Below are 144,179 nucleotides of genomic sequence, written 5' to 3' on the forward strand. Positions count from 1 at the left end.
AGAGAAAGTAGTCGTTTAGATCCCCAACGTGTTGAAAACCTGACAAAATACCGGCTGTTTACAATTTTGTTCCCACGAATTCTGCGCTACTAAAGCTAGCCGCAGTGAGCAACGCACTTCCCGTTATTTTCACAAAATAAAATACCCGTTGCCTTTTATCATAGAGAAAGCCATTAGGATACAATTGGTGCTTTTGTTTTGAAAACAGGAAGTGAACCTACCCTCGTTGTAGCTAGCTTGAAACTGCCGTTTTGACAGGAAATGACGATCGGCGACGTCACGTTACGTTGCATCTTGGGTAGTTTGAGTATGAGTAGTAACCTCATGATGCATACCCAACATTTAGGAGAATCTAGTATGCATCCGGGAAAAAAGTCAGTATGAGTAGTAGGAGTAGTAGGAGAAGTATGCAGTTTCGAAGACAGCCTTTGACTCGCCGCTAAGCGATGGCTTGTGGCGCACGATCTTCCGTCTCAAAGGTCCCGGGTAACATACAACTTCCAGGTCCTGCTGATTGTAACAATGTGAGCGACATGCTGTAGGAATAATTTCCATCTGATATCAACATTTAGTTGAGGACCTTTCATCGAGGCAGGGAAAAGTAAAATGAGGCAAAAATAGATCAAATGTTGGTGCAACCAAATCCATCTGTACCTTATAACCGGATGAGAACCGATAAGCGATATCGATAATCGAACCGGAATTGCTCAATTCTCAACAATTCCCATCCATTCAAGCTGTCTTTTTTTTTTTTTAATTGATCTGAACTGTTGATTTTAAGATCGTGAACATTCAAGGAAACCCTGTGATAAAAATCAATGAGCCACCGATCAGTCGTCATTGATATTTTGCGCTGTCAGTCACACAGTTTATCTCTGTATTTTATAACTATATTGTAAATGTTATCTTCTCGGCACATGTTAGGCTGAAAATAAATAGGAGTGTGAATGTTTTAGCACGAGTTTGTCTTAATTCAGTTCCTATAGTGATTTGTAGTGATTTCGTGTGGCCATTTCCACTTTGGCCTGATCTGTTTGATGCATTAGCTTCATGCTGGAACTCATTATACAAGCATACAGCTCTGTGAGTCGGTGCCAAAATGTATTCTGGTCACTTCACGCAGACTTTATGGGAGCTTCTACTGTATATATTTAGCCTGACTTACTATTCCAAGCCTTTAAGGCTCTTTACCTGTCCATATGATATCCTTTGGCTTCACAAAGACCCTAATGAGCCCTGCAAAGACAACCCTTCATGTTTAGCATGTTAAATCTAAACTGAATTAATGAGACAATGACTTTGTAGCATTGTTACCAGACCTGTGTGATTTAGAGTTGGATGTGCTGTTTGAAAAGTCTGTGAGGCGTTGAAGGAGTGGGTGTAGGTGCGTGTGGAGCTAATGGATGTCATACTGTTAGGCAAAGGGATTTAAAGGCTACGGCCATCAGGTCAGGTTAGACGTGAAACAAGGTCTTATTGGGTGAAGGGCGCTGCGTGCATGTGTGAAAAACAACCAGCTGCCATTAAGCACTCAGCTCAAGACTAATACTTTGAATTATTATGCATTTACACATAAAACTAAGTTTGCTTCTGACAGGAATTGAGTGAAAATAAGACTTTGACAAAATCTACAGCATCTATTAGGTGTTTTTAATTGATTTTTTTGAGAGATTTGTGTTGTATAAAAGGATTTCTTGTCACGGGGAGTAAGGCTTGGACCCCGAAAATAGACAGCAGGTAGGTAGAGCTTTATTGAAATATACAATTTAAGATGCTGCAGAAGCTGGAAGTCCCAAACAATCCAAATAACATCCAACGTATTTCAAATGAGGACCGGACAGAGAAAGAAACTAAACCAGGTCAAACGGACCATAAAAATTAGGCCTGGGCGAGTTAACTCGTTAATTATCTATCGCCGATAAATATTTTATCACTCATTAACGCACGTTCTATTATAGTAAAAGTCTGTTGCTCACAGGCTTTTATTTTGTAAAAGTCTGTCGCTCACAGGCTTTTATTTTGTAAAAGTCTGCTGCTCACAGGCTTTTATTTTGTAAAAGTCTGTCGCTCACAGGCTTTTATTTTGTAAAAGTCTGTCGCTCACAGGCTTTTATTTTGTAAAAGTCTGTTGCTCACAGGCTTTTATTTTGTGAAAGTCTGTTGCTCACAGGCTTTTATTTTGTAAAAGTCTGTCGCTCACAAGCTTTTATTTTGTAAAAGTCTGTGGTTCACAGGCTTTTATTTTGTAAAAGTCTGTCACTCACAGGCTTTTATTTTCTAAAAGTCTGTCGCTCACAAGCTTTTATTTTGTGAAAGTCTGTTGCTCACAGGCTTTTATTTTGTAAAAGTCTGTCGCTCACAGGCTTTTATTTTGTAAAAGTCTGTCGCTCACAGGCTTTTATTTTCTGAAAGTCTGTTGCTCACAGGCTTTTATTTTGTAAAAGTCTGTCGCTCACAGGCTTTTATTTTGTGAAAGTCTGTTGCTCACAGGCTTTTATTTTGTAAAAGTCTGCTGCTCACAGGCTTTTATTCTGTAAAAGTCTGTTGCTCACAGGCTTTTATTTTGTGAAAGTCTGTTGCTCACAGGCTTTTATTTTGTAAAAGTCTGTTGCTCACAGGCTTTTATTCTGTAAAAGTCTGCTGCTGTCTGCTGTGGAACAGGAAAAGAAAGTAATCGGCGGATCCACCAAACATGGAGAAGGGTACGGAACTTTTACTCGGCCATTTTCATGTTAAAGTTCTTCCAGACGGCGGAGTCGACAGAACCAAAGTCATCTGTAAACACTGCCAAGTTGAATTGTCTTCTCAGCGTAGTAGTTCCAGTCTAAAATATCACTTAAAGGCAAAACACACAACTGATAGCAGCAAGTCATTCAAGGAAACAGACAGTGGAGCGAGGCTTCTACATAAAAACTACAGAAAGATGCTGATGTTAAAAGTGTGTTTGCACAACAAATGTTATGGCACTTTCATTCATATGGCAGCACATTTAAAATAAAGCTAAATGCTAAAAGCTATACGCTACTGTTGGATTCATTTTTGGTTATTCTGCGTACAAATGTGATTAATCGTGATTAATCAGGGAAATCATGTGATTAATTAGATTAAACATTTTAATCGTTGCCCGGCCCTAATAAAAAATAAAGGAAAACAACTCATTATACAACACAGCATGAAAAGATGGGAGATCACACTGTAGATGTGAATTTCCCGGCTGTTACAGTCATCATCCATCCTGCATGCGTCCTTATTCCTGATGATGCCGCTCTGTCAGAAAAGTCTCTTTTGTCCCATCATGCTTCTCCGAATCTCACCAGCTCAGCAACTCACTCGCACATCACTTCGTGGCTCTTTGACATCAATAAAGCTCTCATCTCTCTCAAAGTGTTGCATCCTTCTTCTTCTGACTCTTTGTGAACAGGTTTCTGAGCAGTGTATTCATCTGGTCAAACTCACTTTCAGTGTCAGAGGAGGACGAGTTAAAGTTTTCAGATGTTTATGTTTGATTTATTGTGATCGCTGAATCTTTCATACATTTATTTCACCAGTTTAATGTCACCTCCCCTTTTCCCTGCCTGAGCCGTGACGTTTTCATGATCAATTGGCACCATTTTGATGAGTAAACACAACAAAATGGGCTCTTAAATATACTCGGGGAGACCTTTTTTTTCATGCCTGGTCCTCGATGCTCTGTCCAAGCTCAGTGGTTGCATTTTTGTAAAAAAACGGTAAAATGGAAGCATCAAAACGGCTCAAATCCAAATGAAGCCGCTCTCATTCGCATTTAAGTGTATTTAAGGGAAGTTAAAGGGACAGTTCGCCTCTTTAAAGTGATACTCCGGAGTAGATTCACCCTGGGGTCATTTGAACCGTGATATCCAGCCAAGTAGCCCACCCGCAGTTTTTTCGATATTGGCTGAACATCAGCTGAGTTACTGAGTTATTCCGAATAGCTCAGTACAAGGGTTAATGGATCCTGGCAGTATCTCCAAAATTACCACACTAAAATCACATGACATGACACCAAACTTCTACAGGAGTACAAATATGGTCTGTACTCACCAAACGATGCATTTGGAAGTTTGAAAATAGTCCAGGAGTTTATTATTATCAACACAAGCCTGATAGCTTCTCTGCTGCTAAAGCTGCGTCGACGTCACTTCAGAGAGCTGGGAGCTTCAAAGATGAGGGTTGATCTACTACTGTAGACAACAAAGTATATGCTATATTCTACATGTTTTTTTTTATGATTTTTTATGTTGTAGAGTTGTGAATTTATTTTAATAATGGAGAAATTGAGCAGCCTTGCTTTGTTGTCTACAGTAGTAGATCAACCCTCATCTTACTTTGAAGCTCCCAGCTCCCAGAAGTGACGTCGACGCAGCTTTAGCAGCAGAGAAGCTATCAGGCTTGTGTTGATAATAATAAACTCCTGGACTATGTACAAACTTCCAAATGCATCGTTTTGTGAGTACAGACCATATTTGTACTACTGTAGAAGTTTGGTGTCATGGCATGTGATTTTAGTGTGGTAATTTTGGAGATACTGCCAGGGTCCGTTAGCGCTTGTACTAAGCTATTCGGGATAACTCAGTAACTCAGCTGATGTTCAGCCAATATCGAAAAAACTGCGGGTGGGCTACTTGGCTGGATATCACGGTTCAAATGACCCCAGGGTGAATCTACTCCGGAGTATCACTTTAAAGGGATAGTTCGCCTCTTTTGACATGAAGATGTAGGACATCCCATATCAGCCCTATTTTCTCTCCCTTCGTATCACTGCCTGCTGTGCAGACCGAGCAGCAAACACCGTAACAGGCGCGGCTGTCGGCAGAAAATAACTATTTGCTATTTGAAGACGGCGTGAAAGAAGCATTTTCTTCTGCCAGAGAGAGCTGTCGCTGTCTCAGTCCGAGCTGCTGATCCTGACACGCATGCGTGTTACTTCATACGAGGCCTCGCCCTGCAGGCTTTCAGCTTTTCCTCCCATTCTCGGCCCGGAAAGCCCGCCACAAACACGGGGTCCAGAGCAGATTCGTCTTTGTTCTTATTTTCCCAAAAAGAAAACAGCTTTTAAAAGTAGGTTTGATCTTTGATCCCGCTGCTTTGAAACCACGTTACACTTCATTTTTTCTTTTTCATTCAAATTAAAACTTTATTTCAACTTAGAAACACGTAAAAATACATAGATCAAAACTATATTACAGTACAGGCCAACAGGAAGTCAAAATACATCATAACTACATTTTGAACAGGCTTTCTAATGCAAACCAGGGAAATTTAACCTCATTTGCTATTTGACTTCTTTTCGGTCTTTGTGTGATTGTTTCCTTCCGGGCCTCTTTGTAATAAAGTCTGATACTGTTTGATGATGCCACTCATGTCCCTGATGTACATCTGGATCTGAGAGGGAGCAGGACAGGAAACAGAAGGGATCAGTTGGTGTCGCTCCGCCTGCTTCTCTGCGCCTCCATGAGGGCACCTACCTGCTCCAGCTGTTTGTCGGTGGCACTGATGTCCACACCCTCTGCTCCCACCACGCCGCCGGTCTGTTCAAACAGGTTCAGGGTGGCCATCTTAAGCTGGCCCAGCTCCAGAGTCTTCTTGGCAGCCGTTTCCTGGATGTGATTCCATTGCCTTTGCTGTTTGGAGAGAAGACTTCTGAGCGTCACGGGGAAAACGTCAGCTGGCTCTTAGCTCTGATGGTGGACTTAAGGATTGTGTTTGATACCCAGTTTTGAGCCTCAGAACGGGCCTTCTGTAGCTCAGTCTGGAGCTGGGACAGCTGGTTGTTGCCCTGCAGTAACATCAACTCGTGCTGGTCCTTCAGTTTCAGCAGCTTTTTCCTCTGCTGGCCCACCTGGTCCTGCACCTGATTCTCCCTCTCATAGAGCCGGTCTCTGTACTGGAGCAGGTTCTCAAAGTGAGCGGTGAGTGCGTCCACGTCTTCAAACTGCAAAACACACAATAAGAGTCAACGTTGAAGCAAAGCTACTAGGGCTGGGCCACGATTAAAATGTTTAATCTAATTAATCACATGATTTCCCTGATTAATCACGATTAATTTCATTTGTACGCAGAATCCAAAAATGAATCCAACAGTAGCGTATAGCTTTTAGCATTTAGCTTTATTTTAAATGTGCTGCCATATGAATGAAAGTGCCATAACATTTGTTGTGCAAACACACTTTTAACATCAGCATCTTTCTGTAGTTTTTATGTAGAAGCCTCGCTCCACTGTCTGTTTCCTTGAATGACTTGCTGCTATCAGTTGTGTGTTTTGCCTTTAAGTGATATTTTAGACTGGAACTACTACGCTGAGAAGACAATTCAACTTGGCAGTGTTTACAGATGACTTTGGTTCTGTCGACTCCGCCGTCTGGAAGAACTTTAAAATGAAAATGGCCGAGTAAAAGTTCCGTACCCTTCTCCATGTTTGGTGGATCCGCCGATTACTTTCTTTTCCTGTTCCACAGCAGACAGCAGCAGACTTTTACAAAATAAAAGCCTGTGAGCAACAGACTTTTACAAAATAAAAGCCTGTGAGAACCCCTGGGACACCCCCACATATAAAATCCGCCCCTGGGACACCCCCACATATAAAATCCGCCCCTGGGACACCCCCTCATATAAAATCCGCCCCTGGGACACCCCCTCATATAAAATCCACCCCTGGGACACCCCCTCATATAAAATCCACCCCTGGGACACCCCCGGCTCCGCCCCTGGTCAGATGGTGTAACGGTTTATTGGTGGAGGACTCACCGTGGTCAGCTTGAGAACCTCCTCCAGGAAGTCCTTGAACACGGAGTATTTCTGCACCTCACGCAGCAGCTCCTGTTTCCTCTCAGCCATCTCGGCGTACTCCTGCTCCTGCTGCTCTAACTTTGCCTCCTTTTCCTTCGTCTCTCTCGCTGCCTTCCTCGCAGCGACATCAACCTCCCGCTCCTGGACGGAAAAAGACAGAAATCCCTGCAGCCGACAGTCGCAGCACCGGTTATAAACTCCAACATTTGCATTGTGTTCTGTTGTACCTTCAGGAGCAAGTTGAAGCGCTGCTCCTCCTGTTCTTTGATTTCCTTTTGCAACTCCTGCCTGCGCTGCCTCAAATTCTCCAAATACTGCGTGAAAGCACAGGAAAAATAAAAAGAAGTTGGGTACCTGCACGTAAGCACGCTGTTGTTTCCTGTCGGCCCGCTGGGCAGGCATTACTCAGACACCCAGGCCTGATTCTCGGTCATTACTTCATTCGTTTGCCTTTGGCTCAGCAGGGCTGACCTTCATTCCTGCATATCTGTAACGTTTCATCATTCTGTCCTCTGCTTTTTCCAGGATTGAGACCACAGAAGCACGTTCACTTACGGCTTTTACTCACCTTTCCCTCAGAATCCCACACTCTGGAAACTAAGCGTCAGAAATCACATCTGGAGAAGAAACTGTCACCGGGCCAGGAGGATCCAGCTGAGCCGGCTCCTTCCTGCTCATGGGTCATGTTACTCAGCAAATTTAAATTTAACACTAATTCTAATCCGTAATCCACAACATTTAAAGGGATAGATCGCCCCTTTTGACATGAAGCTCTATGACATCCCATATAAGCAGTATCATTAATCAAAATCATCAAATCAAATTTATTTGTAGCACATTTCATGTACAAAACAGTTCAAAGTGCTTCACATGAAATAAAAGCATTGCAGCAGGGAGTGGAAGAAGCATTAAAAATACATAAAAGAATATAAAGAGAAACAAATAAAGTCATTTAAATGAATTTAAAAACAAGCAACAGTCCAGATAAGTTCAAAGATAGCGTGCAGATTTCATGCATAGACACATGAGAACAGAAATGTCTTTAACCTGGATTTAAAAATGTTTTGTGATGCAAATGTATTACTCTGTTGAACGCATATTGTTTTGAGAAGCAAAACGCTTTATTTTTTAAACCCCAGCCAACTAGCCGGACTACCTTCATCAACACCAAAACGAGGCTGGAACTCGGCTCACAGGACACAGCAGGGGGTAAGAAGATGTTCAGAAATGATGTTGCTGATATGGGATGTTACACAGCTTCATGTCAAAAGAGGCGAACTGTCCCTTTAAATGTGTAGGTATGAGATTTTTAGACATTAGTCAGATCAATTACATTTGAAAACGTCCCATGTTTGCTGGTCCCAAAATCACTTCGGGCTCCAATCGTTATACATCTACATCTGGATTGCAAAGATCCAGATGTGCTCGTCACAGCCTGTCGCAGTTGTTCTGTCTTATTGTCTTTGATTTTTGTACCAAGCTTATTTCTTTTTTCCGTGAAAAAAAAGTGATTCTTGTTGGGAATTTTTTATTTTTAACAATTCCGCTTGTGAAAATGCACAAAGCAAATCCCGCTGGTGTGACGAGCATTTCGTTTGCTCGCGATAACGAGTTATTTATCTCGTTATCGCGAGAAAACGATAACGGCACCTCTCGTGCATCATTCGGTAACCATGGAGACGGCCTGGTTCCTGTCTCCTTAAATGACGCGGGCTGATATGAAAGTTATCTCTACAAGACGAACAAACTGCGAACACATATAAACACATATAAACGGGCGGGCTGGGGAGAAAAAGTGGCCTCGAAAACCATCGGCAAATTAACTCGTTATCTCGAGAAAACCATCAGAAAAAAGTTTATACGGACCACGGCCGCTCTGGGCTTCCGTACTGACCTGTTCGCGCTCCTTGGATGTCTTTCTGAGCTCCTTTAGCTCCCTTTCGCCTGTCTGAAATTCAGTGTAGGCGTATAACTCTGACATGGAAAGATTATTTTGGCTCGCCGTCCCGCTGCTGACACACACACACAGGGGGCGGCAGAAAGTTAGAGCCCGCTCAGATTAGTTCAGGCTGGCAATCCCAAACGTGAAGAAAAACTTACCCAGCAGGCGGACTCTTCTTGGGCTTCGAAAACATTTTCTGCTATTTCTTTTTACCAACTGAACAACAACCAGTTTCACACTTCCTCCCGTCTTTCTTGGTGAACGTTAGTTTTCAAACGGTCGAAGCGAACCGTTGCCACGGCAACGCGATGCCCGCTTTTTAAAAGGCACAATTCGGCGTTTCAGGGTCGGAGGAAAACAACAATCCCTTGACCGTTGAGAAGAGTTTTATTTGTCACTCAGCCTGTTGTGTGTTGATAACCAGTCGATCAATCAATAACCAAACGAACAGTTTCCCAGTTACAATAATGACAATTTTAAATGTGATTCAGAAGCACGGCTCAAAATGTTTATTCAAATTTAACCTTTACATCTAACTCATCAGTTATAGCTCCAATTCAAATTAGTCAAGTAGCTCAATTTGTTTTTTAAAATATTTACAATGATCGTATTAACAACAACAATAATACCAATTCTAGTAAAAAAAAATATAACTACTAACTAATAATAATAATAAATGACTAAATAAAAAAATCAATCAATAAATTTGAGAAGAACATGTCAGCAGTCACTGTTAAAAAGCCTTATGGCTGTGGAAACATGTAAATGTACTTTATTTATGCAGCCCTTTACAGACAATCCTTACGGTGTACCAAAGTGCTTTACAGCAGGTAATACATAAAGAGAAGAAGAAGTAAAAACAAATTAAAACAATAAAAGAACACTGAAAAAACAAATAAAATACAAAAAAATCTAATAAGATGAAATAAGATAAAAGTGTCATCATGCTACTGGGTATTAAAGCCATCCTAAATAAGCAGGTTTTTAGCCTGGATCTGAAGAGGCCCAGGTCAGAAATAAGACGCAGCTGGACGGGGGGCTTATTCCAGAGCCTGGGGGCAGCTTTGGGAAAAGGCTCGCTCACCCCAGGGTTTGTACTCTGACCTGGGCACTTCCAGCAGAAACTGATCTGTTGGCCTCAGAGCTCTACCAGGACTGTTAAAAGCTCAGATAAATACGACGGGGCGAGGCCGCTAAGAGCTTTAAAAACACACATTAAAAGTTTAAAATCAGACAGGAAGGAATGTGAATAAAAATAACACAGCTTTGTTTTCTAACAACGTGCCAAAGTGGTCCCAAACAATAGTTCTCCGGTCCTTTGAAGAACCAGCATAACAGACAACTTAGCAAAGAACCAATTCTAAATAACAATTTGGTGTTTTTACAAAGTCACATCATTTGTTCCCATTTCTTTAGCTGCATGTGTGAAAAACAGCAAAGATAACACAGTGTGACAGACAGAAAACAGGATTTCTGCAGCAACAAGGTGATTCCCAAAGAGCTGCTAGCTGAAAACTTGGCTTATCTCAGCATAATGTGCAGTGTGTCCTTAAAACATCTGAGGAAACTGGACAAGTGGAGGACAGAAGAAGAAGTGTCAGGCCTAAAGAACTATCTCCAGCAGATGAACAGGATCTGAAAGTGATGTCCTTAAGAAAGAGGAAAACATCCAGCAAAGACCTGACACAGGAGCTGAGAGATGCATCTGGACCTTCAGCTGATCCATCTGCTGTTGGCCCAAGCCTCATCAGAAATGGGCTCCATGGAAGGGTGGCTGTCAGGAAGCCGTTCTTAAGGAAGGGAAACAGGGAGAAAAGGCTGAGCTGTGCCAAAGGACACAAGAAGTGGGCTGAAAATCAGTGGCAGCAGGTCTGATGGAGGGATGAATCCTCCCCAGAGCCCGGAGCTCAACATTACTGAAGCAGTGTGGGATCATGTTGGCAGAGAACGCAACAAAAGGCAGCCCACATCCAAAGAAGAGCTTTGGGATGTCCTTCAAGAAGCCTGGAGAACTATTCCTGAAGACTCCTTAAAGAAAGGACAGAAAGCTGTCTGAGAGGGTTCAGGCTGTGCTGGAGGAGAAAGCAGCTCAGAGCAGATATTCACTTTGTGAATTTGTTCGGGAATAGTTTCTACTATATTGTAATATCAACAAAATTACTGAATGTATTGGTGATTATTACCTAAATTTAAGGCTCTCTGCAGAAGAGTAGCCCTGTGATACAAAAAACACTACAAAACAATGACAACAAAAAAAAGTTAAGATATATCAATGTTATGTTTACATCTTAATGCACAGCTCCAGAAGAGAAATGGAGAATTACCGGATGTGTAGAATTAAATAAATTGCCAGGAATGACACAATCTACAAAAGTTAGTGTTTACATTTATTAATTTGTTCACATTTATCAATAAGATATGTTGTGTTTGCACTTAGTGCTGTTTGGTTTTTAATTGTTTGTACAGAAGAGGTTATAATAATAATAACAAGAACATTCTTATTGTTATTGTTATTATTAGAATGATCGCGTTTCTTAAAAAAAAGTTTCGATATTTTCGTTGAGTTTTTAGCTCTAAAACGAACTCTTTTAAACGGAAACGGAAATGACGTACAGGCACTTTTCTTGATATTTTTTTCTCTTGATTCGGGTGAAATTACAGAGAAATTAATCTATATATTTTTTTTAAACTTTGCGCTGAAGCTCATTATATTTAGCCATATCATTAATCTTAAGAAAAATATTTGTTTAAGAGCTTTTGGCAAAGGTGCAGCGCGGTTTCCATCGTCTCAATAATCACAGAACTGCGCATGCGCAGGCTCCTCCAGTTGTCTGTTGACAAATGTGACCAATGCATCTGTCCCGTCTCCAATTCAGTCGCCAAGTGGAATAAAATGTAACTTTAAGGGATTTCTAGAGAAGGCGGTATTTAGGGTGGATTCTTCATGACCTTGTGAAACCGGTAAGCAATTAAAAGTAATATTTTGACCGGTTTGGGCTGCATGACATGACAGAGCGAATTTAATAAGTGGACTGGAAGCAATTCAACGCTAGCTAGTAAGTTAGCATATAGCTGCAGCAGGATAAAGTTAGCGAGCTGCGTTAGCATTAGCTATAACTGGTATGTTTAAATACCCCGACCGGCTTGGGCACTTCAATCCCTGAGGCCTTCCTCAGGAAGCACTGTGCTGCCTACGAGCAGTGCCGTGGTCAGTTGTTCAGTTGGTATAACGTTCAGAGATTCAAAGTTAGCAACTAAGCTAATGACTAAACCTCTGCTAACATTGTACAACTTTTAGTGAAGCTGGACAGATATTAGCACCGTGCATGTATTCCTAATGTGTGGCCTTATACTTAATGAAAGCTACGCATTAAGCTGACTGACATGTCTGTGCATGTTTTAACAAGCTGTCCGCAGTATCTGCACTCTACTCTTAAACCTTACCCTGCTAATATCTATGTGTTATTTAGACTCGACGCTTTAAATGTAAATGCAGATATAATCTGGCGAGGACGGCTCTTCACCAAGCGGTGCGCAGTTGCTCGTGCTGCCTATTGCTCCTCATGGACTGATCAATGATTTGCCAATTTTTTGTTTCATGTCTCCTGAAATCCGGGATCTTTGAGACTATGTAACCTGCCGCGGGTTGTGTCAGAGAACCAGTTTGACCTGAATGTTTCTGTAGCGTCACGTTGGCTGGACTGTTGAGTAAAGTGAGTGAATGAATGAACTTGGGTGTTCATGCTACATTGTAGTTTTTGCCACTCCAAACACAAAGAGCCCCACCTGTCAGACTGGCTTTAAAGAAAGGTTGTGCCTCCCTGCTGCTGAAGTTTAGGTTCCGGCCAGTTTTAAAGTGGAAAGTCGTAACTCTGTGCGTTTAAATTGTGAGCTGGGCTGTTGTCCATACAACCACATGACTGCCTTGGCATTCCTCTGGCTTGCTTTTGTGAGGCTGTTTGATGAAATGACCCAGAAAGCCTGCACTCCTGAAGTCAATTATCTGATTCAGTGCAATGCTTATAAATATTTGAATGAGAAAACACCATGAGCCCAGCCTGGGTTTGGATTGCATGACACCCAATCGCTGTGTGTTTATGCACTGAAGGAGCCCAGTTTTGGAGTCTTGTCCTGTTTTTTTTATTGTGTTGCTGGTGTTTATGTGAAACCTGAGAAACCTGGCTGTTTGTGTCTCTGTATAGGTGGTCACATCCACATTTTTAACCACAAATCTGGAGCTGTGACTTTCTTTTCTTTATATTTTCAGCCACCAGGGTTCAGAAAGGTGGACAAGGTGTTTACGTACCACCGCGTCTTAGTTTCTGTCCCCGCGGAGAGTTTCCAGGTTCCTAAAAGCAGAATAAGACGTTAAGGTGTATGACACATAAACGGGATAGATTCAATCTGCGCTCGGATTCTGGTGTGCATGTGAATGGAGTCAACTGTGGTGCTGCCGTTTATCTCCTGTTTAATTTATTGCTAACACGATATTTAAAGGTCTCCAGGCCCACATCAATAAATGAAAGGAAATTGGCGTGTGCACCATTTCCTGAATCAGTTCTGTGGTTCAGTCAGTTAGGTCCCCCAAAAAAACGCGTTACTGGTACACTCATTGTTTTAGGCATGAAGTTGAACTGAAGATTTACCATAATGAAACACACTGCGCACATAGAAGCTGTAATACTGTAATTGCTTGCGTCTACAATTCCTTCTCTTAAAGGGAAAGTTTTTTATTTTTTTTTAAACCTGGACCTTATTTTTGGCATAAAATCCGTTCATCTGCTCACCGATAACAGTTTGGTGAAAGTCGGCGTCCTTCTGAAGATATTTAGATCACTGGAGATCGGCGTATATCCATATAACGGGAGAGAACAGGGCAGAGACAATACAGCCTCTAAATAAGGCGTTATCTGTCTTTATTTCACCAATACTTTAAGACCAATGAATGAATGAACGTGTACTATTGAGCTGTTAGCTCAGAGCTGCCGTGTTGTTGTTATCCGGGGCTATCGGGGGGGCTTATAGGAAGCTTTCTACATACGCTTCTACTTGGATGACGTCATCACCGCTGCAGCACAGCTCATTCACTCCGTGCTCTGTGACGGTCGGCTAACTTCACACAGAGTTTGCTAGTTTTGTGCAACATGGCAGGATATTTATCAGATTTTGGTGTCGTGGACGACGACTTTGACTATTTTTGAAACCGCATACTTCTCCTACTACTCCTACTAACTTTTTTTAGTTAGTATGTGAGTTTGAGTAAGCGAGAAGTTCCCGGATGCATACTAGATTCTCCGAAATGTTGGGTATGCATCATGAGGTTACTACTCATACTCAAACTACCCAAGATGCAACGTAACGTGATGTCGCCGATTGTCATTTCCTGTCAAAACGACAGTTTCAAGCTAGCTACAACGAGGGATGTTAACCGATGACCGTATGACCGATGGTTGACCGAATCAACGACGTCCGGTTAGAATTTTTAACACTCACTATATCTTTAGAAATGTTATGTGAGCATGAGCCATCCCACAATGGAAGAACAACCGCAGCAGAGCTCACGTAGCGCCCTCCTCAGACCGGTTGCAACTTGTACGCCGTACATGGCGGGTCCTGTCTGCGCAGTTAAAAAAAAAATCGCCACTATTAACCTAAATAAAGCCAATGTGGCTGCGTGTGGACTACGACATAATGATATTTGTAACACTGTAATGACAAAAGACACAAGACTAACTTAGCCTACTTGTTGTGATATATTCATCTATACTTAAATGGCAAGACGACAGGAACTTATTGCAAAGGATTTTGTGCAGCATCTAGCTACGCCACAGAGGCTGTTGGCATTCGGTAAGTTTTTTTTTTTTTAACAAAGTCATTGGTTGACCTACTTTCCTGTAACACCGCCAAATGCACCGTTCTCTGTTTGTGACTTTGTAACGGGGGCTTTTAACAGCCCGAGTTCGGTGCCGCGTTTGATTCGTGTTTAAAAAGTACCGTGACTGGAAGGGCGCCGCTGTGCCGTGTGGCTGTGCGTGTCTGCGCAGGCACCGCAATTATTTTTCTACCCAAAACCCTTATTCCTCCACAAGTACGCCTACAACTAGTGGTCAATGATTGGGGAAAATGTTTAATACCAAAGGCACGAACTAACATTGATTGTGTGATGGGAGCCTAGCCAGTCTAAAATGGGGGCATAACTTGTTCTACGAGGCAGAGAAAGACGTGCGACAGGACACAGATATCATAAATGGCACTTATAGTATTTTCGGTGACCGACTTTAATCGACTAATGAGGCTCAGTGGTCGGTCAAGACTTTTTTTAAATTTTGACATCCCTAGCTACAACGAGGGTAGGTTCACTTCCTGTTTTCAAAACAAAAGCACCAATTGTATGGTAATGGCTTTCCCTGTGATAAAAGGCAACGGGTATTTTATTTTGTGAAAATAACAGGAAGTGCGTTGCTCACTGCGGCTAGCTTTAGTAGCGCCGAATTCGTGGGAACAAAATTGTAAACAGCCGGTATTTTGTCAGGTTTTCAACACGTTGGGGATCTAAACGACTACTTTCTCACCTGAAAATGTTTCAAATGTTGCTAAAGTTTACAGAGTTTAGAGCTTAAGAGAAATCAGCTTCAGGCCGGCTGATTTCGGCTCGGGCAGGAGCGAAATGCATTGTGGGTAAACGCTCTGCATACTGTCTGATCGATGAATGAGCTGTGCTGCAGCGGTGCGCGTCGATGACATCATCCAAGTAGAAGCGTATGTAGAAAGCTTCCTATAAGCCCCCCGATAGCCCCGGATAACAACAACACGGCAGCTCTGAGCTAACAGTGCAATAGTACGCCTTCATTCGTTCATTGGTCTTAAAGTATTGGTGAAATAAAGACAGATAATGCCTTATTTAGAGGCCGTATTGTCTCTGCCCTGTTCTCTCCCGTTATATGGATATACGCCGATCTCCAGTGATCTAAATATCTTCCGAAGGACGCCGACTTTCACCAAACTGTTATCGGTGAGCAGATGAATGGATTTTAGGCCAAAAATAAGGTCCAGGTTTAAAAAAAAAAATAAATGAACTTCTCCTTTAAAGCGATTTACTGAAAAGAGAAATATATATTTTCTAAACTTTGTGGTTTCACAAACAAGACAAAAACCAAATCAGTAACATGCCTATTATTTAAAAGGATCCAGAAATGTATGGACATCATATCTGTTTATGTGAGAAACAGACCATGAGCCAGTCCAAATTCCTCCATTCGCCCCGACCCCTCTGTTTTAAAGCAGTAAGGTGCAAAGGTAAAAGTAAAAATGGTGTCTTACTCTGCAAAATGGAGACACAAGTCTGTATAAGAGGAGGATTCCAGGAGCTCTGACAGATATATTGAGGGCTGTTTTTTTGTTTATTTTTTTTCTGCACATAAATCACAATGAAGCAGAAAATTTATGTAAAAATTAAATTAAAATTAATTTAGAATGACATATTCCCAGATTCTGAATAATAAATTGAGTGTGTCTGTATTTCAGGTCGTAACATAACCATGCTGAAGTGGTTTTCTGGAGAAGAGGGAGAGCCTGGATCTGAAGTGAGTACATATGAGCTCGTGTTGAATAGATTTACGGGTCAGCTTACAACAGCAATAACATTTAAAGCTGTTCTAAAGCTCACTGGTATATTAGGAGGAAAATACCTCACCGCATTCCTCCATCGAACCATCGAAAAGCTGCTGGATGATTCCAGATCACAGCTGAAACTGAAGTTTCTGTGAAATAAAAGTAAATGTAATGTGTAGTATTTAATTATACTGGTACAAACAGGCTTGATCATGTGAAATTATTACATACTCATAGATTAACGGCTTATTTTAGCCAGATTTGACAACGTTTCTCACTCGTTTCATGTCATGTTGAGCATCTGCATCAGTGGAAACCCAGTGAAAGGTTTGCAGTGGGTTTCATGTCCAGATAAACTGGAATTAGTTGGACTGCTGAGCACGGGGCAAAGCCAGAGCTCCCGCTTCCTGTGACGGGGGGGAACCGCTCGTCCATTTTAAATCCCCCTGCATCCCCTTCCTTTTTGCTCTCTTATCTTTGTTTTCATAAAAAAACGTTGCTCAGGTTGTCCACGCTGGTACCAGAGCTGCATTTTATTTTGGAGTTGCTGCATCTCTAACATCTGTTTGCTGTAACAAAAGCAGCTCCGGGCCACGGCTGCACAATATCATACAAAAACAATGAAATGTTTTCATTGTAGTATATTTTTTATTTAAAAAACTGGGATTTTTAATAGATGACTAAACAGAAAAGTTGATTTTTAAAGAATGAACCACTTGAGAATGATTGTTTTTATAAGAAAGAGAAAAATGTCACCTGATCTTTCCTGATGGGACGCTGCAGAAGAATTGCTGCCTTCCTCAGAAGTGAGGCTGTTTTAGGGGAGAACTGTGCCCAGAACATCACTTAAAGGGACAGTTCGCCTCTTCTGACATGAAGCTGTGTAACATCCCATATCAGCAGCATCATTTCTGAACATCTTCTTACCCCCTGCTGCGTCCTGTGAGCAGAGTTCCAGCCTCGTTTTGGTGTTGATGAAGGTAGTCCGGCTAGTTGGCTGGGGTTTAAAAAATAAAGCGTTTTGCTTCTCAGAACAATATGCGTTCAACAGAGTAATACATTTGCATCACAAAATGGTTCTCCAGGACAAAGTCAGACCTCACAATCGCTTGGCGCCCTTGTTCCCTCTGAGCTGCTCACACATTCTGAGCGCACAAAAAAATCTATGCAGCGCATGAAATAAAATTCACCATAAACATATGAATTAATATCTAATACTAGGTCTAATCTAATCTAATCTAATTAATTAGACCAATACTGTGTTTTTCTGTACCATTTTTCAATATAACGCAGTGAGTGACAGGTGTTCAGCCAATGATACGGTTTACTTACGCTATGCAGCCAATCAGAGCATTGATAGTGCTTTCATATGGCCCTATTTTCTCTCCCTTCGTATCACTGCCTGCTGCCGCCTGCCGCGCCTGTTACGGTGTTTGCTGCTCGGTCTGCGCTTCGGTCTGCACTTCGGTCTACACAGCAGGCAGTGATAGGAAGGGAGAGAAAATAGGGCCAAGAGATTGTGAGGTCTGACTTTTTCCTGGAGAACCATTTTGTGATGCAAATGTATTACTCTGTTGAACGCATATTGTTCTGAGAAGCAAAACGCTTTATTTTTTAAACCCCAGCCAACTAGCCGGACTACCTTCATCAACACCAAAACGAGGCTGGAACTCTGCTCACAGGACGCAGCAGGGGGTAAGAAGATGTTCATAAATGATGTTGCTGATATGGGATGTTACACAGCTTCATGTCAAAAGAGGCGAACTGTCCCTTTAAAGGAGGAAGCAGTTGTTCTGTTCTGGTCCCTCTGAGCAAAAGGGGGAGACCACCGCATGGAGAGGGGAATAGTCAAAGCGCTCAGTTCCTCAAACCAGATATTTTTAATTTATTCTACTCTGAGAGAGATGATTCTGATTAGACAGAGTAATAAACTGACTCACCTCTCCAGGGGCGCCGAAAAGGGGGGTAAAAGGAGAAGGATTCTAGGGGCCCATGATTAAGAGGGGCCCAGAGAGGCCCTAATAAAATTATAATACTGACAAAAAATAATATGACACTAAGTTATTAACTAACTTATAATCACAAATATATTTTATTTACTGGTAACAATAACTTTATTTGTTTTGGAAACATTACGTTTATGTTTTGTATTTTTCAGGTAGCCTAATTTAGAGTTTAGAATCAGTGTTGCAGCAAATAAATGAATTATATTGGATTCCTCGTGCTCAGTGTTACCTACCTCACCTGTCATGTTTTTATTTTTTCACAAATATGGGAACGATAGTCAGAAATACCATTAAAATGCATAGTTAAATGTAAAATAGCATCACAAATTTTAGCCGACCTCCTGGCCGGCTGTTTGGGGGCCCAGTAAAAATAATTTTCATGGGGCCCAAAATCCCTAGCGGCGCCCCTGCACCTCTCCAATCTGTAGTTTCTTTTTAAGCTCAAACCTTCCTTTTCTGCATTTTGTACCCGACTCGTTTCTCTTGGTACAGTCAGACCCTCCATCTTGCTCACTAGTTACAAACTCTGTTTGACTTTAAAGTTAATAAGAAGTTTGTGGACCTCGACTGGTGGAGTGGGCCCCCTGTGCTGCTATATATCGGACCATATATCTCACCAGAATACAGGTTAACACAGCTACTGTTGAACTAAGGACGCTGCCTTGGAGGGGTCGCTGGAGTTTAGTTCACATTGGACACAAATCAAAGATAGTTTTTGTAATTGTTGTGGCTGAATAGAAACTCTAACCCATCGGAGATGCTCTGATATAACACTTACCTCCAGTACAGAGTGGTAACCGGCCCCCCCGGCTCTGCTGTGTCTCCTCAGGGGCCCGGCTCTCCCCGCGGAGCTGCTGCAGGTGGAGAGGTCGCCGTGGAGGAAATGTCAGAGAGGCTGGCCCAAACCGAGCAGCTCGTCTCCCAGCTGAAGGAGTTGATCAGGGAGAAGGATGCAGCGCTTCGCTCCAAAGATGATCAGCTCAGGGTGAGCTCAGAGTCTCTTTGGCCCCTGTTTTTAATAATAACTGTGCTAACAGTAATCTTAGCTCAGTTTAATCACAGTTTAGGCCAAATTTAACTCACCTTTGCCAAACGAGGGGTCTTCCTTCTGGCGATTAACTCAACCTATAAACAACATGTACCTCTATTTGAATATATTAATTTATTATATATAATTTATCTCTATTTAAAATTGATTGATCCTTGATTGATTTTTCATTGTTTTCTGTTTGTCTCTTCATATTTCTGTTCCTTTTTTTCCCTTCTTCGCTCTCCCTCTCTCTCTGTCCCCCGGTCCGGTTCGGCACTATCACATGTTAAGTATTGTAACAAAAATAAATAAATAAATAAGGAGTCTATGGGCATCAAGGGGAGCTTTACATTCATAAAGCTTCCCTCGGCATAGCAAATGTGTTTGGCATAAACGGTATTCAGATTACAATTCTGCTGCCATAATGCTCGACAGGACAAGGGGTAAAAAAAATAAATAAAAAAATAAAACAAAATAAATAAGTAAAAAATATATATAATAAAAAAAATTAATTAATAAATAGTAAATATAAATAAATAAATAGAAATAGAAATAAATAAATATAAACAAATAAAATTGATTGATTGATATATATATTTATTTTTTATTTATTTAGTCATTCATTATTGTTATTAGTATTATTATTAATTAGTATTAGTATTTTTATTAGAATTGTTATTATTATTGTTGTTGTGAATATACAATCAATGTAAATATTAAAAATTTTTTGAGCTACTTGACTAATTTGAATTTCCCCCATTGGGGGATGAATAAAGTATTTTTCTATTCTATTTACTGGGTCACTGTGTTTATTCTGCATGTGTCGAAGCGTCGGCATGCGCTGTGCAAGTTCTGGAGCCCCTTTGGGAGAGATCTGTGTCCAGTCACATGAGTTATTCTGAGACAGTTTGCACTACTGTTCCCGTCTGTCCCCGACTCAGATCAATCAGTGAAAAACCCAGAACATGTTAAGTTTAAAAGCCTCGAGTCAAAGTCTGCTATTCAACAATAAAGACAGGAATGTGAGATTGGAGCCCAGTGGTAAATGTTTGGCTAAGAAGCCACATAAGAGGTGATGTGAGTGCAAACAGGAACATGAGCTCTGCTGCCAGGCTTCGTTGTTCTGCTTCTCACACTGGAGTCCTTGTTGTTGAACTTTCCCTTTTACATTTCATGCAGCCGGCTTTTAATTGTTTTTATTCAGGCATTTAACAGATCAAACTTGGGGTAAAGATTGTATTGATTGTGACTCAGGTGGAGAAGGAGGCATGCGAGGCCAAACTGTCGAAGCTGCGCCTTCAAAACAAAGCCAAAGTGACGTCGCTGACGTCGCAGCTGGAGGAGCTGAAGAGGAGGCCGGGGGAACCCGGCACGCCAACGCACGGCAAGAAGGCACGAGCAGGCGCAGTCTGACATGTGTATTCCAACATTTAAGAGCACAAAGTGAAGGAAATGATTCCCCAAAGCTCATAAAGCTCATCCATCTATGTGTTCGTGTCTAATACAACATCTGATTGTTGCCACCAGGGGGCAAAAAGGCTCTACCATATCTAAAGTAGCTGTGTACCTGCTTATAGGGTTCATCAGAGGGAGGAGGGGAGCAGGCCAGCCGGGGGAAGATCGTGTTGCTGAAGAGGAAGGTCGAGGAGCTGGAGCAGCAGCTCGCACAGAGAGACGGAGAACTGGCAAACAAGGTGAATAATATTCATGTCCAACTGCAGCAAAACCACATCTATCTATCTATCTATCTATCTATCTATCTATCTATCTATCTATCTATCTATCTATCTATCGATCTATCGATCTATCGATCGATCTGTCGCGATAACCGCAAAATGCAATCACCGCGGTGCTGAGAGGACCTCCGCGGTGCGTGTCCAGGCCACCGCCCCCACCGCACGCCCGCTTGCACGCGCAGAACAACTCGAGAAACTAAAAGAGTTTTTAAGACTGCACAGTAGATACAAAGCGACTGACAGAACTGATACTTTTTTAAAGCCAGCACAGTAATAATTATACATTGTATATTCCCCGCAAGGCAGGAGAAACACATTAACACAGCGAGGTGGCGCGTTTCTGTCGTCATCTTTGCATATAGGCACCGCACACGCACACACGTCTGCATGCTACTCGTTGTGGTCTCATTCTCCCTCAGCAGCTGATATTACAAGAATATGCTTACTCAGTGTCGTAGCAATAGAAGTTAAAATAAAATGCAGTGGCCTACCTTTATCTCGGCTTTACTCCTCTGCCTAGTCCGGACACTTATGGCTTTGAATCTTCCCTTATTATCCATGTTTAACGTTGTAAATGCGACCGTCTAATATCAACAATAAACTAGCTTCCACAGAACCACAGCTTGGTGTGCACATTTGCTGTTGGGAAATACCTGATCATTTCAACAAAACTGTGTAGGTGAAACTATTTAAAAAAAAAAAAAAAAAAAAAACGTTTAAAAAATGTGCCGTGCCAGAAATAAGCTCTAACAGTTTCGCGGAAACAGTTAAAGTTCAGCTTGGGTTGGTTGGTCGGCGGCAGTCTGTTTAAAAAAAAAACTGTATCCCGGACACGTGAGCTCAACTGCTGCCCTGATCTGCTTCGTTTTTCTCCGTCATTACTAAACGAAACGTGCGCAGGTCTGCAACAATGTTGATATTTGCCATGTGGCACTGGCAACAATGCAGAACTGGGGTATGCGCAGCTTGATCTCCGCTATGTTGGTCTGTGAGCGAGTAAATGACAGGCAAAGCAAAGTGAAATGTCAGAATCGCTGGGGAAAAAAGCCGGATTATGCGCTCGATTTTCATCTAACATTGCGTGTCGTGGAAAGTAGCCTAATGAACAAAAATGCGATATCACCGCATACCGCGCTGTTGAGCGGCTATGAGTCACCGCGGTGGGAATTCCCTCACCGCGACAGCTCTATCTATCTATCTATCTATCTATCTATCTATCTATCTATCTATCTATCTATCTATCTATCTATCTATCTATCTATCTATCTATCTATCTATCTATCTATCTATCTATCTATCTATCTATCTATCTATCTATCTATCTATCTATCTATCTATCTATCTATCTATCTATCAATCATTGTCCCAGCCACCTGGTGTAATATTCCCACCCTAAATATTCCCAGAGTTTCGTAGTCTGACACATTTGTTGTATACGGAGAACATTTAGCCTATTTGCTGCATCACGCATTTCTTTTAGCTTCCATTTCCTAAGGAGAAAAGGCTTGAAACCTTTTTTATTTTCTTTATCCAAAGTATTTCTAAATCTTGCAGATAAAAGAGTTGGAGTCACAGCAGCAACGAGGTTCAGAAATGGATGCTATGCTAACAGAGAGGGACAAGAAACTGGCAGAAAAGGAGGCTTATATCGTGCACCTGCAGATGGGATTGGCAGGAGATCAACCCACCACTCCTGCCCCACAACAACAGGTCAGTCATCCCCTGGGGAGATGTTTGAAAGTCCTGCCATATATTCTGGGATTGTCCAGTCATAACACATTTCTGGTTAGAGATACACAAAACATTGGAAAGTATATTTAATGTGAAAATACCTCTCCGGTTTTGCATTTTTATTTTAAGGAAAGATGATTTTCACCCAGGGTACTTCAACAATTATTTCTTTGGGGTTCTGATATCTGTTTGTAAAAAAAAAAAAAAAAAAAAAAAAAAAAAAACACTAGGTGCTGGCTGCTTCCTCTGAATAGAGGAAAAAATAGCTTTTTCACTTCACCTGCGAATGAACAGATTTATTAAGTCATGGTCAGCTTGGGTCACGACCAGATTTCGTGGAGTTAACAAATTGATAGATTTGGTTTTTGTGGTGATGTTTTGTCTAGGGCTGGGCGAGTTATTATTATCACGTTAACTCATTAATTATTTAACGCAGACAAATATATTATCGCGCATTGACGCAGGTTTTATTATTCATTTTATTATTGTAAAAGTTTGTTTGCTCACAGGCTTTTATTTTGTAAAAGTCTGCTGCTGTCTGCTGTGGAACAGGAAAAGAAAGTAATCGGCGGATCCACAAAACTAGGAGAAGGGTACGGAACTTTTACTCGGCCATTTTCATGTTAAAGTTCTTCCAGACGGCGGAGTCGACAGAACCAAAGTCATCTGTAAACTCTGCCAAGTTGAATTGTCTTCTCAGCGTAGTAGTTCCAGTCTAAAATATCACTTAAAGGTAAAACACACAACTGATAGCAGCAAGTCATTCAAGGAAACAGACAGTGGAGCGAGGCTTCTACATAAAAACTACAGAAAGATGCTGATGTTAAAAGTGTGTTAGCACAACAAATGTTATGGCACTTTCATTCATATGGCAGCACATTTAAAATAAAGCTAAATGCTAAAAGCTATACACTACTTTTGGATTCATTTTTGGGATTCTGCGTACAAATGCGATTAATCGTGATTAATCAGGGAAATCATGCGATTAATTAGATTAAAAGTTTTAATCGTTGCCCAGCCCTAATTAAAATACTAAATCATACAATAAATATGTAAAAGCAGATCGTCCTCAGTCACCATTAGCGGTCATTTTAAATGATTAAAATGACCATTTTAACAATTAAAATCAACGGCATGCACCTGTGGCTTCCTGTCGTAGCTGCCAGCCCAACTACAAGTGCAAAGAGCGGAAATCTTTGGATTTTTTGGGGGGATTTTGCGTACAAATGCGATTAATCGTGATTAATTGAGATTAAAATTTTTTAATCGGTGCCCAGCCCTAGTTTTTTCTTTGTTTTATTCATTTATTTTTCTTGGGATTTATTTGTTTTGTTTCAGTTTTTCTCATAATCTGATACTCTTGGTTGGTCTCCTGTTTATTTTATTTAATATTTTATTTAATTGTTTAGAGAAACCCAGATGTTGATGTCCCAACATACCATATATGTTTCTGTTACATCCTGTTCTGTTTATTTTAATAAAAAAAATTCTCTATAGTTCTTTACTTGGATAAAGTTGGATAAAACTTGATAAAGAATAAACATTTTGAATGTAAATCCTCTGAAACTCTTCGGCGGTGCTGATCTGTGCTTTTCGCCCTCAGCTGGCGGAGAACAGCGGAGCGATGGAGGAGCTGCAGCTGCTGGTGCAGAGTCTGACCAAGAAGGTGGGAGAAGCAGAGGAACGCTACAGTTTGCTGCAGGAGCAGGCGGACAGCCTCAAAGAGCTGCTGGTCACAGAGAAGGAGCAGTACAACCAGAAGGAAAGCATGTTCAAGCAGAATGTAAGTCTCCAAAGCATCCAGATGTTCTGGGGCCTCGTTTGCCGTCTGATGATGTGGAGATGTTTTGTTTTCAGATCCAGACGTTCAAAGACATCATCATTCAAAAAGATAATCAGCTGATGGAGATCAACCAGATGCACGAGCAGGAGCTCTTCAAGCTGGCGGCAAAGTCGGACGCCAGCGCGGACCTGGAGCAGGTGACGACAACACGAGTTGAGTTTGATGAAGGCGGCTCGTTTCAGTTTCTTTAATCGAGTGTCACGCGTTTGTCGCCCTCAGCTTCTGAAGGCGCTAAAGCAGAAGCTGCACGAGAAGGAGGAGGTGCTGCTCGGTAAAACCCAGGTCATCGATGTTCTGCAGGGAGAAGTGGATGGCAGGGACCAGCGGATCAAGGTCAGCAAACAGGTTTACACCCCAAGCATTCTGTCCTCTTGGCAGATCAGTTCTTACAATGTTAATAAGAGATGTTCCCATCAGGTTTTTTATCCCCCGAGTCATTTGATTCTGAGTCCTGATCCGATACTTCTACAGTACGTTAAAAAAATGAAGAACGGCGAAGAAACAGATCCAGGATGTCCTTGATTTTTTTTTTTTTTTTTTATTCACCTTATTTTATCATTTAACACTTATAAACAGAGCACTTCTGTGAGGTAGCTTGAACAAAAAAAAAGGAATAAAGTAATAAACAAATTCTTCACATTGTAGTTTAGTGCAACAATGTAAATGTACTTTATTTCTACAGCCCTTTAATCCTTACGGTGTACCAAAGTGCTTTACAGCAGGTAATAAATAAAGAGAAGAATAAGTAAAAACAATTAAAAAAGAAACAGTTAAAGCAATAAAATTTAACAAAATTGAATAAGATCAAAGTGCCATCATACTACTGGAGATTAAAAGCAATCCTAAATAGAATAGAAAAATACTTTATTCATCCCCCAATGGGGGAAATTCAAATTAGTCAAGTAGCTCAAAAAATTATTAATATTTACAATGATTGTATATTAACAACAACAATAATAATACCAATTCTTTTTTTTTTTTTTTAAATCTTTTTATTGAGAAAAAGAAACAAGAGTAGTGATAATGACTTATCGGTAAGGTTACATAAGATTTATCTCTTTCTTTTTTCTTTTTTTTAAACACACAGAACACCCCCAAAATAATAATAATAATAAGGTTTTAGTTACGGGTAACTATAAATAGATACACCTGAATAAAATTAAAACACAAATAAATGAATAGGATTTCAATCATACCAATTCTAATAAAAATACTACTACTAACTAATAATAATAATAAATGACTAAATAAATGAATTAATAAAAAAAAATCAATCAATTTGAGAAGAATTAAAGTAGGTTTGTAGCCTAGATTTGTCTACAATGTCTAATATAAAAACGAGCAGCAGCTCAACCTGAAATACCTGCAGGCATGTAAACAAATAAGCAAATAAAAGTGCCACAGTGTTCTAAAGTAAGGCCAGTAATGTGCTTTAACTGCACTCCTAATTCTTCCTCTCCTCCTCTGGCTTCACAGAAGGAAATGTAAGATTTTCTTGATGCAAACCAACCTTGTCAGGTTTCAGCCTGTTCCTGCTCTCATCAGGGATGTTAGCCATGTCCTCCCCACCTCTTGGAATCCCAAAGTTTGCACATCCCACAGTTTGCAATCGCAGCATTTTTGTCGTCCATTTTAAAATCCCTCCACACCGCGGACATTCGGCCCCCAAATGCAAGCTGCTGCCGTGTTCTGCTTCGCTTCACGGCAGCAAAGTGACGTCATGCCGCATGTTTCTGTGTGGAGTTCAGACCAGAGACATAAAAATCAGGGGAGTTAGGATTATTGTAGTTGGACCACCTTCCTCAGTGGAAATAAATGTAATGTGGGGGCATTGGAGACCCATCCAAGATGGCGGCCGCGCTGATACGTCAGCTCCAACAGGCAGCGTCAGTCTGAGGCATCTGCCTATATTATGTCTGTGGTTGAGACGGTCTGACTCTGTACCACCACAGAACAGGAAATACTAAGCTGTGATTTATTTATTTTTTTCTCATTTGATTTTAAATATTATAGTTCTGATAAAAAATAATAATGAGAATAAATATACATATAGGCTGTGTTCGAAACTGCATACTTCTCCTACTACTCCTACTACTCATACTAACTTTTTGAGTTAGTATGCGAGTTTGAGTAAGCGAGAAGTTCCCGGATGCATACTAGATTCTCCTAAATGTTGGGTATGCATCATGAGGTTACTACTCATACTCAAACTACCCAAGATGCAACGTAACTTGACGTCGCCGATCGTCATTTCCTGTCAAAACGGCAGTTTCAAGCTAGCTACAACCAGGGTAGGTTCACTTCCTGTTTTCAAAACAAAAGCACCAATTGTATGGTAATGGCTTTCCCTATGATAAAAGGCAACGGGTATTTTATTTTGTGAAAATAACAGGAAGTGCGTTGCTCACTGCGGCTAGCTTTAGTAGCGCCGAATTCGTGGGAACAAAATTGTAAACAGCCGGTATTTTGTCAGGTTTTCAACACGTTGGGGATCTAAACGACTACTTTCTCACCTGAAAATGTTTCAAATGTTGCTAAAGTTTACAGAGTTTAGAGCTTAAATGAAATCAGCTTCAGGCCGGCTGATTTTGTCTCGGGCAGGAGCGAAATGCATTGTGGGTAAACGCTCTGCATACTGTCTGATCGATCAGTATGGAAGTATGTAGTATGCGGTTTCGAACACAGCCATAGAGATAGGCTACATATCCGATTCCGATCGAGTCAGAAACCATGTGATCAGATCGGGACATCCCTAATTTTAATTGAACCCAAACGTAGTATCGCCTTTGTTTTATCTAGTTTGTTCATCCCAAAAGCCCTCAAATGACACCTTATCCCTCTCAGCTGAACTGTTGATTTCTCTCTTTCCTCACAGGAGCTCACAGAGCGACTGCATCGGCTGACGCTGGAGCGAGAGAACCTGGAATCCAAGATGGAGGCAGAGAAGCACGTGATGCGAGCACAACTTCGAGACCTGATGGAGAAGCAGCAGATGGAGGTACAACGGGTGACCGAGCAACATCAGGCACAGATGGACCAGGTCCAGCAGGACCTGCTGGGGCAGCTGCAGGAGCTCAGAAGAGCCTCATTAGCTGCACCAACCGCCAGCCAAGAGGCCTCGGGAGGTGGAAACCTGCCCACTGATTCAGCCTCCGTCCAGAGGATGGCTGAGCTGGAAGGTTGGCTCCTTACGTGGATTATTTACTTAGTTTGGGATCAATAAAGCATTTTCTCTGTCTGTCTGTGCTGGAAAAATATTATTTTCAAAAGCTTTTTTCATTCTATTATTTGCAAGATTTAAAGAAAATACACATTTTGAAATGAGTAACGTGGGAAATAAAAGTAAAAACGGTATTTTCTGTATAACTTGATGTCACTATTTCATTGTATTCCTCGTTTCTTTTCAGCTCAAGCGAAGCACAAAACGGAAGAAGCCAACAGGTCGGAGGCCAAGTTCTTAAAAATGAAAGCTTGGTCTAAAACCCGAATCCGACAGCTGGAGGAGGAGTTGAGGAAAAGCCAGGTTAATGTTGCATCCATCATGTCATTAGTTCACCTTCTGTGACAAACTGAAGAAAAGGGGAATGTTTGGAAAGATCTTTTCTCAGTTTTCTGCCCTGAATGAAATGATCGAACACATCGACGTCTTGTTTTTTCTCAACAATTCGTCTCCTGTTGCTCATGTTTTAGGCTGGAGTCGCCCCTCCAGACCTGACCGCTCTGCGGAGTCGAATCACAGAGCTGGAAGAGGAAAGGGAGGAAAACCAGTGGAAGATGGAGCAGTTCGAAGAGCTTAAAGCCAAGAACGGTACCGATGCTAAAACTTAGGAGGCTTGTGTGGTAGGGCTGCAGCGATGCACTAATCTCACGATGCGATACACGATATTCCACCAACGATACGATCCGATTTGATACAGTTACATCATTTTCTGAGGGAAAAAAAAGGGACCGTGTGATTTGACATGAAGCGTCGCTGATTGGACCGGTGGTCCGAACGAACATGTCACAAACGTGAGAGCTGTGCACTTTATACAACATTTTTATCAACTTATTTATAACCTTTTTGTAGAATGTGACACCCTGGCATTGTATTGTATTATATATTAGCGAGCTGATGGTCTATTGGTTCAGAATCCAAACCAATCGTATCATCGAGGGACATTTGCCTAGCAAATGGAGTTATAAAAGTCTACAGTACTCACTTGAAACACGAGTTCTCTTGCGATTCTCACTCACGCAGCCTCCCTTCGGTTCAGGCCCTTGTGGTACGGGTGTTTGGGGTCATAAACCATAAATGGGGTGCTGTTCCACGGTGCAGATCAGCTTCTCCTCGTCCATTATTCCCTGAGTGATGCTAACCTGTTGCTAACTAGCTTGTCAACAGGAAGCAGGGTGTTCATTTCAACCTATAAGAAGTGTTTAGGGGCGGGACGCTGCCGCGAAATGTCGTCCAGATAGAGAGCGAGAGCGTTTTTTTTCCTTTAATTTAATTAATTAATTTATTATTTTTTTTTATTTTTTTTTTTTATTTTTAATTATTATTTTTTATTTATTTATTTATTTAATTTTAATTTTTTTTATTTTAAATTTTTTTTTTTTTTTTTATTTTAATTTAAAAATTTTTTTTTTAAATTTTTTTTTTTTAAAGGGGCCGGCCTTGTAACGTCTGACTTTTCAATAAAGTTTACTTTAAATTATTATTATTTTTTAAAAAATCGATACTTTATCGGGAAACAAAATATCGATATATATTGCAGTATCGCTCAAATGACTCGGCCTTGTTGTGTAGCAGAAACGACAGTACGCCACCTTTTGTATTCGTGAACTTAAGTGTCATCTTTAGCTTTGATGGAAGCCCGTGTTTACTTTGATTTGACCTAGAAATGCTGGCAGCTAAGCTGGTCTTATACGAGGAACAGCAGAGGACACTGCAGGCAGACCTGGAGCAGTTCACCAAGAGGGCTGCTTCTCAGGTCAGGCACTCAGACTTCATCTGAATCGTGCAGCGTTTCTTCTTTTGCACATTTGATGAAACTTCTTCTTCATTTTGCTCCTTCTTGGTCTCATTTTGCCCCCTCTTGGTCTCATTTTGCCCCCTCTGGGTCTCATTTTGCCCCCTCTGGGTCTCATTTTGCCCCCTCTGGTCGCAGGCCAGTGAGTCGGGGAGCGCTGATGACATTCAGAGTCAGGTGTTGGAGTGGCAGGAGATGGTCACCGAGGCGGTCAGCGCCAGGGACCGGGCCCGGGAGGAGAAGGCCGCCATGGCCCTTCGCATCAACAACATGGAGGAGGAAAGAGAGGGTAAGGCTTTAAGATGACATGCAAACCCACTCATTCCATCCAGAATCATCATGTATTCATCAGTGGGTTTAAGTGGAGTAAAAGTGGGAAGTTTCTATCCTGGAGACATCAGAAACCTTTTCCTCAAACTGTACGAATACTCGCCTGATGCACACCTAACCTAACCTAACACTCATGCTCTTTAAGTCGGTTTATATTAAAGGGATAGTTCGTGAATGATTGAAAATCCTGTGGTCGTTCATCACTGTTGGTTAACTCGTTGTCTAACCCTGTAACCCAACATTTCACTCTTTTACTTAAACTGACTCAATCGTTTAATAAACTATACGTTTTTTCTGATTATTATCATTAATTCATCAGTACAACAGATCATAAAAACCCTTTTTATTTGATTTTTTGCTCATCTCTTTGTTGCATTTAACATAAAAAAACCCTTTTAAACAGATTTAAAGAATATCACAATAAATAACAATCAAATTAATCGCTTGACTGAACATTTATGATCAATGTGGTGACAAAGTTATTGGAAAAGTTTATTTTCAGGTTATAAAACTAAGGATTGAGCAGTTTAATCAGTCTATCCTTACTCATAGTTGGGGTCAGATGTAGTGGTTTGTACAAACGTCCCAAATCTGTGGGGTGGAACAGTGACCCCTGAATATTTCTACCACATAAAGAGCTGCTTATGTCAACAAAATGTGCATCTTTGCCACTTTAATAGGTTCAGCTTATGAAAACCACTGCTTTCTGACGGGAAAGCCTCCATCGATGACTTCTTCTTGATAGTCAGAATTGGGGATGCACCGATCCGATATGTGAAGAAAGCGGATCGGTGCATCCCCAGGCAGAATGATCAGGTCTGGAGTTATAGATCATGTTTTAAAGGGATAGTTCGCCTCTTTTGACATGAAGCTGTGTAACATCCCATATCAGCAACATCATTTCTGAACATCTTCTTACCCCCTGCTGCGTCCTGTGAGCAGAGTTCCAGCCTCGTTTTGGTGTTGATGAAAGTAGTCCGGCTAGTTGGCTGGGGTTTAAAAAATAAAGCGCTTTGCTTCTCAAAACAATATGCGTTCAACAGAGTAATACATTTGCATCACAAAATGGTTCTCCAGGAAAAAGTCAGACCTCACAATCTCTTGGCGCCAATGTTCCCTCTGAGCTGCTCACACATTTTCTCTCCCTTCGTATCACTGCCTGCTGTGCAGACCGAGCAGCAAACACCGTAACAGGCGCGGCTGTCCCATTTGTTTTGAAATATTATAGTTCTGATAAAAATAAATAAATAATGAGAATAAATATACATTAAGGCTGTGTTCGAAACCGCATACTACTCCTACTACTCATACTAACTTTTTTAGTTACTATGCGAGTTTGAGTAAGTGAGAAGTTCCCGGATGCATACTAGATTCTCTGAAATGTTGGGTATGCATCATGAGGTCACTACTCATACTCAAACTACCCAAGATGCAACGTAACGTGACGTCGCCGATCGTCATTTCCTGTCAAAACGGCAGTTTCAAGCTAGCTACAACGAGGGTAGGTTCACTTCCTGTTTTCAAAACAAAAGCACCAATTGTATGGTAATGGCTTTCCCTGTGATAAAAGGCAACGGGTATTTTATTTTGTGAAAATAACCGGAAGTGCGTTGCTCACTGCGGCTAGCTTTAGTAGCGCCGAAATCATGGGAACAAAATTGTAAGTAGACCGTGCAGACCGAGCAGCAAACACCGTAACAGGCGCGGCCGTCGGCAGGCGGCAGCAGGCAGTGATACGAAGGGAGAGAAAACGCTTTATTTTTTAAACCCCAGCAAACTAGCCGGACTGGCCGAGGCTGGAACTCGGCTCACAGGATGGCAAGAAAATGTTCATAAATGATATTGCTAGTATGGGATATCATACAAGCTTCATGTCGAAAGAGGCGAACTGTCCCTTTAAGGCTATTCTTCGCTTCATGTTTTTAAGTTTTTCTGTGTATTTCAGCATCCCACGATAATCTGCGCCACCATCAGAGTTTATTTTGCAGTTTTCTTTGTGTTCTCTGTTGTCTGATTGAACATTACTTTCTTTTGCTTTATCCCCGTCCTCACCGTCCTCACCGTTGTCATGTGGGAGACTCGGTTTACTCTGTGCTGCCTCCCATCTCCTGGACGTCCACCCCCCCTGACTCCGTCTCCAGCCCCTGCTCCAGGGATGGGAGCAGCCACACAGAACAGTTTCCCATCAGTTTTGTGCATGCAGGCTCCTCTGAACATCCGGAGCAGCTCCCGCTCACTGCACTGCCTGCAGCTTCCCTAAATCTCTGCTTCTGATGGGGCCAGCTGCAGGCAGTGCAGTGACGGGATAACGCTCCATAGTCTGCCATTTTGTTTCTCCTCCCCTCTCCTCTTCTTTATCCTTTATCCTCGTCTTCTGTCCCAGTTTTCCCTCTTTCTGTCCTTTGGTTTCTGGCTGTGGACTCGCTGGAATATTTTCTCACACACCAACAACAATAATCCCGTCAGATTTAACTCAATTCTGTGGCAGAATGGTGAGATTTGCACTTATATACTAATATGGGTTTCCCTTCAAAGCTACCACACTGACATGAGCTCTTGCGTCTCTCTTTTAAACACAAAAAACAACCAAATACTTTACGTTTTAATTAGTGGTGGGCCGTTATCGGCGTTAACGTGCTGCGATAATTTGAGAGTCTTATCGGGCGATATAAAAAATATCGCTGTTAATCTATTCTCAAAGTTGGGTTGGGAACTGGGTCAAAATAGGTAAGCAAACTGTGATGACTTTTACCTTGATATTTTAGCTCGGGTGTGGGCTGATGTACTTAGTCTGCTGTTAGGTGTGATTAAAACAGAAGAACGCCACTTTGCAGAAGCCTGTGCTAGGCAGTTTATGGAGGTCGCTAATCTGTGGGGGATAGTTGACAAAATCTGCTCTGTTGGAACAGACAGCGCTCCTAATATGGTGGCCGCAGGGAGGATACTGCCCTTCGAGCATCTGCCGTGTGTTGCACATGTTGTACAGAGAGCGATTGTAATGTCACTGCGAGAAGGGGTTTCTGATGCTGCACTTGCCAAGTGTCGACAAATGGTGGGACATTTCAAACACAGTCCGGCCAACGCAGACGAGCTGAAAGTCCAGCAAACCTCCCTTCAGCAAGTTCAGGAGCCGCTCGTGCAAGATGTTCCAATACGGTGGAATTCCACCCTCGAGATGATCAAGCGCGTGAGGCGCAACAGAGACGCACTGCACACAACGCAACAGCAGCACCAGCTGGCCCTCCCAACAAGTGCTGAATATGAGAAGTTGGCGAAGCTAGAGAAACTGCTGGAGCCATGCATGTGAATAAGCTGGTCTGCCTGCTGCGTGTACACCAAGAGCGACCTCGTTGGAGCTGGAGAAGCTTCGCTTGAGAATTTGCTTTGGTAGCTTTGGTAGTTTGTGACGTCACATTTAGAATGTTCAAGGCTGTGCAGCACCCCCGCGAGAAAAAAACATGAGGAAAGTGAGGGCAGGGACACGAATAAACGTGTTGTTATTACCTCCGCCAAGGAGGTTATGTGATCGCCCGAGTCTGTTGGTCTGGATGTTTCTCTGTTCGTGCTGCAATCTTGCGACCTGCCACAAGGTGGCGGGGCTTGGTTGTTTCGTTGTCGTTGAGGGAGGGGTAGGAGGGGGTGCGCAGGGGGAAAGCTTACACTAACTGCGCAGGGGGGAAGGTAAACACAAATGGAAGCCGTCTTTGCCGTTTCTGAGAAGTCGCATCTGAAAGATAGCATCTTAACTTTGTAAACCTTTTCAATCGGAACACGAGCCAGCTGAATCTATGCACAAGTTTAAGCAGAGGCATCGCTGTCTCTCGGACGTGGTGGATTACGACGTTAATCGTTTCAGACCATTCACTACAATATATGGGTGGATAAAAAAAAAATGCGCTTATAAAACAAAGCTTCATTGGCGGAGGTCTGCACTCTCTGAGTGCATTTCTAGTTTACGATTTGTTATTCAAGATATACATCACGTTACAAAGGATGTAAAACTACATAAGGTACACCTGAGAAGAGCAGGAATAGCAGAGGCAGCTGTGAAAATAAACTAAATTCTAAATAAAATCCGAAATAAATCCGAAATAAAACTTAATTGCAGTGAGAAAGGTATGCGTGGGGTTACTACACTATTGTATTGAAGCACTCGACACGGCAATTGCAACAGTCTCAGGATTAAACGACTATTGTTTGGATAGGAACCAAAGTTTACACGTTTGTTTCCGCGAACCCCGCGGATTGCCGGACCCCTGAATGAGCCATTTTAATCTAGATTAATTTCAAGATTTCAGTGAGATTAATCTAGATTAAAAAAAAAAATGAATCTATGCCCACCACTAGTTTTAATCGATTTAAGATGGATAGATTGGATAAAAGCAAAAATCCTACGTAAAGTAAAACGTTTAATGGGCCTTATTGAATAAACTGAGTTTGATTGTGTGTCCCGTCGGCTGTTAAATGACCAACTCAATGAAGAGCAGCTTACATTAATGAGCCCTTTTGGTGATTAACATGTTTCATGAAAGAGTTCAGCTTTATTGAGCCTTTTTGGAAAGTCTTTCCTCGGTTAAACCAGCTGATTCCACGTGGGGTCGGTTTGGTCGTTCAGTTCCTGTCGGGTGTTTACGGGCAGCTTTATGCACTCACTGGTTGGTGTTTCTGGTTGTGTGTAGGTGCTGTTTCCTGGGAGTGAGTTCTTCCGTAACGTCCAACGTTGCCTTGATGTTGCTTTTAAGATGACGGCAGCATTTTCTCTCAATCAAACTGGATTAAAGTAGGAGCTTATCTGCAGCTTTAAACAACTTTTTTAAGTCAGGAAGCAGCAGTGAAGAGCAGCTGTATGCAGTCTGATTTCATATCTGGTCTGAAAATGTGGAAAATTAAAAAGTAGGTTTACTGGCGAGTAGAGTTTCTCCCTTGAGGGGATCTTTAATAACACAGAATTTGAGTTTCCGCTCTCCGGATAGCTTGTAGTTGGGCTGGCAGCTACGACAGGAAGCCAAAGGTGCATACCGTTGATTTTAATTGTTAGAATAGTCATTTTAAATGATTAAAATGACTGCTAATGGTGACTGAGGATGATCTGCTTGTACATACTTATTGAATAATTTAGTATTTTAATCAATCTACTTATTTATCTTCTCAATTGTGGATTTAAATGTGAAATGGCACCTGACCAAGTGAACGAATGGAATGAAATATCCTTATCGTCATTGTTCTTGTGCAGTGAAATTGAAATAATGTCCTTGTTTGTATAAAAAACCTATAAAAGACGGAACCAAATTCTCATGTTTCTCAGAAGGAGGAGAGTTGCTAATGTTTTAATTTAGGGAAAACAGAGAGTTAAAAAGGCTGTTTTTCCCCAGGTTTATTTTCGTTGTTCTTACATCCGTTTCCTGACGTAAAAAAAGAAACGGAACCAAATTCTTCTGTTTCTTAGAAGTAAGTAAGTAGTAATCTTTCTTTGTACAGCGCTTTTCACAGACCAGGGTCACAAAGCGCTTTACAGGTACAAAAGAAACACACAGTTAGGAAGTACATACAAGTATAAGTTTAAAAGGCAACTCAGTGACAATCATAGCAGCCCCTAAGGCAATTAAGCAAAAACCTGAACCAATAAATAGGTCTTAAGTTGCCTTTTGAAGGCGTCGACAGACTCCATCGAACGCAGAGAGAGCGGAGGATCGTTCCAAAGCCTGGAAGGATCGGTCTCCTCTGGTCCGGAAACGAGTGCGCGGCGCCATCAGTAGGTTCTGATCCACAGACCTCAGATCCCGAGCTGGGGTGTAAGGCTGGATCAGGTCACTGATGTAAAGCTGGAGCCTGACCATGCAATGCTCTGAAAGTTAAAACCAACATTTTAAAATCGATCCTATAGAGGAAGCTGGCAGCCAATGAGGAGCTTTAAGAATAGTCGTCCTATTACAGTTTCGCACTAACTGCAGGCGAGACGGCTCCTCCTTGTTCAGACATGAAAACAAACTATGACAAAAGTCTAAACGCAAAGACACAAATGCATGAATAATCGGCTCCAAATCATTTTGTGACACCATTTTCCTGAGTTTGGAGATTTTCCTCAGTTGAAACAAAAAAAGCCATTTTTGGTCAGCTGTTTGCAGTGTCTTTGTCAAACACAACACCCGGGTTTCTGAGGCTCGGTTTAACAGACCGGCCCAAATCACCCAAGTACTGGTTAATCCCTGGAATGGAGTCATCAGGGGCAACAACCAGTGTTTCTGTTTTGTCCACATTTAGGCAAGGCAATTTTATTTATAGAGCACAATTCGTACTCAAGGTAATTCAAAGTGCTTCACAGCTACATAAAATCACAAGAAGGCAATATTCATTTAGCTGCAAGGTGTGATCATTTAGCCATCGTTTTATCTCCACCGAACAATGAACTGAGGACTTTGGCCTCTGGAGCTCAGTTGGCTTGAAAGAGCAGTAAAGCTGGATATCATCAGCAAACATGTGGTACGAGACATCAGAAAATCTCTGGTTGATTTTTCCCAAAGGGATCAAATACAGCAAAAATAATACAGGACCCAAGACAGCACCTTGAGGGACTCCACACAGCAGATCTGCTGACTCAGACTTTATTTGGTTAGCTGTGACACTAAAACTACGCCCAGAAAGGTACGACGAGAACCAGTGTAGAACTGACAGAGCTACTTCATCCCTCAGTCTTCTCAGCAGGATTTGGTGGTCAATGGTGTCAAAGGCTGAGGACAGATTTAAGAGAACTAGAACAGTGCATTTTCCCGAATCAGCAGACATCAGAATGTCACTGGACACTTTCAGCAGGAGGAGAGTTGCTAATGTTTTAATTTAGGGAAAACAGAGAGTTAAAAAGCCTTTTTTTCCAGGTTTATTTGGCTGTACATCCGTTTTCTGACGTTAAAGAAACCGAACGCCCTGTTTCTGATGCACTCCGTGATAATCGGCGTGGGGGAAACTGTCTTGCATGTGGCACGCCGACTCTTTCAGCCTTCAATCAGCATGGTTAATGCAGCTCATCGTAGAAAAGCCTGAGTCCTGTTCTGCTTTTTCCTCAGTCTTTGCTTCACCTGCCCACACTGACCAACGCTTAACACCTTAACTCCTTTTCTTTCTCTGCCCACTTGCTTTGAGCTCCCCTCTCCCATCCCTCCCTCCCCTTCACATCAAAATCAGCCTGCTGACACAAAACAGATGGGAACATGTTTTGTTCTGATGAATTCATCATTGCCCTGCTTGCATCCCATGCTGCTACATGAAAAAACACCTCAGATTCCCCTCGGGTCTGCACCTGTCCGGTGTTTTTTCTCCACGTATCTTTCCTGGTGTCCCTATCGCAGATACTGCCATGAAAACATCGGCTTTAAATCTTTAAATCTGACTCCCCCTGCTTCCTCCCACTGCCTCTTGTACTCCCCGTCTCCCACATGTTTGAGCGCTGTTTGCATGGCTCTGACCAGAATGTTGCTTCTGAAGTGTTTCCCAGGTGCACAAACCAAACGCAGATACAGGAGTGCGTGAAAAACGCCTAAAGTCTGAGGAACTGTCCGTCCATCTCTTGCTTCCACTGTTCAATCGAGCCGTTTTCTATGTTTTACCGAGTATATTTGCGGTGTTTAAAGGGATAATCCGGAGTAAAATGCACTTTAGATCAATTTACGGGATGTTGGGAGTACATACGTTGAGTTGACATCAAAATCATGTCATTCGGATGTGTTTTGAGAATTTCGATTTGACCGTTTTTAGCCAAAAGTCGTTAGCCTGGAGGTGAGAGGGGCATATCATGTCACCGCTACAAAACACTATTTTTATACCTCTTCTACAGCTCCAAACAACATAACACTTACGTGGTAGTGAGTAGAGGGTCCCTAAAGCCAAACCGAAGTGTCCCGAGGTCTTCATGTGGTCGGATAGAGAGTCCAGAATGAATTTAATCAAGCCAGTACCTTTCCGGAAATGTTGCTGCTGCAGCTGCCGCTACAGACCGTGCTGAAGTTGGTTTGATATTAGATATTCGGATATTCGACAGATATTCACAATAAGGAAATAAGGTGTCTTTTTTTTCCAATACCTCCCAAGTCACTAGGTCACAAGGCTTGGGAGGTATTGGAAAAAACAGACACCTTATTTCCTTATTGTAAATATCTGTCGAATATCCAATATCAAACCAACTTCACCACGGTCTGTAGCAGCAGCTGCAGCAGCAACATTTCCGGAAAGGTACTGGCTTGATTAAAGTCATTCTGGACTCTATATCAGACCACATGAAGACCTTGGGACACTTAGGTTTGGCTTTAGGGACCCTCTACTCACTACCACGTAAGTGTTATGTTGTTTGGAGCTGTAGAAGAGGTATAAAAATAGTGTTTTGTAGCGGTGACATGATATGCCCCTCTCACCTCCAGGCTAACGACTTTTGGCTAAAAACGGTCAAATCGAAATTCTCAAAACACATCCGAATGACATGATTTTGATGTCAACTCAACGTATGTACTCCCAACATCCTGTAAATTGATCTAAAGTGCATTTTACTCTGGATTATCCCTTTAAATGTGCCTCATCTCCTAAAATCACCAGAACCAGCAGCGCCACTGATCCATTCATGCTTCTCATCTTCTCTCCATCTTTGTCATCCTGTCAAAAAGTTATCTTTCTTCTCTCTGCGGTAACCCTCTCCAGTCCACCTTATATGTTAAGTTTCCATCCACAAAACACGCCCTCAATGCAACCCTCCCCCCCTTTTCCTGTGGCACAAAACTGATTGAGGATGACTGGTTCTTTCCTGGCTGCTCCGATCCAGTAATGGCCACTCGGCAGCAGGAGTTGGAGGAGGATCTGGCTCAAGCTCGGGGGCTCGGCCACCACAAGGCCAAGAAGCTGGGGACCCCGGCTCATCGAAGCCTGCAGGTAGGTGGACGGCTTGACTTTACTGTGCTCCTCCATCAGTTGTCTATGGGTTGTTTTTTCTATAAAGCAGTGATGCTCACTATTTATTTCACAAGAGCCACATTGGCAGAGCAAAATCAAGGGAAGAGCCACTTTTACGACAACATACTAAAGTCCCCTTTTGCATCAATTCAGACCACATTTACCTTAATACTGGGATGAGCGGAAGCTGGCGTGCATGTCCTCGACTTTCTTCATGTTGTATTTGTAGTTTGTTGTTGTAATCATAGTGAGACATTCAGGATGAGCATGGTTTTTGTGCTGGTTTCTGTGCTGGTTTTTGCCCTTTTTCAATTAAAAACTGATCCATTGTGCCTGCATCTCGCGCTGGCTAAAGGAGCTAAAGGAGCTAGCGTGCGCTAAGCGGGCTGCGTTGCCAGGTTTAACAGTTCCCCCTTTAGCAAACACCATTAAGCCTTAATTAATACTTAATGAAAATACTTAATACTACAAAAACGCAAACTTAATAAAAATACTTAATATTGTACAGTATTCACTGTATGTTATTTGAAAAAATGTATTGTTATTGTTACCATATTGTTATAAGCTACTATGCCCAATGAGTATCTCTGGTTTAGATCTTACAGAGGAGTTGGAAAAGGTGGAATATGAGGACCCGGATTTGATCAAGAGGAAACTGTGGTTTTAATTGTGTTGATCCCTCTGCAGGAGGACTTTGAGTTCGATGGACAGACCCCCTTCCAGGACCCCCGGAGCGCCTCGGAGAGCACGACCCCGATGGAGGGAGAGAACATGGGAGGTTGGTGGCCCGAGTACAGTACTCCAGACCCAGGTGTGAGACCCACTGGACAGTTTTCACCGGCATGCACTCAGTCATCTGCACATGGCTTTGGGAAACCTCAGCTGTCTTTGGGTTATTTTGTGGTTTCCTCAGTAACACAGTGTTGGATTTTTGGTTGGTTTTGTGTTATCGTTTCATCCAGCCTGCCAGTAAAAAAAAAAAAAAAAAAAAGCTGGGCTATCTATTTCTAAACATTGGATTAGCCTGCGAGCTATTTCTGTTGGTGAACTCAGCCTCTGGGTTACATTTAAGCTCATCATCCCTGATTTATTTAAAGCAACTCTGGCACAACATTTACGTGTTGCTCGTCACATTCTCTGTCAGTTTTAAGTTTTGTTTCCTGACACGTGCATGCTGGTTGAGCTGGATAGTGTTTGTGAGTCCTCTGAGGGCATTGTTCTGTGTAAGAGCATATGCATTTAGATGGAAAAGATGCTCTCCATCTGTGGTAAGTTTTTGGTGTTTTTTTACTGTTTTTTGCACGTTCGGCTTCTTTTCTCTCATTTCCTCTCATCCTGTCCCGTGTGCTGCTAACCCAAAAAATACATCAGATATTATCAAAATAACAAAGAAATAGGGCTGGGCGAGTTAACGCGTTATTATCGCGTTAACTTGTAAATTATTTAACGCTGATACATATTTTATCGCGCATTAACGCAGGTTTTGTTATTGTAAAAGTCTGTTGCTCACAGGCTTTTATTTTGTATTTCTTCTCACAGATGTTTATTAACGCCACATCAACACCGTAAAACTAAATGTTCGAGTAAACAAAGTAAAAGACGACATTAGTTGTTGTAATCATTAAAGAAATAGCATTCTTAGCATTGTCGCTGGTACCGATAAATAATCAAAGTAATACTGGCCACTTTAGCTGCTTCTCAACCAGCGGCAGAATCATTCCCCAGAGGCAATCTGCAGGGTCAGAACTAGGATTCTTTAACTTCCACTTCTCCTCTGCATCACATTCACACAGTTACAGCAAACACCACCAAGCATGGAGGAATAAAATAAAGAGAAACTAGCAGCTAACATCACCGCTACAGGTGTGAAGCTAACGGAGCTAACCGGCGCTACTTCCTGTTTTACTTGTTTCAACATAAAAGCACGTATTTCAAAATAAATTTAAAAAAAAAAACTCCTGCATTTACTGCCAAGTTGAATTGTCTTCTCAGCGTAGTAGTTCCAGTCTAAAATATCACTTAAAGGCAAAACACACAACTGATAGCAGCAAGTCATTCAAGGAAACAGACAGTGGAGCGAGGCTTCTACATAAAAACTACAGAAAGATGCTGATGTTAAAAGTGTGTTTGCACAACAAATGTTATGGCACTTTCATTCATATGGCAGCACATTTAAAATAAAGCTAAATGCTAAAAGCTATACACTACTTTTGGATTCATTTTTGGATTCTGCGTACAAATGAGATTAATTGTGATAAATCAGGGAAATCATGTGATTAATTAGATTAAACATTTTTAATCGTTGCCCAGCTCTACAAAGAAATTGATGAATGATAAGAATACACCGATGGATTTGGATTGGAGTTGGAAAAACTGATGTAATTTTTGCTTGTTTGTGGCTAAAGTTTGGACCGTGGAACTGCATTTTTACTCTTTTTTTTTTTATTAACTGATCTGCAAATGAAGTCTTTAGACCAGGGGTCTTCAACGTTTTTCAGGCCAGGGACCCCCAAACTGATGGAGAGTTGGAGCAGGGACCCCCCCTACTATTTATATGGCATACAATTGTGTTTTATATTTAACGGGGCCTAGTGCCGTGTATAAACATAGCTACTCTGTTATTGTACATTCAATACTAAGCTATTCAAATAATACACAGGTTAATATATTCATGTTTTTATTTTAAACATGTACAAGGTACAGGGTGGCCGTGCCACTGCCATTTATAAACAAACATCTTGCATATAACACTGAGCTATTCAAATAATCCACAGATTTTAACTTTAAACATGCATGTAGATGGGACAATGAATCCTCAAACCATCTGTGGATGGCACACATTTGCACACAATTTGTGAGAAAAACTGTTTTTAAAAAAAACAATTTTTAAATCGTCTATCAACCAAAGATTTCGCGACCCCCCCCCCTGCAGTACCTCCGCGACCCCCTGTTGAAGACCTCTGCTTTAAAGAATCATCAAACTGTTTTCTCTGATTCTAAATGAATACTGCGGTTATGTACTTCCACCGATGTGCATCACATGCTTACTCTCTCCGATAGTGGAACCAGAACAGTATGGCAGCCGTTTGTTTTTAAGGAATAAATAAAAATAAGAAGAATAAACGGGGGAAAAAAACCTTGCTTTTGTTGTAGAATGGACCGTGTTGAACTTGCAGCGCTTTCACTAAACCGATGACTTCACATTAACGCCTGATGACAGCCTTGAATCTAAAAATGCCCCCAGGCACGACCTCTCACGCCAGGTTGTGATTAGCTGCCACGCTACACCAGGCTTGTTTTGTAATGATTTATTGGTGCGAACAAAGAGAGAAATAACAGACTGCTTTAATAACAGGCTTTTGTTTAAATGGGAGGATGAAAAACTTAAAAAGCAGAAAACGTATTTACATCTGGCTGGCAGGAAGTTGAGGCTGGGGGGTGTTGGACCATCTTTACTGCCCCTTTACAAAGAGGAAAGTTTTTAAAATGATGCAGAACTCTTGTAAAAAAAAGAGAAAATCTGTATCCACTGAAGCACAAACTGCCTCGTTGTTGCTGAACTCTGAGCTCGGTAAATGCTGACGTGCTGCACACGTTACAGCAGGGAACTTGGACGACACAGAACTTTGCAGGATGGAAACGGTGATTAAGGAAGTTGGTAGTATTTAGTTAATGTTAAAGGGACAGTTCGCCTCTTTTTTCATGAAGCTGTGTGACATCCCATATCAGCAACATCATTTCTGAACATGTTCTTACCCCCTGCTGCGTCCTGTGAGCAGAGTTCCAGCCTCGTTTTGGTGTTGATGAAGGTAGTCCGGCTAGTTGGCTGGGGTTTAAAAAATAAAGCGTTTTGCTTCTCAGAACAATATGCGTTCAACAGAGTAATACATTTGCATCACAAAATGGTTCTCCAGGAAAAAGTCAGACTTCACAATCGCTTGGCCCTATTTTCTCTCCCTTTAAATTCCTTTACTTTCCATTTGAATAGAAAGCAACTGTGACACAAAGATTAGGTCTGTGTTCGAAACCGCATACTACATACTACATACGTATCGATCAGACAGTATGCAGAGCGTTTACCCACAATGCATTTCGCTCCTGCCCGAGCCGAAATCAGCCGGCCTGAAGCTGATTTCACTTAAAGCGCCACTATGCAACTTTTTCATGGTCATAAAATTGCTTGGCAATCATCAGATTGCTTGGCTGACCCGTTCTGATGAAAACGGTGACATTTCCATCTCCATCTGGTGGCCCTAGCCCGAAACAGCGCTTGCAACTTTGCCTGTGGCGCCGCGTGCTTTGTTTACCTCTGGAAGTCTCGCGACACACGAGAGCCGAGAACTACTGCTTCACGGCAGGTCTAAAGGGCTCTGAGCCGAGCCAGGGAGCCTGATAAGACACACCTCTCTCCATTAGCTGTCGACGGCTAAATTGAATGCGGTTAGCTTCTAGAGTAGTAATATATAATATGGCTAGACTGTCGCCTTATTTTCTACGGAGCGCCCCCTACAGCTTTGGGGTGTGTATTGCATGGTAAACAAACCCCGTATTACTGAAAGTTGCATAGTGCCGCTTTAAGCTCTAAACTCTGTAAACTTTAGCAACATTTGAAACATTTTCAGGTGAGAAAGTAGTCGTTTAGATCCCCAACGTGTTGAAAACCTGACAAAATACCGGCTGTTTACAATTTTGTTCCCACGAATTCGGCGCTACTAAAGCTAGCCGCAGTGAGCAACGCACTTCCGGTTATTTTCACAAAATAAAATACCCGTTGCCTTTTATCATAGGGAAAGCCATTACCATACAATTGGTGCTTTTGTTTTGAAAACAGGAAGTGAACCTACCCTCGTTGTAGCTAGCTTGAAACTGAGGTTTTGACACGAAATGACGATCGGCGACGTCACGTTACGTTGCATCTTGGGTAGTTTGAGTATGAGTAGTAATCTCATGATGCATACCCAACATTTCGGAGAATCTAGTATGCATCCGAGAACTTCTCGCTTACTCAAACTCGCTTACTAACTCAAAAAGTTAGTAGGAGTAGTAGGAGAAGTATGCGGTTTGGAACACAGCCTGGGAGTATTGTTCAGGAAACAAACCCAGCATAATGTAACTGCTGCAGTGGAAATGTACATCACGCAGGTTTCATGCTCTCCTGCGGCCTGTATGGCCTCTTATCTGTGCCTCGCTTTAATTTGTTCGTGCCACGTCACATTGGCCACACTCACTCCGTCTCCTGATGATTCCAGACGGCTTGCGGTCGGTGGTGGAGGAGCTGGAGCTGGAGCGGAACCAGCTTCAGGAGCAGATACTGAGCCTGGAGGAGCACTGCCAGGACCTGGAGGACCGGCTCCAGCTGCAGGCCCGGATAGAGTCTCTGCAGGTACACTCCCAATGCACTCAAACCGTCCTGATTACCTCTGTGCACCGACTGTGAAGATGTAACCTCCCAACTGATGAATAACCCGAGTAAATGATGAGTGAACTTCATGTTCCCCCCCCAAGGACTGGGATTTTGTAACAAAGCCTTCTAACACAGGTGACGTTTGATGTAGATGAAGATGAGCCGCCATGTTGGGTCTCTCAGGTGTGTTGGGCCGCTCATGCACGTGTGCGCTGGAGAGCACCTCTGGCGGTGACTGCTAATGGTGTGGTGTGCTTTTTAACCCCCGGACACGTTTGTTTTTACAAGCTAAATGTTCCGTTTCAGACTCTTTTTCGGTTTCGCACGTCACACTTTTACCTCAGAAAGCTTTCAGCCTCACACATGGAGAATATCGGAGTTCATTTTCCTCAGAGATGACAACAGTAACCGGCTGCTTTCCTAGCAGAACTGCTGTCATCCATTTCTGTGTTAAAGTTCTTCACTCTGCGCTTTAAGAGATTGATCTCTTCACATTGATGTTGTTTCCACCGCTGCAGAACGAGTCGGAGAAACTGCAGAGCCAACTCGCCAGCGTCCGATGTCAGCAGAGCAGAGAAGCTGAGAAGCATCAGCTGCTGGTGAACAGCCTGAACGAACAGCTCAAAGGGTAAGCTGCTGATTCACAAGCCTTAACTTGCCTTGAATTCACTTAGCATGGCCTCATTCACAGTTGAGTCGAGCTACGGTTGCAGCTCGACTTTCCAGTTTACCACCGTCCTCGTCTAGAGATGCACCGATCGATCGGCAATCGGCCGACAGTGCCCCTATCGGGTTTGATCGGAGTTCTCAAAATAGATAAAACAGGCCGATCACATGACGTTATACATACAATACAACAACAAACCGCCGCCAGGTCATGCATTCCCACTTCTAAGACCCAAGTCTCTTAAAGGGACAGTTCACCTCTTTTGACATGAAGCTGTATGACATCCCATACTAACAACATCATTTCTGAACATCTTCTTACCCCCTGCTGCGTCCTGTGAGCAGAGTTCCAGCCTCGTTTTGGTGTTGATGAAGGTAGTCCGGTTAGTTGGCTGGGGTTTAGAAAATAAAGCGTTTTGCTTCTCAAAACAATATGCATTCAAAAGAGTAATACATTTGCATCACAAAATGATTCTCCAGGAAAAAGTCAGACCTCACAATCGCTTGGCCCTATTTTCTCTCCCTTTGTATCACTGCGTGCTGCCGCCTGCCGACAGCAGCCGGACGACAGGTTGCAGTCGTCTGCATAAATGTGATAATTGATGTTAAAGTTCTGCAAATGTCTGACCCAAAGGGAACATATACAAGTTAAAGCTGCAGTCTGCAACTCTTTTTCAAGCATAATGCCTGGAACTGTCCGGGGATTCTGAAAGTAGTACATTAAATACCCCAATACAAAAAAAAAAGAGTTCTCTAGGTCCCCTATATGTCCCGCTAGGTCCCTCCAAAGCCAGCAGGTTTATTTACAAAAATGCAGACCGGACCGGTAAAAGGTAACCAATCAGGTTACGAGCTGGGCTCTGCTGCCTGTCAATCACCGATTGTGCACGCGCGATACAAGGTAGGCTCGTCCCCACGCTTATTTATCTGGACTATTGAACTTCATTACGGGCTAGTCTACTTACTGTGTCTTCCATGATCGCAAATGACAGGTGAGTTGATGAATGAGGAGTCGCGTTCGTGCATCTGGCGTGCACGTCTACGTGCACGAGTTCTCATGTGTTTTGAAGGGGCGGGACAGGAAGTTGAATAACTTTTTATTTTTCGGTTAAAAAAATAAGCATTTCTTGCATTTTGCGACTACGGAGGTCACCGTTTTCAACTTCAAGCGTTCTGATAGATCATGTAAACTCTTAAAATGCCAAAAAGTAGGACTTTACGTATGACAACAACAAATCCTGCAGACTGCAGCTTTAAACAGAAGAGGTCCAAGAATTGACCCCTGGGGGACTCCACAAGTCATGGCCACTCGCTCAGATTCATAGCTCCATTACAGTAATGGAGTCTACTGGAGATGAATGCATGGATGAGTTTCTCATGGTCTTTTTGGGAGAGGAAACCTTTAATTCTGTTGATGTTTCTGAGATGGTAAAAAGCTGCCTGACAGGCATTTATTTCCTTACTTCAGAGGATTGAGATGCAACAAACCAGGCTCCGGGGAAACGATCGTGATCTCTGACGTGGTCGCTGGTATTACGGCTCACAGCCTGGTGAACTTTTCTTGGTTTTTTTCTGTTTCCTGCAGGTTGAGTGACACGCAGGAGTGCCTGGAAAGCTCCCTCATCGAGAAGGAAAACACGTTGGCCAAGACGTGTGAGAAGCTGGAGCTCATCAGCAGCCTCCGAGAGTCCCTGAGCGAGAAGGAGACTCAGTGCAGAGAGCTGTCCGACAAGCTGCTTCAGACGGAGCACGCTGTAAGAGTCCTGGCTTTCTCCTCTTTACCAACTATCAGCTTTCCTCTGTGGTTACATTTGGGGGCCTAGCAGCGAAGCTGCAGGAAACTGTTGTGTTAGTAGGTTTTTCTTATTATTCCGCTGCAATGGAAGTCTATGGCAGCCCCATGAACGCTATGGTAAAAAGTTGTGAAATTTGGCACACGTAATCAGCCAAGTGCCAAAGCCAAACTCAAGAATTTTCATGCACCAAGAGCTTACTCTCTAGCGCCACCAACACGTCAAAGTTCAAAGTGTATTCAGCCTAATAACTTTGGACTACTTGGTCTAAATTTCACAAATGAGGCATCCTTGGAATCCTTGGATCATGACGAGTCCAACGTCATTTTGTGTATACTTAGATTTTCCACCATTTTGAATTTTATCAAAAACCTTCAAAAAGCATTTCAGGTCACAGATTGTCCAATTTTCACGAAACTTGGCACATAGACTCTTAAGACCAAGCCGCACAAAAGTTATCGTGTGGAATTTTTAATTAGTCTTCCATTTTTTTCCATAAAAGCCAATCAAACTCGAGGTTGACTCCGCCAAACCGGAAGTGAGGTCATATCTTGGCAACCATTTGATGTTATGACGTCAAACTTCTGACACAGACTCATGACCAGGACGGTAAGAGGCCAAAGAAGTTTGGTGACGTTTGGCCAATAGGTGGCGCTATATGTAGAAAAAAATGCATTTTTGCTCATATCTTTGGACCCCTTGGTCCAAATTTCACAAATGAGGTACCGTTGGAATCCTTGGATGCAGACGACGTCATCTACGCCATCTTGTATTTTCCGCCATTTTGAATTTAATCAAAAACCTTCAAAAAGCATTTAAGGCCACTGAGATTGTCCAATCTCCACGGGACTTGGCACATAGAATCTTCAGACCAAGCCGCACAAAAGTTATCATGTGCATTTTTTCATTTCGCTTCCGTTTGCCTGCGGCAGCCAATCAAACTCTACGCCGACGCGCAAACAGGACGTTAGGCCGTATCTCTGCGATGCATTGATGTATCGATGCGAAACTTGGTGCATGGACTCATGACGCCTTCCTGAGCAGCCCAAGCCTTGCCTATTGTGCCATGCTGCTAGGCCCCCCCATCGCTGCTTGCAGCTATATTTCTGTTTTAATCTTTTCTCTCCTTCCAGCTTGAGAACGTGACCAAGAAAGGCAGCAGCTCGGAGAAACGGTGCTGCGAGCTGAAGACGGAGGCTGCCGAGCTTGCCCAGAAACTGAGCGTGCTGAAAGAGAAGGTGTGCTTTGAGATCCGTTTCCATTTAATTTCTTTGCTTAAAGGGATGATACCTCTATAAAATCTGTACTGACGTCTCACCGTCGTTTTATTTGATCATTTTCAGGCCCAGAAACAGGAGGCCACCATAGAAACGTTACAAATGGAGCTCGATCAGACAAACGAGGACCTGGACAAACTAAACACGGCCCACCTGGAGGAACGAGCCCAACTCATCCACGACCTCCAGAGCTGTGAGCGCGAAATCGACAGTCTGAAAGACACCCTGCTGGAAAAGGACAAGGAGATATCCAGCCTGGCCGGCAACATGGCCGAGTACGCGGAGCAGATCACGGTTCTGAAGCAGGAGGCGAAACTCAAAGAGGAGAACCTGGTCCAGGTGGAAAAGGCTCTGAGCAAGGCGGAGCGGGAGGCCGCGGTCATCAGAGACTCGCAGACTTCAGACCAGCAAACCCTGAACAGCAGGATCACGGAGCTGGTGGGAAAACTTAAGGACACGGAGTCAGAGTTGGTGAGCGTTACGGAGGAAAGAGAATCCAGAACGTCTGAGGTGGAACATCTGATAAAACAGGCCGAAGAGGACAAGAAAACCCTTCTGGACCTTCGAGGGGAGATCCAGAGGCAGGCCGGGAGCCATCGCCATCATCTCTCTGAGTGTGAAACGCACATCGCTTCCCTGAAGGAGCAGCTGGCGGCTTCTGCTCAAAGGGTCGAGGAGTCGAAGGAGAAGCTGCAGCAGGAGCTCGCTGAGAAGGAGCAGACGCACCAAAAGGAGCTGAAATCCTTCCAGGAGAAACTGCAGCAGAAGCTCGCTGACGAGGAGCAGACGCACCAAAAGGAGCTGAAATCTTTCCAGGAGAAACTGCAGCAGGAGCTCGCTGACAAGGAGAAGCTGCAGCAGGAGCTCGCTGACAAGGAGCAGATGCACCAAAAGGAGCTGAAATCCTTCCAGGAGAAACTGCAGCAGGAGCTCGCTGACAAGGAGAAACTGCAGCAGGAGCTCGCTGACAAGGAGCAGATGCACCAAAAGGAGCTGAAATCCTTCCAGGAGAAGCTGCAGCAGGAGCTCGCTGAGAAGGAGCAGACGCACCAAAAGGAGCTGAAATCCTTCCAGGAGAAACTGCAGCAGGAGCTCGCTGACAAGGAGCAGACGCACGAAAAGGAGCTAAAGTCCTTCCAGGAGCTGAAATCCTTCCAGGAGAAGCTGCAGCAGGAGCTCGCTGAGAAGGAGCAGACGCACGAAAAGGAGCTGAAATCCTCCAAGGAGGAGCAGAACAAACTCCTGGCTGAGGTGGAGAAACACAACGGAGAAGTTCAGACGCTGTCCAAACGGTTGGAGGAGCAGACGCAGAAGGAGGAGCGCATCAGAGAGGAGAAACTGGAAGCCGTCGCATCCCTGGAAGAGCAACTGAAGGCGGCTGATGAACGGGCCGAGGACCAGAGGCAGAAGCTCAACACAGAAAACGAGAAGCTGAGCAGCGACTTAAAGGGCAAGTCTGAGAATGTCTCCAAACTCAAAAGCCTTTTAAAAAGCGCCAAGACGGAAAAAGTGCAGCTGGAGAAGAAGCTGAAGGGGCTGAACGAGAAGCTGGACCTGCAGAAGCGGGAGGCCGGAGAGCTGAATGAGAAGGTTTCCTCCGCTGTGCAGCTGAACGGCAGCCTGGAGGCCGAAGTGCGCCGCCTCACCGAGCACAAAGACAGGCTCCAAGTGGAACTAACCCAACACGTGAGACACGTTTCAGAGCTCACGGCCCAGACGGAGTCCCTGCAAGCAAAAATATCCACTTTGGAAACGCAGCGTTCTGAAAATAACAAAGTTATCCAAGAGCTGCAGAGAGAAAAGGAGGAACTGACCGTCCTGAACGGCGAGTTGAGTCGAGTTCTGGAGCAGAGCGCACACTCCAACTCTGAGATGTTGTTGGCTAAAACCAATGAATGCAGCGGTCTCAGCCAGCTGCTCAGGGTCAAGGAGGAGGCGCTGCAAAGCTTGACCTCTGAGCTGGAGCAGCGAGCGCAAACCGCCGCAGACCTCCTGCAAAAAGTGGAAACTCAACAACAGCTGCAAACTCAGCTGGAGGAAACGCTGTCTCTGCTCCGAGAACAAGAGTCCAGTCTGAAGTCTGGGTTGGTGGAGAGGGAAGCGTTGCTGAAAGAGAAGCAGGAGGAATGCGACGGCCTGCGGAGTGAAATCACAGCTCTGACGAGTCTTACGTCCTCGCTGCAGGCCGACGCCGACTCACTTCACGGAGCGCGCTCACAACTCAGGCAGCAGCTGGAAGAGCGAGAAGAAGCGCTGAGAAGCTCGGCTCAGCAGAGCCAGACGTGCAAAGACGAGCTGAACGAGAGAAACGAGACGGTGAAGGCTCTGAGCGGCCGGATCGCTGCGATGGAGGAGAGCGCCCGAGAGCTGCAGGCCCAGGCGGAGTCCCGGCAGACGGACCTGGATCGGTTAAACGGTGTAATCCAGGCGCTCACAGAGGAGAAGCACGGGCTGCATTCTGCCTGCGAGGCCGGAGAAAAGGAGCTGGCTCAGCAGGCGGCGGCCGTGTCCGAGCTCAGCGGGCGGCTGAAAGCCACCGAGGAGCAGAACTCCGGTTTCAGAGAGCAGCTGAGCCGTCTGACGGGAGACAACCAGAGGCTACAGGAAGAGCTGGTGACCAGCGCCGCGTCCGTTTCTGAGCTGACGTCTGAGAGGAGCTCACTCCGAGAGAGGGCTTCCCAGCTCGAGATCCAAATCTCAGACAGTCGGAGCAGGATCGACGGCCTGTTGAGGGAAAAAGAGGAGCTGACGGTCACCGCGGAGGAGCTGAAGAAGATCCTCAAAGAAAGCGAACAGTCAAACTCCTCGAGTCTGCTGGAGAAAACAAACGAATGCGCCGATCTGTCCAGAACGCTGAAGGAGAAAGCAGAAGAACTCCGGAGTTTACGGGAGTGCCTGAGCGACAAGGAGCAGATGGTGTCGGAGCAGATGTCCCAGCTGGAGCAGCTTCAGGACGCCGTGTCCATGCTCCAGGAGCAGCGCTCGGCTCTGAGGGCGGGGCTTGTGGAGAAGGACTCGACGTGTCAGCAGAAAGCGGAGGAGTGTGGCGTGTATCAGGATGAAGTCCGGCTGCAGAAGGAGCTCGTGTCCACGCTGCAGGCAGAGCTGGGATCCCTCCGGCAAAAGGAACGGGCTTTGGTCGAGCTCACCAACGAGTTTGAGCAGCTTAAAGACGAGCTGAGGAAACGTAACGAATCGGTGATGTCACTCAGCAGTCAGCTCGGCGCCACGAATGAGAACGCCTCGGGGATGGAAGCTGAGATGGGCGAGCTGAAGGCTTCTGTGCAGGGACTGGCCGCAGAAAACAATCGGCTGAGGCAGGAGATGCTCGAGTCTAAAGCGCTGAACGAGCAGAACATAAAGCTGAAACAGGAACTTCAGAACACGGCAGCCGAGCTCTCCGACGCGCACGAGAAGGACGGCGCCCTGATCCAGCAGCTCAACGCCCGCCTCTCCCAGCAGGCGGATGAAAACGCCGGGCTACAGAAGCGGCTTTCAGAGCTGGAACAAACGGCCTCTGAACTCCGAGGTCTGAAAGACGCTCTGGAGAAAACGCAGCAGGCGAGTGTCGAGCATCAAACGCATTCTTCTGCCGCCGTAGAAAAGCTCAACTCACATCTGCAAGCCAAAGAGGCCGAGTGCGAGAGCCTGAAGGAGCGGCTCTCACACCTGGAGGAGCTCGTCACGAAGCTCAACCACTCGGCGGAGAGCCTCAAACGGGCCTCGGAGGACAAAGAAGCCGCACTCCTGGAGCAGTCCAAGTCTCTCCAGGATGTTCAGAGGAGAGCGGACGAGGCTTCGCTGTTCAAAGCTCAGTTCGTGGAGAGCACGGAGCTGGTGTCGCAGCTGCAGAGTCGAGTTCTGTCCATGTCCGCCGAGTCGGACGAGCTGAAGAGGTCGGCGGGGGAAACGCAGAGTGCCTTCCACAACCTGCAGGACAAATACGCCGCGAGCTTAGAGGAGCTGCGAGGGCTGAGAGGGCAGCTGGAAGAGTCCAACAAGGAACGGCAAACGGCAGCGATCACCATGGAAACGCTGAGAAAGGAGTTATCCGAGACTCGGGACAGACTGGAGCGAAGCGAAGCCTCCACCTGCAGCCTGTCGCAGGAGAAGGACGAAGCCTTCGCATCGCACCGAGCCGGCGTGTCCCTGCTGACCGCGGAGATGGAGCGGCTCAAAGCGCAGCACCTGCAGGTGGTGGCGCAGATGAACGCGCTGACGGAGAACCTGGAGCAGAGGGAGATGGCGCTGCACGCCATCAACGCTCAGTACGCGGCTCAGGCCAAACACGCCTCCCAGCTGGTGTCGGAGATGCAGAAGCTGGAGGAGCAGAACCAGAGGCTGAGCGGGGAGCTGCGCCTGGCCAAGGCGGAGCAGGAGGAGCTGGAGAGGAGGCGCCGCCAGGCCGAGAAGGTGGAGGCTGAGAAGCAGAGCCTGCAAGCAAAGGTTAGTGCCAAAGATGGAGAACTCTGTCAGTTAAGAGCGAACGTTCAAAAGATAGAGCAGATTCTGCAGGACTCTGAGAAGGAGTGGCTGCTGGTGCTGGACAGGGAGAAGCAGGAGAAGAGCCGGCTGCTGAGGCGCTTAGAAAGCGAAGCCGAGTCCAAGGATGCTAAAGTTAGCGCTCTGAAGCAGGACCTGGACGGTCTGCAGGAGAAGCTGGCCGAGGCCGCCGCCGCCGTCAGCCAGGGCTCCGATCAGCTGGGCGCCAAAGAGTGGGAGGCGTCGGCCTCCAGAATCCAGCTGGAGAAAGTGTTGGCAGCTGTCCGAGAACGGGAGGCGGAGAACCGCGGCTTACAGCGGGCGCTGAGGAGCGCCGAGGACGGGCTGCAGAGGCTCCTGACCAGGAGAGACGCCTCATCCGCCGCTGTAAACCAGGAGAAAGCCTCCCTGCACGACATGATTAAACGGGTGGAAGAAAGCCACCAGGCCGAGGTCGAGGCTTTGAGAAGCCAGCTGGCTGAAAACGACGAGAAGGTTCGGCAAGTCGCCCTCCTGCAGGAGGCCGCAGAGAGGCTCCAGAGCCAGCTGCATGCAGAGGTGGAGAAGGTGAAGGAGGCCTCCGTCAGGTACGCCTCCTTATACGCCGAGGTGAAGGCAAAGGATGAGCAGGTGGGTCACATGAGCGTCCACATCGGCCAGCAGAGGGAGCTGCTCTCTGGGCTGAGCCAGCAGCTGAAGGACAAAGATGCATCCATCGCTCAGGTCATGGAGGCGGCCTCCAGTGAGAGAATGAAGCTGGACGAGGCCAATGTTTCCCTGCTAACGCAGTTAGAGAGCACGCAGCAGAGGCTCGGGGAGGTTTCCCAGCAGTTAGAGAGCACGCAGCAGAGGCTCGGGGAGGTTTCCCAGCAGTTAGAGAGCACGCAGCAGAGGCTCGGGGAGGTTTCCCAGCAGTTAGAGAGCACACAGCAGGCTCACCAAGCCATTTCCCAGCAGCTGGAAGAACAAACAGAACAAACCGAGAGCAGAAACTCAGAGAAGCTCGAGCTGATCGCAGCCAAAGAGGATCTGCAGCGCCAGCTCGCCAAGGCGTCCAAAGACAAAGAGGCGACCAGGAAGAAGCTGCAAGCTGCTCTGGTCGTGAGGAAAGATTTGCTGAAAAGAATCGATGAGTACGAAAAGCAAAGGGAAGAGAGCGCGAGCAGCGAGGGCGAGCTGTCGGCTCTGCGGGATCGAGTTCACCAGCTGACGAACCAGGCTGGAGCTGCGGCGCAGATGCACGAGGAACAGGTTTCTCTGCTGGAGAAGGAAACGCTGGAGCTGAAAGCAGAAGGCCACAGACTGGTGGAGGAGCTGCAGGCAGAGAGACGGACGCTGCGAAGCGCTTTGGATGAAAGGGAAGCGAGTCTGTTACAGATGATCGGCGAGAAAGACTCGGCCATCGAGCGGCTGCAGAACGCCGCCGCCGCCTCGGAACGAGCTCTGATGCTGAGAGTAGAGGAGCTTCAGAGCGAGATCCAGACGTGTAAAGAGGAGCTGAAGGACAGATCCGCCTCGGCTGTGGAGTTAGAAGGCGAGCTGACGCGGATGAAGGCGGAGAAGGCGACTCTTCAGAAGAAGGCGCAGGCCGCGCTGCTGGCACGCAAAGAGACGGCGAAGAAAGCCCAAGAGAGCGAGAAGAAGCTGACGCAGGAGCTGGCCGAGCTGAAGGACGACTACAAGGCTCTGCTGGAGCAGCGCTGCCGGCAGACCAACGAGCTGAACGCCATCCGGCTGAGCCTGGACGAGCAGCTCCGGGAGCCCCCGTCCTCTCCGGGGGAGCTCAGCACTCTGAGGCGGCTCGTCGAGGAGAAGGACCAAACTCTGCGAGACCTGCAGGCGTCTTTGGCTGAGAGGGAAAGTCGCTGCCTCTCTCTGCCCGACCTGCAGGCGGAGCTGGAGCACCTCACGTCCAGACTGGAGAAGATGAGCGCTGATATGGCGACTAAAGACGAGACTCTCAGGGAGATGGAGCGAAGAGGCGAAGCCCTGAAGTCTGAAGTGCTCGTGGTGCGGAGCGACCTGGAGAGAGCTCACGCAGAAATAAAAGAGAAAACCGACGTGATTGAGAAGTATGAGGAAACCATCAAGTCTGCAGCGGAGGAACAGAAGAACGAGGCCCTTTTGGGCCAGAGTCCTCCCTTAAAAGAGCAAGTTCCACAGAAACCTTCAGAGGCGTTAACCAGTCCAAGGACTCCGGCAGAAACCCAGCAGCAGCAGCAGCCCGGCGAGGACAGCGGTGCTCCGACCAAAGAGCCTGAAGAAGCACAGATGGATCATAACGAACTGGACTCATTAAAGCAGGAACGAGACAGTTCTGTGAGGCTCGTGGGAGAACTCAGAGGCGAGATAACGATGCTGACCCGGCAGCTGAAGGAGGCGGAGGAAGGAAACAAGGAGAAACGTGAAACCTGCAGCCGAGAGAGAGCTTCTCTGGCTCAACTTCCCCAGAGAGAGGAGCTGATCGCTGCGCTGGAGCTGCAGCTGCAGCAGCAGATCCAAATGCACCAGGTCACCGTGGAGACGATGAGAGCCGAGGCCGAGACGCTCCAGAAGTCTCAGCAAGATGGCCGCCGGGTGAATCATCAGGACGGCCAGAACAAAGTCGCCCTCCTCACCAGGAAGCTGCAGGCGGCTCTGGTGTCCAGGAAGGAGCTCCTGAAGGAGAACTCCACCCTGAAGGAGGAGGCGGAGAAGCTGTCTGCGAGGCAAGAAGGGAAAGAAGCCGAGTACTTGGATCTGAAATCAGAGAGGGACCAGCTGGGCTCGGAGGTGGAGCGCGTCCGCAGTGAGAACCACAGCCTCTCCGCAGCCTGCGACAGCCTGAAGCTGACCATCGAGAACATCACTCAGCAGAAACGGGCCTTCTCCTGCCAGCTGGAGTCCCTCAAAGACTCTCAGACGGAGGAGCTGTCCACGTGGAAGTCCAGGCACGCCGAGCTGAAGCAGGAGTACGAGTCGCTGCTGCAGGCGTACGAGAACGTCAGCAGCGAGATGGACAAGATGAGGCAGCTGCTGGAGGGCGCCAGGAGGGAGCGGCAGGAGGCCCTCCGCAAGGTGCAGGACCTGCAGGGGCGCGCCCGGGAGCTGGAGGAGGAGAACCAGAGGGTCACAGAGAGGATGCACAGCTCCGCCCGGGAGAAGCGACAGAGGGTGGAGGAGCTGGAGGAGGAGAATCTGAAGATCAGGAAAGAGCTGACGGAACTGGACGGGAACCACGAAGCGGCGACGCTGGAGCTGAGAGACGAGAAGCGGCGGCTGGAGGCGGAGATTCGCCGCCTGGGAGAGGAACTCGCTGATCTGCAGGCTGCAAACGGCCGGCTGGCAGAACGGCTCGAAGCAGCTCGTCGTTCGGTGGAAGAGAAGAGCGTGGAAGCAGACGGCGTGCAGCTCAAGCTGGATGAAGCACTCGGTCTGAATAATTCACTGACAGCGCAGATAGAGGCTCAGAAGACGGAACTCGGCGCCCAGTCGGAGATCAACAACCTCCTGAAGAAAGAGAAGCAACATCTCTGCGATGGAATGGAAAAGATGCAGAGTGAGCACGAGCTGCAGCTGGGAGAGAAAGAAGCTGCCAGGCAGGAGCTGGAAGCTGCGGCGGATCAGCTCCGCCGGGAGGCCGTCAGTCTGAACGAGAAGGTGAGGATCCTCCAGGACGACAAGTCGCTGCTGCAGGAGGAGCTGGAGAACGCCCAGGAGACTTCAGACAAGGGGAAGAGTGAAAACGAGTACCTGGAAAGCGTCGTCCTCAAGACCTCGGAGAGAATCGACGAGCTGACCGAGTCCGTCGGCGATTTGCAGACTCAGAACTCCCAGCTGTGCGCTCAGCTGGCAGCCAGCGAGGAGACGAGCGGCCGAGTGCGGCGGGAAAAGGAGCAGGAGCAGCTGAAGCTGGTGCGAGAGCTCGAGGAGAAGCTGAAGACCGTCCAGAGAGGCAACCAGGGGTCCAAGAACGTGAAGAGGGAGCTGCAGGAGCTGCTGAAGGAGAAGCACGGCGAGATAAAGCAGCTGCAGCAGAACTGCATCACCTACCAGGAGCTGATTCTGGACCTGGAGAAGGACCTGAAGCTCCTGGAGAAGGACCTGAGGAGGAGCTCAGAGAAGATCTCAGCACAGGAGGAGAAGAACCGGCAGGTGGAGGCGGAGCTGATGGCACACAAGAGCCTGCTCCAGGAGGCCGAGGAAAAGATGGAGAGCGTCGAGTCTGAGAGGCAGCAGCTGGCGTTAAAGGTGGCACAGCACGGCGAGCGGCCTGAGAACGAGACCCCGGAGACCACGGAGACCCCGGAGACCCCGGTGTTGGTGTTGCAGCAGCAGATGGAGGAGCTGAGGAGTCTGAAAGACGGAGCGAGTCAAAGAGCCGACGAGCTGAAGCAGCAGCTGGACTCCAAAGATCTGCAGCTCAACGCGCTGAAGAGAGCGGCCGACACGAGCGCAGCCACGGTGTCCGCCTTATCCGCCACGCCACAGGGGGCCGCCGCCGCCAAGCGCTGGAGCGACCTGTACCAGAAGAGCCTGCAGGAGAAGGACGAGCAGCTGCTGGAGCAGGGGCTGACGGTCACACGGCTCCTGGAGGACACGAAGAAGAAAGACGCCGAGGTCAACCAGCTCCGAGTGGCCAAGTCCAGGCTGGAGAGGACGCTGAACGAGTACTCTGTCGCCGCCGCCGCACAGCAGCGGCAGCTGTTCGTCCTGAGCGCCACCAACGCGGAGCTGAGCGAGGCCGCGGAGCTGAGGGCGGAGCTCGCTGCTCAGGTGGAGGCAGAGAAGCAGGAGAAAGACGCTCTGAGCCGGCGGCTGGCTGACGGAGAGGACGAGGTCGCCCGGCTGCAGCTGCACCTGCAGCAGCTGGAGAAGACCAGCGCCGACGCCGAGGCGCAGCTGGGCCTGGCGCTGACGCGGCACGACAAAGCTCAGGCCGACTTCCAGAAGCAGGAGGGGGTCTCCCTGCAGCTGAGGACCCTCCTTCAGGGCAAAGACGCCGAGATCTCCTCCCTGCTGGCCTGTAAGGACGGGCAGATGTCCGGCTACCTGGAGCAGCTCCAGGCCAACCATCGCACGCAGGTTTCCGTCTACGAGGACCGGCTGGCGTCTTCACGCTCCCAAAGGGAGGCGGCCGACAAGGCGCTGAGGTCACTGGAGGGAAAGGTCAAAGGTCTGCGAGGTCAGGTGAGCAGGTCCGTCCGGGAGAAGGAGCAGATGGCGGCCAGGATGGAGTCCTTCAAGAACTCGCTGGCGTCGTCGCAGAGCGAGCGGGAGAGGCTGGCGTCGGAGTGCCGGGCGCTGGAGGCGAAGAGCCAGCTGGGACCCAAGGGGGTGGGGCCTGACGGGGAGGGCGGGGCCGCGAGCAAAGGCCTGAAGCACGAGATCAGGAAGCTGCTGCATCAGATGGACGACCTGAACTCTGAGAACGCCATGCTGAGGGCGCAGCTGGTGCGCTACAGGGAGGACCTGAACCAGGTGCTGTCCCTGAAGGACAACCAGCTGAAGCTGCTGCTGAAGAAGCAGCAGGACGCGATCCGGAGCCTGGAGACCCAGAAGGTCGCCGCCGACAAGCAGCACAGGGCGTCCCGGCTGGACCTCCAACGGGAAGAGGAGGCCAGCGACGCGCTGAGGGCGGAGAACTCCGACCTTAAGGCTCAGGTGTCCAAACTGGAAGCCGAGGTGCTGACTCAGCGGGAGAAAAGATCCTCGACCAATGAGGGCAGAGTGATCGCCGACCTGCAGGAGGCGGTGGCGTCCAAGGCGGCCGAATGCAATGACCTCCAGCAGAAAGTTCTCTCCCAGAGAGGCGTCATCGACGAGCTGAGGGACAGAATGAGAGCGCTGGAAGCAGAAACGGAGAAGAAACTGGGCGAGGCCGAGGACACCTACAACAGCGAGCTGGATAAGTTGGAGCGGGAGGCGAACGCCATGAGAGACGAGCGGGAGGCGGCGGATCGGAGAGTGTCCCAGCTCGCCGCAGATCTGCTCGGGCTGGAGCAGCAGCTGTCCGAGGCAAAGTCGATAAACAAAGACGTGAAGGGTCAGAACGGGTCTCTGTGCAGAGCCATGGCGGCGCTGCAGAGCGACCGAGACCAGCTCATCCAGGACTTCAAAGTCCTCAGGAACCGACTGGACGAGGAGCTCAGAGAGACCCGGGCCGCCTCCAACAAGGCCGAGCGCCGCCTGCAGGACGCCGCCTCAGACGTGGCCGCGCTGGCCACAGAAAGGGACGTCCTGGTTCGGAGGCTGAACGCCGTGGAGGGCAAGGACGCGCACGCAGCGCTGAGCGCGCTGGTGGACGAGCTGTCCAAGGTCCAGGCGGAGAGGGAGCGGGAGCTCAAACGGGTGCTTCTGGAGAACGGCGCCTACGGCAGGCAGCTGTCGGCGTTCTCCAGATCCATGGGCAGCCTGCAGGACGAGCGCGACAGGCTGATGGAGGAGCTGGCCGGGGCCAAGCGGGAGGTGGAGGCCAAACGGGAGGTGGAGGCCAAGCGGGAGGTGGAGGCCAAGCGGGAGGTGGAGGCCAAGCGGGAGGTGGAGGCCAAACGGGAGGTGGAGGCCAAGCAAGGGTCGAGCCCAGAGACTAACCTCAGGGCCCCCCAGCCTGAGACGGACGGGCCGGTAAGTCCAGGCATCGGCTTCCTGTCAGTTTGGCTGTTGCTTGCTCTTCCTCATCTGTGGTGGTCCAGCATGCAGGGTTGTTGTTGTTGTTTGACCATCGCTTTGACATGCATGGTGTTTCTTTTTGCCTCAGATCAGCTGAAACACTCAGTGTGTTTAAGTCCAGGCTGAAGACACAACCTATGTTCAGCTGCATTTGAATAAAGCTCCAAATCTGAAGCTTGAGTTTCAAAACTTCATCTCATTTTAACTCCTGATTCTATCTATTGTTCTTATTTCTTTCTTTTTTGTTTGGAATTTAAATCATGCTTTTTATCTCTACTGTTTTAATGTATCTGTAAAGCACTTTGTTGTTGAATTGTGCTGTACAGATAAACTTGCCTTGGGATGCAGACGTTCTGACGCCATTTCTGTGAATGTGAATCTTTGTCATTGATGAAGATCGTCTGTATTTTACTGACTTATTTCCACGTCTGCAGGTGAGGAGGCCGAAGCCCGACGAGCTGCAGCAAACCGTCCACAAAGAAGCCGGAAGCTGCCCGGAAGAACCTGCAGATCTGAGGTAAAAAGCTCTCAGGACATGTGGAATAGAGCTGAGACTCACTCTGCTCCGAGTTAAATAAGCTGAGCTTGTGGCGAAGATTAATTCCTGTATGCAGCAACTACTTTTTAATGTTTTTTTCTACGGCTGGGCAACAATTAAAATGTTTAATCTAATTAATCACATGATTTCCCTGATTAATCACGATTAATCTCATTTGTACGCAGAATCCAAAAATGAATCCAAAAGTAGTGTATAGCTTTTAGCATTTAGCTTTATTTTAAATGTGCTGCCATATGAATGAAAGTGCCATAACATTTGTTGTGCAAACACACTTTTAACATCAGCATCTTTCTGTAGTTTTTATGTAGAAGCCTCGCTCCACTGTCTGTTTCCTTGAATGACTTGCTGCTATCAGTTGTGTGTTTTGCCTTTAAGTGATATTTTAGACTGGAACTACTACGCTGAGAAGACAATTCAACTTGGCAGTGTTTACAGATGACTTTGGTTCTGTCGACTCCGCCGTCTGGAAGAACTTTAACATGAAAATGGCCGAGTAAAAGTTCCGTACCCTTCTCCATGTTTGGTGGATCCGCCGATTACTTTCTTTTCCTGTTCCACAGCAGACAGCAGCAGACTTTTACAAAATAAAAGCCTGTGAGCAACAGACTTTTACAAAATAAAAGCCTGTGAGCAGCAGACTTTTACAAAATAAAAGCCTGTGAGCGACAGACTTTTACAATAATAAAATAAATAATAAAACCTGTGCTAATGCGCGATAAAATATTTGTTGGTGTTAAATAATTAACGAGTTAACTCGCCCAGCGCTAGTTTTTTCACCCCAAATGTGAAAGCTCGACAGCAAATAGGAGGTTTTATGTGTAAATTCCTGCTGTTGGTTAAAGAGGATCCTCAGAAAACTAAAGGTTTCTCTGTTCTGCAGGTCTGAAGCTGAGAGGAAGGCCCCACCAACAGTTAAGGTGAGTTATCTTTGCTTCCTTTCATCTGAACATTTCATATCAAAGTTTAGTTTTTCTTTTACAGAAAGCTGAAGCAGAAGGGTTTAAAGCCCCATTCACGTTCTTTGTATGGCCTGCTGTACGTGTTTAAATCTCATTTACTTCATTTTTGTTTGCTGACACCAAACACAAGACGGAGACATTCTGAATAAAATAGATTTTTAGTTGAAGACCTTCATATTTAGTAAAATAACTTGAGCTTCTCACGGTCCTCTGCTGCATCCTGATTGGTTAACAGGTCCAACAGTTATTGGTGTTACTGTCCTTCCTTATTTCTGATAATTGAGCTTAAAGTGATGAGTTGAGTTCATACTTTAAACAGTTTCATGTTGCTTCATTTGACAGAGATTGTAATTTTGTGTCGTGGATCCTGATTTATTCCGACTCCCTTTGGTCTTCTTCTCTGTAATTTCCTCGCCTTCGTACAGCAGGAAACGGTCACTTTGGCGGCTCAGAGCGGACTGGAGGAGGCGGTGAGTCGATTGGACGCGGAGCGGATTCAGCTTCACAGAGATCTGCAACGCTGCATTTATGAGGTCCAGCAGCGGGATCACTACCTGCAGCAAATCAACACCAAGGTGAGAAGCAGCCCCGGGCCCCAGGTAGGGTTTCAAGTCTCCTCTGTGGGCAGTGCAGGGTGGTTAGAATGGGAGGTTTCTGTTCAACTGTGCAGGAACCGAGAGGCAAGAAGCAAGGCCCAGTTCCAGCCAATTAGAATCCAGTTCACAGTAATCCAATCCAATCAGGTTGAAGCGTCCTCTCTGCTTTTCCTCACAGCTGCAGCAGGCGGTGGAGGAGAAAGCTTCTGTTGCAGCTCAGCTGAGGTCCGTCTCTCAGACGCTGCAGGACACCCAGGATCGCTGCCACTGGCTGGAGAACCGAAGCCAAGGCCAGACGCAGGTAAAGGATCTCTTGGCCCTATTTTCTCTCCCTTCGTATCACTGCCTGCTGCCGCCTGCCGTGCCTGTTACGGTGTTTGCTGCTCGGTCTACACAGCAGGCAGTGATACGAATTTAATTAATTATTTAATCAATTATTTCTTGTTTATTTATTATTTATTTAACACTTTTTTATAATTTAATAAATAATATTAAATTATTATTTAATAATAATAAAATAGTAATTATATGTACCATGGTATTTTATTATAATAAATATATTTTAATATATTAAAATAATATAATATTTTTATAAAATATAAAATATTTAGTGTTTATCCGCCACACTTGAAAGGCCGGTGAAAATATTTTCTGACATTAAACCGGTCCGTGGAGCAAAAAGGGTTGGAGACCGCTGCCGTATTGAGCTCAAAATAAAGCGAACAAAAGCGAATTAAAAAAACACAAACACACATTTTGATATGAACGTAAGAGCCGCATGAAACCAGACCCTTTTCCAGACTCTCTGCTGTAAAACCGAAGGAAGTAACAAGTTCTCCTCCAGCAGGGCTCAGTGTACGCCGAGGTGGCCCCGGGGGCCCCACAGGAGAGGAACAACGACTCCATGATGAGTGAGACCGCTGAATGCAGTCAGCTCAGGGAAAGGTGACGCCATGAGAGGTGCAGATTCTTTCAAACTCTGGTCAAAGCTTTGGAAACATTAAGGTTTGTGTGCGCAGGCTGCTCGAAGTGGAGCTGAGTCTGTCGGAGGAGAAAGCCAGAAGAGAGGCCGCCGAGGAGGCTCTGCGGCTGGCCGAGGACGGAGCAACGAGGTGAGCCACCGGTCAACGTTTTTTTATCTTGGCGCGCGCGGAAAACGCCAAACAGGATGGACCAATTAGAGTCCAGACTCGGAGAAGAAGTGCCAAGAACTCCCAGAGCTCGCTGACGGAGATTGGCAGAACTTTGGGGATTTTGCTGTTGTTTCATTCACTGGAAGTGGCTTTGAGTATCAAGAAAAGCGCTAAATAAAACCAATCTATTATAAATTATTATTATTATTACATCCTGAAAGTAATAAGATAATTCCCAAGTGTGTCCACTGAAGCACTATTTCATAACTAATGGAAAAGTTTTTTTTATTTTTCCTTGTTTTTAAATACAGACATTCAAAATACAAATTTCAGAGCTGTAATCATATTTCTGCCTAAGGTTATCATACCGTCAGAATCTCACGCCGGCCCGTGCCTACGCGGCGCGCTAATAAAACGCCTGTTTCTGTGCTCCAGCGTCGGTTCCAGCCTGTCCAGAGACGGTCAGAGAGACTTCAACATCGAGATGGAAACCGAGGAGGAGTGGGAAGCTCTGAGTCTCAACCCGAATCAGCCTCTGATAACACGAAAGGTGGTTTTATTGTTTTATTATTATTTTAAGGTATTTCTAATGAAGTGAGTTGACATGCTACAGTCTCTACAGTTGCTTTTGGTTGCAGCTTAATGTTGCTAAGCTATTGTTTTTAATCGGGAGTCTTTTAGAGCGAATATTATGCAGGAGGTTGTCTAAAATGTTGCTGCTGGAGTTCCCAGCTTCCCCGGCAGACCTGTGGAGTCTGAGGCTGTGTTCCAAACCGCATACTTCTCCTCCTACTCATACTAACCTTTTGAGTTAGTATGCGAGTTTGAGTAAGCGAGAAGTTCCCGGATGCATACTAGATTCTCTGAAATGTTGGGTATGCATCATGAGGTTACTACTCATACTCAAACTACCCAAGATGCAACGTAACGTGACGTCGCCGATCGTCATTTCCTGTCAAAACGGCAGTTTCAAGCTAGCTACAACGAGGGTAGGTTCACTTCCTGTTTTCAAAACAAAAGCACCAATTGTATGGTAATGGCTTTCCCTATGATAAAAGGCAACGGGTATTTTATTTTGTGAAAATAACAGGAAGTGCGTTGCTCACTGCGGCTAGCTTTAGTAGCGCCGAATTCGTGGGAACAAAATTGTAAACAGCCGGTATTTTGTCAGGTTTTCAACACGTTGGGGATCTAAACGACTACTTTCTCTCCTGAAAATGTTTCAAATGTTGCTAAAGTTTACAGAGTTTAGAGCTTAAGAGAAATCAGCTTCAGGCCGGCTGATTTCGGCTCGGGCAGGAGCGAAATGCATTGTGGGTAAACGCTCTGCATACTGTCTGATCGATGAGTATGTAGTGTGTAGTATGCAGTGTGTAGTATGCAGTATGTAGTATGCAGTATGCGGTTTCGAACACAGCCTGAGTTTATCTGACACACATGGTGCATAAATGTGGGCTCTTTATACCACATGTCTCTGTTAGCTCCGCTGCTTGGGCAGACGCCTCGTGTGCAGAGTTTGTCGCAGTTTGTTCCTCTTTCCTCTCCACCGAACATCAAATAAAGGCTGCTGGCCTCCCAAAAAGAGAACTTCAGCCGCCGTGTTTCCTGCTGCCGAACAAACTCCTGAATAACTGTGACTGTGAGGTGCGTTTCCATGACGACTGCCGTTTTGCCCCCGCAGGTGAAAGGCGGGATGGTGGCGTGCCGCCGGTGGCTCAGAGGCAGGAGCCTCTACTTCTCCAGGCTGCTGACGGGTCGCGCCCGCTCCCGATACTTCTTCCTGGCGTACCTGCTCGCAGTGCACGTGCTCGTCTTCATGTGCCTCGCCGGCGCTTTGTAGGAAAGGAGCGCCTCCGCGTGGCTTAAACGCTGAAGCCGCCTCGGTTCAGGCAGCTGCAGGCGCCCTCTGGGTAAAGGCCATCAGGGCGGGCGGTTCACGCTCGTTTCTCCACCTGCGCACATTCCCCGACAGGTCCGACAAGGTCGCTGCTTTCCTGGTTTTAGTGGAGCATGTCGGCGTTTCTAAGTTTTTAATTGTGCGATTCAATTTCTTTTTAATGGAAATCAGGAAACAAATCTTTTTGTCGTTGGACTCTTTAGTTTGAACGTTGTTAAAGCCTTAAAGCATTTTTCTCCTCCTCCTCTCTTCACTGTTTGTGGGAGCTTCCATGGCCGGTTGGGCTCATTTATCCTTTCTTTTTTTTTATTATTATTATTATTATTATTATCATTTGAAACCACATTAAAAAGGAGGACAGGAAAAAGGACAGAAAATCCCGTTTATGGAAGGCAGGGAAAGCCATATCCACCCTCAGTTGGAAGCTCTTCCCATCCGAGCTGCCTGCAACACGTGCACAACACACACCAGCTGCTTCTTTACCCGCCTGCCTGATATCATACGTTGCACATAATCGTAAATGCTGAGTTCAAACTATGCACTGAAACTCCCAAATGTGTATATAAGCTCAGAAGCACTACAGCCCCGCCCCCTTTAAACTGTAAAGCCAAAGGCGTCTGCGTTCTGCGAGCGTAAAGTGAAGAAATAACCTTAAAGCGGACTCTTGTATCAAAGTGTGCCATTGAAAAGTACCTGCTGTGTGTATTTAAGGTGTTCCTGTGTGGATGAGAGTGTGCTGTACAGTATAGATGTATATATGCCTTTCTATCTTCTCTGGCTGATGTGTACATTTCTCCTGGATGTGATGTAAGAAGAGAGCTTTCATTAAAACGAGACCAGCCAACCAGCCAGGATGTGTCCTCTTATTTTAGAGGCGGCATCCTTCCTGGCTTGTTGATTGGTCCGGTTTTATGGAAAAGCCCGCAGTCGCTGCTTCTCCGGTGCGTTGCTGTTATCATCTGTACATAATGATGTGATTCATGAGCGAAAACGATTAACCGAGTCTATTTATGAAGAAATGGTGAAACTACTGAGAAATGTTCGGGTGACGTATTTTTTCTGTACCGCCTCTATTTTTAAGAGTCGGCGACGCAGTCGGCCTCCCGGTGACACGAAGCTGAACTTGGTGCAATACTGTGTCAGAGGTGGACTTATTCAGGCCACCTCCTACCATCTCAAACAGAAGTTAATAAAACCTGTTGAACGTCTCCATCATTCTGCCAGTTCTTGAGTGTTTTTATGCAGTTTCTAGGAATATATCAAGAATATTGTTATATCGATATTTTGTTTCCCAGTAAATTATCGATATTTTTATTATTTTTATTTTTTTAAAGTTAATTATTTATTTTTTAATTATTTACTTATTTATTTTGCAATTATAAAAGAAAAATAATATATTTTTTAAATATTTTATTTTTTAAATTGTTTTTAATATTGTTACTGTTGATGAGCAATATCGATATTTAGTTTCCGTTAGCGTATCGATTTAAAAACAAATTATTATTATTATTTTATAATAATAATAATAATGATTTAGTTTTTTATTAATTTTTTTTTTTTTTTAAATGATTTACTTATTTATTTTTCTAATTTAAAAAAAATATATTTTTAGAAATTATTTATTCATTTATTTTTTAAAGCAAACTTTATTGAAAAGTCAGACGTTACAATTAGTGAAAACACAGAACATTAATATAACACAATACAATGCCAGGGGGTCACATTATACACAAAACAGTGATAAATTAGTTGATAAAAATGTTGTATAAAGTGCACAGTTTGTGACATGTTCGTTTGTTTCTGTTTGTCTGGCGGTGTTTTCCTTCCAGGTCAAAGGTCGGACCACCGGTCCAATCAGCGACGATTCATGTCAGATCACACTGTCCCTTTTTATTTATTTTTTTTCAGAAAATGATGTAAGTGTATGGAATCGTGAGATTCGTGTGTCTCTGCAGCCCGAGTTGATGCCGTATTCAAAGCAAAAAACTTCCAACTGGAGGAAAAAATGTAAGAAAGCCCAACAAGAAGTCTCATTTCTCAGGATATAAAACATCAGACATCAGATAAGTGCTCTGGCGTTATCAGCTGATTTCTTTCTTAAGTGAACTTCAGCATGTTCCCTTTAATCCTTAATCTTTGTGGATAAACAACAACCGGGTCGATGCAGGTTTTGAGACATTAAAACGAGTCCCACCTGTAAATCAGGCTGTGGTTTTAAAAAGGCATTTCAAAAAGCTACACGCATTCAGTCAAACAGAAGAAGCTTACTCAAAGTAAATTGAAAGCTGCTCTTGAACCACTTGGAGTAGAGGGCTGGTTCAGGTCTCTTCTGAAAGAGAACATTCTGAGTTTTCTCTCAGAATCTCAGTTAGTGCTGCTGTCACAGAGTGATGTGAGCTGGAATACAGTGAAAGAGACGGATTTTTATGTCTTAAGGTGGCTTTAGCATAGGGCTGCGGACTGAAGTCTCTCCTGGTCCCACTTCAAATTCACACACAAGAACATAAGGGGCAGATACTTTTGAGCAGTGAAACTTCTTATTATTCTTTGCAAAAGGCACTCGAAAGCACCACCTGCCAGTCGACGACATGAAAGAATCTAAACTTTATATTTTTGCGAGTCGCTCATTGACTCTGTAGCGCCCCCTACGATGCTTAAAAATGGTCCCTGCTTTGGGCTTAGTTTCGTGTGGGACAACAATATTCAGTACACTCATTCATCATGCCCAGACGCACAAAAAAGTCTCATGCCGCCATGGTCCCACGTCCACAGGAAGGTGGCCATTTTGGATGGAAGGTGAGTTTTCGTGCCATTTTTGACCGATTCCACGCCTTGCATTTGATCGAACTCGTCCTACAGATTTAATGCTACAGATTTAAAACTTGGCCAGGTTACTCTTAAGACATGGGGGGGGGGGGGATTCATGGGGAAACCTTTCCAAACTCTGAACGGTGTGGGCGTGGCCAGGCGGTGAAAATCGTGTGATGGCGTTTGTGGTTTGAAAGCCTTATCATCATCTCAAAGTCATGAAACTTGGCACACACGTCCACCCTGACGACCTCGTACGTATGTAAAGGGTATCGTGTGTGGGCGGAGCTAAATGGCTCAGTGGCGCCCCCTAGAAATGTTCAAAAACCCCTCCGCATTGGGGTTATTATGTGCTCGTACGTACGCAGAGGGTGTCCTGCGTGTGGGCAGAGCTGCGCGACTACGGCATCCAGCGCATGCCCAACGTATGCACACCTCGGTCCCGCATACAGCTGCTTGCAGCTTAAATTGATTTTTGTGCCCAGCAGAGAGGGCAAACAGTCATCTATTGGAACAAGTCAGACGTTATTCAAAAGTTTAAAGCCCAGAGCTGTTTCGGTAACACGGTGTGGCTAACGCATGCATGCTAACCGAAGTTATGATCAAGAATGTGTGGAAAAATATGCATCTGACGGAGAGTTTGAAAGTTTGCCGCCGCAGACTTTGTGTCTTTAACTACGGAAGCCCGGAGCGCCCGTGGTCCGTATAAACTTTTTTTCTGATGGTTTTCTCCAGATAACGAGTTAATTTACCGAGGGTTTTCGAGGCCACTTTTTCTCCCCAGCCCGCCCCTGTTTATATGTGTTTACATGTATTTCTGCAAAGGTTTGTACCCATTTTTACCCCCCTGTCATTGAAAACTGAATAAAGTAGCCTATGAATCAAACATGGAACGTGGAGCGTTTGTGAAAATGCACAAAGCAAATCCCGCTGGTGTGACGAGCATTTGAAGAACGGAATCAGGTTCAACACACACCAACCATGCTGTTATCATTTTCCATCAAAAAAAAGTTTATACGTACCACGTCCGCTCTGGGCTTCCGTATCTAAGACTTGTTGTAGACAAACTGTTTCATTGGAGCATATTTACTGGACCCGTACCAACGTAGCAGGACCGTTTCTGTTGGAGTTGCATCTCTTCTTAGAATATTGTGAGGCTTTATAGCTGACTTTGACACTTTTTTATATTTGCGACTGGTTTCACATAAGTGTTTGCTGTGTCCACAGTTCTGATTGGATCCTGGATTGGCATCCATCATTGGAATCTTAAGACCCTTGGCTTTCCTACACTATATAACATATTTAGGTACATATAAAGGGGGGCTGAGGAAAAGCCCAGATTAGTCCTGAAGTATAAACGTTAAGGGGTTAAAACAACATACTGATATTTTCACTAGGGCTGGGCGAGTTAACTCGTTATTATCGCGTTAACTTGTTAATTATTTAACATCGATGAATATTTTATTGTGCATTAGCGCAGGTTTTTTTTAATTTATTTTCTTATTGTAAAAGTCTGCTGCTCACAGGCTTTTATTCTGTAAAAGTCTGTTGCTCACAGGCTTTTATTCTGTAAAAGTCTGTTGCTCACAGGCTTTTATTCTGTAAAAGTCTGTTGCTCACAGGCTTTTATTCTGTAAAAGTCTGTTGCTCACAGGCTTTTATTTTGTAAAAGTCTGTCGCTCACAGGCTTTTATTTTGTAAAAGTCTGTTGCTCACAGGCTTTTATTTTGTAAAAGTCTGTCGCTCACAGGCTTTTATTCTGTAAAAGTGTTGCTCACATGCTTTTATTATTGTAAAAGTCTGTTTCTCCCAGGCTTTTATTTTGTAAAAGTCTGCTGCTCACAGGCTTTTATTTTGTAAAAGTCTGTTGCTGTCTGCTGTGGAACCGGAAAAGAAAGTAATCTTTGGATCCACCAAACATGGAGAAGGGTACGGAACTTTTACTCGGCCATTTTCATGTTAAAGTTCTTCCAGACGGCGGAGTCGACAGAACCAAAGTCATCTGTAAACTCTGCCAAGTTGAATTGTCTTCTCAGCGTAGTAGTTCCAGTCTAAAATATCACTTAAAGGCAAAACACACAACTGATAGCAGCAAGTCATTCAAGGAAACAGACAGTGGAGCGAGGCTTCTACATAAAAACTACAGAAAGATGCTGATGTTAAAAGTGTGTTTGCACAACAAATGTTATGGCACTTTCATTCATATGGCAGCACATTTAAAATAAAGCTAAATGCTAAAAGCTATACGCTACTTTTGGATTCATTTTTGGATTTTGCGTACAAATGCGATTAATCGTGATTAATCAGGGAAATCATGTGATTAATTAGATTAAACATGTTAATCGTTGCCCAGCCCTAATTTTGACCTTTTGACACCTTCAACAAATGGAGTTGCATCTTTTCTGCAGCCTGGACTCTTCCCCGGAGTCGGTGGATACAGTTGAAAGAGGCTCCAAAAGTTTGCTCCTTGAGTTTTTCAGAAACCGGTCCGCGTGGCCTGATTTTAAAACATCGGGTGGGGAAAGAAGCCGCCTGGTTACAGCGAGGCTCCCCTCCTGGGGGGCTTCGTAACAACGGGGGACAAAACAATGGATGAGGCCTGAGAGAAGAATCAAAGAGTCTGGAGAGACGGGGCTGCAGATTCCCTGTGGGTCCAGATGTTGGAGACACAAAGTTCTGCAGCCCAACAACGGAAGAAGTGGCTCCGCTTTGAAGCAGCAACATCCTGTTTGGGTTTTACGCCCTCGGCACATGCGCTGCACTTTCATGCTGTCCCACCGTTCAGAGGGAAGACTCTGATGAACTGTTGCTGTCAGGTTTTACAGAAATAAACCGCTGGAAGTTACGTCAGCCTCTGGGAATATGGAAGGAAGGCGGTGGAAGCTTCTGACTTACTTCTTCTCCTTCAGACTTCCCCTGTGTTGTAGCTGCACTGTGGACAGATATTTAAAGGGATAGTTTGCATACTGTAAATAAAAATATATAACATTAATATAATTATATAAAATATTCATATTAAATAAAAATATTTATAAAAAATATTGTATATATTTTTTTTTAAATAAATTTTAAAAAAAACCTGCGTTAATGCGCGATAAAATATTTATCGACGTTAAATAACTAACGAGTTAACGCAATAAAAATGAGTTAACTCGCCCAGCCCTACTTTCTATCAATTAAACGGTTAATGCAGACTTGAGCAAACATTTATCCAATGAATAAAAACTGATCTGGAAGTTGTATATATTTCCATATTCAGGCTTTACAACAATCACATCACAGATGTTGGAGCCCAGCTGGCAGTCGCCAAGTATGTTTCTGACTTACTAAAACAAAAACTTCATGTAAAAAAAAAAAGTCACAGAACTGATAATGTCCTTATTTCTTTACAGGATTGGTTAAAAACGAGGATGTTTTATTGATGTTTGATGTAATGTTTGCATGAAGCCACAAGAGGGCGAGGTCTGCCAAGCTGTAGAGAGCAGCTTTCTGAGCAGCTTTCTGAGCAGCTTTCTGTGCAGCTTTCTGAGCAGCTTTCTGTGCAGCTTTCTGAGCAGCTTTCTGAGCAGCTTTCTGTGCAGCTTTCTGAGCAGCTTTCTGTGCAGCTTTCTGAGCAGCTTTCTGAGCAGCTTTCTGAGCAGCTTTCTGAGCAGCTTTCTGTGCAGCTTTCTGAGCAGCTTTCTGAGCAGCTTTCTGAGCAGCTTTCTGAGCTTTCTGAGCGGCTTTCTGTGCAGCTTTCTGAGCAGCTTTCTGAGCAGCTTTCTGAGCAGCTTTCTGAGCAGCTTTCTGTGCAGCTTTCTGAGCAGCTTTCTGAAAAGCTTTCTGAGCAGCTTTCTGAGCAGCTTTCTGTGCAGCTTTCTGAGCAGCTTTCTGTGCAGCTTTCTGAGCGGCTTTCTGTGCAGCTTTCTGAGCAGCTTTCTGAGCAGCTTTCTGAAAAGCTTTCTGAGCAGCTTTCTGAGCAGCTTTCTGAGCAGCTTTCTGAGCGGCTTTCTGTGCAGCTTTCTGAGCGGCTTTCTGTGCGGCTTTCTGAGCGGCTTTCTGTGCAGCTTTCTGTGCAGCTTTCTGTGCAGCTTTCTGTGCAGCTGGGGAGGATTTTAACCGTAACCCGACCCGGTCATGGATCCGGGCTCCGGGTCTCCTCCCGGACGCACTGATACTCCTGCATTCGGCCCATTTTCCCTTTTTAAAATGTTGTTTCTTTGAGTTATTTCAGCTGCAGGATATGATCACTAATTCATTAGCTCTGAGGCCGGTCTTCAAAGTCATGAATATTAAAGGAGAAATCCCCCTTCTTCTCTCTCTGGACAGGATCTCCTCTGGTGCAACATGATGTCCTGCTGAAGGCAGTCGGGCAGATATGTGAGGCAGGGGGGGGGGGGCTTTTTCATGTTCTTTCTCTGATAAAGGCCACGGTCAAAGGTGAATTACATAAGTTTGCCTTCATGTTGATACTGAAAGCTAAAGAGTCACATTAGGACAGTGTTTTAAAGAGACGTTTTTTTATCTTTTTTATTTAACAAGATGGATAAAACATTCCTTTTTTTAACACCGATGGGGATGATTCACATATTTCTGCATTTAAAAACCCGAGCTGCGCTGTTTCACGCCGACCTGGAGTCAACCCGGTTTGGATCTGCAGGCTTCTGACAGAAACCACTCAGACTCTGTTCTAATAAAAGACGGAAAATCTGCGTCTCCATTCGCATCCCGCAGCCTTCAGCCGGAGCGGCGACGGTCCTCCGGTCGCTGGTGACCCAGTTTGCCTCCAGCAACCAGAGTGAAGAGAACCGGAGGAGGTGGAGGTGAAAACATGTGGGAGACGGATGATTAATGTGCCTTCAGAGGTGGACTGAGGGAGGGAGACGGAGAGCAGGAACAAGGGCACCTGTGAGGCGTCCGTCTCCATCCTAATGTGTGAAACACATCAGGATGCCTGCAAGTTAAAGGGATAGTTCGCTTCTTTTGACATGAAGCTGTGTAACATCCCATATCAGCAACATCATTTCTGAACATCTTCTTACCCCCTGCTGCGTCCTGTGAGCAGAGTTCCAGCCTCGTTTTGGTGTTGATGAAGGTAGTCCGGCTAGTTGGCTGGGGTTTAAAACATAAAGCGTTTTGCTTCTCAAAACAATATGCGTTCAACAGAGTAATACATTTGCATCACAAAATGGTTCTCCAGGAAAAAGTCAGAGCTCACAATCGCTTGGCCCTATTTTCTCTCCCTTCGTATCACTGCCTGCTGCGCAGACCGAGCAGCAAACACCGTAACAGGCGCGGCAGGCGGCAGCAGGCAGCAGGGGTGGAGCAGTGATTTTAAATGTGGGGGTGTTACAGAGGGGGACACATGAGCGCCAGATCAAGCCCATAGACACGACGCTGAAGTTGGCATCCGATTCGCGAATTAAATGGATGGGCATAAAGGGTCATTTCACTGCATTTTGATCGCCCTAAACTAGATCATGTATGGAAACTACAATAGTTACAATGCTCAAATCTGGATGGAATTATTCTAAAGAGGCTATAAATTCATTAAAACCTTGTTTGGGATTTGTGAAACCTTTTTCTGATTTGTACAAATGCAGAACAAGGCCATTTTACTGCATTTTGATCGCCCTAATCTAGGTCCTGTATGGAAACTACAATAGTTACACTTCTCAAATCTGGATGGAATTATTCTAAAGAGGGTACAGAGACTTTAAAACACATTTTATTATTTGTTAAAACTTTATTTGGTCATTGAAAATTCAAAAAGGTGAAATCATCTTGCTGTAAAAGTGGGGGTGTCGAAACACCCCCATCCCCCACGGGTGCGACGCTCATGGCAGGCAGTGATACGAAGGGAGAGAAAATAGGGCCAAGTGATTGTGATGTTTCACCTCTGATTTGATCAAATAAAAACAAATAAACATGATTTTCTTTGGATTTTCTGGAGTTATTGAGCCTCTCCTTGAAGTCACTTTAAATCCTCCATCAGCTACATTCTGTCTAAGAACTAAATTTATGTTTTCTGGGCCGAGGGGGTAAGAAGATGTTCATAAATGATGTTGCTGATATGGGATGTCATACAGCTTCATGTCAAAAGAGGCGAACTGTCCCTTTAAAGGTTGCTCGTCTGTAATTAGATCTGAAAATGGCCGTTCAAAGTGATTCTTCTTCACTGGCTGTTGTTTAATCATCATTAGTGAACCAGTCTGACCCCCCAGCTGATGCTGCTGCTGCAGTTAACACTCCGGGGAAGCAAAGCGGGACACTTTTCCAGATAAATCAGCTGAGACGCCATCATCAGTCGCCCCACTTTTATCGCCCTGATAACCGCAGGATCGATGGCTTCAACAGTGAAGCGTTCAGGCCTGGAAATGTCAGCGAAGCTAAAGACGCCGGGATCGCTTGGTTAATGTAAAATGTAAATGTACTTTATTTCTGCAGCCCTTTACAGACGATCCTTACGGTGTACCAAAGTGCTTTACAGCAGGTAATAAATAAAGAGAAGAAGAAGTAAAAACAATAAAAGAACAGTGAAAGCAATAAAATACAACACAATCAAGTAAGATAAAATAAGATAAAAGTGTCATCATGCTACTGGGTATTAAAAACAATCCTAAATAAGTAATCAACGTGGAAGATTTCCACAGATTTAAAGCTTTAAAGGATTTAAAGGATAAATTATTCTTGTTTTCCAAACTGTAAACTGACTCCACAAAGGTCAGAGTAAAGATCTCTGATTATTTTAAATTTCTTCATGATTTTCACCTTTGGCAACATGAATTCTTCTCAGACGGTGCCGTAAAAGTGTTGATCCAGCCCTCATTTCTTCATATTTTGCTTCCACAGAGCCAAGCTCTGATGTAATCTTTTAAATTGATCTTCAGCAATACTTCTTCAGGCTTTCTGGAAGTCTTTCAAAGGTTTTCTTTGGACATTTGGACATTTTCACCAACTTTCAGTCTGGTCCTTGACCACTTTCAAGGCAACTGACCTTTCTGAAGCTCTTTCCGAGGTTTTCTTTGGACATTTTCTGCTTTTTCCCCTCATTTTCAGCCCAGTTCTTGTACCTGATGTGTTTTTAAGCCACTTAACTCTGAGCTGTGAACCATTCAGGCAGGAAAAAGGCTCCTAACTCAAGGGATGAACCAGTGTTGTGTCCAACTTAGCAAAGAAGCCGTTTTAAACTGGATCTTTAGGCACTTTGTTCCCAGCAGCCTGTCACAGAGACACATCATTTGTTCCCATTTCTTTAGCTGCATCTGTGAAAAACAGCTTCATAGTTTCAACTTTTTTGTACATTTACGTTAAAACTGCTTTCAGTTACCAAAAGAGTCAAATTAATATAAGAAATTCAGTTTAAAAAAAATCCTAATCCCAAAATAATTTATGTTATCACGTCTAAAAGTAGAAAAGTAGGAAAAAACAGACAATAAGAATTATATGTTATTCAACATCAAGAAAAAGTAAATAAGATTCAATTTAAAGCTTAAAAAAGGAATATAAGATATAATCTAATGACTAATTATGGAACAATTAATATAAATGAAATGATTAAACTGTTTTATGCCACCAGAAATGAATAATCTAGAAGCTCTTCAAAAGAGTATCACTGCCTGCTGTGCAGACCGAAGTGCAGAGCGAGCAGCAAACAGGTGCGGCTGTCGGCAGGCGGCAGCAGGCAGTGATACGAAGGGAGAGAAAATAGGACCAAACCATAGTGAGGTCTGACTTTTTCCTGGAGAACCATTTTGTGATGCAAATGTATTACTCTGTTGAACGCATATTGTTTTGAGAAGCAAAACGCTTTATTTTTTAAACCCCAGCCAACTAGCCGGACTACCTTCATCAACACCAAAACGAGGCTGGAACTCTGCTCACAGGACGCAGCAGGGGGTAAGAAGATGTTCAGAAATGATGTTGCTGATATGGGATGTCATACAGCTTCATGTCAGAAGAGGCGAACTATCCCTTTAATGAATGTTTTAATGTTCATGTTGACAATCTTTTAAAAGAACTTCCAAGCTGTTAAAGTGATGTATATAACCTGAAATGAACACATGACGTATCACACTTTGCTTAGAGTTGACAGAGGGTGAACTTGTCTCTCAGGGACTGTATGAATGATGCAGCATCATACTTACTGAAGACATTGGATTCAGGATATCTTGCTTCATTAATATGGTCTCATGCACTGAATCTTTAGGGTGATCTTCTCTAAGCCAGATAATAAAATGTGTGGATGTTTACTGCATAGACGGTAAAGTTTACACTCAGTTTTCAGCTTTCTTACGTATCACAAGGGAAATATGATGGTAGAGCTGCACCGTTTATTCCTTTGAATGTGCCCTAAGGTGTCCTAAAGTTTAGCTTATTTTCCTTTTTATAATCTCTGTGCTCGGGGTCATAAAACCAGCTCGATAAGGACACCCTGGAAGAATTTCTGTATCTCAGCAGATCTTCTCCGGCTTAATAAAAGGAAAACAAATACAACTAGAAAGCTGCAAGCAGCTGTAGGCGGGACCGAGTGTGCGTACGTTGGGATGTGCGTACGTTGGGGAATGCGCTGGACGCCGTAGTCGCGCAGCTCTGCCCACACGCACGATACCCTCTGCGTACGTACGAGCACATAATAACCCCAATGCAGAGGGGTTTTTGAACATTTCTAGGGGGCGCCACTGAGCCATTTATCTCCGCCCACAGACGATACCCTTTACATACGTACGAGGTCGTCAGGGTGGGCGTGTGTGCCAAGTTTCATGACCTTGAGATGATGATAAGGCTTTCAAATCACAAACGCCATCACACGATTTTCACCGCCTGGCCACGCCCACACCGTTCAGAGATTGGAAAAAGTTTCTCCATGATTCTTCCCCCCCATGTCTTAAGAGTAACCTGGCCAAGTTTTAAATCTGTACTATTAATTCTGTTGGAGGAGTTCGATCAAATGCGAGGTGTGGAAAAAAAGAGATGTTTCCAACCACCAGCAGGTGGCGCTATAGCTGGATGTCACTATGACAATATGTACGTGTTCAGGCTGGGTCCAGCAGTCACCGTATGAAGTTTGGGACAGATTGGATAATGCATGTGGGAGTTATAAGCAACTTCATTTTTGTGGCGAGTGATGGCGAGTCATCGAACTTTGAGGCGTTGCCGTTTTTGAAAAAGTTTCTCCATGATTTTTCCCCCCATGTCTTAAGAGTAACCTGGCCAAGTTTGAAGTCTGTAGCATTAAATCTGTAGGACAAGTTCGATCATATGCAAGGCGTGGAATCGGTCAAAAATGGCACCAAAACTCACTTTCCATCCAAAATGGCCGCCTTCCTGTGGACGTGGGACCATGGCGGCCTGAGACTTTTCTGTGCGTCTGGGCATGATGAATGAGTGTACCGAATTTTGTCGTCCCATGCGAAACTGACCCCAAAGCGGGGACCATTTTTAAGCATCGTAGGGGGCGCTACAGAGCCAATGAGCGACTCCCAAAAATATAAAGTTTAGATTCTTTCATGTCGTCGACTGGCAGGTGGCGCTCGCAAGAATTCCTGAGTTTTCGAGCACCTTTTGCAAAGAATAAGAAGACGGCGGAATAATAATAAACCTTACAGATACAACAGGGTCCCTGCAGTTTCACTGCTCGGTCCCTAATTAATCTAAATCAGATCCTGATTTCTCCGTTTTTTTTTTTTTAAATTGATCATTGAAGAATCCCTGATGAACTGTTTGAAAGGGGAGCTGGTGATGATGAGCACCTGGTGACCTGCACCTCAGGCCCCTGTGAGGCCTCCCAGGAGGCGTGAGCCAGCGTGTTCGTGTTGTTCGGCCGCTGTAAGGCTTCACTGCGTCTCCTTTTCCTGTTTTAGCCCGACAGCTTTTTCAGCGCGCCCTATATAATGTCCCACTTTGCAACTGGGTCTCCTGCTGGCGCGTTAGAGGAGCCGGTGATGGAGATCCCTCCCGCACCGCTGGCTGCTGTGCGGTGTGTTAGAGCTGATCTGTGATCCACCCCTGGGCTGCTCGCAGCCGTCAGACGGCCTTTCCTCGCCTCTGGAATTGGGTTCGCTGGCAGACGTGTCCTGACAGACACCTCGCCCATCAATCACTTTAGAGTCGGTCAGAGTTTTCCTCTTTTTTTCTGCTTCCTGTGGCTCCTTCATCCTCCCTCTGTGAAACAAGCTTTTTTTTTTTACATTTGAAGAGGTTTTTAAGCTAATTTCAAGATCACTTTTAACTCAAAAGTACTAAATATCACATTTTATTTCAAGAAATCTTGACAAGCCGATTTTCACTAGTTCCATTGGCAGATTTTTTTTGCTTATTTCAAGCAAAAACGTCTTTTATTTGTTGTTTTTTTACTTATTTTTGGAGGCGCATTTTTTCCAGTGTGCCCGTCACATATCCAGGACGCCTGCAGTCCTGTCGTCTTAACAAACTAACGTGCTCGTGTGAGGAAACACCACGTAAAATACAGAATTTCCTCTCCCTTCTTCTTCTTCTTCTTCTTCTTGGAAATACTGAGTAAAATGGCCCACTTCAGCATCTTTACCTCTTCTACTACATGCATGACCCCCTTCCAAAGTGGCTCATTAGTTACCATAGCAACAGTGTCCTCCCTGGCGACCAGCGCGACCCCCAACTCCTTCTCCCGTACATGATATAGCAGGTCCAGATGACTTCCCCCTCTGTTGCTCTACTCGGCGGTGGCTTAAAGATATTTATATTCCACCGTGACTTTCAGGGAAAAAGAGGTTTGGAGAACACGGTATATAAACGTGTGCTCAGACTGTGAAACATTCACTTCTTTAATCATCAAATCTCAGATTTAACAAACTCCATGAAAATCTCTGCCACCACTTTTCTTCATTTTTCTTATGTTTGAAAGCAGAACTCGTCGTTTTTCCTCCCAGAAAAAGGTGTTTTCACATATTTTGGTGATAAAATAAAGGACGAGCAGCGATGCAAACAGGCACCCAACACGAACTCAAAATGTTAATGAATTCAAAACAGCTTTCACAGACATGAACAACTCAATTTGATGAATGATTAAAAACTATTAACAAATTATAGTAACTTACCTCGATACTTTTTCACGTGTATCATCTACTTAATTATATGAGACTCAGTTGTGCACAAATCAAACTCTTCATTTTACCCTCATCCTCTTCTAACATGTGGTATAAAAAGTGAAAAACAAGCAGCATTTCCTTATTACCGTGTTTTATCCGGCTATTTATAATCTACGAATGTACATTAACTGACCAAACACCGACTGAAAGGAAACGTTTTATCATAGTACGTGTTTATCAGACAAAACTGTAACCAAAAATCATCAATCATGCCTTTTTTCCGCTTGTATCAGAGAGGAAACTGATGGCATCTTTCCCACGACCGTCACTGATGCCTCATCATGTGCAACGACTTTAGAATCGACTGTACAACCTGATTTATGTTTAGCCTGGCTTGGTCCTGTTGAGCTAACTGAACAAACCATCAACTCGTCTTTTAGACCCCATCCCAACCTGCTCAATCCGTTCAACCAGAGCCCAACATCCCCGCAACACATTAAAGACCTTCTTTAAAACTCAGAGTAATTCTGGATGCTTTGAAACTGTGAGTGTACTGTGGGTTTCAGACTGATGTACATGTGCCAGTGGTTGTTCTGTTGGATCTCAGTGCTGCATTTGAAACAAACGAGCCCAACATTTTATTACAAAGGCTTGGATGTGTTATCGTCCCAATCATGCGTGGCTGTGTTGAGTTTTGGGTCCAAGTTGGGATGCAGCCAGTCGCGCAACTACATATTTTTTTTTGGTGGATGCGAAAACATCATCGGCGCCCCCCCAATTACAGATCTTAATGCAGTTTTTAAAAATAATGTTTACACATTATTGCTTGGGGTTAAGTAGCTGTTCCCTCACTTCCACCTGCATTAGACCAACCTGGTGCCTTCCCCAGACTGTCCTGATTCTTCCTCTCTTCTCTTCCTTCTCTCCATCCTCACAGCTGAATGACATTCATTTTGTGTTAAGTAGGTTTAAAAATACAGCAGTCAAACCACAATAGAAATTAAACTTTAATTTAAATGATCTCCTTGTTGGATAACAGTTACTGACTGGACATTTCATCTGATCTGATTTACCAGATACATCACAACACACACCACTGTAGTGATATTGAATTAAACATTTAAACTCAAGTGTCCCTCTGCCAAAAAGGTTGGTAACATGGGTCACCAACCTTTTTGAGTCTAAGGGCTGTGGTGACACTGAGGACTAATTTGTCTGATACACACATAAACGTGTACAGCTCATCTTTAATTAAAGAATCAATAATAATAAACATATGAGTGAATAAATTGCAGCACTGAGGGCTAAGCGTTGAAACATAGCTGGGAACTGCCGCCACAACAGTTTAGCTTTCCTGTGTTAATATTTCCTGACTTTTATTTCAGTCATTCTTACACTTAGTGTGTGGATATGTGTGTGTGACAGGCGTATGTATCAAATATTCATAAAAATACGTGTCAATAGGGGAGGCAACATTTAATAGCCAGATATGGGACGATTCCGTATTAGGCTAGCTTTAGCTAACCTGAATATTTACTGTCCTGCTAACACACTGACGGTACTTACCTGCTATCTTTCAACCACATTTAAAGGCTTTTTTCATCCCGCCAACATTTTTATCTTTCTCCCTTTTCCTTTTTCTGTTTTGCGCCCTGGATAGCTTTTTCTTCTGCCGCTCCATCTTGTTGTCAAGTGCACAACGAGTGGTACTCCAAGATTTAAAAAAAAACGCGCCTGAGTGCGTCTCTTAGGGGCGTGTTCAAAGCCACCTGTGTGGGAAGGGAGAGCGATAGCAGGGGAGCACTAATCAGTGCTGTTCCCCTGTTTTAATGCTGTTAAATATAGAAAATGCCAAGGCAGGCAACTGCTTGGAGCCCCGAGCCACTAGGGGGCCCCCGAGAGCTGAGGTGCATTCAATCAAAGATTGTCTAGTTACTTTATAAACTGTCTCAAACAGTGGCGAACGTTCGTGGTGAACATGTTTTCTTTGAACAGTTAAATTTAAATGATTTAGTCAAAGTTGTCTAGTTAACATGCCATTCTATAATTCCATAATTGCATTGTTGACTTCGTCAAACTCACGTCAAGTTCCACTGTAGGCTATGTTCGGAGAACTAGCCCCTCAGAGTGTTTGCGATTGTTGGCAACGTTCGCCGGAAATTCAAGGCTATTGGAAAAGAAAAACCATACTTCTGACATCGATATCATGAACAGCTTTACTTGTCACAAAGAATCTTTAAATGAACACAATTATTATTGGATGGCCAGCTACGCCCGGTAGATAAATAGCAACAGGCGAATATCAAGTGCCAACGTAGACAACCTATAAAGGATCATAGAGCGCTACGCGACTGCATATCAAACTTCCGATTGGATTCGATGTTGATTGATTGACATTGGCTTTGCCCAATCAAAATCCAGCCCGGATAACTTCACAGTTTCGAAAATGACAGTTAGTGACGTTGAATCGGAAAATAAGCTGATGGAAAATGAAGAGGACCTATCCATCTGGCAGTGAAAAGAAGAAGAAGAAAAAAGAAGAAGAAGCTAATAGAAAGAAAGACAGTGGTAAGTGGAGCAGGTAATGATTTAAGCATAACGTTAACAGTAAATGACTGTTATTGAAAAATGATGCTACTTTGTCAAACTAAAGGAGAGACGGAATTGAATAGCAGCTAGCGTTAACGAAATGCGTTGATGCAATGAAGAATGAAAGCTATTTTATATATATATATAAAATGGATTTTTTTTGGTTGGGGCCCCCACAGACTCTAGAATCGCCACTGGGCCCGATACCAGTAATCATAAAAGCACTTCACCCTCACTTTGGCAGAACTTTTACACACCTGCAGTCTGAAAACATGGTCTAACAGCTCTAACAGCAAAGTTTTTATATCCAGATCTTCAGCAGGTGCTTTGGGGGCTTTAATCAACCCAAAGGAAATAAAAATGAATATAAAGTTTCAAACTAAAGCAGCTAAAGAGCGTACAATACGTTTCTATATGTAGTTATTTTCAATGTCCACATGCATCGTTCTATGGTGAAACCAGGCCGTTCCTCCGTGAATGGAAATAAAAAAATCACGGGGAGTTTTTGTCCATCTATGGAGGCTGAATGTTGACTGAAGTGGCCTCAGGTGCGGCGGTGCACGGATAATTTCAATCCTTTGTTGCTGGCGCTCACGCTGTGTGTAATGTGAGCGGCCTTTCTGTGGAACAATCAAAACTAATTTTACTTAATTCAATGCTAAATTAAATCACCACAGACCAATTAACACCCCGTGCACCTTTAGCTTTGGGGGTCCTGCAGCTCTGGAGCGTCCGGGCAGTCGCTTGGTGAAAGTCACCGTGTGTGACATTTCTTTACATGTTCTGACATGACTTCTTACAGTGCTGGGTCATCAGCAGCAGCCAGTGGGGGCTGAGGAAAGCCACTGCTGACCAGAGGGGGGTAGAGCAGCCAAAACACTTTAGAATAATATGACTCAAGTAAAAGTAAAAAGTAGTCATCCAAATAATTACTTGAGTAAGAGTAAAACACTACCCAAGTACTGAGTAACTGTTGAGTAACGTCTGATTTATTTGTTAACACAAGCATTCAATCAGACAGACAAAAATACTAAATAATCATCTTTAGGCTAATTAGAGTTCATCCAATTGATGAAATAAATTAAAATTAATTAATTAATTACAAAATAGCTTAAATTAAAATAATCCAGGTAAATTCAAGAACTTCAATAAAAAATAAAAGAGACTTAGGAAATGTTTAAAACATATGTAACCCATATGGAACCTAAAAAACAAACATTCACCTATCCATGGGGGGAAAAAACGAGTTTAGGAAACTTAGCGCTACATGTTTCCTCAAGTTAGATGTTGAGTTTCTGCTGAAATGTGTGTTTGTTTTGGTTGCCACAGAAGACACATAATGTAGCTGCTGTTTCTCACTCTTTGTAAGGTAAACATGCTTTCAGTATGAGGCCTCGTCTGCGTCTTCATTTCCCACCGTTGGTTCTGACATTTTTCATCTGTTTCTTTCTTTGTTTGCTACGACTGCTAATGCTAAAGCTAACCTGTCCCGCCGCTGAGATCGAGTACGGTCACGTGACCAGACTGCACGGCTGCGTCTGATTGGTGGAACACGGTCAGGTGGTAGAGCCTTTGGCGGAAGTCTCTCTCTCTGTCAGAATAAAACATTAAAATGAGGCGTACGCGGGGGGATAAAAATAATGAGGCGTAGAATACCAAAGAGGGAAGAAGAAAAGTAACCAGCTCATTGTAGCCTAATGTAGCGGAGTAAGAGGACAGTTTCTGCTGCACACATCTACTCAAGGAAAAGTAAAAAGTATAGAGATTTAAAACTACTCCTAGAAGTATAATGTTTTCAAAAACTTACTCAAGTAAATGTAACTCGTTACTACCCACCTCTGCTGCTGACACAACAGCTGCAAACCTTCCGGAGCCTACGGTAGAATTTAACGCATAAATCACACCTTTTTTGCTTTTGGGACCCATCTTTAAAATGTCTGTCACATACAGCAGCGATTCGGCTCATCTGAAGCAGCCTATGTGCCATTCCTACCCACTCTTTGTGGAAGTTTTAGCATGCTTCGGTGTCCTTAACGCCCTTTTTATTTGATGCTCCACACAGACAGGCAGAGTTGTCTGCTGTTGCACTTTTTATGAGGACACACAAACTTGAAAATAAATGGCTCCACTCAATGTAACACAGACATTAAATTTACAGAACTCAGAGACCTCAGTTCAACTTGGCGGTGAAATGCTTTCCCTTCCACACATGGTCTTTTCTCAGCAACCTCCTCGCTGTCTCCACATCTGCTGGTATTTTCACATGGATCAGAAATGTCCATATAATTATATTAGGGCTGTCCAACGATTAAAATGTTTAATCTAATTAATCACATGATTTCCCTGATTAATCGCGATTAATCGCATTTGTACGCAAAATCCAAAAATGAATCCAAAAGTAGTGTATAGCTTTTAGCATTTATCTTTATTTTAAATGTGCTGCCATATGAATGAAAGTGCCATAACATTTGTTGTGCAAACACACTTTTAACATCAGAATTTTGATGTAGTTATCAGGGCTGGACGAGTTAACTTGTTATTATCGTGTTAACGCATTAATTATTTAACGCCGGTAAATATTTTAATCGCGCATTAGCGCATGTTTTATTTTTTATTTTAGTATTGTAAAAGTCTGTTGCTCACAGGCTTTTATTTTGTAAAAGTCTGCTGCTGTCTGCTGTGGAACAGGAAAAGAAAGTAATCGGCGGATCCACCAAACATGGAGAAGGGTACGGAACTTTTACTCGGCCATTTTCATTTTAAAGTTCTTCCAGACGGCGGAGTCGACAGAACCAAAGTCATCTGTAAACACTGCCAAGTTGAATTGTCTTCTCAGCGTAGTAGTTCCAGTCTAAAATATCACTTAAAGGCAAAACACACAACTGATAGCAGCAAGTCATTCAAGGAAACAGACAGTGGAGCGAGGCTTCTACATAAAAACTACAGAAAGATGCTGATGTTAAAAGTGTGTTTGCACAACAAATGTTATGGCACTTTCATTCATATGGCAGCACATTTAAAATAAAGCTAAATGCTAAAAGCTATACACTACTTTTGGAATGATTTTTGGATTCTGCGTACAAATGCGATTAATCGTGATTAATCAGGGAAATCATGTGATTAATTAGATTAAACATTTTAATCGTTGCCCAGCCCTAAATAAAATAAATAATAAAACCTGCGCTAATGCGCGATAAAATATTTGTCGGCGTTAAATAATCAATGAGTTAACGCGATAATAACGAGTTAACTCGCCCAGCCCTAAGTTAAATCTTTATTTAATGGCGCCGTATTTAAAGAACAAGCATTTTCTGAGCTGAACACAATTGTTTTGTTGCCGTTAAGATCTTTATAGCAACTCCTTCCTCTGCACTGTAAACTAAATACAAAGTTATTACCAAACTATAGTTAGCTTAGCATAAAGATTTGAAGTATGGAGCAGCAACAAGTTTGGCTCTGTCAAGAAAAAAGGGAAAACCTGTGTAAAATGGGCAAATTCTGATTGAAAGAGGTCCATAAAAACAGCTTAGCTTGTTTCCAGCTTTACGTTTAAGACTTCCTCTTTGCTTCATCTTTACCGTGCAGACATGGAAAGTGCTGAATGTGTCTCCCTCACTGCTCTCATAGAATTAACAAAAGAAAACACGACTTTTTAACACTGCTTTATGTGATGAATGCATCCAAAATGTGGCCAAATTGTGTGTTTGTACCACAAAAAGTCACAAGCTTCTTCTCCATTTGTTGTGTTTCTATCCAGGTGTTTTTAATATGCACATAGAAACAGCTGGATTGAATGACACAACATAAACAAGCCTTGATATATTTAAAAAGGTTTTGGTATTTGTGGAGATGTTATAAATGTTACAAAGTAAAGTGGAAATGTGTTCTACCAAAGTTAGCAAAGAAAGAACATGTGAAGATCACATGAAATATAAGCGCTAACAGGGATGAGACGATTGTTCCTCTATACGAACAAGATGGTTCAACTCAAGCTGAACTAACATGATGAAATTATGAAGGACTTTGGGTCTCCTGAGAGGACGCAGTTTAAGTGTTGTGAATGTTTTGGATGGATCAAAGTAAATCTGGATTACCTTTTATGATTTTAAAGCTAAATGAGCTAATGAGGAAATTGCCTGAGCCCCTTTCACACCTTCATGGTTGAATGAGCACTCTGCTGCTGCTTTTCACTAACATTTTGTTAAAGCAATCTGACGATGTTGCTAACAACATCTCTATATCACTTTCACAGGGCAAACGTGTGACCTGCTGCAGTCACGTTAACGGACAGAGACGCACAGCGGTGGGTTAATTTGAGTTGTGACTCAGAGAACTCCCACAGATTACTGTGAACCTATAGGAATAACAGCTCTGTCCAAACTCTCCTTCCCCATGTTTCATCCAACACAATCAGCTTCAACACGAGTCGTTTTTTCTCAGCATCGGAGCCAAATGGACTAGAGAAAACTGGATCTTTTGTCTACCACAGTGCTGTTTGTTATCTTAATATGAATCTTATGGGAGTAAATTGTAACTTTAATGTGATGTTTGATGTTTTTTGTTTTTATCCTCAAGTTTTACAGCTATTCTTTGACTTTAGTGCAGTTAAACCATCAAACAGAAAACGCACTCGTGGTTTCAGTGCTGCTGTGTGTCAAAGGTCTGGTGTTTAATGCCTCCACTGGCACCAGTAAGAAGCGTTTCAATATGGCCGGTATGTGAGCGGTCAGATCGTAGGGTTGTAGACGGTATGTGAGCGGTCAGATCGTAGGGTTGTAGACGGTATGTGAGCGGTCAGATCGTAGGGCTGTAGTCGGTATGTGAGCGGTCAGATCGTAGGGTTGTAGTCGGTATGTGAGCAGTCAGATCGTAGGGCTGTAGTCGGTATGTGAGCGGTCAGATCGTAGGGCTGTAGACGGTATGTCAGCGGTCAGATCGTAGGGTTGTAGACGGTATGTGAGCGGTCAGATCGTAGGGCTGTAGACGGTATGTGAGCGGTCAGATCGTAGGGCTGTAGACGGTATGTGAGCGGTCAGATCGTAGGGTTGTAGACGGTATGTGAGCGGTCAGATCGTAGGGCTGTAGACGGTATGTGAGCGATCAGATCGTAGGGTTGTAGTCGGTATGTGAGCGGTCAGATCGTAGGGCTGTAGACGGTATGTGAGCGGTCAGATCGTAGGGCTGTAGTCGGTATGTGAGCGGTCAGATCGTAGGGCTGTAGTCGGTATGTGAGCGGTCAGATCGTAGGGCTGTAGTCGGTATGTGAGCGGTCAGATCGTAGGGTTGTAGACGGTATGTGAGCGGTCAGATCGTAGGGTTGTAGACGGTATGTGAGCGGTCAGATCGTAGGGCTGTAGACGGTATGTGAGCGGTCAGATCGTAGGGTTGTAGACGGTATGTGAGCGGTCAGATCGTAGGGCTGTAGACGGTATGTGAGCGGTAAGATCGTAGGGTTGTAGACGGTATGTGAGCGGTCAGATCGTAGGGTTGTAGTCGGTATGTGAGCGGTCAGATCGTAGGGTTGTAGACGGTATGTGAGCGGTCAGATCGTAGGGCTGTAGTCGGTATGTGAGCGGTCAGATCGTAGGGTTGTAGACGGTATGTGAGCGGTCAGATCGTAGGGTTGTAGACGGTATGTGAGCGGTCAGATCGTAGGGCTGTAGACGGTATGTGAGCGGTCAGATCGTAGGGCTGTAGACGGTATGTGAGCGGTCAGATCGTAGGGCTGTAGTCGGTATGTGAGCGGTCAGATCGTAGGGCTGTAGACGGTATGTGAGCGGTCAGATCGTAGGGCTGTAGACGGTATGTGAGCGGTCAGATCGTAGGGCTGTAGACGGTATGTGAGCGGTCAGATCGTAGGGCTGTAGACGGTATGTGAGCGGTCAGATCGTAGGGTTGTAGTCGGTATGTGAGCGGTCAGATCGTAGGGTTGTAGACGGTATGTGAGCGGTCAGATCGTAGGGCTGTAGACGGTATGTGAGCGATCAGATCGTAGGGTTGTAGTCGGTATGTGAGCGGTCAGATCGTAGGGCTGTAGACGGTATGTGAGCGGTCAGATCGTAGGGCTGTAGTCGGTATGTGAGCGGTCAGATCGTAGGGTTGACGGTATGTGAGCGGTCAGATCGTAGGGTTGTAGTCGGTATGTGAGCGGTCAGATCGTAGGGTTGACGGTATGTGAGCGGTCAGATCGTAGGGTTGTAGTCGGTATGTGAGCGGTCAGATCGTAGGGCTGTAGTCGGTATGTGAGCGGTCAGATCGTAGGGCTGTAGACGGTATGTGAGCGGTCAGATCGTAGGGCTGTAGTCGGTATGTGAGCGGTCAGATCGTAGGGTTGTAGTCGGTATGTGAGCGGTCAGATCGTAGGGCTGTAGACGGTATGTGAGCGGTCAGATCGTAGGGTTGTAGACGGTATGTGAGCGGTCAGATCGTAGGGCTGTAGTCGGTATGTGAGCGGTCAGATCGTAGGGTTGTAGACGGTATGTGAGCGGTCAGATCGTAGGGTTGTAGACGGTATGTGAGCGGTCAGATCGTAGGGTTGTAGACGGTATGTGAGCGGTCAGATCGTAGGGCTGTAGACGGTATGTGAGCGGTCAGATCGTAGGGTTGTAGACGGTATGTGAGCGGTCAGATCGTAGGGTTGTAGACGGTATGTGAGCGGTCAGATCGTAGGGTTGTAGACGGTATGTGAGCGGTCAGATCGTAGGGCTGTAGACGGTATGTGAGCGGTCAGATCGTAGGGCTGTAGACGGTATGTGAGCGATCAGATCGTAGGGTTGTAGTCGGTATGTGAGCGGACAGATCGTAGGGCTGTAGACGGTATGTGAGCGGTCAGATCGTAGGGCTGTAGACGGTATGTGAGCGGTCAGATCGTAGGGTTGTAGTCGGTATGTGAGCGGACAGATCGTAGGGCTGTAGACGGTATGTGAGCGGTCAGATCGTAGGGCTGTAGACGGTATGTGAGCGGTCAGATCGTAGGGCTGTAGACGGTATGTGAGCGGTCAGATCGTAGGGCTGTAGACGGTATGTGAGCGGTCAGATCGTAGGGTTGTAGTCGGTATGTGAGCGGTCAGATCGTAGGGTTGTAGACGGTATGTGAGCGGTCAGATCGTAGGGTTGTAGACGGTATGTGAGCGGTCAGATCGTAGGGCTGTAGTCGGTATGTGAGCGGTCAGATCGTAGGGTTGTAGACGGTATGTGAGCGGTCAGATCGTAGGGCTGTAGACGGTATGTGAGCGGTCAGATCGTAGGGTTGTAGACGGTATGTGAGCGGTCAGATCGTAGGGCTGTAGACGGTATGTGAGCGGTCAGATCGTAGGGTTGTAGACGGTATGTGAGCGGTCAGATCGTAGGGTTGTAGACGGTATGTGAGCGGTCAGATCGTAGGGCTGTAGACGGTATGTGAGCGGTCAGATCGTAGGGTTGTAGACGGTATGTGAGCGGTCAGATCGTAGGGCTGTAGTCGGTATGTGAGCGGTCAGATCGTAGGGTTGTAGACGGTATGTGAGCGGTCAGATCGTAGGGCTGTAGACGGTATGTGAGCGGTCAGATCGTAGGGCTGTAGACGGTATGTGAGCGGTCAGATCGTAGGGCTGTAGACGGTATGTGAGCGGTCAGATCGTAGGGCTGTAGACGGTATGTGAGCGGTCAGATCGTAGGGCTGCAGACGGTATGTGAGCGGTCAGATCGTAGGGTTGTAGTCGGTATGTGAGCGGTCAGATCGTAGGGTTGTAGACGGTATGTGAGCGGTCAGATCGTAGGGTTGTAGACGGTATGTGAGCGGTCAGATCGTAGGGCTGTAGACGGTATGTGAGCGGTCAGATCGTAGGGCTGTAGACGGTATGTGAGCGGTCAGATCGTAGGGCTGTAGACGGTATGTGAGCGGTCAGATCGTAGGGTTGTAGACGGTATGTGAGCGGTCAGATCGTAGGGTTGTAGACGGTATGTGAGCGGTCAGATCGTAGGGCTGTAGTCGGTATGTGAGCGGTCAGATCGTAGGGTTGTAGACGGTATGTGAGCGGTCAGATCGTAGGGCTGTAGTCGGTATGTGAGCGGTCAGATCGTAGGGTTGTAGACGGTATGTGAGCGGTCAGATCGTAGGGTTGTAGACGGTATGTGAGCGGTCAGATCGTAGGGCTGTAGACGGTATGTGAGCGGTCAGATCGTAGGGCTGTAGACGGTATGTGAGCGGTCAGATCGTAGGGCTGTAGACGGTATGTGAGCGGTCAGATCGTAGGGTTGTAGTCGGTATGTGAGCGGTCAGATCGTAGGGTTGTAGACGGTATGTGAGCGGTCAGATCGTAGGGCTGTAGACGGTATGTGAGCGGTCAGATCGTAGGGTTGTAGACGGTATGTGAGCGATCAGATCGTAGGGTTGTAGACGGTATGTGAGCGATCAGATCGTAGGGTTGTAGTCGGTATGTGAGCGGTCAGATCGTAGGGCTGTAGACGGTATGTGAGCGGTCAGATCGTAGGGCTGTAGTCGGTATGTGAGCGGTCAGATCGTAGGGTTGACGGTATGTGAGCGGTCAGATCGTAGGGTTGTAGTCGGTATGTGAGCGGTCAGATCGTAGGGTTGACGGTATGTGAGCGGTCAGATCGTAGGGTTGTAGTCGGTATGTGAGCGGTCAGATCGTAGGGCTGTAGTCGGTATGTGAGCGGTCAGATCGTAGGGCTGTAGACGGTATGTGAGCGGTCAGATCGTAGGGCTGTAGTCGGTATGTGAGCGGTCAGATCGTAGGGCTGTAGTCGGTATGTGAGCGGTCAGATCGTAGGGCTGTAGACGGTATGTGAGCGGTCAGATCGTAGGGTTGTAGACGGTATGTGAGCGGTCAGATCGTAGGGCTGTAGTCGGTATGTGAGCGGTCAGATCGTAGGGTTGTAGACGGTATGTGAGCGGTCAGATCGTAGGGTTGTAGACGGTATGTGAGCGGTCAGATCGTAGGGTTGTAGACGGTATGTGAGCGGTCAGATCGTAGGGCTGTAGACGGTATGTGAGCGGTCAGATCGTAGGGCTGTAGTCGGTATGTGAGCGGTCAGATCGTAGGGTTGTAGACGGTATGTGAGCGGTCAGATCGTAGGGTTGTAGACGGTATGTGAGCGGTCAGATCGTAGGGCTGTAGACGGTATGTGAGCGGTCAGATCGTAGGGCTGTAGACGGTATGTGAGCGGTCAGATCGTAGGGTTGTAGACGGTATGTGAGCGGTCAGATCATAGGGTGTTAGTCGGTATATGAGTTGTCAGATCGTAGGGCTGTAGACGGTATGTGAGCGGTCAGATCATAGGGTGTTAGTCGGTATATGAGTTGTCAGATCGTAGGGCTGTAGTCGGTATGTGAGCGGTCAGATCGTAGGGTTGTAGACGGTATGTGAGCGGTCAGATCGTAGGGTTGTAGACGGTATGTGAGCGGTCAGATCGTAGGGTTGTAGACGGTATGTGAGCGGTCAGATCGTAGGGCTGTAGTCGGTATGTGAGCGGTCAGATCGTAGGGCTGTAGTCGGTATGTGAGCGGTCAGATCGTAGGGTTGTAGACGGTATGTGAGCGGTCAGATCGTAGGGTTGTAGACGGTATGTGAGCGGTCAGATCGTAGGGCTGTAGACGGTATGTGAGCGGTCAGATCGTAGGGTTGTAGACGGTATGTGAGCGGTCAGATCGTAGGGCTGTAGTCGGTATGTGAGCGGTCAGATCGTAGGGCTGTAGACGGTATGTGAGCGGTCAGATCGTAGGGCTGTAGTCGGTATGTGAGCGGTCAGATCATAGGGTTGTAGTGAAGTTTACAGTGTCAGGATTCAAGTTTAACATAGATAAGGACCCAAACGATGACAGTAAGTACTTTCTTTTATAAAAAGTTTTCCTTTGTTTGTGTTTGACTGGTATTTGATCTTTTTTTCTACTTTGCAGTTCTTGCTGGAACACTGGTCCCAACTTACTGTTACATAACATTTTATCTTGGAGATTTAAAAAAAAAAGAAGTCATTTAAATTTCACGACACATTTACTCTGTTGTAACAAGGTGAATTATTCTTTCCTGTAACTTGATTTGATCTTGTAATTTGCAGATTTACTATGCATTGAGATTATAAAGTGTTTCAAAGCATAAATGTTTCAGAAATTGGGCCCTAATGGGAGATGAGATTATTAAAATGTAGCAGGCTGGGCTGTAAATATGATGTTAAGGTCATAAATCATTAAAAATAAGTAAACTATTGCTGACAGCTCATAAAACACAATAGCCATCTTGTAGTTAGTGTCACGCCATGGGACTCATGTTTTAAGTTTTATGTTTTAGGTGTTCAGTTCATGTCCAGGTTTTGAGTTTCAGTCTTGTCATTGTTTTTCCCCCTCACTCTGGTCACTGGTTCATTCACATCATTGGTTCATTCACTGCACCCGTTAGTCATTGTCACCAGCTGCACTCCCTCTCCAATCACTCCCAGCCCTCTATTTAGTCTCTTGTCTCCCCTGTCTGTTCGTCGGTTCTTTGTTTGCCCTTCATGCCATGCCACAACCTGTTCTGACCAAAGCGAAGTATATATTTATTCCATGCCATGAAAGTCTTTTGTTTGTTTTTCCAAGTTATGTTTTTTGAATCCGGCACAGCCGCGCTTTTAGTTTGAACTTTGCTATTGTTATTTTTGCCTTAACAAACCAACCTTTCTTTTGTAGTCCGCATCCGTGTCCTTCCCTACATGTAAACCTGGCAGTTAGCTTGTGTCACATATTGAACTTCTCCCAGAAATCAGTCATTTAAAGGAGCAAACAGATGGACGTGTAAACAAAGATAAACACATGTAACACATGCTATCAGCACCTTTGATGTAGGATGTGATAGTTGTGCGTTCTACGCTGTGATAAGGATGTGGCCAGAGAAATGCTGATGAAACAGAAAAAAACATCTTGAAAGTGAAAAGCTGAACGAAGAGGGCAAGGTTTCAGCTGTATGAATAACACACCAGCGCAAGCAAGTTCCTCTCATCTTGCATTCCAGATCTTAATTGTTTATTTACATATCTGTGAAGGGACCCAGAAAAGCTCCGTTTCTCAGCTGCTTCAAAGAGGGAATCCGGGGCCAAGCCTCGCTGGGTGGAGATCCTACTGTTAATTGGCACATTTCTCCCCTCAGATTAAGTCAGTTTTTGGTTATTTACTCCCCTGCAGGAATTTCTGTAGAAGAAAAGGATAATTATAGAAAACAAAAAAAAGCTTCCATCTTTTCCAGCCATGCAGTGAAGAATAATGAGCAGCGAATACATCTCAAGCACAAAAACATACAGTAAAGGCTGAAAACTCTACAAAGGGGAGGTGCTGAAAATTCCAAATTTCACTGCTGCAGGTGAAGTGTTCGTAGTCGAAAACCTTAGCAGTAGAAACACATCTTCACTAATAGTACAGCTTGTATTTATGTCTTGCTATACTCTGTGTGTCTCTGATCTTTTTTATGAGAGCAAAGCTGTCTATCTGCATAAACATAGATGTGTTTTGTGTACGCTGGATTTACAGGCATGTGATGATTAAAGAACTTTCAATTCCAAAGTTGGACACGATTAAAAAATGTCTTACTGAAGCAAAAAATAATGATATCTCTGAGAGACGGGGTTGGATAAAGGGTGGTTTGGATGCTTTATTCCCCCAAAGTGTTGTAAAAACATGTCAGGTGGTGGACCCAAATGTAAGAAACATTTCTGTCTCCAGATTGTTCCACAAAGGGCAGGCAAAAGAGTCCAAAAACAGTCCAATAAGTCAGAAAAAATCTAGAAACTTAATGATATCAGAGAACAGTCTAGAGCAAAACCAGGAAACAGGCTGGGATGATACACAAACAGGAGCCTGAAAGGAATAAACAGCTGGAATCCTCATCAGGAAGGAGGACAGACAATGGAGAAAAGGCAGTATGTATATATATATATATATATGTATATGTATATACATATATATATATGTATATATATACACACACACCAGGGGAGTAATGACTCATGACAAACAGGTGTGTAATTAACAGAAATCAGTAAAACAGGTGTGGAGCAAGCAAACACAGGGAGCCAAACTAACAGAAATGAGCAGAGATAAAAATCCATTTCAAAATAATTCAAAAGGCCAAACGGAACGACCACGAAAACAGAGATTTTGAGTTGGAGTTCAGGATTTCTGCTCCCAAGGTCACTGTTAACGGACAAGCTGACAAAAAGCCTGAAGTTTAATGCACACTCTGGATCTGTTGCAGATGAATGTTTTTAAATTCAGCGCAGAGTTTGGGGACAGATGACAGGACTGCTTCACTGGAACGAAGACAACAACAAAAAAGGTTCCAGCACTCCAAAGTTTACGTCTGCAGGAGGACAGGACAGACCGTCCATCCTGAGCACATGTGAGGTTATCTGCTGAGAGTTTAAAGACGCTAAATGAGTGATAAAAGACGGAGTTGGAGATGTTTAAAGACCCTCAAAGACACAAGTAAACACTCAGCTGGGTTTCATTACAGGGGCAGTCCCACGGCATCCAGCAGTGGCCCCAGCTCCCAGCTGTCAGAGGATGAGAGCTGACAGCAGGGTTTCACTGGCAGCGCTCCACCTGGCTGCGAGATGCCAGCCTATGATGTGTCACAGAGCGAATGATTAATAAGAAGCTCCGTATGTAGAGCAGCTTCTTAAACTGCATTAAAAAAAAACTACGGCTGAGCAACGATTAAAATGTTTAATCTAATTAATCACATGATTTCCCTGATTAATCGCATTTGTACGCAAAATCTCAAAATGAATCCAAAAGTAGTGTATAGCCTTTAGCATTTAGCTTTATTTTAAATGTGCTGCCATATGAATGAAAGTGCCATAACATTTGTTGTGCAAACACACTTTTAACATCAGCATCTTTCTGTAGTTTTTATGTAGAAGCCTCACTCCACTGTCTGTTTCCTTGAATGACTTGCTGCTATCAGTTGTGTGTTTTGCCTTTAAGTGATATTTTAGACTGGAACTACTACGCTGAGAAGACAATTCAACTTGGCAGTGTTTACAGATGACTTTGGTTCTGTCGACTCCGCCGTCTGGAAGAACTTTAAAATGAAAATGGCCGAGTAAAAGTTCCGTACCCTTCTCCATGTTTGGTGGATCCGCCGATTACTTTCTTTTCCTGTTCCACAGCAGACAGCAGCAGACTTTTACAAAATAAAAGCCTGTGAGCAGCAGACTTTTACAGAATAAAAGCCTGTGAGCAGCAGACTTTTACAAAATAAAAGCCTGTGAGCAACCGACTTTTACAAAATAAAAGCCTGTGAGCAACAGACTTCCTATCCATTAAAGGCACAAAAACCCAAAATAAATTTTTTCAGTAAATTTTGTTTTTATTTTAAATAAATAAATAATAAAACCTGCGTTAATATACAATAAGATATTTAATCAGCGTTAAATAATTAGCGTGTTAACGCGATAATAACGAGCTAACTCGCCCAGCCCTAAATAAAACATATATTTGAAATACAAAAGTAAAAGTATGGGTAAAAAGTTAAACCGGAGCCATGTCGAATATATTCCTAAAGCTTTTGTGTGAAGGTTCGAAGCGTAAAATACATCGATTAATCAAAAATCTTGAATCTTAACAATCACATTTTTTAACTGCAGGGACCAAGAGAAACAAAACACTGTGATATGAGAAAAGAAAAAAGAAAATTGTATCAAACTTCTTGGCCACAAACCTCCTTCATCCAGTCAAAGCAGTCAAACCTGCTGCTGGCAGCGTTATTCAGCACTATGTGGCAGCAACATAAAGAGACATCCTGAGCATCAACCTTTTCCAGAATGCCCAGGATCCAAGGCAGCTGCAAAGATCTACATTTCAACAAGATCAAAGGTCGCCGTATTTCTATTAATCTCCATGGTAACCAGTGCTGGAAGGTTCTTCTGTGACCATCTAAACCTTTTTTTTTTTTTTTTTTTTTTTAACCTTTTGACAGATAAAGTTTGGTCATGTTCACTGTAGGAGCTATTTCTCTATTTTCAGTTAAGTTTTAGATTTTAGATTTATTTTAATATTATTTGCTTAGTTTTTGCTTGATAATTAGTATTTTTGCTTAATTTAAGTTGTTTAGGACAAATTGGTTTGTAATTAATTTAATTAATTTTTTGTTTGGGAGATGGGCGTTTCACACATAGATACTTGGGTTTTAGTATTTAGTACTCTGGACGCACTTGGGTGGTCACATGGTTTTTCATCAGTTTTCAGTCGTCAGTTGTCAGTGAATCGTTGGGTGAACAGGTGAGGCAATCAGGCAGAAAGAGGCAGGAAGGGATCCTGTGAAGCTGCCATGTTTGGTTTTGCCTGCAAACTTGGAATAAATCCATGATGAACTATATTTTTGACGTTTTGGACCTTTTTGTACTGCGTAAACCAGAAACCCGTAGTGCGTCAAGTGACTATTTGAGTTGTGTTTCATTTTAGTTTGGTCACCTTTAAGTCAAAAGTTTTTGTCTAATATTTTCATAGACAAATAGTCACCACATTCACTTTATTTGGAAGTATTTAAAATAAAAAATCACTGCAAAGTAAAAGCTAACAGCTGGAGAAACATGTCGGGCAACAGGTCAATAACATGACTGGGCATAAAAAGAGCACCTCAGAGAGGCAGAGTCTCTCAGAATTAAAGATGGCCCTCCAAAAATAAGTAAGAAAAAAGCAAATAAAAGACGTTTTTGCTTGAAATAAGCAAATAAATCTGCCAATGGAACTAGTGAAAATCGGCTTGTCAAGATTTCTTGAAATAAGATGTGATATTTAGGACTTTTGAGATAAAAGTGATCTTGAAATTAGCTTAAAAACCTCTTCAAATGTCAAAAAAAGCTTGTTTCATATGAAATCCGACTCAAAACAATTTGTTTTCAAGACTTTTTCATTTAACAAGATATTCAAGATGTATTGTCTTCAAACAAGTCCCTATATCTGGCTGAAATGGTACTTGTTAGGCAGTTGTGTCTTATATTAAGTGTAATGAGATATTTTGACTAGAAATGAGACAAATATACCGGGTAAGACTTTGATTTTTTCCAGTGAGGTACAGCAATCTGCAAACAAATTGTGTCTAAAACAGCCAATGTTGAATTTTTAATAATAAGTGTCAAACTTCCTTACATGCCTCAAGAATACACTGATTACATGACAAAATGTAGAAGGTAGGGCCTGAATCAGCTTATTCCTGTCTGCTTTTAACTTGCTGAGAAGAATCACCGATATCAACGTGCCGATCGAACTTTAATTGATGGAGTAAGTGGGAGTCTAATTGAATCCTCTTTAAGTGAAGTGTGCATTCCTCCATGCTTCGAGGTGAATGCGATGCTCTGGCAGCGCTGGAAAGTGGCCAGGTGCAAAGGTGGTTTGTCAAAACTCAAACGGACACTTTTGATCTCGATAAAAACGATTTGCTTTGCTGTGGAGGAAGAAATGACCCAGCTCCCACAGCTTTGCTTCCCATCTTCTTCTTTTTTCTTTTGTTTTTTTTTTAAGTCTTATCCTGAGCTGCTGCTGTTATATTTGCAGTAGGAATAAAAGCCAGTGTGTGCACACACACCGATATCAAACCCTGGAGTTCACACATTGGCTAGCCCCCGGGGAAGAGCCGAGCTGTTGGTCTGGCTGCCTGCCACTGTTGCCATGATCAACATCATCCTGCTCCGGTCTCGTAGCGCTGTTGTCATGGTAATGACCGTTTATTTGCAGGGGGCACTCTTGTCTCCAATATTTCCGGGACGCTCGCAGACAGGGAGTGGAACTGGAGGTATAAAAGTGACAGGAGGGGAGTTACCAGACGGACAATTTCTTCAAAGGGCAGGTAGATTAACCAGTCTGGTTCTCCATCTGTGGGCCTAACAGACCCACAGCCATCAGACATTTGTGCTGTCGGCTTTGTTTTTCCAACATTATCGTTGTTATCAGTCAGACAAAGAATTCTTCAAGGCAGTTTGTTTCTGTCGATCATCACAACTCAAATGATACGATCATCGTACCGGTGTTTAATACATGAAAATCAGTTGCAGTTAAAAGAAAGAAACCATCAAAAACGGACCGATATTAAAAGCTCAGTTCAAATCCAGACTGAAAACACATCTCTTTTCCCTGGCCTTCCACCAGCTGAAATTGAGTTTACCTTGGTTTGCTACCTTTATTGTTACTGTTATTGTTATTTTATTGCTAATTTTATCTCAAATTTTATTTTCATCTGTGATGAAGTTATTCTTATTGCTATTTTATTGATGACTCTCTTAATATGTGATGCAGTTGCTGTTGTGAAGCACTTTGGTCAGCTGAGGTTGCTTTAATGTGCTATATAAATACATTTTGATTTGAATTGAATTGAATTGGAGGACCCAAACGCAGGCTGAAAAGCAGGAGGCAGGAGGGGGGAACCAGGTAATTTAATGACAAACCAAAGGTGACGCAAGGCAGAAGGTAAAAGTATAACAAAATAGTCTAAAACAGCGGCATGCTGGTGCACTAAACATGACACAGCCTGAGACAGATGACCAGCAGAACACAGACGGAAACTGAAGCCAGGCGTAAAACAAGAGCAGGGAGTAAATTCAAAGGAATGTGTTTGAAAATAACATGAAAACCAAAACCACAGCCCATGTCAAAGACGTGTTTAAGCAGCACAGTCGATGAAACTGTCCTGAAAAATGGCTTTTTCTTTGTGCAAGAACACAGCCTCATATTTATCCCATAAAACTCTGAACAAACAGAGTGACTGCATGTTTAGCCTGTGGGTCACTCTGTTTAGCATGTAGCTGCTCCAACCAACCACCCCTCCATCCTCATGGCTCTTAAAGGAGAAACCTGAGAATGATGCCAGCTCCTGAATCATGAGTTGTATTTAAGAGCTATGAACAAATTACAGATATGACTGTTTCATCTGGAGAGGTTATTGTTTGCTTCCATCAACACAAACGCATTGATCTTTTTTTTGTTTTGGGGCTACTTTTCGACTTACAGCGAGACCAGGCTGGATCGGTGTCATGTTGACAGCATGTACATACGCTGTAGAGGTGTCTCTGAAGAGCACTGAGCAATGATTTAACAGGTTGAGGGACAATGTGATCAATCTGTTGGTGCAAACTGAAATCTATCCAACGCTGGTGGTCTTTGGCACTTGATGTGGAGGTCTCTGGGGTGCCGCCCTGCCAGTGATGCTCTCAGGATATGTTATAAAGATGTTTGGATCTTTTGCTTTGTGACTGAAGGATATTTGCTCCAATGTGTCTTTGATAGAGGTGTGGACTTTGGACAGTTATCATGCAAAACTCAACCCTTGTATTGGCTGTCCAATAGACCTTCTTTTGTTTTTCCATAGTCATGTTTTTGTTAACCATGTATTGTTTTTGTGAATAAATCTCAGTTTTTGCTTAACACCTTTTTGAGTCCGCATCTGTGTCCTACCCCCCCACCCCCCCCAAACCTGACAGAAGGATATTACCAATAATGGACGCGGCAGACTTCAAGACCTCATTACAGCTGATCGAGGACCTCTGTTGCTGCCTGGAGCAGGACAGCAGCTCCTGGCGAAAATTGGAGGTGGCCAACAACATCATAGATTTATTCGTGGAGAAGTGAGTTCTCCAGATATGGGCTGTGGACCTGTCACGCGTCTGGGGGAAGGCGAGGACTGTGCAGCGCGCTGCAATGCTGGACATTTTCGGGAAGGAGCCAAAACAGGCAGCCGCCATGGAGTCCAGAGACCTAGCCTTAGCCACGGAGTCTATAGACCTAGCCTTAGCCACGGAGTCCAGAGACCTAGCCTTAGCCACGGAGTCAAGAGACCAGGCCTTAGCCACGGAGTCCAGAGACCTAACCTTAGCCACGGAGTCTATAGACCTAGCCTTAGCCACGGAGTCTATAGACCTAGCCTTAGCCACGGAGTCCCTAGCGCCCGAGCTGGCCCCCGAGTTGGCCCCAGAGCCACGGAGCCCGAGATAGCCTTAGAGGCTGAGTTAGCCAGAGCCACGGAGCTCAAGTTAGCCACAGCCTCAGAACCCGAGTCAGCCTCAGAACCCGAGTCAGCCACAGAGGCCATAAAGCCCAAGCTGGCCCCCACAGAGCCCATGGGGCCCCAGCCCGGGGACCCACAGTTTCGAGCCCCTCCCTCCCACCCTCAGACTTTTGGGATGTCTGGGATCCATCCCTTTTGGGAGGGGGCTCCCCCCTCGCCGGATGTCTGGCCACCAGCCGGACGGTCTCCGACTTCTGCTTTGGGTGGACTATGCCCGCCTGCTTTGGGTGGACTATGCACGCCTGCTTTGGGTGGACTATGCCCGCCTGCTTTGGGTGGACTATGCACGTCTGCTTTGGGTGGACTATGCCCGCCTGCTTTGGGTGCTTTGGGTGGACTATGCCCGCCTGCTTTGGGTGCTTTGGGTGGACTATGCACACCTGCTTTGGGTGGACTATGCACACCTGCTTTGGGTGGACTATGTACGCCTGCTTTGGGTGGACTATGCACACCTGCTTTGGGTGGACTATGCACACCTGCTTTGGGTGGACTATGTACGCCTGCTTTGGGTGGACTATGCACACCTGCTTTGGGTGGACTATGCACACCTGCTTTGGGTGGACTATGTACGCCTGCTTTGGGTGGACTATGCACACCTGCTTTGGGTGGACTATGCACGCCTGCTTTGGGTGGACTATGCCCGCCTGCTTTGGGTGGACTATGCCCGCCTGCTTTGGGTGGACTATGCACGCCTGCTTTGGGTGGACTATGCCCGCCTGCTTTGGGTGCTTTGGGTGGACTATGCACGCCTGCTTTGGGTGCTTTGGGTGGACTATGCACGCCTGCTTTGGGTGCTTTGGGTGGACTATGCACGCCTGCTTTGGGTGCTTTGGGTGGACTATGCCCACCTGCTTTTGGTGGACTATGCACACCTGCTTTGGGTGGACTATGCACACCTGCTTTGGATGGACTATGCACACCTGCTTTGGGTGGACTATGCACGCCTGCTTTGGATGGACTATGCACACCTGCTTTGGGTGGACTATGCACACCTGCTTTGGGTGGACTATGCACGCCTGCTTTGGGTGGACTATGCACACCTGCTTTGGGTGGACTATGCACGCCTGCTTTGGATGGACTATGCACACCTGCTTTGGGTGGACTATGCACACCTGCTTTGGGTGGACTATGCCCGCCTGCTTTGGGTGCTTTGGGTGGACTATGCACGCCTGCTTTGGGTGGACTAAGCACACCTGCTTTGGATGGACTATGCACACCTGCTTTGGGTGGACTATGCACGCCTGCTTTGGGTGGACTATGCACGCCTGCTTTGGGTGCTTTGGGTGGACTATGCACGCCTGCTTTGGGTGGACTATGCCCGCCTGCTTTGGGTGCTTTGGGTGGACTATGCCCACCTGCTTTGGGTGCTTTGGGTGGACTATGCACGCCTGCTTTGGGTGGACTATGTACGCCTGCTTTGGGTGGACTATGCACGCCTGCTTTGGGTGGACTATGCACGCCTGCTTTGGGTGGACTATGCACACCTGCTTTGGGTGGACTATGCACACCTGCTTTGGGTGGACTATGCCCGCCTGCTTTGGGTGCTTTGGGTGGACTATGCACACCTGCTTTGGGTGGACTATGCCCGCCTGCTTTGGGTGGACTATGCACGCCTGCTTTGGGTGGACTATGCCCGCCTGCTTTGGGTGGACTATGCCCGCCTGCTTTGGGTGGACTATGCATGCCTGCTTTGGGTGGACTATGCCCGCCTGCTTTGGGTGGACTATGCACGCCTGCTTTGGGTGGACTATGCACACCTGCTTTGGGTGGACTATGCACGCCTGCTTTGGGTGCTTTGGGTGGACTATGCCCGCCTGCTTTGGGTGCTTTGGGTGGACTATGCACGCCTGCTTTGGGTGCTTTGGGTGGACTATGCCCGCCTGCTTTGGGTGGACTATGCACGCCTGCTTTGGGTGGACTATGCACGCCTGCTTTGGGTGCTTTGGGTGGACTATGCACGCCTGCTTTAGGTGGACTATGCCCGCCTGCTTTGGGTGGACTATGCCCGCCTGCTTTGGGTGGACTATGCCCGCCTGCTTTGGGTGGACTATGCACGCCTGCTTTGGGTGCTTTGGGTGGACTATGCACGCCTGCTTTGGGTGGACTATGCACACCTGCTTTGGGTGGACTATGCCCGCCTGCTTTGGGTGGACTATGCACGCCTGCTTTGGGTGCTTTGGGTGGACTATGCACGCCTGCTTTGGGTGGACTATGCACACCTGCTTTGGGTGGACTATGCACGCCTGCTTTAGGTGGACTATGCACGCCTGCTTTGGGTGGACTATGCACGCCTGCTTTGGGTGGACTATGCACGCCTGCTTTGGGTGGACTATGCACGCCTGCTTTGGGTGCTTTGGGTGGACTATGCCCGCCTGCTTTGGGTGGACTTTGCACACCTGCTTTGGGTGCTTTGGGTGGACTATGCACGTCTGCTTTGGGTGGACTATGCCCGCCTGCTTTGGGTGGACTATGCCCGCCTGCTTTGGGTGGACTTTGCACACCTGCTTTGGGTGCTTTGGGTGGACTATGCACGTCTGCTTTGGGTGGACTATGCACGCCTGCTTTGGGTGGACTATGCACGCCTGCTTTGGGTGCTTTGGGTGGACTATGCCCGCCTGCTTTGGGTGCTTTGGGTGGACTATGCACACCTGCTTTGGGTGGACTATGCACACCTGCTTTGGGTGGACTATGCACACCTGCTTTGGATGGACTATGCACGCCTGCTTTGGGTGGACTATGCACGCCTGCTTTGGGTGCTTTGGGTGGACTATGCACGCCTGCTTTGGGTGGACTATGCCCGCCTGCTTTGGGTGGACTATGCACGCCTGCTTTGGGTGTTTTGGGTGGACTATGCACGCCTGCTTTGGGTGGACTATGCACGCCTGCTTTGGGTGGACTATGCCCGCCTGCTTTGGGTGGACTATGCCCGCCTGCTTTGGGTGGACTATGCACGTCTGCTTTGGGTGGACTATGCACACCTGCTTTGGGTGGACTATGCACACCTGCTTTGGGTGGACTATGCCCGCCTGCTTTGGGTGGACTATGCACGCCTGCTTTGGGTGGACTATGCCCGCCTCAGATCTGCACCTGATGAAAGTCGGTGTTGAAATAAAAGCTGCAAACACAACCAGTGTGCTCCTGTTCTTCTTCATTCTTTCTTAAGTTGCTGTCCTCTGGCTGAGAAGCAGCTGATTCAGCTGCACACTTCTGGAGGATGCACAGAGAATTAACCCACTGTGAGTCCTTATATCGGTCTCGTGCAAACATGAATCTTTTATCAGGATGCATCTGAAGGTGTTTGATGAGGCTGCAGCGGGCTTGCTTTTCTTTTTTTTTTTGCCATTTGTAACCGCCTCTGCACTTATTGATCAGTGTGACCCTGGAATTTCACGTTGTAACATTTTCTCAGTAGGATTTCTGACAGATATCCACGCGCACACATCCACCTGTCTTGTCTGGGAGGCGCTCGCTCGGCGTCCCTATAATAAACGCCCCCCCCCCTCCTCTCCCCCTCTCTTTCTCCCCACCTGCTCAGTCCTCGCTTTCCGCGGCAGGCAGGGAGATGTGCAGCTCGGAGCCTCGCAGCGTGGCTGTCGCTTCATATTGAATTTCAACGCGGAGGTGGTCGGGTTTCCTCCCGTGAGATCGGGTTTAAAGCGCGCTCTCCCTGCATCCTCCCCGGCTCTGCCCCTCTCCTCCCGTCCGCAGTGCCGCACTTTGACTGGAAGTTCTCCCCGGCAGAGCCGCTCCGCCGTCCGCGGACAGTCGGAGCTGGAAGATCTCAGAAAGATTGGACAGAAAGGCGAAGGAATAACGCACTGAGACCACACAGGAACCAGGACGACATTCAAGGTAAGCATGCAGCTTCTGTTAGTTTCCCACCAGCTGTGGGTGGCGCGCAACATCCCGCAGCCTCTGATATTCCCGCACCGGCTCTTTAGTAAAGTTTCTGGCTTCACTTTGCACTCTTACATGTTACACATGGGTTCCTGCTGTTGCTTTGGGCAGTTTTTGAAGCTGATAAAACCCAGTCCAGCTGGGTAAATCTAACCAAATTCTCAGAGATGGATCTAATTTGACAACTGGAGTCTGAAAGTGCAGCATCCACTTTATGATCTAATGTTTTCTCTGCGGTAAGAAGCAACTTTTGGTGGTCAGGCTCTGAGTCCCCGGTGATCAAAACTAAAGTAATTAGTCCAACCATAGTGAACAATCCAAACCAAACAGTGGATGGGACCACAGTGGAATAAAGCTGAATAGGCATGTTTTCAGCAGGCATTGTGGCTTAACAAGCAGCTGCAGCCAATAATTAATTGTTGCTGGAACAAAAGCGCAGAAAACGTCTTGTTCCACCTGAGTGACGCGATTTAACCCGCACGATAATTAACTGCACATATTGCATTAAAGGAAGTCACCTGGGCTCGTTCAGAGCTTTTTCAGCACAGTTAGAGTTGATTAAAAATGCTCCCTCAGGTTAGTTCTGAGGATATGGACTGAAAGATTTTAAGATTTTAGATTCTCAGGGGAGTGAGGGGTCCAAATAAACCACCAGCTCCATACTGGCAGCTGGCCATAAGCTAGTTTGTGACCTTTTAATTGCAAATGTTAGGTAGTTGTGAAGAAATGGGAAAAAGTATTTTGTTTCTTGTTCTTCTTTTAAATGAAGGTTTAAGGTGTTGAAGTTATTATAAGTGTGGCTGTCAGCTGGAGGGTTCTGGGTTTGAGTCTTTAGGTTCTTTAGGTTTGGATGCGCAGTGTTGTCAGTGTCTCACTGGCATGTTGGCTGATCAGAGGTGTTAACCCTAATCCCTGATAGGGGACATTTTTCACCACTTGGGGTGTTCTTTCTCTTCTAATTTCACACTGTAGATAGTGATACTCATCATATTTGGTCCAGTTGTGCATTTTTGACAATTTTTTTCGAATTTCAAACACACATCATATACAATGCAATTTTTCATTGTGTAGAAAAAAAACTATTTTAAAAAGCTTTTAAAACGACCTAAAAACATCATATATTAATATTTTTTTCCACTTTTTTTCCATAAATCTTTAATTCCACTTCAGTTCTGATCATAACTACCAAGTTTTTAAATTATTTTCAAAAAATTAACCCTTTAGATGCCAATTTGAACTTTTTAGCCCAAATTTTAAGCCTTTAGGTGCCAATATTTTCAAAATATGGAATGCAAAGTGGAATTATTGAGTAGGGATAATTATGGTCTGGGATATGTCAATGATTAGCAACAACATTGATTTTTAGGGATTTAGAATTTTTTTGTTGCCTGATTTTTAAAAAACAAAAAAACAAATTCGTTAATTTCTGAAAAGGGACATTTTTGTCCCCTTTTAAAATGATCCCCAAAATACCATATGTTAATATTTTTTTCCACTTTTTTTTTCATAAATCTTGGATGAGGATGCAGCTTTGTTTGAAGATGAACAGCTGAGGTCACGTTCATATTTAACTCGGTGAATGTGAATATTTTAAAACCTGTCTGTTATGTTTTAACCTGCCAGTGAGGAGTCGGCCCAACATGTTCGGTTCACTGCAGGATAGGCTTGATGTGCTCTCAGAAGGTGTAAAAAGCTGAGCACTGATCTGCATTTGCATTTGCATGCCTGAACAACCTCCCAAATATCAGCAAACAGGATTGAGCATTCCTGATATATGTTAAACTAAATATCTTTTGGTTTGAAACGAATCCTAAACTCTTTTTTCTTATTGAGACGGCAGCTGCAGAAGCTTTTCCAGAAGTCATCTTCTCCGTAATCTAATGAATAAGTGACAGAGCTCGAGCTCTGCTGGAGGAAGATGAACACAATCATAACCAAATGTTGCTGGCATTAATGGCTTAAAACCGGTCCACAAAGCACCAATGATTCCAGGTCATGGTTCCCAGTAACACACTTCTGTCTCCCGGAGGACTCCCAACACCATCTGCTTCTTTATAAAAGTAACTTTAGAGTCAGACTGTTTGTTTTGGGACTCAAGCTGAATCCGTTTGAGGCTTCAGCTTCTGAAAGTGAGCAAAATTTAAATGTTTTCTGATAGACATCATAAACTGTCTCATTAATTCAAGCTTTTTTTTCCAACAAACCTATCGGTTTCCACTGATTTCAGCTTATGGCTGACGCGTGTTGTCCAAAACGAAGAAATGGTTGATTTTACTGGTTTATTCGCCAAAGTGCAAAAAATAAAAAGCACTAGTTTTCCACAATTTCCAGCAGAATATCAACAAGATATCAACACGGTCAGAAATGTGATCCACAAAGCCCCTAAACCTCCTAAACACGTGCCTTAAACAGCTACCTTCTTAAAGATACAGGCGCTTGCTGTCTTCTGCTTCACTGAAACTAATAATTAATCAATCATGAATGTTTATGTTAAAATAATAATAAGGACTTCAATAACTTACTTTTAAATGCAATTAGATTATCAAACCGCAATGAAATCCAAATACATTCTCCATAATGAACTGAAATTTACTATGAATTGCTTATCAATCATATGGCACCCACAACTGGAATCATGGTCATCTTGACATTTAAAGGACTAAATAGGGAGAATGTGCTAATCAATACCTCCAACTTCTCAAACAGTAACTTTACTACTTCTCTGAATAAACGTCCTGCAGACGGACGATATAACCTGACAGAAACCTGCAGAGCTCTCCTGAGTACGGAAGCCCAGAGCGCCCGTGGTCCGTATAAACTTTTTGCTGATGGTTTTCTCCAGATAACGAGTTAATTTACCGATGGTTTTCGAGGCCACTTTTTCTCCCCAGTCCGCCCCTGTTTATATGTGTTTATATGTATTTCTGGCAAAGGTTTTTACCCATTTTTACCCCCCTTTCATTGAAAACTGAATAAAGTAGCCTATGAAACAAACATGGAATGTGGAGCGTTTGTGAAAATGCACAAAGCTGGTGTGACGAGCATTTCGTTTTCTCCAGATAACGAGTTATTTATCTTGTTATCTCGAGAAAACGATAACAGCACCTCTCGTGCGTCATTCGGTAACCATGGAGACGGCCTGGTCCCCTCAGCTGGTCACTGAGGTGTAAACGCCTGTTGAGCTGCAGTCGAGCCGGCCGTCTCCTTAAAGGACGCGGGCTGATGTGAAAGTTATCTCTACAAGACGAACAAACTGCGAACACATATAAACACATATAAACAGGGGCGGGCTGGGGAGAAAAAGTGGCCTCGAAAACCATCGGTAAATTAACTCGTTATCTGGAGAAAACCATCAGAAAAATGTTTATGCGTACCACGGCCGCTCTGGGCTTCCGTACCTGAGCACGCAGACCTCACCAACATTTCCAAGGCTGTGTTCGAAACCGCATACTACATACTACATACTTCCATACGGCATACTCATGGATCAGACAGTATGCAGAGCGTTTACCCACAATGCATTTCGCTCCTGCCCGAGCCGAAATCAGCCGGCCTGAAGCTGATTTCTCTTAAGCTCTAAACTCTGTAAACTTTAGCAACATTTGAAACATTTTCAGGTGAGAAAGTAGTCGTTTAGATCCCCAACGTGTTGAAAACCTGACAAAATACCGGCTGTTTACAATTTTGTTCCCACGAATTCGGCGCTACTAAAGCTAGCCGCAGTGAGCTAACGCACTTCCGGTTATTTTCACAAAATAAAATACCCGTTGCCTTTTATCATAGGGAAAGCCATTACCATACAATTGGTGCTTTTGTTTTGAAAACAGGAAGTGAACCTACCCTCGTTGTAGCTAGCTTGAAACTGCCGTTTTGACAGGAAATGACGATCGGCGACGTCACGTTACGTTGCATCTTGGGTAGTTTGAGTATGAGTAGTAACCTCATGATGCATACCCAACATTTCAGAGAATCTAGTATGCATCCGGGAAAAAAGTCAGTATGAGTAGTAGGAGAAGTATGCGGTTTCGAACACAGCCCATGATAACGCTGTTGTTCTTTGGTAAAACATTGTTGGCATCACTCATTCTCGCTCAGCTAATTTGCAGCAGCAACTCATTTTGTTACTTTGCTAACGTGCACAAGGTTTAAAATCAGAGTTCAGTGGCTTCAGTGGATGTTTCCTCTAAATGGGTAAATACCGCAGCTACAGCCATGATGTGTCACTGCTTTTCTCCACGATGATCCATTTCAGCCAGTTTTTATGTGGTTAAGGAGTTTAAAAATAATCAAATCAAATTTATTTGTAGCCCATTTCATGTACAAAAAGTTCAAAGTGCTTCACATAAAATAAAAGCATTGCAGCAGGGAGTGGAAGAAGCATTAAAAATACATAAAAGAACATAAAGAGAAACAAATAAAATAAGTTAAATGAATTTAAAAACCAGCAACAGTCCAGATAAGTTCAAAGATAGCGTGCAGATTTCATACCCTACATTGGATTAAGCGGGTACAGAAAATGGATGGATGCATGGATATGCCTCTTTAGGTGTTAGTTGTCTTAAAGGGATAGTTCGCCTCTTTTGACATGAAGCTGTATGACATCCCATATCAGCAACATCATTTCTGAACATCTTCTTACCCCCTGCTGCGTCCTGTGAGCAGAGTTCCAGCCTCGTTTTGGTGTTGATGAAGGTAGTCCGGCTAGTTTGCTAGGGTTGTGAAAATAAAGCGTTTTGCTTCTCAAAACAATATGCGTTCAACAGAGTAATACATTTGCATCACAAAATGGTTCTCCAGGAAAAAGTCAGACCTCACAATCGCTTGGCCCTATTTTCTCTCCCGTCGTATCACTGCCTGCTGCCGCCTGCCGCGCCTTAGAGCCCTGCACTCCCGCGGGACCCAAAGCAAAGCAGTGCGGCGCGGGACACATTTTGAAAGCTCATTGCGGGCGCGGGCGGGAGGGGTGATGAGCTGCAGTCCCGCTAACTAAAAACGTGAGAGGAAACTGAGAAACTGAGAAGAAATAAAGGCTAACTAAAATAAGTTCAAAAACGCGATCCATCTCTCCTTTTATTCAGGAGATGCGCATTGCACAACGGGACAGGGACAGGGCATAGTTAACCTACTTAAATAATAATTGGATAGGGTAATTAATAACACATATTGTTTTCATTCCACTTGTTTGCATTTAAATCAATGTAAGGTGAGCTGTGGGCTTAGATATTTATGCTCAAATCCACTCAAAGTAGGGGGTGGGGCTCCATCACGCTGTGTTTAAAATCATATTAACTAAAAATATATACTTTTACTTCCAAGAATGGAAATGTGAGGAGTGGCATATAACATATGTACAATGTATTATTCTTAATATTCACGGTAGATTTTGGTAGGTATGTTGGGTAGGCTTATTGCTGTAAAGCCTCAGCTGCTTGTGCACTATGTGCCCCACGTGAAGGATCGGACAGTGGTGTGCGCAGCTAAGATCATGTTTCTTTCCTCAAGCCAATGACAAGAACTTCCGTGAGAAGTAACGCGAACGTCTGAGTCATGCGGGAATTGCGGGCGGGTGCGGGACTAAAAATCCTATCCTTTTTGTGGGAGCGGGACTGTAAATTCTGTCCCGCGCAGGCCTCTACCGCGCCTGTTACGGTGTTTGCTGCTCGGTCTGCACAGCAGGCAGTGATACGAAGGGAGAGAAAATAGAGCCAAGCGATTGTGAGGTCTGACTTTTTCCTGGAGAACCATTTTGTAAAACAAATGTATTACTCTTTTGAACGCATATTGTTTTGAGAAGCAAAACGCTTTATTTTTTAAACCCCAGCCAACTAGCCGGACTACCTTCATCAACACCAAAACGAGGCTGGAACTCTGCTCACAGGACGCAGCAGGGGGTAAGAAGATGTTCAGAAATGATGTTGCTGATATGGGATGTCATACAGCTTCATGTCAGAAGAGGCGAACTATCCCTTTAAAGTCTGGGAGTGATGCCACAGCAGCAGACATGTGCTTTTCTGTTAGTTTCCCAGTGAAAACGTAAAAGTCAGAGAGAGTTTTGTGCTGATTCACTGGATCAATCCTTTTTAGCAAACAATCGGACTGAGAAGTGAAAGAGTTGAGTGTTTTTGGCAGGAGAAGCAAAGTCACTGCACTCAGAAACCCGAGACTCCAGTTTTCCACCGTTTGGCTGCAGCCACATTGTCACTTCCCTGTTTTCTTTTGGTTTATTAAGTAAATCCTTTCACCTTCTCATTCATAAAAACATGCTTTAAATTAATGTTGTTATCTCGGACGGACTGAGTCCCACATTAAGACTTTCAGTGCCTGTGTGTTTGAAAAATTACTCATTCCTTTTTTTATCACGTCTTTGTTGGGAACATAAATTAATTGGAGCCGCTTTAAGAGCTCAGCACCTGTTCCATTACGGCTCTTGACTTGTTGAGTCACTTTGCTTTTAGCGACATCATCGGTGAGTTGTTGAAATCTTATTTTTAGCACCATGTTTGGGAAGCTTGGATTATTCCAGCGACACAGAGTTAATTACCGTGTCGAGTTCTAGGATTTCTCCAGGTTTGTTTTTTAACTCGGATCATTTGTAACAGCCAGCTGTTAATGAATTGATTTGAGCTGCAACTAATGGTCGTTTAATAAAGATTAATCTCTCAAACACTTTAATTGTAACAAATAAGCTGTTTAGTCCAGAAATTGATTTAGTAATGAAAAAATATTAAGGCTGGACAACGATTAAATTGTTTAATCTAATTAATCGCATGATTTCCCTGATTAATCACGATTAATCACATTTGTAGCAAAATCCAAAAATGGATCCAAAAGTAGCGTATAGCTTTTAGCATTTAGCTTTATTTTAAATGTGCTGCCATATGAATGAAAGTGCCATAACATTTGTTGTGCAAACACACTTTTAACATCAGCATCTTTCTGTAGTTTTTATGTAGAAGCCTCGCTCCACTGTCTGTTTCCTTGAATGACTTGCTGCTATCAGTTGTGTGTTTTGCCTTTAAGTGATATTTTAGACTGGAACTACTACGCCGAGAAGACAATTTAACTGTTTAGCTGTAAATGCAGGAGTTTTTTTTTTTAAAATTTATTTTGAAATACGTGCTTTTATGTTGAAACAAGTAAAACAGGAAGTAGCGCCGGTTAGCTCCGTTAGCTTCACACAGAGACCGAGGAGCACCTGTAGCGGTGATGTTACCTGCTAGTTTATCTTTATTTTATTCCTCCATGCTTGGTGGTGTTTGCTGTAACTGTGTGAATGTGATTGTTCGTTAATCACCAACTTCTTCCTTTTTTTTAGAGAATTTCTAATTTTCCAAGATTTCCTGCATGAAATATCAGTACTCTATAAAGCTTCTTCAGGCTTAAACCTGGTTTATAGTCGGTAACGCAAGACGCAACGCAAGCCCCCCCTTGCATGCTTGCGTGTGTCACCTCAATTTTCTAAACTTCACGCAAGACGCAAGACGCGAGCAGAGCTATAGAGTAGCCACTCTGGACGCGAGCACAAGCCACTATCTACATCACATCCGGCGGCGTGTTCATCTTCCGGTTTCATCCCCTAATAAAAGACCGCTGTTTTCATAGACATAATATATTATATATATACATTATATATTATGTCTATGGCTGTTTTCAAACGCCAAGGTAGAAAGCGAAGAAGAAGAAGCATGAATCCCATAGCCATAATATATATAATATATTATGTCTATGATGAATCCACTCGAAGAGAGACTTGCCGAAGAGGTCCTGGCGGTGAATTTCCTTTCATCATAGTAGGCTTGTCATTGAAAAAACCCGCTGCTCCACCTACTGTCCTGGCGGTGAATCGCCACGCAGCACACGCAAGCGCCGGCAAAGCTAAATGAAGCATAAACGTCTCGAGCCATTAACACAAGCGCAAGACGCAAGCGCAAGGGCAGTTAAAAGAAGTATAACTCAGCCTTTAGTTGGAGACGGAAGGAGTGGATTTCTGTTAATCTGACAACTACTCCACAGGCTCAGAGCCGTGTGAACAAAGTCAGGCACCGTTTTCCCTTAGAAATAGTAATTTGTGACTCATCTCTTAGGCAGATATTTCAGAATTAATCGTTTACTTCAGGTGAGACCTGGAAGCAGCGCCTGGATTTCATGAAAACGTATCATTTCAGCCACGGCGCCTCTCATCCATGACATCCAGCCTGTGCAGCGATGGACTGGCATTTACCTAAATGTCAGGTGTAAGCATACATGTGGGCGAACCGTCTCATTTACTGAGAGATGTTTAATTAATACTTGATGCTTTTACAGCACGCAGCTGCTGCTGCCTCCCCTCACTGTTAAAGGGTGCGTGAGTTGTGTATCGGGCCACAGTCTTTAAAAAGATTCATCTGAAATATTAATTTAGGTAGCATTTATCTCCCTCAGCCTTTGATTCTTGTGTTCTCCGTAACTGATAGTTATCCGGAGTCGACAGGTTCCTTTCTCCTCCAGTTCAGTCGAGTCGACGGTGTGGATCAGTGTGGTTCAGACTTCGTTTTATGACTCAAACCCACAAAGATTTTCAGAATCTGTGTCTTTGTGTGCTCTGCACCTCCCTGTGCAACCATTTGCACTCTTAATTTCAGAGTCGTGAAGCTTTTAATGCACTTCTGTGGCTGCTCAGATGCTCATTGTCTTTGCTTTGCTAGACACTGATGGTACATTATAATGTGCAACTGTTATTTTTATCTACTGCTGTTTTTTGTGTTGACATTTTTCAGCCTATATTTCTAGTCTAAATGAAAAAGTGTTTTGAAAAAATGAGTAGTGTAATTAGAAGTGAAAAAGTTGCAGTTTGCTTTGCTAGACACTGATACTGATAGTACATTATAATTGATGTTATAATATAATGTTATATTGTTGAGGGAGCTGGGTGTAAGTGTACAGAGTGTGAGGAAAATAGTGAAGAAAGTGTCAGATGAGGCAGTAAAGTCCAGTCAGTGGATTTGGATTAGAAGAAGCAATAGCAGCTGGGGGCCCACCAGGGGGAGCACTTAGGGTAAACAGACATTTGGAAGAAGCAAAGAAGAAGTTCAATATATTTTAGTTGAGGGTGTGGCCCATGTGAGTCTTTTGAAACCAGGCGGCCATTTTGGGTGAGTTGGCCTGTATGGCCTTGTTTTTGCTGGCCTTTTTAGTGACTGTAGGACTGTTTAAGTGAGTTTGTCTGCCGAATCTGCTAGTGTGTCTTGTCCTGCCTCCACCTCTGGCACCCTCTATACTTTCATTACCCCTACCCAAACCAGGGTTTGAATCCCATTCCTACTTATCTGTATCTCTTCTATTTCTACCCCCTACCGGAACCAGGGTTTGAATCCCATTCCTACTTATCTTTACCTCTTCTACTTCTACCCCCTACCGGAACCAGGGTTTGAATCCCATTCATACTTATCTTTACCTCTTCTATTTCTACCCCCTACCGGAACCAGGGTTTGAATCCCAATCCTACTTATCTTTACCTCTTCTACTTCTACCCCCTACCGGAACCAGGGTTTGAATCCCCACCCCGCTGTGACTGGTGTGCAGTTGGTGAGAGGCTGGGGTAGCTTGTGGTTGTGGAAAAAGAGATGGTTGTTGTGGTGTGAGGAGCAGTGATGGCTGGCATTAGGGGGGTGACTCTGGGACGCCAGTGATCACCGTCTAGCCTCCTGGAGGTGTCGTGGGCCCAACTAGATGAAACACTGATGAAAGGAGGTTCCCACCTGATGACCCCAATGACATGTTGGTCAGCACTGCTAACTGGTCTATATTATAGGGAATTATTCACTGAGTCTGGTCCTTTTTTTTTTTTCTTTAGCACAAGTTTCTTGTGTTTACCTTAAAAAAATAATGTGCATCTGTTATTTTTATCTACTGCTGCTTATTGTGTTGACATTTTTCAGCCTATATTTCTAGTCTAAATGGAAAAAGTGCAGCACATCTTACGCCACAAACTTTTAATTTAATATAGAATAATGGAAAAAAGTTATCTTGCTCAGATTGTTTTCTTTACTTTTATAATCAGGTCTGAATGTAAAACATCTGCAGAATCTGATTTATTCTGTGAATAAATGTTCGCTGTCGACCTCGTCCTCGTTTAGAGGAACTTTCTGATGGCCCACTGAAATAATGAGAACATAATAGCCCTACGATAGGAGCACGTGATTTAAGCACACCAAGAATAGCACGATAAATTCAAAGCGTACTGTCAATATGATGATGATGATTATCATTAAAACGCATGCAGATGGTCTGCTCTTTGTCTTCCGAGAGGGATTTAATGTACTGATATCAAAGTTAGTACCAATAAGGACACTGGGTCCAGTCAAATAGTAAAAAAAAACAAATAAAAAATTCCAAGGACTTTGAAAAAGACGATAAAAAGGTCGTAAAAAAATGCTGTCGGCAGTAAAAAATGCATCAAGGTTGGTAGTGCAGTGAAGGAAAGAAAGAGGTTGCTCACACTCGCGCTCATTTCCTCTAATTTATTCACATCGATCCCATTAAGAATGACTTGAATAAAGGATGCTCCGATATTTCCAGTGTTGGAGAAGAAGATAAAGGCAGCACTGAGGCTCTTTTCCTCATCATTTAGAGACTTTAACCGGCTCCTGAACGCACACGGTAGCCCTAAACCGTCACTTCCAGAACCTTGCAGGGTTTCTGGAGATGCTACTATCACATGTCTTTGTGACATGTCGTCATGGCAACGTGGAAAATGTAAAAGGTTTACACAATGGCTGTGTTCGAAACCGCATACTTCTCCTACTACTCCTACTAACTTTTTGAGTTAGTATGCGAGTTTGAGTAAGCGAGAAGTTCCCGGATGCATACTAGATTGGCCGAAATGTTGGGTATGCATCATGAGGTTACTACTCATACTCAAACTACCCAAGATGCAACATAACGTGACGTCGCCGATCGTCATTTCCTGTCAAAACGGCAGTTTCAAGCTAGCTACAACGAGGGTAGGTTCACTTCCTGTTTTCAAAACAAAAGCACCAATTGTATGGTAATGGCTTTCCCTATGATAAAAGGCAACGGGTATTTTATTTTGTGAAAATAACCAGAAGTGCGTTGCTCACTGCGGCTAGCTTTAGTAGCGCCGAATTCGTGGGAACAAAATTGTAAACAGCCGGTATTTTGTCATGTTTTCAACACGTTGGGGATCTAAACGACTACTTTCTCTCCTGAAAATGTTTCAAATGTTGCTAAAGTTTACAGAGTTTAGAGCTTAAGGGAAATCAGCTTCAGGCCGGCTGATTTCGGCTCGGGCAGGAGCGAAATGCATTGTGGGTAAACGCTCTGCATACTGTCTGATCGATGAGTATGGAAGTATGCGGTTTCGAACCCAGCCAATGTATTTTACTGTGTATTTGAAAACCCTGCTGTTTGCACATTTAACGCTTGACAAAATAGAACGGTAGTTCTATTTTGAAGTTTAAATAAAGACCTTAAAGAAGTTTAAATAAAGACCTTAAAAAACACAACGGTGTTAAACACAAGTCCCACGCTTTGGAGGTCCGTGTCGATGCCCCGGCGTCGTCCCCTCTGAGCTCCTCACACGGTGCACGTTAGATGCTGATGCATGTTCCTGTCTGTGTTTCCAGCTGGTGCATCACTTGCTGCTGCACCAGGATAACTGGCAATATGCAAATGTGGAGCCTGAAAGTGACAATAAAGGGGTACCCTGTGCATTGCTAAGTGAAGTGAAGGGCTCTTGATGAGGCGGCAATCTGTCCCAAATCTCGCAGTGTTTTTTTTAGTTGCTTTACACAACATTAGACATGGACAGGCTTCAGTTTACTGCAGGTGTTCGTCTAGTTTACCCTCCAAATGCGTCCCTTTACCAACCATGAGCTGGATTTAACTCCAGAAGGGCGCCGCCCGAGAGGCTTTGTCTTTCTTTGCATCTTCTTAAGGAGTTCTTTGTGAAAACACAGATTTTTTTTGTTTTGTTTTCTGTGCTGGTTTGGCGCTTGTGCAGCTGGAAGGACCTCTGGCACCGACTCATTTTACATCTGTTGTGATTAAGGCTGGGCCACGATTAAAGTTTTGAATCTAATTAATCACATGATTTCCCTGATTAATCACGATTAATCGCATTTGAACGCAAAATCCAAAAATTAATTCAAAAGTAGTGTTCAGCTTTTAGCATTTAGCTTTATTTTAAATGTGCTGCCATATGAATGAAAGTGCCATAACATTTGTTGTGCAAACACACTTTTAACATCAGCATCTTTCTGTAGTTTTTATGTAGAAGCCTCGCTCCACTGTCTGTTTCCTTGAATGACTTGCTGCTATCAGTTGTGTGTTTTGCCTTTAAGTGATATTTTAGACTGGAACTACTACGCTGAGAAGACAATTCAACTTGGCAGTGTTTACAGATGACTTTGGTTCTGTCGACTCCGCCGTCTGGAAGAACTTTAACATGAAAATGGCCGAGTAAAAGTTCCGTACCCTTCTCCATGTTTGGTGGATCCGCCGATTACTTTCTTTTCCTGTTCCACAGCAGCAGACTTTTACAAAATAAAAGCCTGTGAGCAACAGACTTTTACAAAATAAAAGCCTGTCAGCAACAGACTTTTACAAAATAAAATAAATAATAAAACCTGCGCTAATGCGCGATAAAATATTTATCGTTGTTAAATAATTAACGCGATAATAACGAGTTAAAGGTAGGGTAGGAGATCCTGGATTTTGAGTCGAGCGAAGCTGCATTTTGAAAATACACCGGTAAAAAGTCCCAACCCTTTTCTTCACTTTCCCCCCGAAGGCACGCCTCTAGAGTACATGAACGCGCACGAGCACGAAGGTGCACGAGCGCTGTTCTGACAGCAAGCATCGATCGTTGCCGTATTTAGTATTTAGTTTATGCTAACTATACGTTTAATAATGCTAGGTGCTAGCCAAGCTGGCTCTAGTTTAGCTTCCTGCCAAGCTTCGTTCACGGAGCAGGGTACGCGCACAGGGGCAAGGAGGGGGAAGGAGAGGGAGGGGGAGGGAGGAGCAGATTGCAGTTTGATAGACAGCATCAGTATCCAATCATTGTGAACGGACCGTTCACAATGATTGGATACTGTTTTTCCTAGATTGTACGTTCTAGAGGCCACTAAAACTTTTCATATTTGTGTCAAAACTTTTAATTAATTGGTTGCAATGGGGGTGTGAAGAGTATTTCAAGCAATATGTAAAAAAATGTTCCAGAAAAAGATCCCCTACCCCGCCTTTAACTCGCCCAGCGCTAGTTGTGATGCATTAACGTAGCAGCAGGAAAGTTGTTAACCTGCTGACGCCGCGTGTGACATCATCAGCTAAATTCGTTGCCAAGCTACAAAAACAACGCACTTCTCTACTAATGGAGACCTCTGACACCTTCCTCCCTGCTGCACTTCAACTTTCTACGTGTTTGTCAGCTGATTTCTGTTTTATTTTGTTATCTTTGATAGTAAGATGGGAACTTTTGACTCCCAAAACATCCAAGAAGTGATTGTGCTTTCCCAAACCTCAGACTTCTTCTCACAGGTTAAAGTTCTGTGCGTTTTTTTCCCCAAAACCTCCACATTTGTAAAGGCAACTTCTTGGTAAATGTATTTTCCAGCTCTAAACTCTTGCTTTGACACATCTGTTCTGCAATAGGAGACAGCATGTCCTCCACTTACAGCCGCCTCGACTGACCAAAAAGCAATTCAGACGCTGAAATGAAAGCCTCTGAGATATTCGTCTCCTCTCTGGTGTGAAGGGTTTTAAAAATGCATCCTGTGAAAAATCCACCTTGGCTTTACCATAATAAAGACAAATGTAAGACAGGAGTCACACAGGAGAGCGAGTGGAAAGCCTGAGTGGTGCCGGCACAAACTCACCCTCAGATCTCCGGGGAGCTCGGCCCTTTTCCTGTTGCACATTTATCTCTGTTACCCAGGGAGGGGGCAGCAGGAAGTGTGCCTGTTTGTGTGTGTTTAAGGAGGATTCTGCCATCTGCAATGATCAAAGTCAAACTCGGGGACATCTGAGCCCAATCCCTCTTTCAGTCCTGCGCCATTTGCACAGTAAGAGTGTGAGAGAGTAAGTGAAGGGGGGTGGGGGGTGGGGGGGGATAAGAGTGCCATGACAAACGGGAGCTGTTGTGCATCCAAACTTTTCATTTCTCTTCTCTCCTTTTAGTGACCCTCCTCAGTCCCCCCCCAGCCTCTGCGTGGCCTCCGCCTGCTGCGACTCGCATCCGTTCAGATAAAAACCTGATGTTTGATCATGCCAGGGAGTCCCCAGCATGCCCACTGCTCCTCAGACTGGGATGCGAGGCTTTATCTGCTGCAGCTTTGGCTTTACGAGCGTCTTACACGTGTGCTTTACCTCACAAATGCTCCTTCAGGAAAGTGGATGTCAGTGAGGTAGTGATGGTGTCACAGCAGTCTGTATTACTGGACACAAACCAAAAGGCTCAGAGGTGGTGGAGAAAAACGGTTTATTGCCAAGACACGGGTAACAGGTGGCAAGGCAAGGCATCTTTATTTATACAGCACATTTCATACCACAGGCAACTCAATGGCTGTGTTCGAAACCGCATACTGCATACTGATCGATCAGACAGTATGTAGAGCATTTACCCACAATGCATTTCGCTCCTGCCCGAGCCAAAATCAGCCGGCCTGAAGCTGATTTCTCTTAAGCTCTAAACTCTGTAAACTTTAGCAACATTTGAAACATTTTCAGGCGAGAAAGTAGTCGTTTAGATCCCCAACGTGTTGAAAACCTGACAAAATACCGGCTATTTACAATTTTGTTCCCATGAATTCGGCGCTACTAAAGCTAGCCGCAGTGAGCAACGCACTTCCGGTTATTTTCACAAAATAAAATACCCGTTGCCTTTTATCATAGGGAAAGCCATTACCATACAATTGGTGCTTTTGTTTTGAAAACAGGAAGTGAACCTACCCTCGTTGTAGCTAGCTTGAAACTGCCGTTTTGACAGGAAATGACGATCGGCGACGTCACGTTACGTTGCATCTTGGGTAGTTTGAGTATGAGTAGTAACCTCATGATGCATACCAACATTTCAGAGAATCTAGGATGCATCCGGGAACTTAAAAAAATTTAAAGTTAGTATGAGTAGGAGCGAGATGCATTGTGGGTATACGCTCTGCATACTGTCTGATCGATCAGTATGCAGAATGGAAGAATGCAGTTTGCAAGTATGTAGTATGCGGTTTTGAACACAGCCCAGGACTTTATGGGTGAAGAGAGTAGGTATAGACGAGGCTCCATTGATTGCAGGTGTGTAGGTAATTGGTTCCAGCTCCATACCAACCTCCAGTCAGGAAACACAGGAAATCCTGACAGATGGATGCTTGTGGCTGGACCTGAGTTTGGCTGTAAAGGGATAGTTTGCCCCTTTTGACATGAAGCTGTATGACATCCCATATTAGCAACATCATTTCTGAACATCTTCTTACCCCCTGCTGCGTCCTGTGAGCAGAGTTCCAGCCTCGTTTTGGTGTTGATGAAGGTAGTCCGGCTAGTTGGCTGGGGTTTAAAAAATAAAGCGTTTTGCTTCTCAGAACAATAATGAACAATGCGTTCAAAAGAGATTTGAAATACCAGTAAAACTACACAATTTGCCGGTTCTGATCAGTGAAAAGTGTTTAAAAACGTACAAGTTTAAGGATAAAATGGGTTCTTGGTGAAAAATGCAAACAAGAAATGAAAAATAACACGGTTTTGGTTGATGAAATAGAAGAAAATAATGAAAAATCAAACTCCACCCAATGACGAAGACAGGCCAAAGTGTCACATAAAGGTAAAAATGAAAGTTATGTGCTGAATAACCATCTTAAAGGGATAGCAGGCATGTTTCTCAAACATGGACATGAGTGAATATGCATTGTTTTTTTTTTTTTTTGTTTGTTTTGTTTTTTTACACAAAATGGTTTAATTTCTGTCTCTGAAACACTTGTTGTGACTCAGGTTCATGATGCACTGGTACCGGCATCCTTTGAATGTGGTTTTCACTGCAGCTTTAGGTAATATTCTGCTGTAAAGTTGCTTTTCAACGCGTTTGTTAGCTGAAAACGGGCTTTTTCCTCTATGACCTCTTCTACTCCTTTCTTTTTGGGACTTTTTTCCACTTTTATTCGGTGACTGCCATCTGCTGTGATTTATTACCTGCTGACTTCACAGTTTCAAGGACGATCCAATTACAGGAGGAGGTGACGGCGCTTCCCCCATCTATTATATCCCCCTAAACAGATGGGCCGCTCCAACATTAAGTGAGCTGCAACCCTTTTTTTTAACTTATTTTTCCAATTTTTACCTCACACCTCTGATCATCTTCTGGACACCAAAGTTTGCAAAATATCTTTGGATTGATTTGAATGGAGTGGGCCAGCCCACCTGGCCTTCAGAGCCTTGTCCTTGTAACAGAGCAGCAGATCATCACTCCAGCCAGGCTGTAAAATAGCAGCATTTCACCATGAAACAGTTTTGATTACATGCAAATGTTAGCACAAGGGAATGGGATCTGTGACCAATGAATGTTAACACAAGTAGTCGCTGACAATGTAGATTTTCGTACCCATATCGTGTACTTTTCAACATCTAAACCCAACTCTGCACATTGTTTCTAATCCTTACCGTTTACCTTTGACTCCAAACTGGAGAGTGGAGCACAAATGCAGTTAAAAGTGGAAGTGGAAAAGTGAAAGGAGTGTGGAAAAGGGCCCCGACCCCTCCTCCATTTCATGGAGAATCATTCCCAGTTCGGAGTGGCAGCTGTCAGCATCATAACTTTGTGAGTGTCGGTGTCATCCCGCCATGACGGGAGTGGAAATGTCATCTGCAGCGTGACCAGAGCTGCGTCACAGCTTTCCTTGGGAAATAACCGTGTTTCCTGTGGACCAACTTTAGTATTTAAAGGTAGGGTAGGAGATCCTGGATTTTGAGTCCAGCGAAGCTGCGTTTTCAAAATACACAGGTCAAAAGTCCCAACCCCTTTATTGAGACTTTCCCCCCGAAGCCACGCCTCTAGAGTACATGAACGCACAATGCTTGTTCACGAGCACGAAGGTGCACGAGCGCCTTTCTGACAGCAAGCATCGATCGTTGCCGTATTTAGTATTTAGTATATGCTAACTATATGTTTAATAATGCTAGGTGCTAGCCAAGCTGGCTCTAGTTTAGCTTCCTGCCAAGCTTCTGGACGCGTAATTCGTTCACGGAGCAGGGTACGCACACAGGGGGAAGGAGGGGGAGGGAGGAGCAGATTGCAGTTTGATAGATGCATCAGTATCCAATCATCGTTAACGGTCCGTTCAGTATGATTGGATAGTGTTTTTCCTAGATTGTACGTTCTAGAGGCCACTAAAACTTTTCATATTTGTGTCAAAACTTTTAATTAAATGGTTGCAATGGGGGTGTGAAGAGTATTTCAAGCAATATGTAAAAAAATGTTCCAGAAAACGAACCCCTATCCCACCTTTAAAGGGACAGTTCGCCTCTTTTGACATGAAGTTGTATGACATCCCATATTAGCAACATCATTTATGAACATCTTCTTACCCCCTGCTGCGTCCTGTGAGCAGAGTTCCAGCCTCGTTTTGGTGTTGATGAAGGTAGTCCGGCTAGTTGGCTGGGGTTTAAAAAATAAAGCGCTTTGCTTCTCAAAACAATATGCGTTCAACAGAGTAATACATTTGCATCACAAAATCGTTCTCCAGGAAAAATTCAGACCTCACAATCTCTTGGCCCTATTTTCTCTCCCTTCGTATCACTGCCTGCTGCCGCCTGCCGACAGCCGCGCCTGTTACGGTGTTTGCTGCTCGGAAGCAGGGGACTGCTCTTTATGTCATACATCTATGACATAAAGACATACATTCTTTATATTGGACGTGCTTCAAACAGATTCTGGGATGGAATGATATAACTACGTCATGATTTGTTTACCTGATTAAATTAACAGATGCAAATTTCAACAAGTCCAAAATTTGTCGCTTAAATTGATTTTGGCGACAATTGTGGACTTGTTTTTTTTAAATTTATTTTATTTATTTATTTTCAAATTTCATAGTTTTAGGTTCATTTTTAGATTATTTCATTATATAATAAGTAAAGATTGTTCATAGAAAATGTCTCCATCCGTCCTTCGGGCTTACTTCACTACAAAAGTGTTTGTACAATCTAATAATTATAGGTGAAAGAGATGCTCTAAACTGTACAATTGTCAGATTATCATAAGTGTACACGTGTTATTCATCACATGAAAAAATGAGGAAAAAAAGATGAATTTTTTGTACATTTCAGATACCATATACAATTTTTTTTTTAATTCTTTTTTTTTATTAATATTTCATATTTAATTTTAATTATCTTTTCATTGGTTGCAGGACTAGGAAGAATTTCACTGCACATTGTACTGTGTATGATTGTGTATGTGACAAATAAAACTATTTTGAATCTTGAACGAATGAAACGGCTCAATATTATCGCTGTAACTTTATTGGATAAATGTAATAATCCACACCTGAAACGGGATGCGACTGAAATGTGACTGAAATGGAGACCCATCAGACCAGGCAGCGTTTGTCCAACCTTCTCTTGCCCAGTTCTGGTGAGCCTGTGTGAATTGTAGTCTCTTATAGTTTCCTGTTGCCAGCTGACAGGAGCAGCACCCGGTGTGGCCTCCTGCTGCTGCTGCAGCCCGTCTTCTTCACGGTTCCGCGTGCTGTGCGTTCAGAGATGGTTTTCTGCATTCCTTTGATGAAACAAGCGCTCATTTGAGTTACCGTCTGGCACCAGCAACCATGCCACGTCCAAAGCCACTTAAATCCCCGTTCTGTCACGCCCACGTGACTTTTTCCCATGTTTTTAGTTTTATGTTTTATCATGTTTTAGGTTATGTCTTGGTTTTGAGTTCTTGTTTTTATTCTTGCCATTGTTTTTCCCCTCACTTCCCATGCTTGTTCATTAGCTTCACTCACTTCACCCGTGTTTTCCCAAACAACTGCACTCATTCACAACCACCCAGTTCCCTATTTAGTTTCCAGTCTCCCCTGTCCTTTTGTCAGATCCTACTTCGTCTACACCCCTCATGCCTCGCTACACCTGCACGTTAAGCTAAGTATTTATTCCATGCCATGTCAAGTTATTTGTTTATTTTGTCTCAGTTTAGTTTTTGAATCCGGCTCAGCCGTGCCTTTTGTTTGAACTTTGTTTTTTTGGGAATAAATCAAGTTTTCTTTTTGAAAACCTGACACGTTCTTCCCTGTTCTGATGCTCGGGTTGAACTGCAGCCAGTTGCTTTCACCACCTCTACATGCCTAAATGCACTGAGCTGCAGCTGATCAGCTGTTTGTGGTAACAGGTGATTGAACAGGTGTTCCTGATAAAGTGGCCCTGTGTGTGTGTGTGTGTGTGTGTGTGTGTATATGTATATATATATATATGTATGTATGTATATATATGTATGTATGTATGTATGTATATATATATACATATATATGTATATGTGTGTTTTTTTTTTTTCCAGTTTTTTGCTCGTACTGGTGCGTTTCTGCGAGCCTCTACTACTTTTCTGATGGAAAGCTCTTCCCCGTAGACGCATTCTCTTGGTGCTCCAGTTTCTCAGCCAAATTGACCAATCACGAAGCTCCAGTCGGCCACACAAGGTCACAAAACCATGAACTTCTGCTTCGATTATAAACATGTCCCCATACAGAATGCTCAGAAGCAGTGAAATGGATAGGCAGTCGCCATGGATACCCAGCATATCATGAGATTACTGGTGCATTCGGTTTGCAGTTGTTTGTTATCTGTTTCTGTTCATCTTATACAGATGTTTCCTCTCAAACAGCTGTGATATGTTGTTGTTTTTAGAGGATTCAGAAACAGATTTCAGACAGAGCGTTGCCAGGTCTGAGAATATAAAGCATGTGATGTTTTATCTTGGCCTGGACTTGTGGATTACAAACAGAATTTTTTTTTAATGGAAACCCTGCATGCAGAAGGCTGCAAGACGGGTCCAGGATTGAATCCCGTCTCGGACCAATGGGGGGAATAAAGGCCGAGGATATCAGAGAATATCTCCTTTTAGGCACAGAAACTGGGTTTCCACCAGTAACTGAGAGCAGAGAGGCTGACACGCAGAGGGAAGATGCTTTCCTTCCCATGAGAAATGGGAATGGAGCCCACAGGTGGGTCTGCTGGAATGGCTGTGAATCCTCTGGTGAGTGGAGAGGTGGCTGTTTTCCTTCGTTTGATCTAAAGCAAGGGGCCGATGTTGCTTGTGTGGCTTTAAACGACTCGACTCTCCCGTCTCTTTGGCTTTTTAACCCTCCTGTTGTCTTGCGGGTCAAAAGTGACCCACTACCATGTTTAGCTGTAGAAAAAATACCTTAAACTATCTTTTTCCAACTTGAAATGTTATGGCTTTTCCTAAAGGGCCCCCATCATTAGAAAAAGTCAGACTTTATTTTTGTTTATGTCTCCATGTGGGCTGTACACCACTAGGGTACAAAGATTGTCTTATGGGTCATTTTTGACCCGTGAATTATAAAAACATTTAAACAGCAGAAAAAAGTTCACTGTTTTTTCCCCTTTCAATATAATTAATTCAGAAGTAATTACTTCACATTTATATAATAGCAATAATAAACCTTTATTATGTGAAAGAAAACTGAGAAAACAAGAAAACTGTTGGTCCAACTGACAGTTGGTTTGTGGTAAAAAAAAAAAAGTGTGATCCTGAAAACTGGTGATTGTCTTTTTGTATTGTGTAACAAAAAATACATGATAAAAAAATGTATTGAATTGAGTTGAATAGATAAATAACAGGTGGTTTCATCATACAAAATAGAATTTGGATTTAAAATTCAATTAAGTTGCTTTATTTTGGGGCTTTGGTAGGGCGGCTCATTCCTGACCCGTAGGACAAAGGGAGTAAACACAATGTTAAGACCGCACAAGGGTTAATCCTGTTCTTCACCTCGTGTTACTAAGTTTTTCAGAATCTCGGCATCCATCCCAGAGCCTGAAACCTGGGAGTTGGGACATTTTTTTCGAGCTGAATAATGAAAGGAACTCTGAGCTGTGGTTTCACTCAACAAAGCGCTTGTAGGATAAGATGTTTCAGCCTCGAAGGGACGGTGTGAGGCACTTATGAGCGGTTAATCTTATCTGCGTTGGACGGTGGTCGGAGCACTTTTAGTTCAGAGGAACTCCCCAAACAGCTGCTCAGAACAGGAGGAAGTGACCACGTGATCTCAAACTACAGAAACCTAAAAGATTTCCTGGTGAACAGTCAGTTTCTCAACCAAAGGCCGCTCGATCCATCAGAATCTGTGTCAGACTCACTGCTGAGCATCACTTTTACGAAAAGCCTGTAAATATTTGTCCCTTTTCAGGATTTTCACACATTTCTGTCATTTTGTAAGATAAGATGAGATAAACTTTATTGATCCCACAGTGGGGAAAGTTCACCCTTCACCGGCAGCAGAATATCAGCTATGAAATGATGATGCAATGGAGACTTTCCTCTGGTGAGAAAATGGTGACAACATTCTGATGTACTGTGACATGGTAGTAAATGCAGATAAAGGGACAGTTCGCCTCTTTTGACATGAAGCTGTATGACATCCCATATCAGCAACATCATTTCTGAACATCTTCTTACCCCCTGCTGCGTCCTGTGAGCAGAGTTCCAGCCTCGTTTTGGTGTTGATGAAGGTAGTCCGGCTAGTTGGCTGGGGTTTAAAGCAATACTATGTAACATTTCTACCTTAAAATAACAGCTTGAAAAAAATTGTGCGGCTAGAATGAGTTTTAATATTACGATTGGCCTGTCTCATATGCCCTTCGGGGGTCTGAGATGGAAAAACTGCGCTATGTAACTTTGCTGGACCGGCCCGGGAGCTGAGCGGAAGTACTTCGACTTGCTTTCTGGCACACCTACCGCAACAACAAATAGACCCTCTCACGCTCCCAGGTAGATTTGATTAATCTTACCTTCTCGGTTACATAGCTTGCATCTTCTGACTCCTCGCCGGTTCGTCAACAAACGTGAAAGCGAAAGGGTGTTGTATTTACGGCAGTGTGACCGTACATTACCTCCAAGCCTGTAGGGGGAGCTCCAGAGTGGGCTTTTTGAGAAGTTACATTGTATCGCTTTAAAAAAATAAAGCGTTTTGCTTCTCAGAACAATATGCGTTCAACAGAGTAATACATTTGCATCACAAAATGGTTCTCCAGGAAAAAGTCAGACCTCACAATCGCTTGGCCCTATTTTCTCTCCCTTCGTATCGCTGCCTGCTGCCGCGCCTGTTACGGTGTTTGCTGCTCGGTCTACACAGCAGGCAGTGATACGAAGGGAGAGAAAATGTAAAAGAATTCAAAATTTAAAAAAATAACGCAGCAGGGGGTAAGAAAATGTTCATAAATAATATTGCTAGTTTGGGATGTCATACAGCTTCATGTCAAAAAAGGCGAACTATCCCTTTAATATGGAGTTTGAACGAGCCGCCCTGATGTTTTTGAGGTTGGAGTAATAGACGGAGGAAATTTGCGCCATTCTGTTAGCTTAGCTTAGCTCCTATCAGTCAATTCCTCTCTGGAACGCTCTGATTGTCCTCTCCTGCAGCTAAGATGCTGCGTAACACACCCCGTCCATCCATCTTCTATACCCGCTTAATCGTGGGGGGGGTTGGAGCCAATCCCAGCGGTCATCAGGCGAGAGGCGGGATACATCCTGGCAGTCCCGGGCGTCTGAAAACCGAGGAGGGGTGCTGCTTGCTGCAAATATTCAAGCCAGTCTCTCTCGTGGTACCAATTAGCCAAAAATGAAGCTAAAAGCTATACACTACTTTTGGATTCATTTTTGGATTTGGCGTACAAATGCGATTAATCGCGATTAATCAGGGAAATCATGTGATTAATTAGATTAAATATTTTAATTGTTGCCCAGCCCTAGCTATTAAAGATAATCCCATACACCTGATCACTGAATGAACAGGAAAATAAAGATTTGTTTTGAGGTAATTCCAGGTGTAAGGAGTGAAAACCTTTGAAGTTAAGCTCTGGCTCTGAACTGCGACACAAGTCTACATAAAGGACTCCGAGTTTGTGGGTTTAGATAATCGCTCGAACGTTTTCTGAGCTTATGTTTATGTTTCATTTCCCTCAAGAGAAAAATGAAGGAAAAGACGTTCTCCCGGGATTCGCACCAGCAGTCTGCAGACGGTGAACAGGCCTCCTTAACAGCTGCTTGTTTTCTGCTCCGTTCATGAGGTCACGGCCTGTAAAATATCTGTTATTCCTCATGCTTTTAGCTTTTATCTTGTTCTCAATTTTGGTGAAAAAAAAAAAAAAATGGATTTGAGGAAATATTTCACCGCTGCAGGATCGTATTGTTCGGGGAAACATCTGCATTATTTAAAAGGTCTTTTTGCCAATTAGTGAAAAAGCATGCAAATGATGTGCGGTGAGAAGCTGCTTTGTTGGGCACAATCCACCCAGCAAAGGACTGTTTACATGCCTCAAATGAGCCTGCTTTCAAAACACGGTTAACATTTAAACCTGCCAGGACACAGACAGAGTTTTATGACATTTTTAATCTTACATGATAAAAGTGCAAAGCTACGAAACCGCTTTTTAAGGCTTTGAATGTTTTCAGGGGCAAAACGCCGTCAATAACTGTGAAAGGGAAGAAGTTGTCCACCTGCTCTAACTCAGTAAGCAGCCAAGAAGGGCAGCAGTCGGAGAGGAGACTAAGAACCCGAAAGACACTGAAACTGCAGCCTTTTTAATATCGCCAGATATGTTGAGACAGGAATTTCACTGTTTCACAAGGCGCTGCATCATCTGCGTTTAGCATGCGGTAACTGATGTCAGACAGGGCAACAACACCCTGCTGTAACGGGACTCTTCTTCTCTTCGTTCTGCACTCGGTGATCACATGATCCGACGACGCTTTGGGTCGTTTTGAAAGAGAAAAAGGATTAAACAGAGACGGGCTCCTACCCAACGACGGTTAATATAAGAAGTGTGGAAGAGTGACGTGCGACCAGAGGTGGGCAGAGTAGCCAAAGATTGTACTCAAGTAAAAGTAAAAAGTAATTATTCACATCCAAATAATTACTTGAGTAAGTGTAAAAAAGTTCTTGGTGAAAAAACTACTCAAGTACTGAGTAACTGTTGAGTAACGTCTGATTTATTTGTTAACACAAGCATTCAATCAGACAGACAAAAATACTAAATAATCATCTTTAGGCAGATTAGAGTTCATCCAATTGATTAAAATAAATTAAAATTAATTACAAAATAGCTTAAATTAAAATAATCCAGGTAAATTCAAGAACTTCAATAAAAAATAAAAGAGACTTAGGAAATGTTTAAAACATATGTAACCCATATGTAACCTAAAAAACAAACATTCACCTATCCATGGGGGAAAAAACGAGTTTAGGAAACTTAGCGCTACATGTTTCCTCAAGTTAGATGTTGAGTTTCTGCTGAAATGTGCGTTTGTTTTGGTTGACACAGAAGACACATAATGTAGCTGCTGTTTCTCACTCTTTGTAAGGTAAACATGCTTTCAGTATGAGGCCTCGTCTGCGTCTTCATTTCCCACCGTTGGTTCTGACATTTTTCATCTGTTTCTTTGTTTGTTTGCTACGACTGCTAATGCTAAAGCTAACCCGTCCCGCCGCTGAGATCGAGTACGGTCACGTGACCAGACTGCACGGCTGCGTCTGATTGGTGGAACACAGTCAGTTGGTAGAGCCTTTGGTGGAAGTCTCTCTCTCTGTCAGAATAAAACATTAAAATGAGGCGTACGCGGGGGATAAAAATAATGAGGCGTAGAATACCAAAGAGGTAAGAAGAAAAGTAACCAGCTCATTGTGGCCTAATGTAGCGGAGTAAGAGGACAGTTTCTGCTGCACACATCTACTCAAGTAAAAGTAAAAAGTATAGTGATTTAAAACTACTCCTAGAAGTATAATGTTTTCAAAAACTTACTCAAGTAAATGTAACTCGTTACTACCCACCTCTGCGTGCGACCAGACATTTTACCGTTTAATAGTTTAATTTTAAATAATGTTTTGCAGCATCTGTTGGCATCAATGTTAACACAGCGTTTATTTCAGCTTCAACACTTAGCAGAGTGAATATATGTAGAGAACCTTTCCCAGCTGCTTGAAAACTAGATGCTGGGACGTCCTACAGCTGATATCCAAGTCATCTTTCTTTTCTTTGTTAGCCAGAGCTTCGTAGCAACAAACAGGCAACGGCTCGTCTCCGGGGCCAATGTAGCTGAATCCTAATGCTAAGTAGCTTTCAAAGTATTTTATTTTTATTTTCACGAGGAATCTGGCTCGTAGATGCCCCCGACTCACTGTCAATCTCTTCATTATTGGTAACTTCTGCCTCTTCTCTCTTCAGAGAACCTTTTTCCATCCACCGATCCATCTTGTGGTTCTGAAGGCACTGGAAATCAACGTTCCCGCCTAGTGCCACTAGCCTAAAGATTTGCACAAGCTAGCCTATTTTAAAAATCACACAATAACTTAAATTAAATTTAAATTTTATATCTATATACATATATTTTTAATTTTTATGGGAATTTCCAGGTAGAATTAATGTTAAAAAACTATTATTTTATATTTTATTTTGCTTTTCCACGGACCACCTGCAGTACTGTCACAGACCACCGGTGGTCCGCGGACCACACTTTGGGAACGACTGGTCTAGATGACCACTCAAAGCTTCCTACTTCCTACTACATTCAGCAGGCAGCGTAGTAGTATTCATCAAATGTTCAAAACAAAGTCAGAAACCAGAACCCATTAAGTCTGATGCCATAAAACAGGAGTTATTTGCAGTTTATCAGATGTACAAAAAACAGACCAATAGAATTTCCAGGAGTTGAAGAGGTTTTTATCCTCTCACATTTCTTCGATATGCTGCAGACAACTTTCCCATAATTCAGTTTTTTTTTTTATTTATATAGTATTATTATTATATATTTTTTATTTATTTAAGGTTTCCTCTCCCAAACAGACCAGGAGAAACTCCTCCATGCATTCATCTCCAGCAGACTCCATCACTGTAACGCTCTTTTAACTGGACTTCCCACAAAGAGCATTAAACATCTGCAGCTCATCCAGAACGCTGCTGCTGGAGTTTTAACCCGAACTAAGAGATCTGAACACATCACAGCAGCTTTAAAATCTTTACTCTGGCTTCCAGTCAGTCACAGAATAGATTTTAAAAGCCTGCTGATGGTTTACAATCTGTGATCTGTTCAGAGAATATAAAGCCAGCAGAGCTCTTAGATCCAAGGACTCAGGTCAGCTGGTCCAGTCCAGAGTCCAGACTAAACATGGAGAAGCAGCATTTAGCTGTTATGCTGCAAACAAGTGGAACAAACTGCCAGTGGAGATTAAACTTTCACCAAATGGAGACATTTTTAAATCCAGGTTAAAAACATTTCTGTTCTCATGTGTCTATGCATGAAATCTGCACGATATCTTTGAACTTATCTGGACTGTTGCTTGTTTTTAATCATTTAAATGATTTTATTTGTTTCTCTTTATATTCTTTTATGTATTTTTAATGCTTCTTCCACTCCCTGCTGCAATGCTTTTATTTAATGTGAAGCACTTTGAATTGTTTTGTACATGAAATGTGCTACAAATAAATTTGACTTTGACTTTGTCATTGGTAAATGAGAGAAGTTTTATGTGGAAAATTCCCTGTTTTTGTTTGATATTAAAGTCTACTTCACCACATTGTGCATAAAGTGAAGGGGTCATAGTGCTTTCTGAAGTTTGTGTGCGTGCACATTGTAAAACCCTGATCAGCTGATACGCCCCCCAGCTTTATCTTTTTTCTCCATCCTCCAAATTCCACAGACACACAACCCTGGTGCTGTGTTTAAGTGTTTCAGAGCCTCAAGATATGAAGCATTTCAGCTGACAGATTTTTATTTAATCTTTGATCTTCAGCTGCTTACTTGTTTGTTGTAGCCCTTCCTCCTCCTCTTCATCCTCCTCCTCCTCCTCGTCTTCCCTTGTAGATGCAAAAAGATTTAAGTGTGTGCGCAGGCAGTCACATTAACAGCATATTCGGCACATCTTACACATTAACTGTAGTTAAAAACCTCTGTTTTTATCTGGGTAGACTGATGTAAATGTGCTCTCGGTTGTTTGTTTTAATTTTGACTTTACAACAAGAAATTTATCAAACCATTGGTTTGCAATTTAGAGTGATCACAGCCTCCAGAGAGTAGAGTTAGTAATATTTAATGAATTTCCTCTCACAGCAGGAGGAATCACACAGCACATGAAATAAACAACACGTGTCAGAAATCAAACATCACAGTAGATAACCCCCCCCCCCACACACACACACACACACACCCTTTCCACTCTGCAGGGACAGAAGTGTGGAGTAAAACAGTTGTAGGTGGATGGGTGGATGTGATTAATGCTGAAGCTTTGTATATTTTACATGTTGCATAATCATAAATGCGATTTGCATGTAGCAAACGCTCTCAGAGAAGACAAACCACATCCATGCATGTAGCAAACGCTCTCAGAGAAGACAAACCACATCCATGCATGTAGCAAACGCTCTCAGAGAAGACAAACCACATCCATGCATGTAGCAAACGCTCTCAGAGAAGACAAACCACATCCACGCATGTAGCAAACGCTCTCAGAGAAGACAAACCACATCCACGCATGTAGCAAACGCTCTCAGAGAAGACAAACCACATCCATGCATGTAGCAAACGCTCCTAGAGAAGACAAACCACATCCATGCATGTAGCAAACGCTCTCAGAGAAGACAAACCACATCCATGCATGTAGCAAACGCTCTTAGAGAAGACAAACCACATCCATGCATGTAGCAAACGCTCCTAGAGAAGACAAACCACATCCATGCATGTAGCAAATGCTCTCAGAGAAGACAAACCACATCCATGCATGTAGCAAACGCTCCTAGAGAAGACAAACCACATCCATGCATGTAGCAAATGCTCTCAGAGAAGACAAACCACATCCATGCATGTAGCAAACGCTCCTAGAGAAGACAAACCACATCCATGCATGTAGCAAACGCTCTCAGAGAAGACAAACCACATCCATGCATGTAGCAAACGCTCCTAGAGAAGACAAACCACATCCACGCATGTAGCAAACGTTCTCAGAGAAGACAAACCACATCCATGCATGTAGCAAACGCTCTTAGAGAAGACAAACCACATCCATGCATGTAGCAAACGCTCTTAGAGAAGACAAACCACATCCATGCATGTAGCAAACGCTCTTAGAGAAGACAAACCACATCCATGCATGTAGCAAACGCTCCTAGAGAAGACAAACCACATCCATGCATGTAGCAAACGCTCCTAGAGAAGACAAACCACATCCATGCATGTAGCAAACGCTCTCAGAGAAGACAAACCGCATCCATGCATGTAGCAAACGCTCCTAGAGAAGACAAACCCCATCCACGCATGTAGCAAACGCTCTCAGAGAAGACAAACCGCATCCATGCATGTAGCAAACGCTCCTAGAGAAGACAAACCACATCCATGCATGTAGCAAACGCTCCTAGAGAAGACAAACCACATCCATGCATGTAGCAAACGCTCTGAGAAGACAAACCACATCCATGCATGTAGCAAACGCTCCTAGAGAAGACAAACCACATCCATGCATGTAGCAAACGCTCTTAGAGAAGACAAACCACATCCATGCATGTAGCAAACGCTCTCAGAGAAGACAAACCACATCCATGCATGTAGCAAACGCTCTCAGAGAAGACAAACCACATCCATGCATGTAGCAAACGCTCTCAGAGAAGACAAACCACATCCACGCATGTAGCAAACGCTCTCAGAGAAGACAAACCCCATCCACGCATGTAGCAAATGCTCTCAGAGAAGACAAACCACATCCACGCATGTAGCAAACGCTCTCAGAGAAGACAAACCCCATCCACGCATGTAGCAAATGCTCTCAGAGAAGAAAAACCACATCCACGCATGTAGCAAATGCTCTCAGAGAAGACAAACCACATCCATGCATGTAGCAAACGCTCTCAGAGAAGACGAACCGCATCCACGCATGCTATTTGTTAGAGCTTGGAGCTTTAGGGTCACATGGGGGGTGGTAGCAGAGATGCATTGGATTGCACTTTTGACTGTAAATATGAAATATTCAAGCTGTTAATATTTAAACATAGAAATATGCAGAAGGCTCAAGTGATGTCATTTACCCTAGACATTTCTGCCCCCCCCCTCTTCTCTTTTCTTCTCCCCACTCAGGGAATCTGGGTCCAACTGTGGAACCTCCTCCCTGAGAGAGCTTTTCTCCTCTGGAAGTTATGGCTGAAATGGTATGTAGGCTCTATTAAAGGCTAAACATGCAGCTGAAGGTTGGGGGGAGAACAATGAATGTTGGGGGATGCATGATGTTTTTATCGAGCTCAGTTCTGGATTTTAACACCGAGCTTTAAAAGAGATTATTCGTTTTCTGTGGACATTAGTTTTCACTGTTAGCAAGAAAATAATATGAATTTACTTCATGTTTCTCACTCTGAAAGCATTAGAGATGCTACTTTAAAGAATCTGTGTGGTCTTTCAAGCCGTTTCAGTCGTTTTGTAATGTTTTTCATACATTTTTCAGTCGTAAAACTGTGAAGATGCTGTCAGGATGTGGGATTTAGAAGAAACTCAGTGACATAAGTCTGTTAAAGACGGTGCAGATTGCTGCGAGACATTCTAACACATGGAATGAAGGTTTTTCTTAGAAGAGCTCCAGTCTTTCTGGGATGTGTTCCAGATCAAGGGCACCAAAGTTGAGCTCTTTTAGAGTCCAGTTAGGTTTGTTTTTAGCCAACAGTTGCATTACGATGAACTGCCTTCAGAATGAAATACCCCAGCTCTTTATGGACAGTCGAACCCAAAATATGTTTGTTACGGCAGGCTGTGGGTGTTTCCATTCTTACCTCAGAATTTAGCCACTGTGAGGCAGTCAGAGATGAACTTTTCATTGGTTAGACTCATGATCAGTCTTCTCTCAGTTAGAGGGCAGGAAATGAGGAAGCTCGCTTCATTAAAAATGTGTTAAAGTTGCATAATTCTGCAGCTTGTTGTTCTTTATATTTGTGTCTTACGATGTAACTGCTGTAAAACAACTCACTGCTTTCCCTTCAGATGGAGCTTCCTCCATAATTCATTTGTTCCTTTCACCAAGGCAGCTCTCAGGGTTGCTGAGACTTAATTTCAACTGATTTTGAGAGCTGTTGTGGAAGGTGAAGGTCAGGAGACTGAGACAGGAAAGGAGGAAATAAAACTCTGGAGTGTTCAGAGAATATCTGGAACCTCTCTACGGGTGAACATTTAGGGGGATAAGTTGGACCCCGTTAAAGCTCCTGTTCACAGTGAAAGGTTCCTGATGCAGAAATGCGTCTGAGAGAAGCCCATAAGGAAAAGAATGCATCAAAAAACGAGAGGATTCAGCTGTTTCTCACTGTTCTTTAAGCGGGACAACAACCAATAATGTTGAATTTTCCCAAAGTTTCTGCAGAAAAATACGAGTAAAGAAGGCCAATAATTCTGTCTGGGACAGTTTGTATGTTTTTGTCACAAAACAGTTTCATGTGGATTTATTTCTAATAGGGCTGGGCAACGATTAAAATTTTTAATCACCCCATGTACAAGAGGCTATAATCCGCACCACCAATTGCCCCCGGTTCGAGTCCCGCATCGGGCAGCCCTGTGCTGCGTGTCGTTCCCCCTCTCACTGCCCCCTGCTTCCTGTCTCTCTGAACCTTCCTATCCATTAAAGGCACAAAAGCCCTAAAAAAAAATGTTTTTTTGTTTTTAATTTAAAATAAAAAAAAAAATAAAAATAAAACATGCGTTAATGCGCAATAAAATATTTATCGACGTTAAATAATTAATGCGTTAAAGCGATAATAACAAGTTAATTCGCCCAGCCCTAATTTCTAAGGATATTAGAAACTATTTAATATTCAGGAATGCCAATAACCTAAAACTGAACACGGCTTCCTGTGGAACTTTGTCTTGTGAACTATAAATGATTGATTTATTTCAGTAAAGGGTCGTGAAAAAGGAGAAACCTGTCGTTCTGCCAGCTCTCTTCCTAACTGGGATTTAGGTTTCACACCAGCAGGTCAATAACGGGTCAGTAAAGTCACAGTTTCTGCCAACTGCATGTGAGCCACAGCAACACCTGGATGGTGAGGCTCTTAAATGTGAAAGGGAAGAAATCCCAGCTGTTTCTTTTTTTTTTTTTTTAGCAAAGAAGGTGCGTCATCAAGTATCCCTGGAACCTGCCGAGTCCTGCACTGTTCAGAATCAGAATCAGAATCAGCTTTGTTGGCCAGGTTTGACTAAACAAACAAGGAATTTGACTCCGGTTAAACTTCACTCGCAAAGTACAAAACTCAACAATAACATAAAAGATTAAAATTGGAAATACAGAACAGTAAGAATGGAATTTGAGTATGGGTGGTAAAATAAGGCTGTGTTTGAGAATAATAAATACAGTATATACATTTGCAATAAATGGACAATGACTGTGTTCGAAACCGCATACTTCTACTACTCCTAACTTTTTGAGTTAGTATGCAAGTTTGAGTAAGCGAGAAGTTCCCGGATGCATACTAGATTCTCCGAAATGTTGGGTATGCATCATGAGGTTACTACTCATACTCAAACTACCCAAGATGCAACATAACGTGACGTCGCCGATCGTCATTTCCTGTCAAAACGGCAGTTTCAAGCTAGCTACAACGAGGGTAGGTTCACTTCCTGTTTTCAAAACAAAAGCACCAATTGCATGGTAATGGCTTTCCCTATGATAAAAGGCAACGGGTATTTTATTTTGTGAAAATAACCGGAAGTGCGTTGCTCACTGCGGCTAGCTTTAGTAGCGCCGAATTCGTGGGAACAAAATTGTAAACAGCCGGTATTTTGTCAGGTTTTCAACACGTTGGGGATCTAAACGACTACTTTCTCACCTGAAAATGTTTCAAATGTTGCTAAAGTTTACAGAGTTTAGAGCTTATGGGAAATCAGCTTCAGGCCGGCTGATTTTGGCTCGGGCAGGAGCGAAATGCATTGTGGGTAAACGCTCTGCATACTGTCTGATCGATGAGTATGTAGTATGGAAGTATGTAGTATGCGGTTTCGAACACAGCCTCTATGGCTGGGAATGCAATTGTCCAGAGGGGTGTGCGGCTGGGAATGTCCGCCTTCTTGTTGTCCCTGTCAGTGTACTGTGGTCGTGGACACCTCAACAGGTAAAATGCAATAATACAGTTGAAGAGGGTGAGAATATTGCAATATCAGAATAGGCAGCTTAAGGATTAGCTATATTTCACTCGGTACCAACAATAATCCTGAAGTCCAAAGGTAGGACTCTGAAGGATTGAGTCAGAATCAGTGATGAAAGTGCCAGTGTCTTGATGCAGATGTTTTTTTTCACTCTTTCTGTCTTTTTTCGGTTGCTAAAACAGCTGAATTCACCTTTTGCAGCAAGCTTAGTTAAACTTATCTGCCTCAGATGTTCTGCAGCAGGTTTAATTTTCCTCCTCCGTCCTTGCCTGTTTGAAGCTAAACAAGCAGACACGGGCTTCACTCTGGGATTCAGAGTGACAGGAGCACTGATGTATTCGTCCTTTTGTGTTATATGCATCAGAAAAAAGAAGAAAAAAAAGGTGGTAATAAATGACTATTTTTCAGCTCTGGGCCACATTTCCATGGTTTTTATCCCACATTGCCCAACCACTCAACAGCCGTGTGATTGCCACTGAGTGTATGTGTACAGTGCTCATTACGCAGTCTTTAAATCTGTGTCATTTATCTCATGCAGTTCCATTGATTGTGCACCCCCCATTGCTCTGCCTGGCAGTGATTGGACACTTTTCTCCCACTTGTCTCCCCACTGTTCTCAGCAGCAGTGAAAAGACGGAGCAGAAATCTGAGCCGCTGCCAGTTCCATCTCCCATTTTTGCCTGATACAATGATTTTTTTCTCTCTCTCTCTCTCTTTTTTTTTGCTATTATTTGAAAACATAACCATGGCTTGTGGGATACAGTTTCATTGTGAACATAATAAGCTATTATTTTCTGTTAAAAGTGGACCCAGATGGCTGCTGAAGTGAGGGATCTGAACATGCAAATTCTGACAATATGACTGCTTTGAGATAAAAAAAAAATGGGTCTTAGTGTGTGTGGGTTGGTGCTGGGGTCCAAGTAAATTACCGGCCAAGTGAACAAATTTGGCGACGAATACTGAGGCGGAGAGCAGGAGATTTTCGGCAGAGCGGAGATGAAATCAAAGGGATGTGCACAGAGAAAGTGAAGGTTTTGGTTCTGAGTCACTGGGTCCTCTGGGCCCAGAGTACCACTGGTTTTCAAATAGGCGTTCCAGTTCCCGATTAGGTGGCTAAATTAAACGCAGCAGGATGTGAGGACAGAATAGAATAACCTTGAATAAAGGAAAGCAGAGATAATTGATTTAAAAAATAAGATTTTTTTTTTTGTTTTTGTTTTACTTTGAAACTCATTTGGACTCCTTCAGATCCAGCATCAGGCGGTTTGTTGCATGCATGATTATCCCACTGGTTGTAAAGTTTATGCCTGCTCTTCAAGGAGTTTGGGGTCGTGGGATGAAGGGCAGTCGGCGTTGGAGACAAATACCTGTGATGCCTGTGAGACGAGCAAAAGGGAAAAAAGAGGGAAGTTACCAGTTTTGAATGAGACGGGACAGAAAGGCTGGAGGTGATTTCTTTAACCAGAAAGGAGATTTAAAATCTCATATCCAAGGGTGTCCTGGTCAAGATAGGCAGCAACTCAGGTCAGCAGTCATAAACACAACAAATCATTAAAACAATGTGGATGAATAAGAGTGGGAAGCCGGGGGAGGGAGGAGAGGCCAGCTCAGGATGAGGCTCAGTGGGATTTCTGAACTAAATTGATTGATATAGGAATTAAAATACAACTAAAAATAATAAAAATTAAAAAAATAAAAATAAAATAAGACGCATTAAAAATTCATGTAAACAAACAAAAAAAAGGAATTAGAATACAACTAAAAATAAATAAAAATAAGACGCATTAAAAATTAATGTAAACCAAACAAAAAGGAAAAAAAAAAAGAAATTAGAATACAAATGTTTGGTGCATCATGGTTGAGTGTGATGCAGCAGGGGAAAGAGACGGGACCGGACCCCTGCAGTGTGGATGCTCACATTAGTGGATAGTAGAGATGGGACCAAGTCACACATGTGCAAGTCTCAAGTCAGTCCCAAGTAATTCTTTCTTGGGCAAGTCAAAGTCCAGTCATCTTATTGTTGCAATTTTACCTGCAGAATCTGATCTTAATAAAGTGAAAACACAAAGATATAAGTAACTGTCAGTAAACATCATTGGCCAATGTGTCCAACCTGTCCACCCCGTATCATATCAAGCTAACGTTAGCTAACTACCGGCTAGGCTAACAGGATAATATTAGCTAATTTAACAGCACTCACTGGTCAGAATGGATCTTCAGATGACGAACAAAGTTGGAAGTTGTCGTCTGGCTGTCTGAGATGTTGATGCCGCACGTCTTGCACTGAGCTGTTCGTCTTTTGCCTTCAAAATGGTAATTATGAAAGCCGAAGACAACGACTCTCGGTCCCGCTGACATGTTGATGCATATCTGATATGAGTTTATTCTCTCCAATAAACACGTAAGGTATGCAGAGAGGGCATGGCTGATTGACAGGGTAGGGATCCAATCATGACGCCATTCTCAGCCTCAAGTCAAGTGCCGAGTCTTTAACTTCCAAGTCCGAGTCGAGTCTCAAGTCTTTTATTTTTTGTCAAGTCAAGTCACAAGTCATCAAAACAGCGACTCGAGTCCAAGTCACAGTGACTTGAGTCCCCATCTCTGGTGGATAGTAACCTACAAAAAGGCCCAACATCATTAAAATGATCATTTTTATCTCAATATTTTCAAACATTTATTTTTTTCTTTATTATTTGACATTTTCTAAATAAAAAAAAAAAAAAAAAAAAAAAAGGAGCCAAAACCAAATCTGGGGACTCTTCATCATCAGGAATTAAAAGCTACTATCCACTAATGTGAGCTGCCTGTAGCACACGCTGCTGTTGGAAGCACTGACCCACTTTTAGAACATACAGGTTGTATTAATAATTCATTTTCTATATGTTCCAGCGCTGTCTGCGTCTTTGTGCTGCTGCTTTGGATGTGATTGATCTTCAGCAATTCCACACTCGTAGCTCTTTGTCCCGTGGTGCTGTTGTCCTCACTACAATTCTTACGATCTTGCTTTTCCTGCTGAAACCGCTGCAGTCTGATGGCCTATATGTCCTTGGAGGGGTTGGAGGTAGATTTTTGATGACCCTGAACTGGATATGAGTGGATAGAAAATGGATTGATGGATGTTGGATGCATTTTTAATCACTGTTCAGTAATTATTTTGTTCTGTTGCTGAATTATCATGTGGAAAGTTTGACAAACTACTGTAAAAAACTGAATCACGGCCATTCAAATATCAGCATGAGGCAGGAAAGAGTCATTTAGTTTATTCAGAGAACTAAACAAAAAGGATCCAGATGTAGGTAAACTAAACACGGATCCAAAAACAAAGACGTAACACTAAGGCTTTGGCAGATAAGATTTTGGAAAACAGGGAATATGTAAGGTGGTCTCAACGTAAAGTTTTGATCATAAAATGTTGCTGAAGGACTGTTGCAAGTCAAGTATTATTCAAAGGACTTCAAGCTTCATTTGGCTGAATTTGAAGGAGGCTTCTGTGCATCCTCTGTGTTTTCACTGCACATGTCGAAGTTTGTGCAGAAGGAAAATGGTTAGTTTTAGAGGTTAGTTTTTCCTTGTTTTCACCCTCTTTGTTATCAACGTAAAGTCTTCTGCAACATGTTTTCAGCTGACAGCAAAGTCTAAACCAGCAGTTAGACAAACAGCCGTGAAGTTTGCAGCTGTTATGGGAGTGTGTCTAATTGACTGTGGGAGTGTTGCTTGTGACATTTAGCTGCTTGTTACAGTTTTCCATCAAAGGTTTTCTGGATGCATGTGAGTTTTAAGACTTGGAAGGATCCATTCCACCAAGGAAGCATCTTTTACTCTGAAAAGCATCGAAGGATGCAGGACAGGTGTGTGGCAGTACCTCAAATCAGGTAGGAAGCGAGGACAGGAAGTAAAACTGAAGGGAGTGTACGAGGGAACATGGGCTGTGTTCGAAACCGCATACTTCTCCTACTTCTCCTACTACTCATACTAACTTTCTGAGTTAGTATGCAAGTTTGAGTAAGCGAGAAGTTCCCGGATGCATACTAGATTCTCCGAAATGTTGGGTATGCATCACAAGGTTACTACTCATACTCAAACTACCCAAGATGCAACGTAACGTGACGTCGCCGATCGTCATTTCCTGTCAAAACGGCAGTTTCAAGCTAGCTACAACGAGGGTAGGTTCACTTCCTGTTTTCAAAACAAAAGCACCAATTGTATGGTAATGGCTTTCCCTATGATAAAAGGCAACGGGTATTTTATTTTGTGAAAATAACAGGAAGTGCGTTGCTCGCTGCGGCTAGCTTTAGTAGCGCCGAATTCGTGGGAACAAAATTGTAAACAGCCGGTATTTTGTCAGGTTTTCAACACGTTGGGGATCTAAACGACTACTTTCTCACCCGCAAGTGTTTCAAATGTTGCTAAAGTTTACAGAGTTTAGAGCTTAAGGGAAATCAGCTTCAGGCCGGCTGTTTCGGCTCGGGCAGGAGCAAAATGCATTGTGGGTAAACGCTCTGTATACTGTCTGATCAATGAGTATGCAGTATGAAGTGTGCGGTTTCGAACACAGCCATGGTCTAAAATAACACTGGGACTGAAGCTCACTCAGATGCAAGGCCAGTTTATCTGTACAGCACAATCCAACAACAAGGTGATTCAAAGTGCTTTACAGAGACATTAAAACAGTAGAAATAAAAAGCATGATTTAGAATTTAAACAAAAAAGAAAGAAATAAGAACAATAGATAAAATCAGGAGTTAAAATGTGATTAAGTTTTGAAACTCCAGCTTCAGATTTGGAGCTTTATTCAGCTGAAAATAGGTGTGTCTTCAGCCTGGACTTAAACACACTGAGTGTTCCAGCTGATCTGAGGCTTTCTGGGAGTTTGTTCCAGACATGTGGAGCATAGAAGCTGAATGCAGCTTCTCCATGTCTGGTTCTGACTCTGGGAACTGATAGCAGACCGGATCCAGATGAGCTGAGGGGTCTGGAAGGTTCATACTGGGTCAGGAGGTCACTGATGCATTCTGGTCCTGGACCATTCAGAACTTTATGGACCAGCATCAGAACTTTAAAGTCTATCCTCTGATGGACAGGCAGCCGGTGTAAAGACCTCAGAGCTGGACTGATGTGGTCCACTTCTTTGGTCTCAGTGAGGACTCAAGCAGCAGAGTTCTGAATGAGCTGCAGTTTTTAGGTCGACCTGTAAAGATGCTGTTACAGTCATCAAGCCGACTGAAGATGAATGCATGGACTAGTTTTTCCAGGTCCTGCTGACACATCAGATCCTTTAACCTTGATATATTCTTAAGGTGATAGTAGGCTGACTTTGTTACTGCCTTAATGTGTTTTTCCAAGTTTAGGTCTGAGTCCATCACTACACCCAGATTTCTGGCCTGGTTGGTAGTTTCTAGGTGTATAGATTGAAGTTCTGTGGTGACCTGTAATCGTTTCTCTTTGGCTCCAAAGACGATTACCTCAGTTTTGTTTTTGTTTAGCTGGAGAAAGTTGTGGCACATCCAGTCATTAATCTCCTCAATGCATTTACCAAGAGCCTGTACAGGGCCTCGGTCTCCTGGTGACATTGTAATATATATCTGCGTGTCATCTGCATAGCTGTGGTAGTTTATTTTGTTGTTTTTTATAATCTGTGCCAGTGGGAGCATGTAGATGTTAAACAGAAGAGGTCCCAGGATGGAACCTTGGGGAACTCCACATGTGACTCTTCTCAGATGTAAAGTTACCTGTTGACACAAAGTACTTCCTGTTCTCTAAGTATGTTTTGAACCAGTTTATTCCGGAAAGACCCGCCCAGTTCTGCAGAGTAGATGAACGTATTTTATGCCAGAAATAAGGTCCAGGTTTAAAAAAGAAAACAAACTTCTCCTTTAAGGCAGAGTCACTTTCACCCAAGCACTGAAGTCCCTGTTTCGTTGGCTTTAAAATGGGCTTTAAGCTTTAAATATAATTGGTTTGGAGTCAACAAATAGTCTCACAAGATTTACCGCGTGCTGAAAATGTCCTTTTTCTGGCCAACTCGGTGCAGGCGTGAAAGAAAACTCTCACCAAAATAAATTTTAGGATCAATTTCTAGTTCGACACAGTGTTTTTGGTTTCTGGCCCGTTTCATATTTCATATGAGACCAGCTTGTCTGTGGCAACTGGGAGCTGCAAACATGAGCGGATGTCAGAAATGGGAAATAAACAACCGGTGGCTCCCACACTGTGAGTTAATAGGATTCATCTCTTAGTAATTCATTTTCTTTCATTATGCTGCAAACTCATTGAAGCTGACAATCGTTTGATTTATAAAATAAACCACTGGGAAAAAAGTGTCACAGATGTCTTCTTCACTGCGAACCTCAGTGGCAGATGCAGTGTATTGAATCTGCAGCTACCTCTGCTTATTGTTCATGGTCAGTAAACAAGTCTTAAAGATGAATTACAAATATCAACAAATGTAAATCATTTACATTTGTTGGTATTTGGACGTGATTTAAATCCCAGGCCGACATCGGACATCAAAATGTTCAGTGTGGTAGTTAATCTCAGGGTTAGGGTTAGGGAATAAATGACGGCTATTTAAATAGTAAAATACGGCCAAAAAAGATGAATTTATACATTAAAAATGATGGAAATGTGTGTGTTGAATTTGGTTCTACGACACCAGCAATTTCAGAGCTTAATCAAAAGTCAGACATGGAAAAATACTCCACATTACCATGATTTAAAAAAAAAAAATTAGACCCTATAATCGCTGGGGTTTTCTGAAAGAGTCCAGATAATGAGCTGAAGGTCCTTAAAGATATCCAATTAGCCCTAATAAGCTGCAGTTTCTGGTAACCTGAGGCTGAGCATGGTGCGCGCAGCATCAACACACACAGACACACACTCCTGGCCATTTTCATTTCTGTCTTCTCGTAAATTTGTGTTGCGAAACCACGTAAACACGAATACATCCACAACAGGAGTGCACACACTCCCTCGTTGTGCCTGGATTTCTTCCTCTGGGACGTGGTGGTCTGGTCCCTCGGGCGGTTATTGATCAGGCGATGGTGGATGCCCCAATTTGATTTCTCAGTCGGGAGGACTCATTACTCTGTTGCTGCTCTGAATGAGCTAATGCATGCAGGGAAGGAGGTGGAGAAGTAGGAGGATGGACCAAACCTATTCCTACTGCAGTTTTACCTTTTTCCTATAAGAGGAACTGATGTTTAAATTGAATCGCCCCTGGGGTCTTCAGTGTTGCAGGAAATCAGTGACAGTGGTCTGCGTATCCATGGTTACAATAAGAATATAAATTGCTTACATTCAGTTTGATTTTTAAAAAAAAAGTAAACAAACCCACAAAAGAAGAACACTGACATTGCAACAGCACATCGGTAAGCTTGCACAGTGGAAACTGGGATTTTTAAACAAATCCTCATGAGGTTTTAGGGAGGTTCCCATGGTTACTTCATCTCCATATTGGTTCCACAGCTTGGTACGGTCCATGTTTGCCTTTCAAATAATATTGTGGATTAATCTGTTGTTGAAAATAGTCCCCAACCAATGAAGTGTTTCCTTCTGAGTGATGGACCATAACGGTTCCTCAGGGCTGACGGCCTCAGACGGTGAAGGAAGGTCAAATTTATCTTGGTTTTAGTTTCCATTAACATTGTGCTTCTGATGATTACCTTTGAAGTATCCCTGGTTTCGTTGGGTTTATTCTTTGTCTACTTGTGTTTGTTGCTTTTTTAAAGTTTAGAGTTAAGGTTTTTGTCTTTACCTTTTGTTTTAATGTTGCAGAACTTCGTTTGATTCTGAAGGTTTTGAGCTCATTTAGCTGGGAGTCACGATAAGAGCCGTTTGAAATAATTCAGTCTCACGATTCCTTCTGGTAACATTCTCTCAGTGTGATATATATCAATCAATATACTGCCCAGATTTCTTTGTTTTCCATCCGATCCTTTGTGTCTTGTTCTGTTCCTGAGAATCTAATAGTTTTGAGGCATTATTGTATTTTTTTTTCTTTCTTTTTTTTTGGGTTGGTGGGTGGGATTTATTGAAAGTTCTCCTAAGTTTTCCTGCATTTGGGTTCTCACTTCAACTACTTCATTCAAAGTAAACACAAGAAACTTGTGCTACAAAAAAAGAAAAGGACCAGACTCAGTGAAAAATTCCCTAAATTCAACAATTAACCTTGTAATAATGCCTCAGTACCTAATAAAGAACCTCCTGATCCCTATAATATAGATCAGTGAGCAATGCTGACCAACATATCATTGGGGTCATCAGGTGGGAACCTCCTTTCATCAGTGTTTCGTCTAGTTGGGCCCATGATACCTCCAGGAGGCTAGAGAGTGATCACTGGCGTCCCAGAATCACCCCCCTAATGCCAGCCATCACTGCTCCCCACACCACAACAACCATCTTTTCTTTCCACAACCACAACCTACCCCAGCCTCTCACCAACTGCCCACCAGTCACAGCGGGGTGGGGATTCAAACCCTGGTTCGGGTAGGGGGTAATGAAAGCATAGAGGGTGCCAGAGGTGGAGGCAGGACAAGACACACTGGCAGATTCATCAGATAAACTCACCTAAACAGTCCTACAGTCACTAAAAATGCCAGCAAAAACAAAGCCATACAGGCCAACTCACCCAAAATGGCCGCCTGGTTTCAAAAGGCTCACATGGGCCACAACCTCCACTTAAATATCTTGAACTTCTTCCTTGCTTCTTCCACTACTTCCACTGGACAGATTCTGCTACTAATTCCTCCCAAGGAACAGTCAGCTCTATGAAATAGACTCTCATTCTACTCCTGGACCACAAGACTAGATCAGGCCTTAAATTTGTAGAGGCTATTTCCTGGGGAACAATAGGCTTTCCTCCTAAATCTACCTGCATCTATATATATATATATATAGGAACATAAAACATTTTGAGAATAACATACTTTTAGATTTTAATATTCATGCTTTGCTGTGATATTCTTTCTAACCTGTGCTGATTGTTTTATCCTTTAGAAAGAGTTCACATCAAAAATCATCCGTATAAATGTCATTGAACAAAGGAT

The 144,179-nt window shown here is 44.0% G+C and overlaps 3 protein-coding genes across 13 annotated transcripts in view; 2 read left to right on the forward strand and 1 right to left on the reverse strand.

The window, feature by feature from the left end:
- Positions 1 to 5,286: 5,286 nt before the first annotated feature.
- LOC142383919 (coiled-coil domain-containing protein 42 homolog) lies at positions 5,287 to 8,996 on the reverse strand. Its single transcript, XM_075469761.1, has 7 exons — positions 8,908 to 8,996; positions 8,702 to 8,819; positions 7,035 to 7,121; positions 6,766 to 6,948; positions 5,732 to 5,953; positions 5,487 to 5,642; positions 5,287 to 5,403 (listed from the first exon to the last, which is right to left on the reverse strand). Exons 1-7 carry the CDS (start codon positions 8,940 to 8,942, stop codon positions 5,287 to 5,289), a joined length of 918 nt encoding a protein of 305 aa, XP_075325876.1. The 5' UTR covers positions 8,943 to 8,996.
- A 2,584-nt stretch (positions 8,997 to 11,580) lies between these two features.
- Positions 11,581 to 65,604, forward strand: LOC142382372 (uncharacterized). 7 transcript variants are annotated; one of them, XM_075468202.1, is made up of 31 exons: positions 11,581 to 11,710; positions 16,274 to 16,332; positions 19,196 to 19,351; positions 20,651 to 20,788; positions 20,974 to 21,090; positions 22,687 to 22,842; positions 24,467 to 24,646; positions 24,721 to 24,843; positions 24,926 to 25,039; positions 27,582 to 27,885; positions 28,114 to 28,229; positions 28,397 to 28,514; positions 29,588 to 29,679; positions 29,857 to 30,007; positions 38,852 to 38,958; positions 39,667 to 39,790; positions 44,229 to 44,362; positions 44,519 to 44,566; positions 44,902 to 45,011; positions 46,635 to 46,803; positions 47,976 to 48,080; positions 48,186 to 59,048; positions 59,139 to 59,207; positions 59,687 to 59,769; positions 60,692 to 60,728; positions 61,196 to 61,345; positions 61,545 to 61,667; positions 62,211 to 62,311; positions 62,386 to 62,478; positions 62,935 to 63,049; positions 64,181 to 65,604. In XM_075468202.1, the coding sequence occupies exons 2-31, from the start codon at positions 16,288 to 16,290 to the stop codon at positions 64,337 to 64,339; spliced, it is 14,400 nt and encodes a 4,799-aa protein (XP_075324317.1). In that variant the 5' UTR covers positions 11,581 to 11,710; positions 16,274 to 16,287; the 3' UTR covers positions 64,340 to 65,604. The 7 variants fall into 7 exon arrangements, with proteins under 7 accessions (XP_075324317.1, XP_075324264.1, XP_075324290.1 ...); XM_075468149.1 differs by having other exon boundaries at positions 48,186 to 59,207; XM_075468175.1 differs by having other exon boundaries at positions 48,186 to 59,207; positions 62,947 to 63,049.
- A 36,829-nt stretch (positions 65,605 to 102,433) lies between these two features.
- shank2b (SH3 and multiple ankyrin repeat domains 2b) overlaps positions 102,434 to 144,179 on the forward strand; it is a 386,266-nt gene continuing 344,520 nt past the window's right edge. For 4 of the 5 annotated variants that reach the window (XM_075468229.1, XM_075468249.1, XM_075468215.1 and 1 more), the window contains exons 1-2: positions 102,434 to 102,716; positions 132,097 to 132,167. In XM_075468229.1, the coding sequence (XP_075324344.1) occupies positions 132,156 to 132,167 (12 nt within the window). In that variant the 5' untranslated portion in view covers positions 102,434 to 102,716; positions 132,097 to 132,155. The remainder of the gene's footprint in view (positions 102,717 to 132,096; positions 132,168 to 144,179) is intronic. The other variant, XM_075468238.1, reaches the window with a different exon arrangement.

This window comes from Odontesthes bonariensis, chromosome 1, assembly GCF_027942865.1.
Source record: "Odontesthes bonariensis isolate fOdoBon6 chromosome 1, fOdoBon6.hap1, whole genome shotgun sequence".
In the NCBI taxonomy this organism is placed as follows: Eukaryota; Metazoa; Chordata; class Actinopteri; order Atheriniformes; family Atherinopsidae; genus Odontesthes; species Odontesthes bonariensis.

Coding starts and splice junctions, on each gene's coding strand:
- LOC142383919 (XM_075469761.1), bottom strand. CDS start 8,942: ATGTTTTCGAAGCCCAAGAAGAGTCCGCCTGCTGG. Junction 6,949..7,034: donor GCTTCAACTTGCTCCTGAAG/GTACAACAGAAC, acceptor TTTTCCGTCCAG/GAGCGGGAGGTTGATGTCGC. Junction 5,954..6,765: donor AGGTTCTCAAGCTGACCACG/GTGAGTCCTCCA, acceptor TGTGTTTTGCAG/TTTGAAGACGTGGACGCACT.
- LOC142382372 (XM_075468149.1), top strand. CDS start 16,288: ATGCTGAAGTGGTTTTCTGGAGAAGAGGGAGAGCCTGGATCTGAA. Junction 21,091..22,686: donor ACGGAGAACTGGCAAACAAG/GTGAATAATATT, acceptor TAAATCTTGCAG/ATAAAAGAGTTGGAGTCACA. Junction 61,346..61,544: donor TGCAGCAAATCAACACCAAG/GTGAGAAGCAGC, acceptor TTTTCCTCACAG/CTGCAGCAGGCGGTGGAGGA.